General features: G+C 37.2%; 7 protein-coding genes and 2 non-coding genes across 13 annotated transcripts; 5 read left to right on the plus strand and 4 right to left on the minus strand.

The window, feature by feature from the left end:
* The first annotated feature begins 24,441 nt into the window (after positions 1-24,441).
* Positions 24,442-64,423, plus strand: caln2 (calneuron 2). Its single transcript, XM_067376531.1, has 6 exons — positions 24,442-24,593; positions 29,728-29,849; positions 36,520-36,663; positions 39,562-39,674; positions 62,717-62,873; positions 64,296-64,423. The coding sequence occupies exons 1-6, from the start codon at positions 24,442-24,444 to the stop codon at positions 64,421-64,423; spliced, it is 816 nt and encodes a 271-aa protein (XP_067232632.1).
* A 5,465-nt stretch (positions 64,424-69,888) lies between these two features.
* sdf2 (stromal cell-derived factor 2) lies at positions 69,889-72,874 on the minus strand. The gene is made up of 3 exons (XM_067375988.1): positions 72,638-72,874; positions 72,073-72,269; positions 69,889-71,968 (listed from the first exon to the last, which is right to left on the minus strand). The coding sequence occupies exons 1-3, from the start codon at positions 72,810-72,812 to the stop codon at positions 71,672-71,674; spliced, it is 669 nt and encodes a 222-aa protein (XP_067232089.1). The 5' UTR covers positions 72,813-72,874; the 3' UTR covers positions 69,889-71,671.
* A 251-nt stretch (positions 72,875-73,125) lies between these two features.
* Positions 73,126-90,622, plus strand: supt6h (SPT6 homolog, histone chaperone and transcription elongation factor). Of its 3 annotated transcripts, none has more exons than XM_067376128.1 (37): positions 73,126-73,250; positions 73,881-73,991; positions 74,103-74,267; positions 75,730-75,803; positions 75,913-76,093; positions 76,196-76,277; positions 76,400-76,655; positions 76,749-76,850; positions 76,939-77,052; positions 78,503-78,592; positions 78,691-78,833; positions 78,913-79,061; positions 79,143-79,253; positions 80,753-80,882; positions 80,970-81,120; positions 81,464-81,618; positions 81,742-81,934; positions 82,041-82,180; positions 82,528-82,645; positions 83,670-83,746; positions 83,841-83,976; positions 84,058-84,195; positions 84,820-84,987; positions 85,147-85,274; positions 85,368-85,575; positions 85,755-85,902; positions 86,045-86,187; positions 86,293-86,433; positions 86,574-86,769; positions 86,853-87,136; positions 87,627-87,740; positions 87,861-87,985; positions 88,079-88,191; positions 88,275-88,349; positions 88,453-88,634; positions 88,722-88,918; positions 89,263-90,622. In XM_067376128.1, the coding sequence occupies exons 2-37, from the start codon at positions 73,892-73,894 to the stop codon at positions 89,450-89,452; spliced, it is 5,217 nt and encodes a 1,738-aa protein (XP_067232229.1). In that variant the 5' UTR covers positions 73,126-73,250; positions 73,881-73,891; the 3' UTR covers positions 89,453-90,622. The 3 variants fall into 3 exon arrangements, with proteins under 3 accessions (XP_067232229.1, XP_067232230.1, XP_067232231.1); XM_067376129.1 differs by having other exon boundaries at positions 86,853-87,091; positions 89,263-90,620; XM_067376130.1 differs by lacking the exons at positions 73,126-73,250; positions 73,881-73,991; positions 74,103-74,267 and adding an exon at positions 74,345-75,280.
* Positions 90,623-91,985: 1,363 nt separating this feature from the next.
* rab34b (RAB34, member RAS oncogene family b) lies at positions 91,986-98,105 on the minus strand. 3 transcript variants are annotated; one of them, XM_067376288.1, is made up of 12 exons: positions 97,926-98,105; positions 97,731-97,843; positions 97,379-97,461; positions 97,227-97,265; positions 97,053-97,118; positions 96,817-96,918; positions 96,673-96,737; positions 96,550-96,601; positions 96,378-96,459; positions 96,098-96,188; positions 94,674-94,781; positions 91,986-92,813 (listed from the first exon to the last, which is right to left on the minus strand). In XM_067376288.1, exons 2-12 carry the CDS (start codon positions 97,785-97,787, stop codon positions 92,755-92,757), a joined length of 804 nt encoding a protein of 267 aa, XP_067232389.1. In that variant the 5' UTR covers positions 97,788-97,843; positions 97,926-98,105; the 3' UTR covers positions 91,986-92,754. The 3 variants fall into 3 exon arrangements, 2 of the variants coding, with proteins under 2 accessions (XP_067232389.1, XP_067232391.1); XM_067376290.1 differs by lacking the exon at positions 97,227-97,265; XR_010893618.1 differs by lacking the exon at positions 91,986-92,813 and having other exon boundaries at positions 94,697-94,781; positions 95,875-96,188.
* A 114-nt stretch (positions 98,106-98,219) lies between these two features.
* On the plus strand, positions 98,220-100,487 carry rpl23a (ribosomal protein L23a). Its single transcript, XM_067375985.1, has 5 exons — positions 98,220-98,316; positions 98,993-99,173; positions 99,433-99,609; positions 100,126-100,195; positions 100,426-100,487. The coding sequence occupies exons 1-5, from the start codon at positions 98,292-98,294 to the stop codon at positions 100,438-100,440; spliced, it is 468 nt and encodes a 155-aa protein (XP_067232086.1). The 5' UTR covers positions 98,220-98,291; the 3' UTR covers positions 100,441-100,487.
* LOC137013368 (small nucleolar RNA SNORD42) lies at positions 99,992-100,056 on the plus strand. Its single transcript, XR_010893706.1, has one exon. It is a non-coding gene; the product is annotated as a small nucleolar RNA SNORD42 (small nucleolar RNA).
* Positions 100,285-100,352, plus strand: LOC137013369 (small nucleolar RNA SNORD42). Its single transcript, XR_010893707.1, has one exon. It is a non-coding gene; the product is annotated as a small nucleolar RNA SNORD42 (small nucleolar RNA).
* Positions 100,488-103,458: 2,971 nt separating the features above from the next.
* tlcd1 (TLC domain containing 1) lies at positions 103,459-112,758 on the minus strand. The gene is made up of 4 exons (XM_067376262.1): positions 112,157-112,758; positions 111,606-111,688; positions 107,211-107,293; positions 103,459-104,712 (listed from the first exon to the last, which is right to left on the minus strand). The coding sequence occupies exons 1-4, from the start codon at positions 112,360-112,362 to the stop codon at positions 104,329-104,331; spliced, it is 756 nt and encodes a 251-aa protein (XP_067232363.1). The 5' UTR covers positions 112,363-112,758; the 3' UTR covers positions 103,459-104,328.
* Positions 112,759-116,002: 3,244 nt separating this feature from the next.
* On the minus strand, positions 116,003-121,146 carry nipal4 (NIPA like domain containing 4). Its single transcript, XM_067376184.1, has 6 exons — positions 120,896-121,146; positions 119,836-120,099; positions 119,514-119,570; positions 119,343-119,433; positions 117,195-117,355; positions 116,003-117,113 (listed from the first exon to the last, which is right to left on the minus strand). The coding sequence occupies exons 1-6, from the start codon at positions 120,933-120,935 to the stop codon at positions 116,503-116,505; spliced, it is 1,224 nt and encodes a 407-aa protein (XP_067232285.1). The 5' UTR covers positions 120,936-121,146; the 3' UTR covers positions 116,003-116,502.
* Positions 121,147-129,697: the final 8,551 nt, after the last annotated feature.

The raw sequence follows: 129,697 nt of genomic DNA on the forward strand, positions 1-129,697 counted from the left end.
CACACTTGTGGTCCAGTAGTACCACCTATGGCTAAACCTAGATGCAGGGTGCCAAGATTTCTTAAAGTGCAAGTGACATGAACATGACAAAGATGTCTTGCTCCAAACATAGCCAATGTCTTGCATCCATTACTCAATGCTTGCAGAGCACCTTGCGTTCTTTCCGGGAGTGCAGGCAGATGAGGATGGACAGTTAAAGAAATGAGAAGCACCCTCTTGATAATGGTGACATTGATTCTACATTGAGTTGTAGTTGACAGCATAATCACCTGATCTGGGACTTGCGTTTTATCTCCTGCTCTGCTTTATCAGGTAATCATTCATTCCTGAATCAATATTAATTGAGAGAAGTTTAACTGATCTCCATTCAGTTTAGCCAGATCCGCTAAAACACAATCAAAAAAACAAACAAAAAAACTACATCTTGTGTTTATGAGAAATATTTTGTGATATTTAAAGAAATTCAGGTCTACATAAGGTGAATCTTCAGCTTTAAAGAAACTGCCATTGAGCTCCTTTATTCTACAAGATAAACTTGGAACACTTGTCACTTGAATGCCATATGGTTTCATGGAAAATGAGCAGAGATATAGTTTATAGTATTCCCATCCCATACTTCAGTCCTGTGATTAATGGCCATAGCTCAGAGGTGTTTATTCTTCTTCATTGAGAGTGTTTAGCTCCAAAACACCTTCTGTTTTCAGTGGCTGCATCTGAAATTGCATAATTCCCTACTATATAGTAGGCGAAAACAGTTTGGAACAAAAGAAGTATGTCCGAATTCACAGGACTCATATAGGCAACAAGTACCTGGATGACTTATTGTACATACGATGGACACTTTACTATTCCATGTGGCCATGGCAGAGGATTTTGTGAATGCCGATGTAAGAGATGCTGGTGCAAGTAGGTCACGTGATAAGGGCAACAGGTTGAATGTAGTATCCAGATTACCTTCATATTGCACACATTCATACTTTATAGAATGTACTTTTTTAGCAGTGCAGTAATTACTTATTCAAAATACGTACCAACTCAAGAAAGTTTGCAATTTTGGATGAAGCCAGTGATCCTAATGACCTTGATTAGCTGGTTCAGGTGTGTTTAATTAGGGCTGGAGATAAACTCGGCTGGAAATATTGGACACTCCTGCCTTCCATTTGATGTTGTAGCATTAATAGATTTTAGTAATTTAAAAAAATTTATTTAAAAAAGTGAATCACATTGTGTTTAGCATAATAATGTTCTTGAATGTGACTATGAATGACAACTGAATTGATTTGCTCTTAGGTGACCTCATGCCCTCTTTTTCAAATTTCAGAGAACCCAAAGAAAAAGAGGCAGTAGTCTAATGTAAGCCTGATTTTTAAAACCTGAACCTCTGGACCACTTGTAGATAATGACATCCGACTCTTGAAACTGTTATATTTTTAAAGGATGTAGTTCTTTTTGTCCCAATTTTACTTTTTTATGAATTATCTTTTGTATCTTTTTTCATTGTGTTAAACTATTAATTAAAATAAAGTGATTCAACTGTTGAAAAGGTGTCTTCCCCAAACTTTGAAATGGTCAGGAATTTGTTGATGTACCATTGAAGTCTAGTTGAAATATTGTTGTTCCAGCATTAACTCGGTACATCAGATGGCAACATTGTTTTATGCTGAAATTTCAACAAAAGTGATTTAGAATCAACGTCACATTGTAATGATTCTTTTTTTTATTATTACAGTGTTGATTCAATAGTGGTGATGTAGAATAAACACCACAATGTAACATTGATTCAACAATATTGCCAATGATTCTTGCAAAAGTGATATTGAACCAACATCACTTTGTAACGTCAATTCAACGCAATTAGTGTTGACACATCAACATTGTTTCAACGATCGCTTGCTATCTGTGTTTGCAGTCTCCCTCTCACGATCTTTACCTTGGCCTCCTTCATTCCTCCTATTGCTACTCCATGCATTAGATGTTTTTTTCTGATGCATTTCTCATGCAATTCTGTCAAAGTGTCACCTCAGATCTGGGAAACCACTTCATGTTCATTGAACCCAGATAAGACCACAGAGCCAGACTCTGAGCTCATTGTCTTTGTGGTTAAAATCAATCAGAGGCCAGCTTGCTTTGTCCACAAGGCCAGATTGGTTGGGACCCAGAAACATTCCCCCAAGTATCAACAGAAACACATCAACTCATAAAAACATTGAAAAGGCCACCCATGATAATTTGTGGCCCTGCTCCTTTACGCACATACGCTCACCATTTTTCACTCAGTTGCTGTATTTAGAGCTGAACCCTGAGGTGCCCTTTTCTGCCCGTGGCCTATTTCCAGATGGACCACGTGGGCAGCTAGCAGCAGCATTGTGATTAAATCTGGAGACCCACAGGTCCCTCAAAGCCCTGAGGTATCTCTCTGTTTTCCTCTTTGTATTGAGTCTCCATTCTCTTTAATTAGTGAACATAGCTGGGGGGCGTACGTGGATGCGTGTACAGGGCCAGTGCAGGCAGGGAAAGGTTTTGATGATTTGCATAGTACAAACATCAGCATTTACTTTTTACTCTAAAATAAATTACTGAAAAAGATGGCCAAGTCTGAGAAATTTCAATCCATCATCTAAATATAGCTCTGTTTTTGAGTGCTTAGGTATATTAATGTATGCTATTAACACCTGCTGCTAGGTGTTTGTTGGTGAATGAACTTGCCTTTCTTCTGTTTAGTGTCATGTAAAAGGGAGTCTCCCCTCCATATTAAGCATGTCCTTGATTTCACTCCACTAATGCTGTAATGAATCAAATCCTGCCCTCAGCAACAGTATTAGTCTCTCTCTCTCTCTCTCTCTCTCTCTCTCTCTCATTTTCGCTTTGTCTGTCTTTATCTCTCCTCCTTTTATACCCTGTCATCCAGTTTATCTGCCTTGCATCCCTCTTTTGTTTCTTTTGACATCTACAGATACATTATCTATCCTTCATGTTTTTCCATCTGTTTTTCAATGTTAAAATACATGCTTATATAACTAGAAGTAAGCCAATAGGTTGATCATCTTTTCCATTGACATTCATTTAGAAGTTTGTATATGGTATTTCCCTGCACTTAATTATTATTACTTAATACTTAACTAACTAACTAACTAACTAAATGCAGTTTATTATAAATCCCCCCCCCCCCCCCCCCACACACACACACACACACACACTTTCCACAGTAATAAGTAGTCACATGTTTAGGGTGGGTCTATCTATTTTTCTGACCGGTAGATGGAGATAGTGTTCGGGAAACCTGTTTGAAAAAGTCACTATTTTTACAATTCTGTTTAGTGACGCTAGAAGCGGAGAAATTATACACTTGTATGTACAGTTGCAAGAAAAAGTATGTGAACCACTTGCAGAATCTGTGAAAATTTGAATAATTTTAACAAAATAAAGGGGATAATACTGTACATAAAACAATATTTAGTACTCTCCTGAGTAAGATATTTTACATAAAAGATGTTTGCATATAATATAATCCACAAGACAAAAAATAGCTGAATGTATTAAAATAACCCCATTATTAACCCCATATTTGAACCCTTTCCAGCAGTGACTGAATGATTTTGAGATCCATCTTTTCACACTGAGAACAACTGAGGGACTCAAACACAACTATTAAAAAAGGTTCAAACATTCACTTATGCTCCAGAAGAAAACATGATGCATTGAGAGTCGGGGGGTGAAAACTTTTGAACAGGATGAAGATGTCACAATTTTTCTTATTGTGTTTAAATATATATATATTTTTTCATTTTTTCATTTAATACTGCCCTTCGGAAGCAACAGAAGATACTTTCATGTTTCCCGGAAGACAAATAAAATGCAATTTATCTTGATCTTCAAATTCCAAATGTTTTCACCCCCCGGCTCTTAATGCATCATGTTTTTTTCTGGAGCATCAGTGAATGTTTGAACCTTTTCTAAAAGTTGTCCCTCAGTTGTTCTCAGTGTGAAAAGATGGAGCTCAAAATCATTCAGTCACTGCTGGAAAGGGTTCAAATATGCAAAAGATCTCAGAGCTCAGTTTAACTGCTCAGGACAAACAAGAGACTCATAAACAACCATCACAAAACCAAAAAACAGTCTTGGATCCTCCAGGTAACCACACAATATTAAGAATCAATGGTTCACATACTTATGAATGGGGTTATTTTAATAAATTCAGCTATTTTTTTGTCTTGTGGACCCTATGTAAACATCTTTTATGTAAAATATCTTACTCAGGACAGTACTAAACAAAAAATAGCATGCATTTTGTATTATCTCCTTTATTTTGTTAAAATTATTCACATTTTCACAGATTCTGCAAGTGGTTCACATACTTTTTCTTGCAACTGTATGTTATTAGATAATATCCATCTATTGGTTTGTTGTTTTCCTCTTTAATTGTCTCCCCCTCTCTGTATCTTCCAATCTTGGTTGATCAGATGAATGCTCTCTCTTTGTCTTTTGCTTCTTTTTCAAAGCCATTCCCTTTTCCCTTCTTGCAGTGCACAGGCTTTGATCCCTCTCAGTCTTCATTCATAGTTCTGAATCAAAGCCTCACTAAACAGCATGAAAAGAATAATGGACAGATGAAAGGAAGAAGTGAAACATGCACACTAACTATACATTAACGAGAGATTAATTTCATCAATACCATCCCCAGCCTGATTTATGCTAAAAGCTACCATGATTCAAATTGATTGCCAGTGGCTCTCTGACCTTGTAATTGGGGTCATGGTAAATCGAGGAGCCACTTTTTTTTCTCAGGCACTCATCGAGTCATGCTGTCCGCAAGGAACGGTCTTGAAGACACAGCTAAATACTTCAGTACTCTAATAGTTTGTGTATTCAGTGAAATATTAATAATGGTAACTTTTGTGTTAAATATTAATGTTTAAACAATTTGAAATATGTAATCATTCAATAATTGCAACTTTATTTCTCACAATTTTGACTTTATTTGTCATAATTGTGACTTTATTTCCCATTTGCAACCTTATTTCTTCTCACAAATGTGACTTTGCCATAATTGTGACTTTATATCTCAAAATTGCACTTAAAAAAAAAAACAAAAAAAGTTTTTTGCTGCTTGTTCAAATTACTTAATTAAAATGAACTAAAGCAACACGATCCCTACACATTTTGCCCTAAATTCATTTCTTTGTTTTCAATCCACTTAAATATATCTAATATTAAAGTTTACTTTCAGTTTGTGTTGGGATTACATGAAGGAATGTTGTTTCATTAACTGAAACTGGGCAGTGCTTGTAATTTCCCACCATGAATTACATATGGCTGGATCAAGAGAGAAAATTTTGAAATTAGATGTTATTTTATGTGTTTTGCAATAAGATGAAAAAAGGGGGATGCTTGATATTGTTTAATAGTGTTCAGTGTTCACTTATATTGAAATTATTAGAATGTTTTAAATTAAGCAAATTTAACATGCTATTGTTAGCTAATAGGCTGACTACACATAATGATTCAGTCACATAATGCATGAAGTTGAATAGAATAAAAGAACATGATGGATGGATGGATGGATGGATGGATGGATGGATGGATGGATGGATGGATGGATGGATGGATGGATGGATGGATGGATGGATGGATGGATGGATGGATGGATGGATGGATGGATGGATGGATGGATGGATGCATGGATGGATGGATGGATGGATGGATGGATGGATGGATGGATGGATGGATGGATGGATGGATGGATGGATGGATGGATGGATGGATGGATGGATGGATGGATGGATGGATGGATGGATGGATGGATGGATGGATGGATGGATGGATGGATGGATGGATGGATGGATGGATGGATGGATGGATGATTTGGATGATTTGGATGGATCGATCATGTCAGGGAACCTCACAAAACTTACTTTAAGACTACTTAATCGGGTCGCTTAAAAATTACTTAATTTCATCATGTTGAAGTTACAGTGGGTACGTAAAGTATTCAGACCCCCTTAAATGTTTCACTCTTTGTTATATTGCAGCCATTTGCTAAAATCATTTAAGTTCATTTTTTCCCCTCATTAATGTACACACAGCACCCCATATTGACAGAAAAACACAGAATTGTTGACATTTTTGCAGATTTAGTAAAAAAGAAGAACTGAAATATCACATGGTCCTAAGTATTCAGACCCTTTGCTCAGTATTTAGTAGAAGCACCCTTTTGATCTAATACAGCCATGAGTCTTTTTGGGAAAGATGCAACAAGTTTTTCACACCTGGATTTGGGGATCCTCTGCCATTACTCCTTGCAGATCCTCTCCAGTTCTGTCAGGTTGGATGGTAAACGTTGGTGGACAGACATTTTTAGGTCTCTCCAGAGATGCTCAATTGGGTTTAAATCAGGGCTCTGGCTGGGCCATTCAAGAACAGTCACAGAGTTGTTGTGAAGCCACTCCTTCGTTATTTTAGCTGTGTGCTTAGGGCCATTGTCTTGTTGGAAGGTGAACCTTCGGCCCAGTCTGAGGTCCTGAGCACTCTGGAGAAGGTTTTCGTCCAGGATATCCCTGTACTTGGCCGCATTCATCTTTCCCTCGATTGCAACAAGTCGTCCTGTCCCTGCAGCTGAAAAACACCCCCACAGCATGATGCTGCCACCACCATGCTTCACTGTTGGGACTGTATTGGACAGGTGATGAACAGTGCCTGGTTTTCTCCACACATACCGATTAGAATTAAGGCCAAAAAGTTCTATCTTGATCTCATCAGACCAGAGAATCTTATTTCTCACCATCTTGGCAAACTCCATGCGGGCTTTCATGTGTCTTGCACTGAGGAGAGGCTTCCGTCGGGCCACTCTGTCATAAAGCCCCGACTGGTGGAGGGCTGCAGTGATGGTTGACTTTCTATAACTTTCTCCCATCTCCCAACTGCATCTCTGGAGCTCAGCCACAGTGATCTTTGGGTTCTTCTTTACCTCTCTCACCAAGGCTCTTCTCCCCCGATAGCTCAGTTTGGCTGGACGGACAGCTCTAGGAAGGGTTCTGGTCGTCCCAAATGTCTTCCATTTAAGGATTATGGAGGCCACTGTGCTCTTAGGAACCTTAAGTGCAGCAGAATTTTTTTTTGTAACCTTGGCCAGATTTGTGCCTTGCCACAATTCTGTCTCTGAGCTCTTCAGGCAGTTCCTTTGACCTCATGATTCTCATTTGCTCTGACATGCACTGTGAGCTGTAAGGTCTTATATAGACAGGTGTGTGGCTTTCCTAATCAAGTCCAATCAGTCAAACACAGCTGGACTCAAATGAAGGTGTAGAACCATCTCAAGGATGATCAGAAGAAATGGACAGCACCTGAGTTAAATATATGAGTGTCACAGCAAAGGGTCTAAATACTTAGGACCATGTGATAATTCAGTTTTTCCTTTTAAATAAATCTGCAAAAATGTCAACAATTCTGTGTTTTTCTGTCAATATGGGGTGCTGTGTGTACATTAATGAGGAAAAAAAATGAACTTAAATGATTTTAGCAAATGGCTGCAATATAACAAAGAGTGAAAAATGTAAGGGGGTCTGAATACTTTCCCTACCCACTGTACATAAATTACATTAGTGTAACTTAATTGATTCACGTGGGACCAATGTACACTATTAAATCATGTAAATTCAACACTTTTTTTCAGTGTGACTTTATTTCTGAAAAATTGGCATGTTGTTTCTCTAAATTTGACTATCTCACAGTATATCTTACAGTGTGACTTTATATCATATTTGTAACTTTTTCTTGCAACGACTGTTTATATTATTGTTGAGATTGCCCTTATATCCATTTTAAATCAGTAAAATTAATGAGACGTAAATGTGAGATAAATTGTCCCACTACTTCTATAACCACCTTTACTTCACTATTCTGAGCACTGAAGTGAATTAAAGCGGTTCAATCAATACCAACGCTGTAATGCTTTAAATTAGAGTGTGGTATTCTGGCTCGTATTACGTAGAGGTCACTCCTTTCCTAAGGACAGAACCTGCTCTCTCCTTTCTGGCCCTCTCCTTCACCTGAACATGGGAATTCTGGGGGACGAGGTTAACTCAGATTTGTCCCATCAGTGCCTTAGTTAATGGATGTGTTGTGTGCTCTGTTACAGGAGAGGAGGGGGCTGGGAAGCTCACATCAATGATTCATAACAGGTGTTCTACTTCAACAGACAGCAGATACAGAATTGTGTCGGTTTGTGGTTGGTAGTATGTATTTAAGTGGATGTGTGTGTGTGTGTGCATGTGCAAAGAGTATTATCAATCTTGTTCCCATATGTGTGTTTTGTTTAGGCCCTGCTGTGTGTTGCTCCGAATACTCTCTCTCACGAGACTGGCGCTGCAGTGCGGACAGTGTCCCAGTGATGCAATGTGCTTATGTTTGATGTATGTAGTCGTGGTGTGAATGAATGTATTTGTTTTTTGTTTTTTCTCAATAATATATCCTGTACATATAGGGCTTCTGTGGACACATAGCACACTAGCCACTTCACAACCTGTATCTTAAAGCCTTATGAAACATCTTTTCTATTTAGGACGTTCCAATGCAAAAACACACCTCAAAGTCTGTTTCCAAAGAAAACATTCAATAGTGGAACAGTTTGTTTTTACTAAAACCACAAACCCAGCAAGATCTACAGAATTCATTCATTTCTTCTCTGTACTGTAATTCTGCCAAATTTGTCATTTTTCCATGGCAGGAAAATTATTTTTTGATTTATAATCGACCGAGCAATGCATTTTATCTGCCTCTGTTCTGATATAGTGTGCGGAGCATATGTTCATCATTGCATCTGCCATAATCAAACACAGATAGAGAGTGCCATAAGGACAGAGAGAGACACAGAGGCATCACTCCATGACTGAGATATTGTAATACAGGGGTTTTCAAACCTTTTAATGCCAAGGACTCTCCAAAATGATGATGGGAAGGGAACCCCCATCTTAAAGTATGAAGTCAGGTCAGGTGCATATACTCATGTGTGTATTGTGTATTTACATATACACACAAATATATATACACCGATCAGGCATAACATTATGACCACTGATAGGTGAAGTGAATAACACTGATTATCTCTTCATCACAGCACCTGTTAGTGGGTGGGATATATTAGGCAGCAAGTGAACATTTTGTCCTCAAAGTTGTTGTGTTAGAAGCAGCCAAGTGTAAGGATTTGAGTGAGTTTGACAAGGGCCAAATTGTGATGGCTAGATGACTGGGTCAGAGTATCTCCAAAACTGCAGCTCTTGTGGGGTGTTCCTGGTCTGCAGTGGTCAGTATCTATCAAAAGTGGTTCAAGGAAGGAACAGTGGTGAACCGGCGACAGGGTCATGGGCGACCAAGGCTCACTGATGGACGTGGGGAGCAAAGGCTGGTCCGTGTGGTCCAATCCAACAGGCGAGCTACTGTAGCTCAAATTGCTCAAGAAGTTAATGCTGGTTCTGATAGAAAGGTGTCAGAATACACAGTTCATCACAGTTTGTTGTGTATGGAGCTGCATAGCTGCACCCAGTCAGGTTGCCTATGCTGACCAGTCCACCGCCAAAAGCGCCAAATGGGCACGTGAGCATCAGAACTGGACCACGGAGCAATGGAAGAAGGTGGCCTGGTCTGATCAATCACATTTTCTTTTACATCACGTGGATGACCGGGTGCATGTGTCGCTTACCTGGAGAAGACATGGCACCAGGATGCACTATGGGAAGAAGGCAAGCCAGTGGAGGCAGTGTGATGCTTTGGGCAATGTTCTGCTGGAAAACCTTGGGTCCTTGGGTCCGGATGTTACTTTGACACGTACCACCCACCCAAGCATTGTTGCAGACCATGTACACCCTTTCATGGAAGCGGTATTCCCTGGTGGCTGTGGCCTCTTTCAGCAGGATAAGGAGCCCTGCCACAAAGCAAAAATGGTTCAGGAATTATTTGAGGAGCACAACAATGAGTTTGAGGTGTCGGCTTGGCCTCCAAATTCCCCAGATCTCAATCCAACCGAGCATCGTTCATTTACACAACAACGGCATTTTGGGCGCCTGAAAATGCAAACTTTGGAAAACGTGTTTCAAAGTGAAAGTTTTTGAAAAACATGAATTTGTGAAATCGGTGATGTCATACGCATGTGTATTACGTGTTCATCGCCAATAGTCATCGCCAATTACTGGCTTGGCATGCATAATTCAGCGTTTTTAACCGCTTTCACTGATCTGTGTGAACGGGATTGTTTTGACAGTGTTGTCACCTATATACAAGAAACGCATAGGAAAATTCTGTTTTTAGTGCATCTTTGTCATGTAAATGTACCCTTCATTTTTTTGTTAATTTTGAAATATATTTTGTTTTGTTTTTTGTTTTGGCTCCATGAAACTCCTTTTATCTGTCTTTTTTAGTACATTTCTTAATAAGTTTCTCTTTCAGTCCCCTATTTTCTTTGTGACATTTCTGTTACCTTTTTCTTTTTCTGTCTCATGTTTTCCTCTCCATTTCCTCCTCTATATTTGGCCTGAGCCTCCATTCTCGTTCTCAGTCTCAAAGAGGAGTGCAATAGTGGGGTGCCTCGTTTGGAAAGATGAGCTGGTGCACAGGATGCTGAAGAACATTGCCTCGCTGGCAGTCATATTTTTGAATCCTTATAGCCTGGGCACACAATCAGATGGCTCTCCCTCTGCCTAGTCAACATTGATTTATCAGGGAACCTTTGTGGGTGATCATTATTCCACGGGGGTTCCTCCGGCAGCTGATAAGGACCATCAGGACCATCAATCCCAAAGGCTCATACGCTTATAGATTAGAGAACAATCATAGAGGCAGGTTTGGCCCCATTTTTGCTGCCTCGGCTGCAAGTGGAGCCTGATTCCTCATGGGATTGCAGACATGGACTATGACTGTACATCCCCACTGCAGAAGCTATTGCATTAACCTGCCACATCGGGTGCAAAAATGGTCTTGGTTGTTATGGATTACTGGTACAACTGACAGCAAGATGGTTTGCAAGGACACAAATTGTGGTTATTTAAAGAAACATTCTGGGTTCAGTGTATGTTAAGCTCAGTCTTGTGGCATAATGATTACCACAAAAATAATTTTGACTCATACCTCCTTTTGTGGGTTATAGTGAGGTACTTGAGATGGAAGTGAATTGGGACAATCCATAAATGTTAAATTACTGTTTCAATAGTAAAGCCACAAGATGTAAAGAATATGCATGTTTACATTATTTTAGTGTAAAAAATTGCTTACTATTCACATTCTGTGTAAAGGTAAATCCAATTTTACATGACAACACCCTAAGTTCTAAGGGCTCTATTTTAACGATCTAAGACCATGGTCTGAAGCGCATGGCACAGGAGCAGCTAGGCTGTGTCAGATTCCACTTTTGCTAGTTTAACAGCGGAAAAAATGGTCAGTGCACCAGGCACTCGGTCCAAAAGGGTTGTACCTTGTCTCTTAGTTAGTCATAGGTGTGTTTTGGCTTAACGCGCATAAATCAATCAGTGTGTCATCTCCTATTCCCTTTAAAAGCCAGGTGTGCTTGCACCATGGTGGATTGCTATTTACATGGCGTAATATAGACACCCTCAACCTGAAGAGTCAGTTTAAATACATGTGTGTATTGCCATGATTGGTCAAATAATTAACCAGTTTTATTTGTCATTACTGCAAATAGGTAATTCTGATACATGCAATGACTATTCATTATGACATGTAGGCATTTATGTAATAATAATAATCTTTTTAGATTGTAATCATTTTATTTTTAATATTTGGCATGTTTGTGTGCTGTTGCCTGTCCCTGTGTGTTGTGCACCCGCCTATAGAGGGTATGCAATGACGTCACTTTCTCGCCGAAATCGCACTCCCTCAGCTGGACTGAGTGGCAAAAGAACCTGCTGCATGACTGGATTTAATAGGGGAAACTGCGAAAACTAAATAAACCTAATCCATGGATATTGACATGCAGCCAGGAGTCGTGTTTCCTGACATTTATATGTGCCTGATTTTGATGGCGGGGAAATACATAAAGCAAATCTGCCTGTGAATATTTTATATAACTACAATATAGGTAGGTTTAAATCTGAGTAATCACTTATATCAATGTTATATCGTCATATTGTCCAGCCTTAAAGCATATATAGTTTTTGTAAGTGTTGTTCATTGAAAAACACCCAATTATGCAGAATATAAGATGGAAAATATTTAATTGATGATAGGTCAACATAATATATAACAATACAATATATACGGTATGATTTTACCTCAAAATCCAACAATTTGACACAAAATGATAACTGCAAATCCATGTTTCTCTGCCTGGGGTCCAGCTGTTTCTGTGAATTGCATTGTCAAAGCTAAATGTACATTCGATCACAAAGCTCTTTCCCGTTTTGGATGTGTTTTGTGTGTTTTTTGCGGCATTCACGCTGAAAACCAATGCTGCTGCTCAGTGGGAGTGACCGCAGTTGTAACGTCGACGGTGACGTCACGTGCATACCCTCTATAGGTGCATATTACTAACGCACCCTTTAAATAACAACAACAACAAAATACTGCACCATTGACATTAGACCAGATTTTTGTTAATCAATGTTGCAGTTGTTTTCAGTTTCCTCAAAATAGCAACACGCCAACAATGCACCTGAACACACCTTGTTTTCAGACCAGCACGCTCATGGGCAAACAGATGGGCGCGAGTGCATTTGCTGTTTAAACAATGTGGCGCTGGACATGAAAATGCTAACTGCGTCAGGTTGAAACTAGCAAAAAACACTTGCGTCACGCATTGCGCCAGGTGAATGATAGGGCCCTAAAACCCTAAAGCGACCGTAAAAATAATGAGAACAGCTCAAATAACATGTAAATTCTAATTAATAACTCAAAATTATTAACAGAAAACAGAAAAAAAGTGCTTTTAGAAAATTACAAGCCTCACATTTTTTTTTGCCGTACAAAAATAGGCCCCATTTACTTCCATTGTAAGTACTTCACTGTAACTGTTTTTTCTTTCTTTTTTCCTTTTTTTCTTTTTCTTAAGATAGCGGGTGACAGGCTGAAATTTTTTTTTTTTTTTTTTGTGGAAATCAACATTGTGCCAGAAGTGCTGAGCTTAAAGGTGCCCTAGATTGTTTTTTTACAAGATTTAATATAAGTCCTAGGTGTCCCCTGAATGTGTCTGTGAAGTTTCAGCTCAAAATACCCCATAGATTTTTTTTTATTAATTTTTTTAACTGCCTATTTTGGGGCATCATTAACTATGCACTGATTTTTTCAGAACGGCCCCTTTAAGAGATGCGTTCCCTCTGCCACACGAGCTGTCGACTATATTACAGCGCATTTACAAAGTTCACACAGCTAAAATAACCCTCAAATGGATCTTTACAAGATGTTCGTCATGCATGCTGTATGCATGCTTCGAATTATGTGAGTAAAGTATTTATTTAGATGGTTACGTTTGATTCTGTGTGAGTTTGAGGCTATATGCTCTGTGGCTAAAGCTAACATTACACACTGTTGGAGAGATTTATAAAGAATGAAGTTGTGTTTATGCATTATACAGACTGCAAGTGTTTAAAATGAAAATAGCGACAGCTCTTGTCTACGTAAATACAGTAAGAAACGATGGTAACTTTAACCACATTTAACAGTACATTAGCAACATGTTAATGAAACATTTAGAAAGACAATTTACAAATATCACTAAAAATATCATGATATCATGGATCATGTCAGTTATAATTGCTCCATCTGCCATTTTTCGCTGTTGTTCTTGCTGGCTTACCTTGTCTGTGCACAGATCCAGCTGTAATACTGCCTTTCCTTGTCTAATGCGTCAAATGGGCTGGCATTATGCAAATATTGGGGTCATACATATTAATGATCCCGACTGTTACCTAACAGTCGGTGTTATGTTGAGATCCGAGTGTTTTCCGGAAGTCTTTTAAACAAATGAGATTTACATAAGAAGGAGGAAACAATGGGGTTTGAAACAGGGATGGACTGGGACCAAAAATCGGCCCTGGCTTTTTGGCCCAGACCGGCCCACCACCACATAAGATCACAAATACCACCCGTCCTTCCGCTTATATATATAAAATTTATTCTACTTATTTATTTATTTTTAGTTGTTTACAACCAAGTCACCAAAATACGATGAATACATACTGAGCATAACCCAACACACAACAGTAAATCTATTAGCCTTATTACAGTTTACTTATTCTTATCACAATGTTAATTGTTGTTGGTGTGGGTTACTTATCCAACAAGCTATGGTAAACAAGCTAGGTAACATTATAATCTCTAAAATAGCGGAGTAATCGGAAATAGCGGAAAAAATTCAGTCAAATTCATCAGTTATCTTTTTTTTTTTTTTTTTGTTATGACTAATTACTCAGCACCATCAGCGTTAAAGAGAAAATAATCACTTCACCCGATGTTTTTGAATAAAATAGCCTTGACAGCCGACTTACTGGAACTCATCTGTCTGTAGAACTGTTCTCTCCCGCCGGCGCCGCCGGACTTCTACAGAATCTAAGCACAAGCAAGTGTGACATGCGCGGTGGACCAAACCACTGTGAGGCAAGGGAGGGGTGACTCAAAATGTTTAATAAACTTAAAACGCCCGTTTGCGTTTGTATTGCTTTACTACTTACATAATTATTTTAGGTTTATATAATTTATGCACAATACTTAGCGTGGTTATTAATTATATTTTTTATATTGCGTGCAGGCAGAAATCTTATAGATGGTGCTGTTCAAAGATATGATTGAGCCAGTCCAGTGTCAATCAAGAAAACAACCAATGGGCCGCTAAGCTACATGTTTCATGAGCCGCGTCTGTCAGAAGGAAAAAAATAGCCTATGTGATATTTTTGACTAAAGTGTTTTGGGCCAGCAGCCCAGTGTCAAATGAAAAAGCATTTGGCCGCCGATCTAGGCCTACCACTTTCATGGGCCGAGAGAATTTTTTTTTTTTTTTTTTTTTTTTGGCGGTCGGCGACCGTCGGCCCCAAAAAGCACGCCGGCCCACCGGGAAAGTGCCCGGTATGCCAGATGGCCAGTCCGCCCGTGGTTTGAAACCCAATGTATGTCTTTTCCATGTACTGAAGTCTTGTTATTCAACTATGCCGAGGTAAATTCAAATTCTGATTCGAGGGCACCTTTAACTTGTACTGAACTTGGAATATTCCTTTAAGACTTTGAGACAGACAACTGAGTCTGCCCACAATATTACCACTGACGTATTTTTTTTTTCCTTTTGCAAAAAAGCAGCATGACAGAATATTAATGCCGCTATTTACCCATGATCAGATGGTCAATCCCAAGACCCAAGTCCCTTACAATTATAAGATCAACATGACCACATGTCTGGTATTCACTCAGTGCACTAATTTGTCATCTTCCTCATTTCTGCATGAGGAGGCGTGACACAGGACAGCTCGGAGGGGATTTAAAAATGTTTGCCTGACAAGCAAAGCCATTTTGTCATCAACGTTTGTCTTCATCTGCCACCTCAAAGTGAACAAACAGTGAGAGCAGACCATTATTTATTCAAAAGGCTTGAGGTGTAAAACTAGCTCGAGCTGTTTTATATTTTAAAAACACATTGCTTTGATTTCTTACAGCTGTAAGTCTTGTGTTTGCCACGACTGATGGTTCAGTGCAAGATTATAAAACAAATTTTACAAGAATACAAAATAAATATTACAATAAACTTGTTCCTCAGAGTATTCTTTCATGTATAAACAGTGATGATTGCTTTTAATGATTTATTCACGTGTACTGAGTCAATTTCGTACTTTTTTGCCAGACAGAGCTTTCTTTCTCATCCAAAGAAATGTGATCATAAAGTTTATATTTCAGAAAGATTGAAACTGCATTTGTGTGTTATCTCTTTTTCAATTATCTCTCCAGCTTCTGTCTATCATTTAGCATTTAAAACACTTTATCTAACACATTAAAACTTCTGGGCGTTCCATAATAATTCAATGAACACGTAATCAAATAAGTATTAGTGCGAAAGTGTGATGAGGCATGTTTTTCCATGTTAGCAATGAAAAATGTTTTGGGGATAAGCAAGCTATGAGTATAAATGTGCAGTAGATAATTAATTCAGTTTTCCAATTAAAGTTCTCTGTGGGAGTTTTCCCCCTCAGGGATTTACAAGCTTTAAATGAAGTAGGTAGTGAAGTGTAACTACATCTGATGAAAGGTTTGAAGTCTTTTATAAGTGAGAGTGCTGCTGACAAATATCTAATTACTCTATATTTTATTAGCAATAGCATATTTTTAGGTATAAAACTTTAAGTAAATTGTTAAAAATGATTGTAAATGAATTTAAAGATTGAGGGTTTTTAAATAGTTTTTAATAATGTTCCTTTTGCATTTAATATTAAATAAATGATTATGATACTGATGATGATTTTTGATGTTGTAAATCTTTATTGCTATTTCAATATTTCCAGTTTAAATAATTTTAAACCCTTCCCTTTTTCAACTCACTTTCAATGCATATCACTTTCTCTTCAGCCTCTTAAATGCATCACATTTACATTCTGAAGGACTAGAAAGTGTGACCCACTTTTCTAGGTCACACAGCATTTCAATACTGACTCTCATATGGTGTCTGGAATACTGTGTCATTTGTTTACAACATTATGACCCATTATATGAGAATGTTGTGGCTGATTCATTCTTTCAAACCAAGGTTTGGCCTTTTTTTGGATTTAATGAAGCACACCATAACATGGTCTTTTAGATCTGCATCGATCTTTAATGCTTTAATGGGCTACATCTGTGTCAGCATTATAATGGATTACTTGAAAAACTTCAAAACAGATACATAATTGTCATGCTGTCCATGATTGACAGCTCTAAATACCTCCCTTGATGGTATAATTAGGCAAAGCAGTTCACTAAACAATATTAAAATCAAGTAACCAAGATTTTATACACAATATTGATAGTTACTTTAACAAAAGTAGTTTGAAATAAAGCCACAGCAGAATTAAGCACTGATCATCTCCAAGCAACACACATTAGTGGTGTTTAATTCCTGAATAAATTAGTTCAGAAATGAATCGGTTGAGTAAATGATCCAACGACTCATTCATAAAGTCAGACACATCTTTGAATGAATCAGTGTTCAAATATTCACTCATAAAGTCGTAGTTTTTGTTATTTTTGGACCAAAATGTATTTTCGATGCTTCAAAAACTTCTAACTAACCCATTGATGTCACATGGACTACTTTGATGATGTTTTTATTACCTTTCTGGACATGGACAGTATACCGTACATACATTATTAATGGAGAGACAGAAAGCTCTTGGACTAAATCTAAAATATCTTAAACTGTGTTATGAAAATGAACGGAGGTCTTACGGGTTTGGGACGACATGAGGGTGAGTCATTAATGACATAATTTTCATTTTTGGGTGAACTAACCCTTTAACTTTCTTGTAATCCTGAAGACCTTGATTATCTTGTTCATGTGTGTTTAATTAGGGTTGGAGCTAAACTACGTTGAGAATCTCTGCACTATGTACTCAACTGTCAAGTTAATTAATTTTATAAGGTCTTTTTATCATCCAACATCGGGGTCTGGGGCTAACAGCCTTAGCTAATTTTGGGAATTTTCAGTGTAATCGCACTATATGGCATAGAATAGTGCATAAGTGCAAATTGGGACGCACCTATAATTTTTAAATGTCGCAAAGTAATTATTTAAAAGAAAGGTAAGTTGTTGTAAATGGCGTGTCAAACAAGAAAAAATGAAGCGCGGGATTTGATTTTGTACGTCGGGAATGGATTGGATAATTGTGGTTTGCTATTGCTGTGATCTCATGTGAGTGACAGGTTGTCCCGCCCTTGCGCCAGTAAACATATATTTCATAAAAATATAATAAAATAATTGTTGACTTTGATTTCATGTTGACTTTAACTGTGGTTTTGTTTCATGTTTATCCTTGGAAAGTTGCTTTTGTAAGGATAAATGTTCCATTCATTGGGAATAGATATCTTTCATCTTAGAATTATTCATTTCCCTGATGACTCTATATTTAGCTATTTATGTATTTGTTGGTATGCTGTTTTTACCCTCAGTCCATCTCGCCGCACTTTGTTAGTCATTTGATAAATAATTCATTTATGCAACATGTATATGTGTTGAAGCAAGTCAATTGAATTTTCCTCCTCAAGGGCAAAGGCTCAGCAGACTTTCTTCAGTGCTAAATCCAGGCGAATTCATTTCTGTGATGGCAGTAAAAGTAAATAAACAGATGGATGTTGGTGGTGATCGTGAGTGGAGTAGTAACAAGGGGAGAGGGGCCTTCACAGTTGGTTATCAAGTAAGAAGAAGTTGTCAAGGTGTCTGTAGGGCTCTAATGTGCAATGACTTTCTGTATAATTTACCAAAAGTCTAAGCCAACTTCCTGTTATTGTACCCCAAAGGAACATTTGGACCATGGCCCAGTTTCTACAAAACGAAGCAAAAATAAATAAATAGGGTAACATGTAGTTCAATATGTTGGAATGCAATGCAATCAGGATTACATACACTTAAGAATTTGTGTGACTGCTGTGTGAAAAAGCGTCTCATCCCGAAAGTAATTTACATTCAAATATGAGCTCAGTTCATCAGTGTATGAAATTCACAATTGACATTATGCTTCATTCGCTTTCGCATCAGGGAGTTGTATGGTAAATGAGAGCTTTGCAAAGTACACTTTAAAAAATGCTGGTTTTAAAACAACCCAAGTTGTGTTGAAAATGGACAAACCCAGCGATTGGGTTGTTGTAACCCAACTGTTGGGTTAAATGTTTGCCCAACCTGCTGGGTAGTTTTATTTAACCCAACTATTGTTTGAAAATGACTATATGGCTGACTTAAAATTAATCTAAAATGAAATTAAAATGTTCATTTATTCAACATATTAATAAATGTTAATTTTCAAGATATTATGGGTTCATTTTAAGTAAGCAATACTGTAATTTTTAAACAATAGTTGAGTTAAGTAAAACTACCCAGCAGGTTCGGCAAACATTTATCCCAACTGCTGAGTTAAAACAACCCAATCGCTGGGTTTGTCCATTTTCAACCCAACTTGGGTTGTTTTTAACCCAACATTTTTTAGACTGTATGGATTGGACATGTCTGTATCCATACTGTCAGCATACTGTATGTCTACTGTAAACTCTGATACTATCTGCTATCTGCTGTTGGTTCATAGGTAATGTAGCATTTCTCGATGCTTTTACAAACACCGAATTTGTTAATTCATGTTTCACGAGTTTGTGTGCCCATATAATCTTAGCCTAAGTGGTGAACAGATTTGGCTTGCTGTCTGCTATAGAGGGGCTCGGAAAGAATATCCTACTCGAGCTCCGATTGCCCCCCTATAACAGGCAAAAATAAGTACAAAAGGAGGAGAAGGGGAGGAGGAGGGATGCCAAAAGAACTAACAACAGGAAGAGGTAAGATGCTGGTTTTATACCTCGGTATTAATTGGAAGATTAGATGGGCGTACTCCTCTCGAAATTACGTTTATTAACTTCACTTAATTTAGTAAAGCACAATGAAAATCTGGAAGTGCAGTTTAATAAATGGAGAGATGCTTTGTTGACCTGCCACTACAATATTGCTTTAGATCTATTAAATTACAAATAACTGAATATAATCATTCATGCCATGTAAACAGGCATTAAAAATGTTTATAAATGGTATGAATTAATACAAATAATTAAAGGAATATTCCATTTAATTTCAATTTAGTATAAAGAAAAGTGATTCTTACCGTAGTATCACTTTTCAGTTTAGTCTTTTAAATAAGTGCTTATAATACTAAAGTTTAATCAGGCATGCATTTTAGAATAACAATTTGTCTTTTTTGTTTGAATCATGTTGGCATTTAATGAAAAATATTCTATGGTATGAAATGTTTATAAAACAGAGAAAACACAGAAAACAATTTCATACTTGTCAACAAATACAAAATGATGATCTCAGGATTTTCTTTAGCTGTCTGTAGAAGGAAAAATAGTTTCACCTCCATGAAGGTCTTTTTTTTATTATTCCTCCATGTTGCCCATGAATATCTCCGGAGCTCTCTTAAATGTTGTCACTTTATCTTTTGCAGTGGGTTGTGTCATTTTTATTAAAAGACATGTAACAAGACCCACTTTTACAAGATTATAGGAAATATTGTTTTTTTATGTGCCGTTTCATTTTTTGGTGTTTGTCTTTACCTGCAGAGATATAAATGATGCACTTTAAGGCAGCTATCTTCTTGTCATCTTATCATTTAATTTGAAATTAAGTTTTATAAATAATTTCCTTGCTACAGAAAGATGATTGTGTAATATCTGGCTTCATGTAAAGTCTTCCATTCTTCTATTCTATTGATGGGATCTTTTATTCTGATCTAATTTGGAAGGAGTACACATTAGAAACTGTTATGTTTGTAAAATATACGTGATTGAGGTGTACTGAATTTCTGTTGAAGGATCGAAGATTACGTTTATAATTTTAATATATTACTGGAAGATTTTTTTTGGGTGGGGTAATTTCCCTTTTTAATGAAGCTGGCTTGAATCAAATTAGACTTGATCTATGAGGTAATGACAGCATCCATATGTTACATTTTGTTTTATGCAGCCAGTTTTCCAACTCTAAGTGTCACTTAGTGTTTATGGTGTGTGTGATAGTTGTGAAATGGGACGTTAAGTAGCTTATGTCAAACCAAACCATGACTTTTCAGTCACAGGGCTCCATTCAATACAGAAATCTTAAAATGACCTTATGAAACATGCAAGATAGATTGAAACTTGAAACTCCTTGATGGAAGCTTGACCTTCGTTATGAATGGTGAATGTGAATCAATAACTATGTGGTCACATTTATGAGACTATTGTTGAATTGATCTTAATATATTTTAATTGTTTCCAATTTCTGTGCGTTTATCTATTAGCTTTTTAGGTCTCATTAAAAATGGGTCATGAGTCACTCTCTGTCCAGCCAAGATAATGCCACTGTTTGTGAAGTTTATAGGTGCTCTCACCTTATTCCCAATAGATGTGTGAAGACTGTAGCATAGGTTTATCATTTCCCCTGCAGTGCAAGCACTTCGATGCCATCTCAAGGTCATTTGTGGAGCTGCTGTCGGACTGAATTCTTCAAGCCAACCTGGCTTCAGTTCCTAATTAAACAGATAAAAACTAAATAGTTAATGCATTTTTGTTGCTTCCTTATAGGTTCTCAGAGGACCAAATACATTTCAAATAAACTTCAAATGAAACAAAGTAATTATCAATGACATTCATTCATACTTCTGTTATCTTTTGTTACTATTAACTATTAGGCAGTGCATATTTACCCTTTGAGATGGTGTTGATGATCTTATTTTTAATGAGTAAGAATACAAAATAATTGAAAATGTATGAACATTAGACCTTTGGGCAATGCATCCACAGTCTTTTGAGAATAAAACAGGGAGGATGATGCAATTCTGCCACTTTCAAAAGCAAGAAAATACAGCATCAAATCCTCACTATGTCTCTAATACTGATATAATTCATACAAAAGGAGGTGGGTCATGTCTGACAGGCGCCCAAACCTTGCAGTGTTCAACAGGTAGTGAGTCCCAATGCAATGTCATCATTCTGAGTTTTTTGCTTCTAAATTGCCATTTAGCAGAAGGTTTTCAATCAAAGCTGCTAATTATAAGTAGAGCTGGTTGTCCTGTACCTTTCATTCCAAACAGTTATGAACTCTATGTTCTGAACTATGTAAAAATGGGATGGTATGAATATGAAGAAGTCTATCATGTCATTTATACATAACAGGTGCAGCCAGTGCTGGGTACAAATTGTAGTGGGTTACTGATTCCAAATTACAGGACATGTAAAGTAATCCATTACATTACACATTTAAGGTAGCCTTATATAATCTGACTACTTTTTGATTACTTTTAACCAAACTCATTTATTTAAAGAGAAAGACAATACATTCCATTCTTTATCAACAAGATGAAGTGCATTAAAGAATTAGTTCACTTCAGAATTCAAATTTCCTGATAATTTACTCACCCCCATCCAAGATGTTTATGTTTAAGGTTTTTGAGGAAAACATTCTAGGATTTTTCTCCATATAGTGGACTTCAACGGCCACTAATGGGTCCAAATTGCAGTGTCAGTGCAGCTTCAAAAAGCTCTACACGATCCCAGCCGAGGAAAAAGGGTCTTATCTAGTGAATCGATTGGTCATTTTTAAAAAAAAAAAAAAAATTATATACTTTTTAACCACAAATGCTAATCTTGCACTAGCTCTGCGATGCACCATGCATTACGTAATCACGTTGGAAAGGTCATGCATGATGTATGGTGCAAGTGTTTACAAAAAGAATGTGCAGACTAAGTCAAATGGCCTTTACAAAAAAAAAAAAAAAAAGGTATAACAACGATATCGGCTGATTTTGAAGTTAGAGGAGAAAATTAGATTTTTCGCCCTCCCGCGGTATTTCCGCCTACGTCACGCGTGACCTTTCTAACGTGATTATGTAATGCGTGGCGCATCGCAGAGCTAGTAGTCTGGATTACATGTATTTTAAAAACGTAATATCATCTAATTACACTGTTTAATTTTTGGAATCTGATTATGTAATCCAGATTACATGTAATCAGTTACTATCCAGCACTATTTGGAGGAAGCATAAAAAAGAACATGTTGGATTTGGGAGTGATGTAACATGAGGTGTGTCGTAACTCAATTATATTTTATCGTAAGAAAGTAAAAAAAAATCTGGTTTACAATGTGATCATTTTGCTGAATGAGAGCTGGTATCAAAATGCTGTCAATTTGTCAACTATTGCAATTTATAGCAAATAAAGGTTATAAACCTCAAGAAATTAACAGCAGAAATGTGTGCATTATGTCTCTGTCTGCTAATAGTGATACATTACTGATCTATTTTTAACTCCACCCTACACCACTCTCTCTGACACACCTGCCAGATCTCTAAAGGAGGGAAAACATTCTGGAGCAGATCGGCTGTACCACTCCAGCCGTTCGATGGCTGCAGGGCAGCGCGCCCATCTCAGATCTTATCATCTTATTGCAACCGAAAATATTTTTTTTTTTCTCGCGTGTTTTGACAAGAAACACGCAATTGAAGGGGGACTCCATTTTTAAGACGGTTATAAATCTGTCCGGGTGCATTCGGAAAGGACTTTAAATGCAACACACCCTTAGGCGCGCGGCGGAGAGCGCCTGTTACGCACGAGGCGAGCGCGAGACTGGGGCATTTCTGAACAAATCAGTTAAATTGTTTAACTTAAAAAAAATACGACAGTGGCTTTTGGAACGAGCATTTCACCTGATGGATCTTCAGGAAACTCTGCTGCGGTGGCAATGGGGCTGTCACATCCCAGCAGGACCGAGAAGAGATAACTGGGGCAACTGAAAATTTCGTTGTTTTCCCTCAGAATTAGTGTGTTCAGCATACTACATGAGACCAACGATAACCATAACTCCAACCGAGAAAATTTCACAACACTGGCATTATAAGCACCCCGAGACTTTGCGAATTGCAAAACACAGTCTTTGAGGAGGTGAGTAGATTTCATTGGATATCTATGTCTTTAAAATGGCTATGCAGGTCTGTGGAGTGCTTGGAAGACGAAGAACAATCGGGTTATATGGCACCTGTTGTGAAAAGAATTGGTCGTAGATATATATTTATGGTCCGTTCTTTATCGAGTGAATTTTAAAAAAAAGGAATTTTACATTTAGAAAGTTTGGCTAGTAGTTTTTTTGGCTTACATTATAAAACTTTATTACACGGCTTTACGGAATACTTGATTCTTATTAGCCAATCACTTGAGAGCGATCGAATTTTTGTGAATATTAATGAGACGCTGAATAACTGACCGCTCGACGGTTAAGCCGTTTCATAATTGTGTCACTACAGGTTATCAAGTAAAAGCTCAACAACAATATATTTGTTTGTAGACATATGCCTATAAGCGGGATAATGTTTAAAATGTTGGTTACCCGCTTAACAAAAGTATAACCGACTAACTGTAGTGTCCTACACAAGGCTTGCACGTTAAACTTGAATTTAGCCTATACCCTTTAAATTTTAAATATAAAATGTTCATATAAAATGCCACTCAGCAATTCTCAATCTGTTTAAATGGTAGTGGTGGCCCGAGGCGTTCATTACGGTAAGAGCAAGGTGATATTTGAAGGACTAGTGATGTATGGCCCATGTGAGTTATTGCTTGTCACTCCAGTCTCCAGAGGCGAGGGGACGGGAGGCTACAAGCCCGCACTCCTAGCTGTTCTCCTGGGCTGTCCGTGGGAACGCAAACGGCAGTAGTTTTGCGGGGACGTCCGCGTAAAATGCCTTGATACTATAATAAACGATAATGGGTCCGGAAAAGTATGGTTTAGAACTGCCTTTGCGCACGGTGGATGTGTCCGGCCCGTCTCCAACTAACAGAGCAGAAGAAACGGAGCTGTGCGGAGAGAGTCACTCAGAGGATTCCTTTGTGATGCCCGCTGACTGCGATCTGTGGAGGTAACTGCGAGGTCTTGTAAAGTCTTCGCTTTAATGCATTAACCAGATACGATGTATTCTTAATAAGGGGGTTTGTTCTTCTTTATCAGAGGCTTTTTGGCTGGTATTGAGGCGAGTGAAGTTCTCAGTGCAGATGGTGAACTGGCCGCTCGGTTCATCTCTGGTGTATTATTAAATCATAATTGGGTGTCAGTTTAGTTTTCAGACACCAAACAAGCAATAAGAAATTGGACCTGTAGCTTTTTGAGCTGCAATATTTGACATCTGTTGAAAGATGCTGATTGAGTTGATATTGCAGCAATTTTGCATTTTTTTCTTTGTCCTTTGTTTTCGCTTTTTTACAGTGCATGATATGCCATAATGCAGTTGTCATTCTGAAGATATTTTACACACTTCTTGGTGCATTACTTTGCATTAGTTATTTTTTTATGTTTCTATCCTTAACTTCACATGTTTTATATTGACAAAAGATATTTGAACATGACAGAAGGGTTAAACTGTATTTTTGATGTGGCTGTTGTGAACACTAAGTGTTAAGTCCCTGCGGAGCAGCTCTGACATTTCTCTGATGCAACTTCACAATGTCAGATCTTTCCATCCCTCTCTATCTATTTGCCCATCTTTTTAAAGACCATTCATGTAAGGTTGCCATTTTAAGCCTGGCATTATTTGTGGACTAAACATTCTGTTTTCGCATTTCAGTCAAAAAATCAGCTTCATCTGCATTCTCATCACCTTGTGAAGGTCGTATAATTGTATCTTAGATGCCATTCGGTCATATTTTCACTCCCTGAACTGTTCGGGACACTGAATCTCTTTTATTGCTTTGAGGATGAGAACAACAGTTGACCTTGTGAGGGTGCATTTTTATTGTTGGCTCATTATCATCACTGTCCCATGTGTTTCTGTTTGAGGTCATTTAATGAACTGGCTTACATGTCTCCTAGGTAGGTGTGGTGTCTGTCAACAAAATGTCAATGAACCCTCTTTAAGAGGTCCTGGAACAGAGCCAGGAGCAGATGTGCAAAACCAAAAAGCCAAGATAGCATCTACTACTCACGACATGGGAAAGTCTCACACCTTTTCCGGTACTGGTCGATGTTGGTCCCATTAAATCCCATGAGTCAGACCAGCTAAAAGGTGTCTGGGAAGAATCTATTAATATAGCATTATATGTTATTTATCATGCCAACATTGGCTGTCACTTCTTTTCCTTCTCTTGCTCTTTCTCTCTCTCAGTTTTTTTAAACTATTAAATGAACAGTCCTTGCCACACTAAAGGCTTAATGTGATGGCAGTTTCGCTCAATATCAATTTGCCTCAGCATTCACACTGCCTGTGAATTAGACATGGGTCAGATTTAAAGAACTTTAGAAGAGAATGTTTGGTAAGGTTTCTCTTGCAACCTCAGAATAATATACTTCAAAATCTGTTACCAAAGAAACAACATACAGTTCAATCTGGCCTTGAATATTTGTTATTTGCATGTTTTTTAGCAAGTAAATGCCATGAAATTGAGGGTCATTTGAACTGACAGCATTTTCCAAATTACTTCATGTTGTCTTTTAAAATGCATTAAAATAAAATATACCATTTACTTCTATTTTGCATTTATATTGAGCTTCCTGTACACTACTGTTCAAAAGTTTTTAATTTATTTTAATGTTTTATTTATTTTAAGTTTTTGAAAGAAGTCTCTTATGCTCACCAAGACATTTATTTGATGAAAAATACAGTAAATTTGTAAAATAAAATACATGTAAAAATACAGTAATATTGTGAAATATTTTAGAATGTATAACATCTGTTTTAATATATTTTAAAATAGAATTTTCTAAGGAGCTGAATTTTCAGCAGCCATTACTCCAGTCTTCAGTGTCAGTGTTCCTTCAGAAATCAATTTCAGTTCACCCAAAAATGAAATTTCTTACCCTCATGTTGTTCCAAACCTGTAAGACCGTCGTTCATCTTCAGAACACAAATTAAGATATTTTTGATGAAATTCAAGAGGTTTTTTATCTTCCATAGAGAGCAATGAAATTACCACATTCAAGGTCCAGAAAAGTAGTAAAGACTTTGTTAAAATAGTCCATGTGACTACAGTGGTTCAACCTTAATGATATGAGGTGACGACAATATTTTTGGTGTGCAAAAACAAAACAAAACAAAAATAATTTTAACTTTATTCAACAATTTCTTCTCTCTCATTCTGCTACACTGTTCATATTGTAAACACAGTGCAGCACTTCCAGGTTCTACATCAGAACGCCAGCTCATTATTGGCCGACACTGTTCACTGTTCACAATACACATGTTTGCTGCTGATGCAGGAGCCGATTAATAATGAGTCAGCGTTCTGATGTAGAACCCAGAAGTGCTACACTGTGTTTACAACGTAAACAGCATAGGAGAATGAGGGAGAAGAGAAGAAATTGTTGAATAAAGTCATTATTTTTGTTTTGTTTTTGCACACAAAATGTATTCTCATCACTTCATAACATTAAGGTTGAACCACTGTAGTCACGGTGACTATTTTATCAATGTCTTTACTACTTTTCTAGACCTCGAATGTGGTAATTATGTTGCTTTCTCTTGGGGATCAGAAACCTCTAAGATTTCATAAAAAATATCTTAATTTGTGTTCTGAAGATGAATGAAGGTCTTATGGGTGTGAAACGGCATGAGGGTGAGTAATTAATGACAGAACATTTTTGGGTGAACTGTGGAAACCATCAATGCAGAGTCTGTTTCCAGGATTCTTTGAAAAATAGAAAGTTCAAAAGAACAGCATTTTTAAATAATAGATTTTTTTTTGTACCAATGTAAATGTTGTTACTGTCACTTGATTAATTTAATGCATCCTCACTGAATAAAAGTATTAATTACTGATTCCAAACTTTTGAATGGTAGTGTATGTTGATATCCACTACACAGGTCAAGTTTTAAAAGTGAGCCAAATGACTCATCAATGGCTCTTTAAAATATTCATGTCTAGCTGCCCTTAGCTGAGCCTAATATCAATCAAACTGCTCCCAAAGCTGCCTTTAGCTAAAGCCCTGTTAATATCTATGGTAATTACAGTAGCACGGAACCCAATTGTACAGCTAGGGTTCATCCTTGGTGAGCATCACCACAAATTAGCTGCTTCAACCCCTCTGTCACCTCTTTGTAATTCACCCTTAATTTACATGAAATTCTCTTGATAGTGGCTCTTTTTTGTCTCAGAGGTTTCCCCAGCTTTGTGCTTTCTGCTGTTTTAGATGTGTCTATAGCTTTACAAAAACTCTCTCCGGTCAGTCAGCATTTTAACAGCTTCACAGGGCTGAAATGATTAAAACAGATCAGACACTCAAGACACATTCAAGCCTTTGCTTGATGCGCTGACAGTGAATCAAACCACTAAGAAAACAAAAACCTAAATCCTGTGGAAAATTTTTCATCTTTTGTCAGGCTGCTAGAAACAGATCCACAGTTTCAGTCCATAAACAATTGTGTCACTAAATTATTTGGCAACTTATCTACCTTGGCACTGTCATTGTTTTACTAAATAAAAGCCCTGTTGTGCTCACAGGGAAACAAAATCAATGGCTTGAACGAATGAACCCTCAGACACACAGTTAGTATGTACGGGAAGAAGGAGATGGGAACCGGCGAACATTCAACAAAACTTTAATACCAAAATAAACAAATACAAAACGAAAGTAGACCCTCGCAGACGTATGCTTGCCACACAAACATAATAAAACATAAAATAAAGTCCAGGCCTGGTCCTCTCTCGTCCTTCACTGACGTCGCTCCTCCTTTTATGCCTCCAGAGCTCCTCCATGAGAGACTCGAGGCCGGCGCGCCTCGCAGGTGATGCTCATTATCACTCGCGTCACCTTATTGCTTTTAAAAAACGGTTACCACACATTACAAATATTAAAGCCAAAAATATGTAACAATGCAACTTTTATGAAGTAAACTTTCACCAAAAGCCTTCCTTCCACCGAAAGAAATTGTCCCTGAACAGCAACAGAAGTTACATTATTACGCCATTAGATGGCGGCAAAGACTGTCTTTATGAGTCTGTCAGTCATTAGTGAAGACTTTTACATTGAAAAGACTGAATTGTTGTGAACACAGAACAAGATGCAACGCAACTGACAAATGCTTTGACTAGCGCTGTTAGTCATGGGAAAACCCCTTAACTGTTAAAAGGACAAGATAATTAAACAGATTTTTTTTATTATGAACATAGGACTGACCTAAAGGAAAATGCTAAATCTGAATGCAGGTAATAAACTTGCTCACTCAATCTCTTTCTTACAATACTCTTCCACATAATACAGTAAGTTTCAATGAACAATATCAATTGAGAACAAACAGTTTACGTTGCTAAGAGTGGTTGCTAAGGGTGTTGTGTAGTGATACACAGAACCGTTGGGTGAAGCGGTCATAGCCGTGTTTATCATGAATAAAACATAGTTATTGACCAATCAGAATCAAGGAGAGGAACTAACCGTTATATAAATAATATTTATACATAATATAATATAATATTGATATAAATATTAAAAAAATATATAAATATATAACTGTAAAAAATCTGTGAGATTTACATAAAAAGGCAGCGGTGGTTGCCTGAACTTTACCATAAAAAAATGGTAGCAACATTTTTAAATTTTTACAGATTGTACGTAAATTTACAGTTACATTAACTAAAATATGCAATATACGAAATCACTAAAACCTGTTTTATACCTTTATAATATACTGACAACCACCTTAAAACAGTTGGTAAAGAGAAACCTAATGAATTAATGTTCATCACAAGTAGCTTTTCCAAGCTGAGGTAAATTCTAATATAACATGTGTATACACTGTGTGTGTACATGTGGGCATTTATGTATTTGAATGTTATCCTTAAAAATGAATTTGGTTGAACACACTTATAGTTGTAAATTTATGCCCCCTTACACCACTGTGTATTATACACTGAGGAGCCTGTTCGCCTGTGCTCTATCCTCCTTTCTAGGTCTAGTCACTTTCTTTCAGCAACAGACATGAGATCATTACTCACATTCGGTGAGGCTACAGGCACAGTGGTTGCGTGTTCATCGATTCATCTCAGTTGTTTGTTGTTCCTTTGAAGGGTGAAGATGCCTTTCCACCATGTGAGAGCAGGGCTGCTCTACACAGACAACTTCCTGAGTACCTCTCTCTCTGAAACCAGTGAAGAACAGCTTGCCAACATCTCCACAGAGGAGCTTGGTGGTGAGTGTGTTTCTGTGTGTGTTTTGTTTGCATGGCTGCTATTTGTCTCAATTCTGAACTCTTTCCCATTTCATTCCAAACCTGTATGCTGTAATTATTTTATTAAAGGTGCCGTAGAACAAAATATCAAAAGATCTAATATTTTTCAAAAGATGTAATATAAGTCTAAGGTGTCCCCTGAATGTGTCTGTGAAGTTTCAGCTCAAAATACCCCCTAGATTTTTTTTTTAATTAATTTTTTTAACTGCTTATTTTGGGGCATCATTAACTATGCACCGATTCAGGCTGCTGCCCCTTTATATTTTCGTGCTCCCCGCCCCCGGAGCTTGCGCTTGCCTTAAACAACATAAACAAACTTCACACAGTAAATATTATCCTCAAAATGGATCTTTACAAAGTGTTCATCAAGCAGCATATCAGATCATGTGAGTATAGTATTTATTTGGATGTTTACATTTGATTCTGAATGAGTTTGATAGTGCTCCGTGGCTAAAGCTAACATTACACACTGTTTATTTATAAAGAATGAAGTTGTGTTTATGAATTATACAGACTGCAAGTGTTTAAAAAATGAAAATAACGACGGCTCTCGTCTTCGTGAATACAGTAATAAACTATGGTAACTTTAACCACATTTAACAGTACATTAGTAACATGCGAACAAAACATTTAGAAAGACAATTTACAAATATCACTAAAAATATCATGTATTCATGGATCACGTCAGTTATTATTGCTCCATCTGCCATTTTTCGCTATTGTCCTTGCTTGCTTACCTAGTCTGATGATTCAGCTGTGTAGATCCAGACGTTAATACTGGCTGCCCTTGTGTAATGCCTTGAACATGGGCTGGCATATGCAAATATTGGGGGCGTACATATTAATGATCCCGACTGTTACAGTCGGTGTTATGTTGAGATTCGCCTGTTCTTCGGAGGTCTTTTAAACAAATGAGATATACATAAGAAGGAGGAAACAATGGTGAGACTCACTGTATGTCATTTCCATGTACTGAACTCTTGTTATTTAACTATGCCAAGGTAAATTCATTTTCAATTCTAGGGCACCTTTAAACACACAAGGACAATTTTGCAAATAGATTCTGAGTAAAACACCAAAATCTAGGCTGTTTTGTAAAAATCTATTTCTCTGCTGATCTCAAATCTCATTTTCCTTTCTGCATATTTAAAGCATGAATTTTGGTTATAACACATGGAAGAAGCAAATGCCATTTTGGCATCAGTGATGTCATGTCTTGGCACAAAGCATCTGGCACATATTTGAATCTGAATGTGAACATAAATGAGATTACAGTTACAGCAGAGAGGAAGAGGGGAAACCTGTAGAATGGCTTTAGAAAACTTGGAATATATTGTTTTTTGTCCTTTTTTGTCCTTTCATTATTAACTGCTCTTTTATAGGGAAAAAAATCTAAGCAAATGAGCCTCAGGTTTCACTCTCTTTTGCCTTCAGTGATAAATATTACAAACCCATTACAGATTCTGTCCCACTACAGTCCGATGCAGCTGTAAGTCTCATTTCCTCATCTAGAATGTCTTGCCAGTCATGTGTTTAGGAACTGCCTTAGGGCAAACAAGAAGAAAATCAATGGTCTGACTGGTGGGTTTGAGGGTGTTGACAATACAGTGGTTGATTTGAAGAGATGTTTGAGCTGTGAAACTCTCAGATGGAATTAAAGCTTTCTGCACCTCCTTTGAAAATGATTGTTTTGACAGACCAGGAACCAAGGGATACCCACAATGTAAAACATTCATGAGATGAGGGGTAATAAGTTTAAGTGGTTGTTCAGATGAGGTCTGCATTTGCAGAAAGAAAAAATCTTAAGGGAGACAAATAATAATGACCCACTGACTGGATCAACTTATCAGTTAACTCATATTGAATGAAATCTAGAACCTTTGTCTAAATCTGGTACTAAATGGCATGTAATGCATTAAAGAGATGCAATAAAATGCATTAAAATGTCATGAATTCATAGACAATTAGCCTTGTATGAAAGAGTGGAGAGGATTGGGTTTTTCTAATGGCAGAGGAAAATAAACGACATGTTCTTCTGAGACTGACATTACTTTGTTTAATGTTTGGGGTCCCAGAGACCCCCAATGGTTTATGTTTAAAAATATCAATTGTAAAATAATAGATTTTAAAATTAAACTCTTAATATTTCTCAATTCCCATTTTTTATGTTCATTGTGTCAGGGTTATGTTTTGTTTTGTTTATCATGGTTGTTTGCTATATATCCTGTGTTCTTCTGCGTTTCCTAAATAGAGTTATTAAAGACTGTTGGTTTGAATATCTCCTTATAGTGTACAACATTACAGCCATGCCTGACACGTTTAGTAATTTTTTGGTAACACTTTACAATAAGGTTCATTAGTTAACATGAACTAATAATGAACTGCACTTATAGCACTTATTAATGTGTGTTAATGTTAATTTCAACGTTTACTAATACATTATTTAAAATCTTGTTAACATTAGTTAATGCACTGTGAACTAACATGAACAAACAATGAACAACTGTACTTTCATTAAAGGGTTAGTTCCCCCAAAAATGAAAATTCTGTCATTAATTACTCACCCTCATGCCGTTCCACACCCGTAAGACCTTCGTTAATCTTCAGAACACAAATTAAGATATTTTAGTTGAAATCCGATAGCTCCGTGAGGCCTCCATAGGGAGCAATGACACATCCTCTCTCAAGATCCATAAAGGTAGTAAAAACATATTTAAATTGGTTCATGCGAGTACAGTGGTTCAACATTAATATTATAAAGTGACGAGAATATTTTTGGAGCGCCAAAAAAACAAAATAACGACTTATTTAGTGATGGCCGATTTTAAAACACTGCTTCAGGAAGCATCAGAGCATAAATGAATCAGTGTATCAAATCATGATTCAGATCGCATGTCAAACTACCAACGGCTGAAATCACGTGACTTTGGCGCTTCGAACAGCAGATTCGACACACTGATTTATTTATGCTCCGATGCTTTCTGAAGCAGTGTTTTGAAATCGGCCATCACTAAATAAGTCGTTATTTAGGGTTTTTTTGGCGCTCCAAAAATATTCTTGTTGCTTTATAATATTAATATTGAACCACTGTACTCACATGAACCGATTTAAATATGTTTTTAGTACCTTTATGGATGTTGAGAGAGTAAGTGTCCATTGCTCCCTATGAAGGCCTATGAAGGCCTCACGGAGCCATCGGATTTCAACTAAAATATCTTAATTTGTGTTCCGAAGATTAGGTTTTAGGGGTGTCGAACGACATGAGGGTAAGTAATAAATGACAGAATTTTCATTTTTGGGTGAACTAACCCTTTAACTAACGTTAGCGAAGATAGTAAATACAGTAACAAACGTATTGCTCATGGTTAGTTCATGTTAGTTAATACATTAATTAATGTTTAACTAATGAACCTTATTGTAAAGTGTTACCAAAAAAAAACTATTTATGCAATGCGACTGTATTTAATTTATTCTCTATGTTATATTTAAACCTGCAGTCCATCATTTTTCCTCTTTGTCGCCATCTTTGTTTGAATCCTGCGATTGCAGTCATATGCGGAATTATAATCTGTACGTGCGTCATGCCTGAGCACAGCTCGTCAGCGCGGATGAATCTAATGTTTGCTGTCAGTCAGCACACCGGTGTCGATACTGTACTTCAGAATCACAGATTCTATGTCTTGAAGTATGACCAAAGTAGGAATTTTCACCGGAAAATGTCATCTGAACAAGTAAGTAACATGTCTGACACTTTTGTTCTGACCAACTGAGGGGAAAAGCATTAGCCTACAATAAATCATGCTGCCAATGATGATTAAATCTAATGATCACTTGCAACACACCATGCAAATTATTATTGTTGTTATACTTTGTTCTCAAATTGGTAATGTTAACAACATCAGCATTGCGTTACTGTGTATTTAGTGTGTATTAGTGTTACCTGTAGATTTCAATTTCTGTAGCCACTCCACAGTCCGAAGTCTTTTGCTTTTTACTAGTGGTGAATCTCCAATTGTCACTGATGACTGTCATTTGGACCTTTCTGGATTACAATCCGCCATCAAAATGATAAGTTTAATTATTCTAGCTGCTGTGAGAACAGACTATAAATAATCCGCTACAAGCAGCATCCTCACATGATAAAGCCTTTCTTCCTTTCTGTTTACAGATGTGATGTAGTGATGCAAAGGCAAACTGCTGCATGCTCGAATTTCCCACGGAAATCCACCAGGTCGCTCTTATTATAAAACATTATTACAAGCTTACCAGAGTGAATTGAGCTAAGATAAGGAGATCATTTTGAACACTGGCTGGATATGTACTTGCTCAAAAATTGCTTTTGGATCATTTTTAACCAAAAAAAGTTACGGACTGCAGCTTTAACATTGTTAACTCTTATTTCACTCTTTATAGTCTATTTATAAAAACATTCTATCTACCACTATTCACGCATTACAATCACGACCGAAAGCAAAATCGACATTCAATCATCATCACTCTCTCAGCCCCTTAGCGAGCACACCCCCTGAGACAACATAATGACCTGGCCATGAGAGCAAAGAAATAAAAATGAGCAAACAGGGATTAGATAAGTGATTTAATACAAGATGAATTCGAATAGGCTACTGTCACAGTTTGAGTTGTGTTTTGTTCTGTTTAGTTGTCCATGTCTAGAGTCTGTTTTCCATTAGTCACATGTTCTTCTTTGTTCAGTGTTTCCCGCTATTCGTTTGTATCCTTGGTAACTGATTTGATTAGTGTTTGAGTTCAGGTGTCTTGTTAATTTGCTCCTCAGTTCTGTGTATTTAAACCCTGTGTTTGTTCAGTTCAGTTGTCAGTTCTCTGTTGCATATACATCGTTGTTCTGTTCCTGCCTGTTTCTTAAGTCTGTTTTGGAGTTTATTTAATAAATGTACTGCTGCACTTAGATCCTGCATCCTCTACTTTGATTTCTACCACATGTGACCACTACATCAAGAGGAACTGTTTTACACTTAGGCCGTGTGTCCACCAAAGCATTTTTAGCCAGCTGAAAATGCTAGGCACTCTGCTTAAAATGCCTATCTGTGAGCGCTTGAGAGCGCTTCAGCAGCGCAGCGTTTTTTTCAATTGAGACGCTTTGTTGCTATGATATGGAATTTCCGTGGCACTGTTACATATAACTGATTTCGCTGATAATTAGTTTTCAGACTAAAAATGTTGACACAATGTAGAGTACATGCAATATTAATTTCTCATCTATTTTGTCCCGCTCTCTGCTTGTTGATGTCGTTGTACAGCAAGAATGTTGTGACAGTTGGTCAATGTTGTATTTGTCCCGCCCCTCCTACACTCTGATTGGACGGCTGGCTACAAAGTGACAGTGATGAGCGCAGTGTTTTACTCAAAGTTGAAAATTTTTCAACTCGAGGCAACTGGTGAAAAAGACACCCAGTGCCTTGTTATTCTCCTGGCATTTAAAAAAACGCTGCGCTCGCATCGAAAACAATTGGAAAAGTACGCTAGCCGTTAAAAAAATGCTTTGGTGGACACACAGACTTACTCCGATTTGGACGTTTAGAACTTTCCGATAATGGAGTGCTGCAAAAGCTTTGACAGGTTTATCCAGCAATCTCATAACTGACATCTGGGGAAGTGCCGACAGTCTTTCTTGCACAAGATATAAATATAGAAAATGAAGCGATGGAAACAAATTTAATGAAACTAAAACTGCATTGTCTTAACGTGCGAGTCATTCAATCACTCAGTCAAACGATTCCTTCAAAACACGGACTCATTACATTGCTCGGAGATGCACAATGGCTCTACTGTGGATTTGTTGCGAAACAGCAAAAACAGACATGGTTCTAAGTCTAAAATGAAAGTCACCTAACAGTAACTTCTTGTTTATTAACTGTTGTATAAAATCAATAGGCTAATATATTTGCAGTCGTGCTGATATTCGGGAAAACAGCACATTATATCCTGCAAATATTACAAACAAGAACTCATACAGGGCCCCTTCTGTTGTGAGGCCTGTCTCAAGTGAAACAGATGAAACATAGCAAAGGCCGCTACTGTGAATGTTAAGAATATTTTATCTAAAGCAGTGAAGAAACATTTAGGGTTTGCGAAATGCAGGAAGCGCTCAGTTCAGCATATTACAAGGTACACAGCACCTCTGCCTCTTTATCCCAGAATAACACAAAGGTAGGTCTTTAAGACAGCAGAAAAAAAGTGTAATACTCGCCAGAAATGATCTGAGATATGCATGTTATTTTTGTTGTCGCCATTCGCGACTCGGTGTGGGTTCCTTAACCTGAGCTGAACTGAAAAACCAGCACTGATGCCCTTTGAAACGGTGGATAAACATTTAGTCACAGCACACTAAATATGCGCCTTTGAAAACAGAATGAGCTGTATTTAGTATGTCTGCTGTTAGTGTGATAGGACTCTGTGTTACTGCTGAGAAAAGCATGCATTATATAATACATACAGTTTAATGGTCCCTGATGACATGCACACGTTCACTTGATTCACTTGAATCACTTGAATTATGAACGTCAATTGAGTTTTTTGTGTTTACTTAGTGTTCTGCATCCTGTTGTTAATACATTTCGGTTTTGTCTTGTTTCTCTATTTCTCTCTGCAGAGATTCGTGAGGCGTTCCGAGTTTTAGACAGGGATGGTAATGGATTTATCTCAAAGCAGGAGCTGGGTATGGCCATGCGCTCTCTGGGGTACATGCCCAGTGAGGTGGAGCTGGCTATTATCATGCAGAGACTGGATATGGACGGTGAGTCACTCTCTTTCTACATCTCTCTTATTCTCTGGTTCATTCTGAGCTTGCACCATTCACACAAACAAAAGAGCGTCAGCCTTCTGATCATCTGTAAAAACAGCTTTAGAGTCTGTCACAGAGCCCTTCCAATCCTTGCACTGAAGAGATATATGACATCCTGAACCGTTCATGCTACAGTGATCATAGAATTTATTCAGCACAGGGGGCTGTAAATAGATTAATTCTGTGAGGTGAATTCTGAGAAATCTTCATCTTACTGTGTGTATGTGTGCATGTGTGTGTGTTCGGATCCGGGGGTCCCTCAAGGTCAGGCCAGTTGACTGAATGGTTAGAGAACATGCATTGATTTAGCTCATCAATCAGCACTGGCAGGTTGTTGTTGCACATTTTTGTAAAAGTAGGGCGTTTAATAAAACTCACACCATCATGGTTTTGGAAGATCTTTTACCCCTCATAATATGAATTTTATTAGTTTAAGCCCAATTTCATATCTATAATATCATTCTAAGATAAAGTTAAATAAAATGTCTTTTCAATATATATTTTACCTCAAAGACTTCTGCATAGCTTTGCTGTGTCGGCTTTAAGCACGGCACATCTTTAGCTTTTTGACTCTTAATCGAAAATATGTTCTTTAGTGCTGTACAGAATACAGATATGAATGCACACTTTTTTGTATTTCAGTAATAAATATTTAAGATTCAGCAGCCGAGTGGAGACAAGGTTTTGAAGCAAGTGGAAACACTAGCATGATAACAGCTCTCTCTGAATTATCAATTTAAGTTCCACTCGCTCTCAGCTGGTGTTTAATTCCTTTTGTATCTCAGACCAGGCATTTTCTTTTTTTCTGGAAGGATTGACAGAGGAAGTTTGATAGCTGTTATGCTCACATTTGCTCACATGCCATATACTGTAGATATTTTCTGGTTTTAAAGGATTAGTTCACTTTCAAATGAAAATTAGGCCAAGCTTTACTCACCCTCAAGCCATCCTGAGTATATATGACTTTCTTCTTTCTGATGAACACAGTCGGAGATATATTATTATTAATAAATATCCTGATGCATCCGAGCTTTAAAATGGCAGTAAGCATTACCAAATTGTAGAGTATGAGCTGAAGGAAGTGCTTCCATCCACATCTATCCATTATGAACATACTCCACACGGCTCTGGGGGGGTTAATAAAGTCTTTCTGAAGAGAAGTGATGTGTTTGTAAAAAAAAAATCCATATTTAATAAGTTATGAAGTAAAATATCTAACTTCCGCCAGACCGCCTTCTGTATTCAACGTACAAAGAAAGTGTAAAACTCTTGCAGTTCAAAAAGCTTATGCTACGTCCTACGCCTTCCCTATTTAACTTACAGAAAAAGTGTAACTGACATGGTGCCATAACTTGAATGCAGAAGGCGGTCTGGCGGAAGCTAGATATTTTACTTCATAACTTGTTAAATGTGGAAATTTTTTTTTTACACAAACACATTGCTTCACTTCAGAAGGCCTTTATTAATGATGGATAGATGTGGATGAAAGCACTTTCTTCAGCTCATACTCGTTGATCCCGTTCACTGTCATTATAAAGCTTGGATGCGTCAGGATATTTTTTTTAAGATTTCTCTGATAGTGTTCATCTGAAAGAAAGTCATATACACTTAGGATGGCTTAAGAGTGAGTAAAGCTTGGGCTAATTTTCATTTAAATAGTAAGCTAATCCTTTTTAGGGCAAAGGTAAGGTCAGAAGCATGCACCTTAGGAGATAATTAAATTCAGTTTCATTTTAAATTTATGAAAAAAGTATTCATTAATATTAGTAAAGGTATTAGGAGCTGCAAGTTGATCTGAATTTTAATTTGCCTGGCCCAAAATAATATTTGCTTTATTGAATTAAACTGAACAAGAAAACAATGGGAGATAAATTGTGAAGAGAAAAATATCATTGTCGGTTTCAACTTGTAATCAAGTGAACTTGAATATATCAGATCTGTAGCTTAGTGCTTAGCTCAAAGACCCTCAATGGTTTCATTTAGCTGAGCCACACCAATAAAAAACTGCATAATAAATCAATCTCATAGCAGGGTAGATCCTATTCAATTAAAATTAAATGGAAAAAGGCAATTTTGGTTTCCCCATATAATTCTAGTCTGTTCTGTTATACTCTATTCTTTAACTTTGTCCTCACCAGCTGCAATGTAAAACGTTTCCAGCGCCAATTTGTCTTGTCCAGACTGAATGTGAAATTGCTGTGCAATGTGACAAAATTTCAACTACTCAGAAGACATTTGATTATTTGATTTTGCTGCTGGTTAGGAAGAAAACTTAGAATTACATGGAAGAGAGATATATTTTATAACTTGTTTCTTTAGTGTTCCATCTGGTTAGGACACTGTGTTTCTGGTTGTGTTATATAAAAACTGCTTCAGTAATGTAGCAATATATAGATAAACCAATAACTATTTTCATGTTATGAATAATATCAGATAAATGGCAGATATTAAAACTCTATATTACTATACTATACTATTTTATCTAAATAAATGATAATAAATAATAATGTTAAAACTAAAGTCAATCATTTTAAATGCTAAAGTGAATTTAGGCATCAAAGCAATATAATGACATTTAAAAGTGTTATTAAATTATAAGTGTTGTAAAGATTACCTTTAAAGCAATCCAGTTGTAAAAATAAAGGAAATGAGAATGCACAATTGAATACCCTGTATCTGAAGATATTTAATAAATATGGACGGATATCATAAACTTAAAAAAATTATCTAATTTTAACTGATAAGCATCATGGTACCGATATGTAATATCCCGTTGTTTTACTTAAACTTATTGAGGCTCTTTTTAAAATTCTCTCTAATTCTAACATGTATGTTCTCTTCTTGATGCAGGTGATGGACAGGTGGATTTTGATGAATTTATGACAATATTGGGACCTAAACTCGTTTCTTCTGAAACCAGAGAGGGCTTCTTAGGCAGCACTATAGACAGCATATTCTGGCAGGTATGGAAAACATTTCTTTCTATATTTCAGTGTTCTTTTCTATTCTTCATTGTTTGGGCATGCATTTGTATTCTGAGCATACGGATAAGATTATGGGTCACGCTGTGCCCTCTCCACATGCCTCCTCCGTCCCGTGACGACTGGTGAATGTGATTCTTCCCAGATTGTGGGCTTCAAAGTGAGCAGGCAGATCTGTCCATTTCAAAATGAACATTCATTCATATAGTGGGGAAATCCCAGTTTCACTTCCAAGAGATTTCTGTGAGAGGAAGGCATATTAATTGAAAGATTTGCCACTTAAAAGGGAAGTATAGATCTGAATTAGTCATCACAGGCATTTGGGCATTTTTTTCTTTAGGTCTCCATCTCTGCTTTTATTAAATAAGAATTTAGACCGGAAAAATAGACTTCCTTTCTTGAAGGAGCAGTGTCTGAGTTTGGATTTGCATGTTTATGTGTAGCGTCTCTCCCTCACAGAGGAAACAGAGCGGTGTGTGTAGGAGTGAGTAACAGCAAGGTCACAGACACTGGTTGTCTCGAAGGTGATTTAAATGCTCATCTCAACACACCTTTAGTGGGATACAGTGACTCATAACTGCAACGGTAATCCTTGTAACATCATCACACCAGCATACCAAACACCCTCTCCCTCTCTGATGTTATTATGAGGCCAGTACAAGTCTAATCTTGGCAAAATGACAAAACCCCCTGGGAAATATTGTGTTGACAGAGCTACTGAGATCATTTCATAATTTTCTGTTAGAAATCCTACACTTTTCTTACACAGCTCGTTTTTTTGTATCATATTAAGTAGCAAATCTGTTTTCAACATTGATAATAACAACATTTTGATGATTTTCTGAGGGATCATGTGACACTGAAGTCTGGAGTAATGATGCTGAAAATTCAGCTTTGCCATCACAGGAATAAATTACATTTTAAATATATTCAAATAGAAAACAGTTACAGTGCCCTCCACAATTATTGGCACCCTTAGTAATTATGAGCAAAAGCAGCTGTGAAAATAAATCTGCATTGTTTATCCTTTTGATCTTTCATTCAAAACATTCACAAAATTATAACCTTTCATTTAAAGAAAATAATTGAAAGTGGGGGGAAACTCACATTATCTAATAAATGTGTTTCTCTAATACATGTTGGCCACAATTATTGGCACCCCTAGAAATTCTTATGAGTAAAATATCTCTGAAGTATATTCCCATTCATATTTACATTTTTTAGCACACCAGGGTGATCATGAACATGAAATTGTCCATCCATGACGTCCTGTTCCACAGGAGTATAAACATGAGGAAACACAGAGGCCAAATTTCCTTAATCATTCATCACAATGAGAAAAACCAAAGAATATAGTTCTGATGTGCAGCAAAAGATTGTTGAGCTTTACAAAATAGAAAGTGGCTGTAAGAAAATAGGTAAAGCATTGAAAATCCCCATTTCCACCATTAGGGCAATAATTAAGAAGTTCCAATCAACTAAACATGTTACAAATCTGCCTGAAAGAGGACGTGTGTCTAAATCGTCCTAATGTGAAGTGAGGAGGAGAGTTTGAGTGGACAAAGACTCTCCAAGGAAATTGCAGAGATTAGTTGAGTCTTGAGTCTCAGAAAGCCTAAAAAGAATTATCAAACAGCACCTACATCCCCACAAGATGTTTGTGAGGGTTTCAAGAAAAATTCATCTGCTCTCATCCAGAAACAATCTCCAGCATATTCAGTTGTCAGAAACGACTGGAACTTCAAAATGGACCGGCTTCTATGGTCAGATAGAGCAAAGGAGGTCAAAAGAGCTTTTTGGCAGCAACATGGATAAAAAGTATCCCATGCCCACGGTTAAATATACTGCTGGATCTTTAAAGTTGTGGGCCTGTTTTTCTGCTGGAGGTCCTGGACATCTGGTTCAGATACATGGTATCATGGATTCTATCAAATACCAACAGATAAAAAATCAAAACCTGACCGCTTCTGCTAGAAATCCAATAATGGGCCATGGTTGGATCTTCCATCAGGACAATGATCCAAAACAAACATCAAAACAAACACAAAAATGGGTCACTGAGCACAAAATGAAGCTTCTGACATGGCCATCTCAGTCCCCTGACCTGAACCCTAAAGAAAATGAGTGGAGTGAACTGAAGAGAAGAAGCACCAACATGGATCTGGAATCTGTAGGATCTGGAGAGATTCTGTATGGAGGAATGGTCTCTGATCTCTTGTCAGGTGTTCCAAACTCATCAGGCATTATAGGTGAAGACTCAGAGCTGTTATCTTGGCAAAAGGAGGTTGCAAAAAGTTTTGAATAAAAGGGTTCCAATAATTGTGGCCAACGTATTTTGGAGAAAACATTTATTTAATAATGTAAGTTTCCCCCCACTTTCAATTATTTTCCTTAAATGAAAGGTTATAATTTTGTGAATTTTTTGAATGAAAGATCAAAAGGATAAACAATGCAGATTTATTTTCACAACTGCTTTTGCTCATAATTACTAAGGGTGCCAATAATTGTGGAGGGCACTGTAAAGTACCGTACAGTTTTTACTGTATTTTTATAAGTTTTTAAGTCAGCCTTGGTGCACATAAGATACTTCTTACAAAAATATTTTGTAACCCCAAATTGAAGTGTATATCAAATGACAATCAAACTAAACAGAAATAAACATAACCCTGACAGTAGTTAAATGTTTTATGTTGAAGTGGTTGTGCTATTTAATTTTTCAATTGATCTCCTGTGTGTTACGTTTTTCGATTTATTCATTGTTGATATCTCCTTCGTCACTGTGCGCTTTACCACAGCCACCTGTTACAGAAGACTGAACCATACAAGAAATAGGTCTTCCTGCGGTCAGATTGTTCTGTTAAGAGCAGGAAGATAATACCCTCGTGGGCCACACAAGTGACTTTGTAGAGCTGCTGTGTCTTACCTCCTTCCCCGACTGCTCCCTGATACCCCCTTTCCACCAGCACGAACCGGGTGCTAGTTCAGAGCTAGTGCTAGTGCCAGTTCGGAGTTGGTTCAACTGACGAGCCTTCTAAGAACCGGTTTGCCTTTCCACGGGCTAGAGAGCAAGCACAAAACCAGGTCTTACATCACAGTATACATCTCATATTTCACAGCAAAGCTAGCGCCGCAGCACCAAACACAAATACACCAGGATCGTTTGAGATGCATTGGCTTCTTGCATAGCATCAAAGCTCCGCGAGAACAATCCAAATGCACAAGGAGTCGTATGCTTTACAAACGCTCCCGCGGATCCACGGTACCCGCCGAATCGGTCCGCGCTGCTCCGATGCATCTCAAACAAGCCTTCTGTCAATAATCGGATGTTTCACTACTGTTGATGCTCATGGCTTTGCGAACCTACATCGGCATCCAAACACGGCTCGCCGTAATTTGTATATAGACGGAGATTACAAGTGAGCTGCTATTAGCTTGATTAGCTGCTATTTCAAAAATGGTGGTCACAAGTTTTTTGTTGGTCACGGTAACCCCGCCCCCAGCCCCTGACGCAAGCTGTTCTTACTTCTAGCCCAGCAATGTTTTGATGCTACTTACGAACCACTTTTCCTGGTTCAGAGCTGGTGCTTTGTGTGTCGAAAGACAATGAACTGATTTGAAACTAGGCTCTGGCTCTGAACCAGCACTCAAACTACCTTGGTGGAAAAGGGGTATGAGTGTGTTTTCCTCACCAGCTTAAATGAGCAGTGTAAGGCATGCCTGCCCGGTGATGGTCCTTGAGGGACATTTGCTCTTGTGTGGAGTGGGTGCTGGCTAAACAACAACTCCCCTATGACCGTCTGCCTCATGAATGAGGCCAAAGCCAGCCCCACTCCGAACCCAAAGACCAGCCAGTCACCAACAACACCCAACACGGACATTATGCCCGAGGAGCCTGAGCCCAACAATATGTCTGATCAGGTGTATGAACCAGCAATATCGTCAGCAACAGTGGGTGGCACTATGGAGTTCAAGGGAATAGAATGGAGCCCCGCCCATACTCTTGTTGCTGAATGTGAGCTGTGCAAAGTTACTGTGTTGTTCTGTGTTATTGTTTGGGATTTCTCCCACTGGTCCTGCCCAGGTCCAACTCTCCAGCATCTCCACTGTCCCACCCAGCCTCTGTCTGCCACTTCCACTTCCACTACCAAAGGCAGCCAGTTCTTCATCCCCACCTTTGCTGGTTCCCTTCAGGCTCCTCTTCTGTTTGCTCCACTCTGCTTTGTGGATCTGTCTCGTGTCTTCTGGTCTCTAGTTCTATTTTGACATGTGGATCCCTTGTTTCTGCCTTGAGAGCCTGTACTCCACCTCAGCCTCTCAACCAGTCAGCACCACCTTGGCTCCTCCCTTTCTTGGCTCCACCTCGGCTCGTCGTCCAGTCTGCTCCACCTTGGCTCCTCCCTACTTCGTCTCACCTGTCGTCCTTACGGCTCCACTGGGCTGCCTCATCCCTCTGGCTCTGCCTAGGTCAGTTCTCGCTCTGCCAACAACATGGAGCTCCATCGGGCTCTGCCTTACCTCCGGCACCCTGGCTCTACCTCAGCCGCTCATCACCAAAGCTCTGCTTTGGTCTCCAGGACATACGGTAAATGTGATTTCACCAAGTACGACATGTTCCTGGATCAACATCTTTGTTTATTCTGGAACAACATTCCAATCAACCAATCAGATCTGAGGGACAAGTTTACCATTTATGTCAAGTTTAGGCTTGAAACCAGGGTTAGGTTCTTCTACATAAGTGTTATTCACATATTTTCCCCTCTGATTTTAGGGATAAGTTATGGGTAGGATTAGGGGTAGGAATAGGGTTAAGACTAAATTTTCAGACAGGAATGTTGTTCCAGGATCAACAAATATGTTGATCCAGGAACATGTCTTACTTGGAAAAATCACGGTGACCAGGACATAAGGTGCCGCCCGGTCTCTGTGTCTCCTCGGCTCCACCTTGGTCTCCAAATCTCCTGGCTTTACCGCTGGTGGTCAGACATCTGACTCCTCCTTGGCTCCTCCCACCATTCGTTCTACCGTGGTGTCTCTGTCTGCCGGCTCCTCCCTGTTTCTGCCTGTCTCTGACTCCTCGTCCCTCCTCCAGAGCACCCCACCATTATGGCATGAGGATACACCTTTCGGGGGCTGTCTAATGTCAGGGTTATGTTTAGTTCCATTCAGTTTTATGTTGAAGTGGTTGTGCTATTCTGCTTTTCATGTGGTCTTGTGTGTGTTATGTTTTTGGATTTATTCATTAAACTGCTGATATCTCCTTTGCCATCATTCACTTTACTACAGTTAACAACAAATTATGAAATTAATTTGAAATGTATTTAAAGTGACTACAAAATGAATAATTATTAGAGATGCAATTATTTGTTGCCCAAGAATAATTATTATGGCAAACAAAAGCTATTATTATCACTATCGGCCATCAGCCGATTGTTTAAAAACAGCCTATGATCAGGGTCGATTATTTCCTGTCAATCAAAGGGGTGCAGAAAAACATGTTCAGACTGCAACTCATACTATATATGATGAAAATCTCTCTTGTGTTGAATTTAGTTAACACGAAAATGACGAATTAAACAGTTAAAAAATAGAGCAGTTAAAGCAGGTTCTATTTGACCCTGAAACACCCGTAGTAAAAGCCAGGGTTGCCAAGTCTGCGTTTTTTTTTTTTTTTTGCTACATCAAACATTATTTGTGGCTCTTCCCATCCAGTAATCACAAAGAGCTTTGTGCTTTCTTACTTCTGATAAGAAAGTCTCCTCTTTCAAATTTTGTCAGGACATTCAAACAAATAAATGGTGTTTTGACGCTCTTAAATGTGACATGACAGATTGCTGTAGCACCTCATGTCAAGTGGCAGTGTGGGGCACGAGCCTTTTCTTCCACATTAATAAAAGTTATATTTTGAAAAACATGCATGAACATCAAAAGGTATGTTAAAAGATACAGTAAAACTTACCGGAATGTATCATGTCTCATGTAATCACTTTATCTGTGTTTCAACCGCGGAAAAACGTCAATAACACAGCTTGTGAACAATATGTCACATAATGTCACATTTACCTCAGTAAAGTTTTCCAATGTTCACAGTTCCTTAGTTAGCTATGAAAAACACTAGAGAGGAGCTTATTTACTGTTAATTATATGTTTGAATAAATCTTCCATGAAGACAAGTTCTTATGAAAACTGATGCACCTTATGTGCATCTGAGTTTATTCAAACATTTTAGTTTTTATTTGAGTGTAATTATTATATCAACAGCTGAATATAATACCTCTATTGTTATCTCTAATATTACAGTGTACCAAATGAGAGGGTTCCCTGTATCGTTTGCTGCATTATTTGGGGGAGATTTTTTTTCCTTATGAAAAATCAGTATCAACATTGGCATCGACAGATATCATTCTTAATAATAATTGGCTATCAGTATCGGCAGAGAAATTTAGTATTGGTGCATCTTTAATAATTGTGTCTACTAATTGTAGACAAAAAAAGGGATTAATAATAACAATAATAATTCAAATACAATAGAATAAATGAAGGATTTAAATTAGAATTTCTTAGGGAATAGAATGGAGCCCCGCCCATACTCTTGTTGCTGAATGTGAGCTGTGCAAAGTTACTGTGTTGTTCTGTGTTATTGTTTGGGATTTCTCCCACTGGTCCTGCCCAGGTCCAACTCTCCAGCATCTCCACTGTCCCACCCAGCCTCTGTCTGCCACTTCCACTTCCACTACCAAAGGCAGCCAGTTCTTCATCCCCACCTTTGCTGGTTCCCTTCAGGCTCCTCTTCTGTTTGCTCCACTCTGCTTTGTGGATCTGTCTCGTGTCTTCTGGTCTCTAGTTCTACTTTGACATGTGGATCCCTTGTTTCTGCCTTGAGAGCCTGTACTCCACCTCAGCCTCTCAACCAGTCAGCACCACCTTGGCTCCTCCCTTTCTTGGCTCCACCTCGGCTCGTCGTCCAGTCTGCTCCACCTTGGCTCCTCCCTCCTTCGTCTCACCTGTCGTCCTTACGGCTCCACTGGGCTGCCTCATCCCTCTGGCTCTGCCTAGGTCAGTTCTCGCTCTGCCAACAACATGGAGCTCCATCGGGCTCTGCCTTACCTCCGGCACCCTGGCTCTACCTCAGCCGCTCATCACCAAAGCTCTGCTTTGGTCTCCAGGACATACGGTAAATGTGATTTCACCAAGTACGACATGTTCCTGGATCAACATCTTTGTTTATTCTGGAACAACATTCCAATCAACCAATCAGATCTGAGGGACAAGTTTACCATTTATGTCAAGTTTAGGCTTGAAACCAGGGTTAGGTTCTTCTACATAAGTGTTATTCACATATTTTCCCCTCTGATTTTAGGGATAAGTTATGGGTAGGATTAGGGGTAGGAATAGGGTTAAGACTAAATTTTCAGACAGGAATGTTGTTCCAGGATCAACAAATATGTTGATCCAGGAACATGTCTTACTTGGAAAAATCACGGTGACCAGGACATAAGGTGCCGCCCGGTCTCTGTGTCTCCTCGGCTCCACCTTGGTCTCCAAATCTCCTGGCTTTACCGCTGGTGGTCAGACATCTGACTCCTCCTTGGCTCCTCCCACCATTCGTTCTACCGTGGTGTCTCTGTCTGCCGGCTCCTCCCTGTTTCTGCCTGTCTCTGACTCCTCGTCCCTCCTCCAGAGCACCCCACCATTATGGCATGAGGATACACCTTTCGGGGGCTGTCTAATGTCAGGGTTATGTTTAGTTCCATTCAGTTTTATGTTGAAGTGGTTGTGCTATTCTGCTTTTCATGTGGTCTTGTGTGTGTTATGTTTTTGGATTTATTCATTAAACTGCTGATATCTCCTTTGCCATCATTCACTTTACTACAGTTAACAACAAATTATGAAATTAATTTGAAATGTATTTAAAGTGACTACAAAATGAATAATTATTAGAGATGCAATTATTTGTTGCCCAAGAATAATTATTATGGCAAACAAAAGCTATTATTATCACTATCGGCCATCAGCCGATTGTTTAAAAACAGCCTATGATCAGGGTCGATTATTTCCTGTCAATCAAAGGGGTGCAGAAAAACATGTTCAGACTGCAACTCATACTATATATGATGAAAATCTCTCTTGTGTTGAATTTAGTTAACACGAAAATGACGAATTAAACAGTTAAAAAATAGAGCAGTTAAAGCAGGTTCTATTTGACCCTGAAACACCCGTAGTAAAAGCCAGGGTTGCCAAGTCTGCGTTTTTTTTTTTTTTTCTACATCAAACATTATTTGTGGCTCTTCCCATCCAGTAATCACAAAGAGCTTTGTGCTTTCTTACTTCTGATAAGAAAGTCTCCTCTTTCAAATTTTGTCAGGACATTCAAACAAATAAATGGTGTTTTGACGCTCTTAAATGTGACATGACAGATTGCTGTAGCACCTCATGTCAAGTGGCAGTGTGGGGCACGAGCCTTTTCTTCCACATTAATAAAAGTTATATTTTGAAAAACATGCATGAACATCAAAAGGTATGTTAAAAGATACAGTAAAACTTACCGGAATGTATCATGTCTCATGTAATCACTTTATCTGTGTTTCAACCGCGGAAAAACGTCAATAACACAGCTTGTGAACAATATGTCACATAATGTCACATTTACCTCAGTAAAGTTTTCCAATGTTCACAGTTCCTTAGTTAGCTATGAAAAACACTAGAGAGGAGCTTATTTACTGTTAATTATATGTTTGAATAAATCTTCCATGAAGACAAGTTCTTATGAAAACTGATGCACCTTATGTGCATCTGAGTTTATTCAAACATTTTAGTTTTTATTTGAGTGTAATTATTATATCAACAGCTGAATATAATACCTCTATTGTTATCTCTAATATTACAGTGTACCAAATGAGAGGGTTCCCTGTATCGTTTGCTGCATTATTTGGGGGAGATTTTTTTTCCTTATGAAAAATCAGTATCAACATTGGCATCGACAGATATCATTCTTAATAATAATTGGCTATCAGTATCGGCAGAGAAATTTAGTATTGGTGCATCTTTAATAATTGTGTCTACTAATTGTAGACAAAAAAAGGGATTAATAATAACAATAATAATTCAAATACAATAGAATAAATGAAGGATTTAAATTAGAATTTCTTATTTATATAAATTTACAGTATAGTACATCGGATCTACTCTTATCTTATGATTTCAAGGTCAAGTGCATCTTTGCAGGTATAATCTGTAAGATTCCTGTCAAATATATTTCAAACTATTTGCATCATAACCTGCTCTAATAAATATTAACACAGCATGTCTTTGACATTGAAGTATGGTAGTGATGACCTCTATGTAAAGTCTCTCACACCCCCTTCAAAAGCTGTTTTTTTTTTTTTTTTTTTTAATCTGATCTGTAGATGTGAAGTCATACACCAGTCAGAAGAAAGTTAGCTTTTGTCTGTCAGCAAAAAGAAATTGTGTATGTGCTCATCAGGGTGTCATCTCAGTTTGAATTTGCATGCTGACTAGGACATTTTTTATCCGAAGAGGCCTCGAGGTCCTTGTGTAACATGAAAGACTGAGCACTTATTAGTGGGGGGCTTTAAAAAATGTTCTTTACAAGATTGTCAATGGGCATGTCAGAGCCAAGAGCTATAGGCAATCATGGATTATTAGGAACACATAGGCATAAACAAGCTTGTTTTTCCCACCCCGAGGAGTACAAGCCTGGGGAGTGTATGTAGAGTTGCTGCCAACAGCCCAATTTTGACAGTGGAAATGATTTGAGACAAACAGTCAGCATTAACCAGTATCATTAATAACACATTCTAGCCATCTATGATGTATAATTCACATTTGTCTATTGTTTTGCTATTATTTAAAAACATCTCTACTGCATGGTTGCTAGAGTCAGTGATTGGCGCCTATACACATCAGCTGATATTAAATTATGTAGTCTGCCTCTGTTGTCTTGCACTGCATTACAAGCACATTTCTATATATTCTTTGATTCTATAGAATTGTAACCTGCATAGTGTCTTTTCTAAACACTACCATTCTAAAGTTCAGAGACAGTAATAGCCTGTTTTTTTAGAATCAGCCAGTGTTGTTTTGCCCACTGTGTAGTATTCATATGAGCAATGGACAATACTTCTGTCTCTTTTCTGTTTTGAAATCAAGATTAACATATTTTTTTAGACAGAAAGTTGAAGGAGTGGATATATGAACAGTGACAGGAAAGAGAGCGAGAGAGAGAGAAACTAAGAGAAATATGAAAGATGCAGTGAGCCAAAATTAAAGAGCTTTCAGGAGTATCCCCAACGGTCACCACAGCTTTAGGGAGTGTGTCTCTTTTTTTCCAACTGGCCACAGCTGACAACTCAATTAAGCCGTGAATCAGCCCGGCACTGTCCTCCTCCATGTCCAGCCCAGATGAATGACACCAGGATCTCTGTACTATTGTCTGCTTATAGCCAGCGGCATCAATAGCTATAGAGCTATAGCTGTCTTAAAAGTAAACTAAAACTCTCTGTGGAGACATTTAGAGCAGCATGACAAACAAACTCAGCAGGGCTGAATGCACAAATATTCACTTTTCAGAGCTGTTTGTGCTGACAAGTATACAAGGGAGATTACCTCTATAGGCAGAGAATTTAAAATTCTGCAAGCTGTTAATGACACACAAATACCTCCACATCACATTGGCTATAACCTCAATTTATATTATATTCTTGCAGCAGGTATGTATATGCTGTGGTCAGAATTATTGCCACCCTTGGTAAATATGATCAAAGATGACTATATAAATAAAACTGCATTGTTTATCCTTTTTATCTTTAATTCATAAAATTAGCAAAAACTTTATCAAACCTTTCGTTGAAGGAAAATAATTGAAAGTGGGGGGAAAATCACATTATGAAATAAATGTTTTTCTCCAAAACATGTTGGCCACAATTATTGGCACCCTTTTGTTCAATACTTTTTGCAAACTCCTTCTGCCAAGATAACAGCTCTGAGTCTTCACCTATAATGCCTGATGATTCCAGCTCCATGTTGGGGCTTCTTCTCTTCAGTTCACTCCACTCATTTTCTTTAGGGTTCAGGTCAGGGGACTGGGATGGTCATGGCAGAAGCTTCATTTTGTGCTCAGTGACACATTTTTGTGTTGGTTTTGATGTTTGTTTTGGATCATTGTCCCAATGGAAGATCCAATCACGGCCCATTATTGGATTTCTAGCAAAGGCGGTCAGGTTTTGATTTTTTATCTGTTGGTATTTGATAGAATCCATGATACCATGTATCTGAACCAGATGTCCAGGACCTCCAGCAGAAAAATAGGCCCACAATATTAAAGATCCAGCAGTATATTTAACCGTGGGCATGGGATACTTTTTATCCATGTGTGCACCAAATCCATCTGGTGGGTTTGCTGCCAAAAAGCTCTTTTTTTAGTTTCATCTGACCATAGAAGCCGGTCCCATTTGAAGTTCCAGTCGTGTCTGACAACTGAATATGCTGGAGATTGTTTCTGGATGAGTGAGGAGGATTTTTCTTGAAACCCTCCTGAACAACTTGTGGGGATGTAGGTGCTGTTTTTTGATCATTTTTTTAGGCTTTCTGAGACTCAACTAATCCCTGCAATTCTCCAGCTGTGATCCTTGGAGAGTCTTTGGCCACTCAAACTCTCCTCCACACTTCACATTAGGACGATTTAGACACACGTCCTCTTCCAGGCAGATTTGTAACATGTTTAGTTGATTGGAACTTCTTAATTATTGCCCTGATAGTGGATATGGGGATTTTTAGTGCTTTAGCTATATTCTTACAATCACTTTCTATTTTGTAAAGCTCAACAATCTTTTTCTGCACATCAGAACTATATTCTTTGGTTTTACTCATTGTGATGAATGATTACAGGAATTTGGCCTTTGTGTTTCCTCATGTTTATACTCCTGTGGAACAGGAAGTCATGGCTGGAGAGTTTCATGTTTATGATCACCCTGGTGTGCTAAAAAAATGTAAATATGAATGGGAATATACTTCAGAGATACTTTACTCATAAAAAATTCTAGGGGTGCCAATAATTGTGGCCATCATGTTTTGGAAAAAAAACATTTATTTCATAATATGATTTTCCCCCCACTTTCAATTATTTTCCTTCAATGAAAGATTATATTTTTGCTAATTTTATGATTAAAGATCATAAGGATAAACAATGCAGATTTATTTTTATAGTCATCTTTGATCATATTTATCAAGGGTGCCAATAATTTTGAAATATATATTATGGCATGCCATTCAGGAAATTATTTTATTTATAATATGAAGTTTGAGTATATGGAATGGAATGAGACTCTGAATATATAGAATCACAGTCTGAATATATGGAATGGAAGTCTGAATAAATAGAATGAAAGTCTAAATATATGGAATACAGCTTATTAGGAATAAAAATGTTTTATTTATAATATGATGTCTGAGTATATGGAATGAAGTCTGAATATACTGGAATATTAAATTATATTATATTATATTATATTATATTATATTATATTATATTATATTATATTATATTATATTATATTATATTATATTATATTATATTATATTATATTATAACATTTGAAATGCAATCTGAGAATATTTAAAAGGAAAGTCTAAAGAGAGATTTGTAAATTCCTTCAAGAATGATGTGTGATGTTCTTTCAGCAACATTTTGTTGAGCAAGATTACTCATAAGCACTAAGAATGTTGCAATATAGCCCCTTTCCCACAAACAGTCTTTACTGGCAGGCTTTTTATTACCAGAAATTGACGGAAACTTACCGTTAAGAGATCATGTGTGAACAGGACCTTTTCAAAAATACTGGTAAATTGCCAGAACCAATTTACCAATTTACCAATTTACCGTCTCTTAACGGTAATAAGTTGAAGAAGTTGTAACATTACCAGTAAATTACCGGTAATGTGCTCTGTGTGAACAAACAATGAAGATTACCTGTATGAGCACGAACAAGAGCATAGCTCTGTCCTAAGACAGGTCAATCATAAAGCTCTGTCAGAGTGGATTATAGGAATTTTTGCTGCTTTTCATTGTTTTTCTGTGTAAACACGCAGTAGAAAGACATCAGTTGTGCCGCGTCTCCAGACACTGCCTTCTTTTCCATTCATCAATGCTGCGGCTCTGCAGTTACTATTGCGTACTATAGAATATAGAATATTATAGGGAAATGTGATTCTCAAGATGATGGGATGTAGACTCCAAACTGTGTTGTTTGGAGTATGACCAGCTAAATACAATAATTTCCTGAATGGCATGTCATAATATGTGTAATATATATATATATATATATATATATATATAGTTTGCTATAGTGACTGTATTTTTAGTCATAGTTTCTAAAGCTGGACGAATATGATTGATGAGCTGCTCAACTGGTCATAGCTTTTCAAAATCTGGTCAGAAAAGGGATGCATTGCTGGTAAAATATACAAAATTTTAATTCAACAAGGAATCTGCTTTTTGTTGCTAAAAATGAACATTCTGGAGGGGAAAGCATTTGAATATAAAATGCAGCAGGGGATAATACATCATTTCATGAACAAGATGAATGACTGTCAATGCACGGATCACTCAGAATGCAGACAATTTCTGACACGGTTTTCCAAGCATAATTATCTATTATATGTGGGCAGAAATCGCTCATAGCAATGTTATCTTCTCCATCTTGCCTTCACTCGACAACAGCATCTCACACATGTGCTCCCATGTCTTCACTCCCATTGGCAGTCACTGCTCATTTGCATAAAGTGAAACTTTTCTCAACTTTGTCGCATTGCTGGACACGCCCACGGTTGCTTCTGGTCGCCGGAAATCACAAACTTCTGATTATTTTGTCACTGCATATGGCTGTGTGTTAAGAAACAACTCTTTGAGAAGAGAAAAGGTTAGTGGTTAATGGCACCTGTTTGCTGCTTGTAATTCTCTCATGGCTGCTGGTCTGCAATTATCCTGTTGATTGCCTTCTATCCTCTAGGACACTTCAGCTAATGGAAAGGGGATGAAAGTAGGACAGATGCATTGCTTCGTTCACACTGGCAGTCATTAACATGATGCGATAACAATCAGGCCCACGAGCAGATGGGCCCTAACCATGTCAAATGTCACATGTGGAGACTGTGACAGAGACACTGCATTGGTTATGTCTTATACCTCGTAATCGGCTCGTCACCCTTTTTGGTTTTTGTCTGTGCGAGTGTTTTTGGCTCGATAGTGCTATGAATGGTGAGTACTGTATGCATACAGTAAATCTTGATGTGTTTGTGTGTGTGTGTGTGTGCCATGGTCAAACTAGACTCTGAGCAGTGAAATTTAAACCAATATTTAGCCAGGTCTTGGTGCAAGTATTTAATCTACTAGCCTTTAATAGAGTAAGTGGAAGTGATGTTGGTCCAGGGTTAGTGGAGCTGAATGAAAATGAGTCCATGTGAAGTAATGGATGGCTGATGAACCCCAGACCCTCCTGTTACAATCGCCCTGCTCCCAAACGCACCATTCACGCCCAAATGCCATCTGTTCAGTTCACACTTCCCAAAGTGACAGTTGCAGAACTGGCAGCTGAATTACAGGCTGTTAGTGCCTTGGAAATGATTTCGCAGAAGACAGTTATGTGTGTGTTTGTGTATGTACTTGTAGTTCAAGGGTATACACCAAGTTATAGTAGAGACATATCACTGCAGTTCCTCAAACGATTTTTCAGTGCTTTTTTTTGGCACACAGTAATAAGATGTTGGAGTCTCTGATAAGACACCACAGACGGTCCCCCCTGATGTCTTGACAGAGTGATATAGTATCGATTGGCAGACTGTATGAGATATTCTGAATCATCTTGATTAAGGATCAGCTTACTTGGATTCAGCTGTGGCTTTGAGGGGACAATGAAAAAAAAAAAAAACCACCCAAATAAAAGCAGCAGATAAAAAATAGACATGCCAATTTAACATGTTAGTTTAATACAGTTAGTTATTTTAAAAATTAACATATTTTATCATACATATATTCCAGATTGAGAAACGAGGGAGAAATGAGAAAAAAATCCTTCAATATAAGCAATTTGCGCTAAAGTAAAAAGCGGAAGTGAAGTTATTAAAAATAATTTCGGGAGGAGTACATCCATCTAATCTTCTAATTGATGCCATAATATAAAAGCAGCCTCTTCTTCCCGCCATCAGTTTTTTCGCCATTTGGCCTCCCCAATCTGGTATCATGTCAAACTTTCAGGAAATTGAGCCTTTTCCCCTGACGTCTTTTACCAAACTGAAGCACCTAAGCAAATCCTCACATGGACTAGGCGGCTCGCCTTCAACCCTCTACAGCCTCCGCCTTTATCCACGACCACCGGTACCTCGTCTGCCGCTCATCCCAGCCGGCAGTCTACTCGCAGGCAATAGTTCTGCAGTCGCCCCAACTGTGACTCTCATCAACAGGTTTGCCACGTCTGTGGTTTTTCTGTGAATTTGGGCTACTTTTAAATGGTTGCTGCAGGTTGATTTTCCCCCCGTGGGTTAAAGTTTTTACAATTTTACATATTGCATAAATTATATTTGATAGAAATGCTTGTATGGAAATATTTTATATTCTACCAATGATAAAACTGTGCTAGATATTAGGTTTAGTGATCACTACGATATAGTCATTTTCATTTTTCATAACAGTATTTAAGTGAAATATGTATTTTCGGTATGGGATTTTAGGATACGTTCATGGGGCTACTTTTGGGTTATTTTTCAAACAAGCCCCTCTAACCCTCACCTCCCTTTAGTTGTTGCCTCGCAACTCAAATCAACCCAAGTTAGAGCCTGTCATTGGATGCAGTAGTGGCATCCCCCTTTCCGAACTGCAGTGTGATCTCTCATGTTTCTAATCACGGGGCCTTCCGTCCAAGTTTTTTCGCGACTGGAGGTGCCAGAATCTCTGCTTTTGGAGGGAACTGGCCCTCGCATCCTCTCATAGTTCAGGCCCTCACGTCAGGAGGGAATGGGAATGCCATGTGAGTTATTTTTATGGTTTACTTTTCCACTTTGGGGGTCATTGAGCCTGTTCTTCCCAGGTTAGAAGCTCCTGCCCCTTCTGCAACATTGGTGAGCCTCACATTCTGTAATTCCTAGGCTCCATGTCATGGATGCAGTGGCAGGAAACTCTCCAACCTCAGCAGTAACTTTCTCACCAGGTGTTTTGGGGGGCTCTTTGGACCACTGAGCCAATTACATGTGCCATTTTCACAGAAATAGTTATAATCATTTGACCATCGCAAATAACTTAAAGGTAGAGTAAGTCATTTTTGGAGAGACTAGCAATAGCAAGCTAGCTTTGAAAGCATAAGATCCTTCAGAGCGTTCTCCAAAGCCACACCTCCTCCAAAACATATGAACGCATACAGAAGGGAGCAAACAAAAATGTCTCGAGAGACTGCGTTAAACTACCTCATGTCTCAAAGCACATAACATTACAGTAATAATGAACGTTAACAACAGGAGCACTGACCTGTATCATTGGTGTTGATAGTGTTGCCATTGAGACACATAAATTCGATCTGAGCATAATGTTACGGGTTTCCATCTCATCCAAAATATGGTAGTTATGGCGTGAATGCAGCATAAGCTCATTGCTTTGGTTCAGGAGGAACTGTAAAACATGGCTTCTGGTTGCGGTGCTTGTGTCTGTCTTAACTCTGCATGGCATGAAACGCACTGATGGTGTATGATGTCTGCGCAAACAGGGTGCGTGAGGGTATGTAAAAACATATGTTGAAAGGCAGGTAGGACATCCTATCGTATCCCTCGGACCAAGGGATATGATTGAACGAACATTTTATGGTCCTACGCCTTCCACGGATTATATAAATACATATAAATGAACGTAGTGATTGTTATCGGGATGTGAAGAGACTTTCAAACAGCATAACAAAAAATGTTTTTGAAGCAAATCACCTACCCTGCCTTTAATCAGTGCTAATTACTACAAATTTCAGTTCATTGCTGCGTCCATAGTCAGCGGATATGGTCCCTCACTCTTCTCTCCTCACTTCAGTGTAGCTTATCTCTTTATATCAGCATTAATGTGGCTGTGGCTGTGAGTTATAGAGGGGAGCAGGCAGACAGGATTGGGAAGGAAAAAGAGCCCAGCTCCTATTTCATTGTGACAAATGTGTCTGGACACCTTCAACACGACACTTACCGCCTCGTCCCTTGCTCAGTGGGTCAACCAAAGACATCAGCCTCTGACAGATTTCTCCATGGCCCATCTCCCCCTACGTGCAGATCCGTAGCCATTTGACATGAGAACTGGCCACAATCCAGATACACTTTTAACACCAGGTCTAGGTTTTGGAGGGGAAGGCAATAGCAAACAGTGAGATCTTAAGACACAATTACTCTGATTAACCTAATGATCTGCCCACAGGCACAGCATTTTAAATCTTAGGCATGTATTGAATACAAACTGTGTATGTGAGATGATCAATGTGTAAATACACAAGAATTTGGCAATAATTAACAGGCATTTAAACTCTCTGAATTATAGTTTATTATATTGAATTGTTTGTTCTGTCTTTCTTTATAAGAGCTTTCCCAAATCATTTCACAGAGGCATTTTCATTCTCACATTAATCATGTACCTGACATTAAAATGAAAGCGTTCAGGTAATTGAAATGTTAATCACCTGCTCTATTGGGTGGCACTTCAGGATTGATGGTCAATGATGGGAATCAATACAGGCTTTTAGTGCCGCCGCTGCAAAATAAGCAACACAATAAGTGTAAATCTGGAATAATCAGAGGCCTTTCAAATGCCTGTCAAATCAAACAGACTGCGTGGATTACAGCCAGCAGTCACATACACACACACAAACAATAGCATTTACTCACGCACTGATAAAGGAGCGATCTTGCACAATAAAGTAGCGCTCTCTTACAAAATCTCTTCTTTACTGATGTCATCAAGGCAAACGGAATGTGAAAGAAAAATAATGTATCATGTGACACATGTATCATGTTTTTTTTTGGTGTAAAAGATTTTTTTTTTTTTTTAAGTAATAAAGTAATTTATTTCCATGCTGCATAGTAATGTTTTATTTGAAGCTGTGCTAGCTTTGCAAGTCTGGCACCTGTTATTTAGTGAAACAGTACAGATGAACATAGAATTATGAATAGGGGCCGTTCACATATCGCGTCTAAAAACGTATGGAAGGCGCGGCTGCACCGCTTATCCTTCTTTCCAAAGCGCTTGCGCTCCCATGGCATCGGTCGTTGCTATGCAACCATGAACTGAGCTCTCCAAGAAGATCAGGATGTTTCTGCAAAGGATAAATGATTTCTAGCCCTTGCATTAGTTTTACTACGAGATATATTGATGGAGATAAGATATAAAAACCACCATGTACAGCTATGATCAGCTGTTCGGCTGAGCTTTTGATGTTTTGTTACGGAAAGGCCATAGCTGATCGGTTGATTCTTGTCACACGACCTGCGGTGCGCTTGCGGCATTCTGAGAAGTTGAGAATTGCATGCGCGTCGATCCCATTATGAGCACGCCTGCCGCGCGGCTACATTTGAAAATAATAACTGACTTGCACGCGGAAAAGAAGCAATATGTGAATGGCCCCACAGAACTTCTTAAAGCAAAGCATTGCAAGCGTCTTTTGCTTTTCTGTGAGCACAGCTGTTGCTGTGCACTGCGGTGAAAGAAAGCCACGACTTTTCTTACGCAACCATGCAAGAGACTGACATGAGAAACGTTTAAACCTGCTTGCAAGATTCAATGTGTGCCCGAAACACTTACTGAACTAGAGAGCTGATTGAGACACACCATCTACGATAAATCGTTACACCCCTAATACTTATAGTAATTTAAAAATGTGGTAGCATTGGATCTGGACAGGAAGGATAACTCTGGGAGTTGGAAGGGGTGTGTCGCGTTTCTGCCTTCTCACATCGCGATACAGGTTCGTGGACCTGCGTATCGCGATTTCGGTTTCATATCGCATATTGTTACAGCCCTAATATATATATACAGATATATATATAATGTCACGTACACACAAAGCCAAGAAGGTAAGATACATTTGCAGCTTTAATTGGGGCAATCCAAGAACATAATCCAGGCAGGCAAGGGTCAGAGTCGACAAAACAGTCCACAATAAACAAAGAAAACAGAACCAAAATCCAGTGACAGTAAATGAAACCTCAATAACAAAAGCAGAAACAAACAGGGTATAAATAGACAGACACTAATCATACAAACACAAAACAGCTGAGTGCAATCAGGATAATGAGTCCGGGAAGTGTGTTATGGGAAATGAAGTTCACAAGTGGGGTGAGGAACAGTCCGGGTTGGAGTGCCCTCTAGTGGCTAACTAGGGCACTCCAACTGGTGCTCATGACATATATATATATATATATATATATATATATATATATATATACATATGTCATGAGCACCAGTTGGAGTGCCCTAGTTATATATATATATATATATATATATATATATATATATATATATATATATATATATATATATATATACATACATAGGCGTAATTTGCGGGTGGGACGGGTGGGACATGTCCCCACCACTTTTTGAAACATCTTGCGGATATCTGATACAAAAGACACATCTCTAGTTGATTATCAATTTGTGTTAATAATAGGCGATCTGGCGCTGGGATGTGTTGGTTTTTGAAATCATGTTGAGTGCTCCTTGTCGCTGTTATCAGAGGCGCAACAGTGTTCTCTTGGCGCTCGTGCACGCTGCGCAGTGTTCACACGGACGAGCGCTTCAATCTATCGTTTAACTGTTGCAGAGACTCTCTCGTTACGTTGAATCACAAAACAAAATGCAAATAAACGTGTCCCTGCTCTTGATATGCAATCACTGACGAACATCTTTGGTTTTAATGAGAGAAAAAAAATAAAAATCATACATGGTTGGATTCGAACCCAGAATCTCTTGCATGCTAAACAAAAATAATGCCTCCAGTCCATCAGGACATTCTATTTTCAACAGCGGATCCACGTATTTATCAACTAATATACATACTTTCGAGATAATGTATTATAACAGATGTAAGGAAGAAACTATCATTAATTTTAATATCGTATTATTATTATTGTAATAATACAATTACAATACCCACCCCCCCACCACCATCACCACATATACATTCCCGTCCCACCCACTTTTTAAAACAAAGTTACGCCACTGTATATATATATATATATATATATATATATATATATATATATATATATATATATATATATATATATATATATATATATATATATATATATATATACATATACATGAGCAATATCACACGAGTAGCCGTGCGATATGGTTGTATATCAGCACGGCTGTGAGTTGTCCATAGGCACGTAAAATAGGCGCTATGATTAAATATGAATTGTAAAAATTGTAATAATATTTCACAATATTACTGTTTGCATTATTATTATAAAAAATAAATCCGTAAAATAATGGAAAAGGTACTGGCAGCTCATTACCTGGACATTATCCAGTAATTTTACGGACATTTTAGTAAACCCTAAAAGTGCAAAATTCTAAATACAGGTACAAAAAAACGGTAAAAAATAAATTAATTTCGTTAAATTAATACAGTACATTGTGCCCTATTTTTACAGATTTTTTTAGAGTGTAGTCTTCCCCACAGCTCATGGATGTGTCTGTGGTGCACAGTAATAGAGTCCTACAATATTCTTTTCAAATCATCTCATTAAAGTCTGCTATGTTACCATATATCAAATTTGTTTTCAAGCACACTCTAAGTGCAATTATGTTGATAGAGAACTTCAACACCTATGAAACATCTTGCAGTAAATTGCCTCACTTAATGTCATACAGGTATTGGTCACGTGAAGAGCTTGAACATTAGAACTGGATGCGTTGAAGTACTACATGATCCCTTGTTAACACAACAAGCATTCAGTGTCTTATTTTTATTGCATCATCTTTTTTGGCTTAGCTGCTTACAGGCAGTAGAAAGTGGGGCAGCTTACTCTTAAACACAGTCTAATACAAGGAATGCTGTGATATTACAGAGTTCATCAGTAGACATCAATAGGTCTCTTTCATGTAATTTTCTTTCAGAGTGAGAGAATAGACAGTGCTAGAAAAGAGCTGAATTTGGAGTTGAAGGGATCCCATGAGAGTATATGTCTGGATGGGTGTGAATGGCTGAATGACAGAGATACACGCTCAGTGCTGTCATCTCGCTCATCAGAAGAGACAATCCCAGCTGATAATATCTCATTGAGGCTTTACGCATGGCTTTGTTTAAGTGACATTCCCTGACAGGCCTCGGTGATAACATGAATCTGAATCTGAACTGAATCCCAGGAGCTTCTAAAGGGCATAAAAACCATGTGTGTTTGCAAGGCGTCAAGGTTTGGCTGGTTAGCGTGGTCCAGTTACTACCACTAGATGCCATGACCACAACATCTGAGGGCAAAAATCTTCTTGAATAAGGTTTCTGTGTATTCTGATGAAAATAAAATAATTTCACTTTCGAAAGTCCACTTTAAACATTATATAAACTACAAGTAACCTGGTATTTACTTGTCAATTACCATCATTAGAGTATCAGTAGACTGTCTGCTTAATTTCTGCTAACACTTTATTTTGACATTCTACTAACTATAAGTATCTTTGCAGGTATGTCAACTTATTCTACCAACCTTAATCATAACCTAACAGTCTACTAATACTCTAATGAGAGTTAAAGGGATAGTTCACCCAAAAATGAAAATTCTATCATCATTTAATCTCTCTCTTTTTTCCAAACATGTATAAATTTCTTTATTCTGCTGAACACAAAGGACGATGTTGGGAAGAATTTTTGTAACCAAGCAGATCTCTAAAGCAGACGTAAAAGCAGATCTTTTACAGCAGGTACGTCTTTCCATGAGACCAGGTTGAGACTGTCGGTGCAAAAATCTGGGCAAAAGTTGTGTAGTGTATTCCAGTCTTTAGTTGACATGTAGTTGCAAAATAATGAGGGTTAGTTGACATGTAGAAGTTTGAATGTCTGAAGTGAACTATTAAAATAAAATGAAACTAAGTAAGTTTTGACCATCTTTTTGGTTTGTATAGTTAATAATGAGCAGATTTGTAATCACTGCATTTGCGTGATGCACATTTTATATGATTGAGCAGCATTAATGAAAACACGTTGGAACGGCAAACAAAGATATCAAAAGATAAAAAAGCATGTGAGTAGATGGAATCATGGAGAAGGACACTCTCAGCAATGTAATACATATTTTTTCATACAGTTCAATAATTTATTGACTCTGCCAAGACAGGATAACACACCCGCCACCAAAGCTCATTCAAGGTTTCTGAAAAGACCCTTGACACAGAGTTTGCTGGGAAATTGGAAAAGTTCAAATCTGTCTCTCAGTGATTCTGAATTATTGAACCAGCCCAAATATGCCGCCTCCTTTTCTTCTTCTCTTTTTTTATTCAGCTTTCACCCAGCTTGAGGTCACAAGTGTAGTGCTGTCACTTCAAGCATTGCAATTCAATGAGGACAGAGCTGCTGTGCTAATTGGATGTCTGAAATGACATTTTTTTATGCTGAAACGTGTTTCTGTTGACATTTTTTTTTTTTTTTTGGTTTGAAGGACAGTAAAGATGTTGAGGACCATTACACACTTCAACATCAATGCTGATTCGCATCTCAGTTTGCGTCAGAAACATTGTCCAGTGTGCTGTGCTTCTTTTCAATGTGCATTAGATTGAGCAAGTAAACAAATGATTAGCTTAGTGACTGAATAGTGAACAGCTCATCTGGTCATTTTCCTCTCTTCCTATTAGCTTCACTTCTCAAAACTTTCTGTCGAAGGAAATTCTCCCTTAATAAATCACTGTAGGATTTGAGCACTGCCCAACAGAGAAGCGTTGACAGCCCAGCCATGCTGAGATTTGACGAGAGGCCTCTTATGTTTCCACCCTGCAGTTTGACATGCAACAGATGTCCCTGGAGGAGCTCAAACATGTCCTGTTCCACGCCTTCAGAGACCATCTCACCATGAAGGACATCGAGAATATTATCGTAACAGAGGAAGAGAGCTTGAAGGAGAACTCAGGAAACTGCCAGACCGAATTTCAGGGAGGTAAATTGCAAAGAAAACAATTTCATATTAATTGACGGATCATGCAACAGTTGTTTACAGACACTGGAAACTTTGCGAAGCTTCAGTGAGGTGATGCTTAAAACTGACAGTACTCGAGAATTCAGATCTGTATGAATACTGATGAAAATATTTTATTTCCACCTTCACATGACAATAAAGCGCAGCAGTGAACGGACAGTTTTTCAGGAGCCTATATGTATTTTTCTACACAGGCATTTCAAAAACGTCTTCAATAAAGAGTTTTAAACCAACATACAGTACAAACTATATCAAATATTTTTGTAATTCAAATCAAAGTACAAAACTTTGCTTTTATGAGGCAATAAAGTACTCCTCCTATGACACATTCGAAATGAATTGAATCAAAAATGATAGTATGATATAAAATTATTGACTTTATTATTCACTAGTCATTTACTCATGGTAACAGCAACTTCTCTGATTGGTGCATCCAACTAGAAGCTTGTTTATTAAATTAAGCTGAAACCACATTGACTTTTGGCTTCTGCAGAAGCATAAATCATCGCTTCACAATCTCAGAGCTCATAGCAGGTCTTCAAAGATTTATATGTTATCATAAAAAATCCATTTCTTTATGGATTTTTACTTCCGGAGCCAGACTATTGTGGTCTATAGCCTGCTGTGTTTGCCAAGAAACTGTCCATTTAATGAGTTGAGAGTTCTGTGCTCTCAGTGCATTATATGTTTTTATGGATAAAATCATCTGATAAATGAAAACAACTAGCATAATGTTTTCTTTACTTCCAGGAAGAAATTCAACTCAAACCATTCTTCACAGGTTACTTTTGAATATGGCCATAGATGGCCCCATTTTGAGGCATAATTGAACCAGATGTTTTCATCAGCCTACAAAAGTAAAGGGAATGAATGGAATTCAGAAACAGGGAAATTATTGTAACGGTTCGTATCCAATTATGTTTCAGCAGTTCAATATTTAATCTCAATATGCAGCACAGAATAACAACACAAATTGAATGGAATTGAATCTGCTGGCCTGAGAAAAAGGTGAATAAAATGTAACAATTTCATGCCTCAAAATCCAATTAGTCTCGTTGTTTAAAAATATATCTTTTATTGGCCCACACTGTGCCCTTAAACAGTTTCACCCGAATAATTTATGCTATTTGTGTGTGCTTTTGCAATAATTAGTGTGCGACGTGTGTCGAGTCCAGTAAGGCACCTCAGCGGATCCACGTGTTTTGTTTCATTATTGTGCATATTCAAAGCCTCATTATGCACAGAGATCAACAGCACTGCTGGATCATTGTTCAGATGGCTTTTGCTCATTGTGTGCTGTCATCTCTTCTCATTGATGTCTCCATAGCAGTAACCGCTAGCAGCTCTTCTGTCTTTCATATATGCTCTGTTCTACTCCATCAGTGCATTCGAAAAAGAAGAATCGTCAGACGTGTGTCCGCAAGAGCCTCATCTGCGCTTTTGCAATGGCCTTCATCATCAGCGTCATGCTCATCGCAGCCAATCAGATGTTGCGGAATGGCATGGAGTAGCCCCGCCCACTGTGAACCCTGGTTGATCTGACCTCTACTTAAGAAACATGCATTAAAAGCTACACTTTATTTTAGTTTGAAGAGTGTTAGGGCGACCACAGTACAGTGGATGTGAATCCCAAGCGAGATTTCTCTCTTAATTTATAATGTCGATTGTGACAGACGGAAACAACAGTGAGGAATGTCCTCCATCATCAGCTTGACAGCGACATGCAAGGGCTCCTCACTGAATATCATTTAATGCAATAACATGCCGTGTCCCTCTGCGCTGCGTGTTTTTCTCATTCCCTGTCTTTGAAAGGCAACGACTTTGTACATTATCTCACTCCAAGCTATGTCAGATGGGAACGATGAGGAGTGATTGGCAGCCTGTCCAACTGAGCCACTGCAGGATGTCTGGCATCAAGAGTGTGTGCATGTTCATCTCAAATGCAATGTCCGATTTGTTCTGAGCCTTACTGTGTTGAAGCTCATTTATGGAAATCATTGAAGATATTTTTTAGTGTTGAAGGGACTGTTGGGTATTTTGGAATAGCATACGACCATACTATTACTTTTACAGTATGCAGTATACTGTGTACAGTATGCAAAGAAAACTCCTATTACCAAAATATGCAGGATACAACCTGCATGGAATACTGTATCCCACAATACATCTGATGAATCTGATGTGATGAATGAGCCAGAAGCTATTTCAGCTGATTTTTAACATCTCCTTCTTTTGTTGGACTGTAAGTACTTGCCATATTTTCAAAGTGAGGCAAGTTTATTTACATTACAATAGCATAGGGGGAGAGGGAGACATTTAAAACAAAATATTTCAACATCATTTAAGAACATAAAAATGAGTAAGGTAAGAAAGACAAGAAATACAAGTTTAAAATAATAATTGATAGCAGTTGTTGAACTAAACATACAGTGTCAAATTAAATGACAACAGCATCAAAAAATAGTTAGACGTACACTACCGTTCAAAAGTTTGGGATCACAATTTTTTTTTTTATTTGTAAAAAAAAATAATACTTCTATTCAGCAAGGATGCATTAAAGGTACTGTAAGCAATTTCTGAGAAACTGCTGATATTTGAAATCATCCCAAACACACACTCCCTTCATTGCTTCGGCCCCAAAATACACAAACACACAATGCAAGAGTGGATGCTACGGAAGAGGATTAGGGCCAAGCAATAATAAAAAAATAAAACCATCTTGAGATTAAAGTTGTTACATTTTGAGAAAAAACTTGTTAAATTTCGAGAAAATAGTTGAGATAAAATGTTGAGAATAAACTCGTTAAATTACGAGAAAATCTCGTTACATTTCGAGAAAAAAGTCGAGATAAAATGGTGAGAATAAACTCGTTAAATTACGAGAAAAAAAACTCTTTAAAAATTTCGAGAAAAAATTCGAGATAAAATGTTGAGAATAAACTCATTAAATTGTGAGAAAAAAGTTGTTAAATTACGAATTTGTTCTCATAATTTAACAACTTTTTTCTTGTAATTTAATTACTTTATTCTAATAATTTAATGAGTTTATTCTCAACATTTTATCTTGAGTTTTTTCTGGAAATTTAACAACATTTTTCTCATAATTTAACAAATGTGTTCTCATAATTTAACAACTTTTTTCTCGTAATTTAATGACTTTATTCTCAACATTTTATCTCGACTTTTTTCTTGAAATTTAACATGTTTTTTTCTCGTAATTTAATGAGTTCATTCTCAAATTTCAAGAAAAAAGTCCAAATAAAATCTTAACGAGTTTTTTCTCGAAATTTAACAACTTTAATCTCGAGATGGTTTTATTTTTTTTATTATTGCTTGGCCCTAATCCTCTTCCATAGGATGCCGCTTTATCATAGCTGAAGTGAATCAAAATAATGAACAAAATAAAGTGAGGATGACTAGCGAACGACAAGGACGAACAAAAAATGAACACACAGTACACAAGAGTATATACATGCAAGAGTTTGTTGTTAGCCGACAGCAGCACACCAGCTCCAGACAACCAGCAGTACTGGAGCAGAAACAATGCAACCTCAGCGTCCGTTTTCAGGCCTTTCCACTTATATGCCTCTTCAGCACTAAAAAGCTATGATCATAACCCTTCTTTTTCCACTGATATTCCTCTGACCTTTCTCTCTTGTAATGTCTCTACAGTCTTTCTTCCAATCTCCCTCTTGCTCGCTTTCTTTCCTCCCCCATTATGACTGGACACGCCCCCCCTACTGATTATTGGCTACAAGTGTGTTGTGATACAAAGTCCGAATCAGTTTCAACAGTAGCCAGGTTTTCATTACAGATTTACACAAGACTTTTGCGATATTTTCTGAATGTCGATAAAAAACTATTGCGAAATGACAGCATTTACATTAGCCAATGCTATGCAACTAAAAAGTCATTCCAAAAATCATGGAAACGGATGTTGGTAGGTTGAAGTATATAGCAGCCACTGCACTAGCCATTATTTTTAATTGAAGGAGACATAGGATCCTTTGAGGTCTTGATGAATTGTGGCATTTCTTTGTTGTTTTTGTGTTTTATGAGTTTAATAAAGAGCTCTGTCTCATCTTTACCACACCATCTTTAAAGATTTGACTTTTACGTGCTCCAGGTGACCTGTAAATGTGAAAAAAAAAAAACTGTTTCCATTGCAATTTTGAGAAATACTCCTTTTTCAATTGCCTGAAAAACCACCTCATGCGAGCATAAAAACTTTTTTGCGAAATATGGGAGTTTGACATGAAATTGACGTGTTTCCATTGGGTGTGTTTTCAATTCGCAATTTCACTTTGCACAATAATGCAAACGCAGATAGTGTTTCTCAGAAATCGCTTACTGCACCTTTAAATTGATCAAAAGTGACAGTAAAGTCATTTATGATGTTACAAAAGATTTCTGTCTTAAATAAATACTATTCTTTTCAAAGAATCAGTTTACACAAAAATATTAATAAGCAGCACAACTGTTTTTAACATTGGATCATGTGACGCTGAAAAACACTGGAGAAATGGCTGCTTAAAATTCACGAATTAATTATATTTTAAGATATATTAAAATAGAAAACAGTTAAATTGTTATAATATATCATAATATTGCTGTTTTACTCTATATCTGATTAAATAAATGCAGCCTTTGTGAGCATAAGAGACTTCTTTCAAAAACATTTTAAAATCTTACCGACCCCAAACTTTTGAGTGGTAGTTTATAGTACCCAGTGTGAGAAGCAGCCTGATTTCTCATTGTTTGCTTCATAATTTGAGTTACAAATGCTTTGTGGCTGTACATTAACAGATTCCATATTCTGCAAAGCAAGTGGGATGAATTAAATTCCACACAACTCCATTTTGTGGTACACCTTGTGCATTATGTGTAAACAGAATTGTTGTTTTTTATGGGAATTAGAAGTCTGTTTGTTTCATTCATTCAATTACCCAGTAATCTCTTATTTTGTGTGTGTGTACGCAGAAGAAGAGAGTATAATACTCTCTTTGATTTTAAATATAGTATCAAGGTCTTCTCAATGTCTGCATATACTGTCTGGTTTAAATATATGACACTGAACTTCTGCGGAAGTGTCTATACTACATAGTTGGACTTTTTGGTCCATTTGGAGTCTTTACTCACTCAGGTTCAGAGAGTCAGTGAATGCAAAATTAATTGCTCTGAATCAACCAGAAGTAAACTGGTCAATCTCTAAAATAGCACTTTTTCTTTTACAGTTAGAGTCTATGTGTGTAATATAAGTATTTGTCTACCTGTTTGTCTATATATTTATAATGTGTGAGCACATCAGTCTCCTTCCCTGTGTCCCTTATTATTATGTATGCTTAACAGCTGTTTGTCACACTCCCCTGTATATTGCATGTGTATTTATGCATATAGTGCCACACAAAAGAGTCGTCTGTTTGACTTTCATGTTTGCATGTTCAGAACACTAATGCAGTGCTTTTTCAATGTCTGTGCTGTTTGCAGGCATTTGCTGAGAGCATCAGTCTAAATGTCTGAACTCCCATTGTTTCCTTCCTGTGAGCAAATCTTTTCTGAAACAGTACCAGCATTCTGTGCCATAATATACACTGCAAAAGAAAAGCGGATTATTTGGAACGGTTTAATGGACAAAGTTCCTGTCAGTTTTCCAGAATGTCACAGAACGGCTTGATTGAGGACTGGTGCTTTTTATTCTGTCAGTCTTTGCTTTGAATGTGGAAACCTCTGAATCAATGGCTCCATCTAGTGGGTTCAAATTTTGGAGGTTGTGACATGACAGTGGTAAAGAAGGAAATGACACATAGCAAAGAAGAAAGAAACAAGTAACTTTTACCAAAAATAAGTTGGAAACAGGAGTGTAATTCAGTGTAAATTCCATACCTGTCAAAAGTTTGGAAACATTACATTACAAATATTTTATTCATCCAGGATGCATTAAATTGATCAAAGGTGACAGTAAAGACGTGTATAATGTTACAAAAGATTTCTATTTAATAAATGCATTAATAAATTTAATAAATGCTGTTCATTGAACTTTCTATTCATCACCATTTCCACAAAAATATTAAGCAGCAAAAACTGTTTTCAACATTTATAATAAATGTTTCTTAAGCAGCAAATCAGCATATTAGAATGATTTCTGAAGGATCACGTGACACCGAAGACTGGAGTAATGATGCTGAAAATTCAGCTTTGATCAGAAGAATAAATTACATTTTAAAATATATTCAAATAGAAAACAGTTATTTTTTAATTTCTAATGATATTTCGCAATATTACTGTTTTTACTGTAGTTTTGATTAAATAAATGCAGCCTTGGTGAGCATAAGAGACTTCTTTCAAAAACTTAAAAAACTGTAATGTTTCCAAACTTTTGACAGGTACGGTATCAATTTAAAGTGTTACACCTTGTTATTTTAATACGTTATAAGAACATTTGCTTTGCTATTTCTTTCAATTATCACAAAGGCAGATTGGTGGACTAAAGTTAAAAAATGTCCAGCATCATTTTTACTGGCCGTTATTCTATGTATTCCTCGCTTGTTGCCATTTTGTAGTTAGAATACACAATCTAGGCTATATATATAAAAAACCCTCTAGTTTATGGGCATTTTGAAAAGATAAATTGGTCCAGGTTTTATTTGACACTGTATTTTATATTTTGTTGATTAATAATATTTGTTTTATATTGGTATTTTATTTGTTTATTTTTTAATCTTGCAAAGGTTGATGGAATTTTTAAATTAATTTACTCTCAATCCAGATCCTAACTTTATCTGAATTTGAAGCATGCCAAATAAATTTTTATATGTATGTATTTTTATGGATTATATCAAAAGGATTATTAATATGCAAAACAGTATACATGCATGCAGGATGTGGATTGACAGTCAGATTACAGCAATATGGTTTCTAAACAAAAATGTATCATTACATGTAAAGAATATGAATAAAAGAAAATTATTTATTGAACATGACAATAAACATATCTTTGCATCCAATAATTGTTCTCATCATCATCATCATCATCATCATCATCATCATAACTTTTTGTTATTGTTGTTTGGGCCAGTAGGAGGCACAATTCGATTTTCTTCCAATAAGACTAAAATAAATGACATGCTATTTTTTTCTGCACTTCTCTTCTCAAGCTGTGCATATCTAAATATGATAAAAGAAGAACCATAAATGAAAACGCCAGTCTTGATTTCTTTAATTTAAAGAATCTACACAACCATCAAAGCATATTACTAACATATTTAAACAAAAATACTGTTTTCCAAGGCCTGAAGTAGAATGTGATAGTCTGAGGTAATAAACTCTAGAGTCTGTTTGAGGAATACTTCAAAATGTGTACTAGTTATTCTCCATTATACATGTGTGACCCTAAACATGTAAACAGAAAAATGTTTACAGATCCACCCAAGTTAACAATCTCAAGAAATCTGCTTTTATCAATTGTTTAAATTGTAACTTAAATTTTACAGCATTCTATGTAATCAAAGTAATTGAATAAGAGCAAAAAGGCACTTGTTTTAATTTCAAATATACATTAGAAAATGAAATGAATGATTTTAGTGGCACTTTAAAAATGATGTTACCTACTTAATGTATACTTAGGAAATTGCCTTATTTGGAGAAAGGTACTTGCTTTACCAGAGTGTTACTAGTATAATATTCAGATGTGCAAGTATGATACTAATGGCTGTACAGGAGCCTTTTATCATAAGTGACTCATGGCTTCCATTAGAAAAATAGCCTAAACATCATTACACAGCACAAGTCTCTCAATAAGATTAATGTTAATACTGTTGCAATATAATGTAGCACTGCTGCTGTAGTGTTTTCACACTGAGGTCAGCATCAAGCAATTCAAGTTTGTTTGGTGTGCAATTAATTTATACTTGAACAGTTGTGGGGGAATTTTATGACTTAATTTGCTGTTCTTTTTTTAATTATTATTATTTTTTTAAATATTACTTGTAAGATGGCCATGATTTTTATATATTAACAGCTGTTAAATATTCTCAAAACATTCATGCCACAAGATAAAACTTGTGTTGAAACACGGTTAATTGAATTTTTGACTTATAATCATGAAATCTGTAAAATTGTTTAATTAATTCTGAACTTTTGTTTAAAAAGATAAAAGTGTTTTCTTCCTGCCTTCCAAAATGTCCGTTTACCTTATTATACACTACCTTTCAAAAGTTTCGGGTCAGTAAGATTTATATTTTTGAAAGTCTTTTATGCTCATCAAGGTTTTGTTTTTTTGCACATAAAAACAGTAAAAAACACAATATTGTGAAATATTTGTACAATTTAAATAACGGTTTTCTATTTTAAAATGTAATTTATTCCTGTGATGATAAAGCTGAATTTTCAGCCTCATTACTCCAGTCTTCAGTGTCCTTCAGAAGTCATTCTGGTATAATTATTTGCTGCTCAAGAAAACAGTTGTGCAGCTTAATATTTTTTGTGGAAAACATGATACATTTTTTAAGGATTCTTTGATGAATTTTTATTTGAATTAGAAATCATACAATTTAATGTGTCCTTGCTGAAAACTTACTGACCCAAAACTTTTGAACGGTAGTGTATGCGGCGCAATATAAAATCATATGTTTCAAGAGTTAAAAATGAACATGAGGCACAATTTGATGTATCAAACTGTTTTTCATAACAGCTCAAGGCTTGTTTTCTGGGCCAGTTGGTACAGAAAGAACAGAACTCTATAAAGAGTTCATCAGGTTTCTCTAAAACTCAGTGTGTAATGGACTGCTGAAATCCCTGGATCCAGTCTCACTGGGTTTCATGAAGACGCCCTCCATTGTTCTCCAGTAGCTGTGCGAGCTGCTGATCGTCATGCCGTGCACTTCTCTCTGGCCGTGGATGGGTCTGCCGTACTGCTCGCCCGTCACAGACAGCAGAGCCTCAGTGGCCGTGTGACGGAAGCGAACAGACTCTTCCCGCTGCCACACTGAGCCTGAGCACAGAACGGTCCACTCGTCCAGATGGTCGCCCTCGCCGTTCTCACCAAAGGCACTGACCTCCTAAATGGGAAGAGTTTACAGGTAAACTTGCACTGCCTATTGTAACATCAAACTGTACCTAAGGTACCTTTACATCACAGTGTGTGTTAAAAAAATATTAAAACCTGATTTGAAGAAAGAGGGGAAGTAAAGTAGTGGCTGTGTAGATTGCGGCCCGTGTTCACATGGGTCAGTCGGATGTTCTGTCCGCACAGTACCGGAGTCCCTCGATGACATGAAGCATCATTGGTCCCCCGCACACTCCAGTAACTGTTACTGTCCTCCACTGCGGTCACACCGGTCACTGACTGCTGCCCACTACCTGGAATTAAATCATCACATTAACAGATAATAGAGAGAAGGTGCATCCCTATTCATGTACTTATGCACTATTCTATGCTGTTTATTAGAATAAATGTAGTATAGTGGGTTCACACTGAAAATGCACTTCAAATACCGCGATAATAACTCAAATATGCGTATTCAAACAAAATCTTTTTTTACAGTCTATGATTCAAACACTACACGGTTGAGTACATAGTGCACAGTATAAGTAAGTTACATACTGTGTAGTGCGTCAGTTGGACAGTATAATTACCCTAATATAATATAAGTGAGGGTTGTTAAATTATATTTTACATCAAAGTTTAAATCACTTCCATACAGCATTAATGAATGGGAGTCACTCACCGGATCCATAGCGGACATCATGAGAGTGTAATCTGACGTTGTGTTTCACATTAAGCAGCTTCACCACCGACCCGCACGTTACAAAATTCATTTCACTGCCATGGGACAATGTAAACATACATGTTAATAACACTGTTATGGGCAACTGGACCCGCAATAACCCCAAACTGTCCATGGCTTGTTGAGCCCTATAGAAAAACTAATCTTTAAAAACCCTAACTGACGTCACACAAGGAGCGCGTGAATCACTAAAAGTTAGAGCGCCGTCTTCAGGTTTGGAGAAACCACAGATATACATGTATGTATGTACATATCTATGTAAGAAACTATATTATTGGGTAAAAACAAGATTATGATTATATGGTAAACATTTATAAAACTTTTGAAAAATGACAATAACACTTTCTCTATCGGCTTATATCATAAACGATATCAGCAAATGAATTCATCCTGACCGGAAGTTAAATATGTGTATACCGGAACCAGAATCTCGACTGTAACCCTCAGCCATTTCTGTTGTCACTATCCAGCTTCTTCAAAAGCGACGCTTCGTTCTTCACCTCAGCGCTTATTTTCAGGCATTTAAACTAATCGACCTTCCTCGCAAGGAAAAGTAAGTGCGCTTTTGTGCTCGATTCTTAGTTTCAGATTGGTGTTTTTAAAAGCGGATTATAATTCTTGGGGTTGTTTTTCTTATCGTATTGATTAGCTGTTAGCATGTGGGCCTTGATCTCCTACAGTGTCCCGGATAGAGTCGTTACATTATTTTATAACAATAAAAGAACAAGTTGTTTACGTCTGATTCATCGCTAACTTTCGGGATATTTCTTATTGGTATAAACTTAGGTATAATTATGCGTCCCAAATTCCTTGGCTAATCTAATTTATCTATCTAGCTAGTTGCATCTTTATCAAGTTCATCTCGATATACGTTTTGGTATAAAATACCTGTATATACAGGAGTAATACTCAGATTTTGTCTTATATGAAATAAACATTAGGTTAACATATAAAACAAAGTGCTGTTTTGAATATCTAGTGCAAGAATAATTGATTTAAGCCACCAGTTTTTATAGTTTTAATTTAATTCTACCGATTATGACAGGGGTCTTAAAATGTAATACTGTTTCAATCCAAACCCACTGAATGCTATACCATATTTATCATAGCCATACCACATTTGTCTCAGATCCTTTGTTTAAAAAAAAAAAAATAATAATTCTGTTTTGGTTTTTTTGTACAGGCCTTGCAAACATGTCTGACTTCATCGAGAGCGAGGCTGAGGAGTCAGAGGAGGAGTTCGAGGAGAAAGACCTGAAGCCCAAGAAGACACAGAGATTTATGGAAGATGATGGTAAGATGTTTACTTAAAGCCACATCCAGGGCAGGAATACCACCAGAAACCACATTTTAGTGTGCTGCTGTGTTTAATTCATTGCTTCATTGCTTGTGTTGTTGTCTCCAGAAGAGGAAGAGGAAGAAGAGAATACTGAAGATCAGGATGAGCATGGAAACCTGAGAGGACTAATCGATGATGGTGATGTGGAAGAGGAAGAACCGGTAGAAGCGCAAAGTGGGGGAGAGGACAGTGACTCTGGTGAAGAGGTCCGTCATCGGCGCAGGAAACGAAGTAGGTTACTCTAAAGCCACTTTAGTAAATCCCTCTGTATTTTGTGTTTCATAAATACACTAGTGAATAATAATATAGTTCTCAATAGGGCTGGGTGAAATCAAATATTCACAATATGATAACTGCTATTTTGCTGAGGATAACAAATTAAGCATTGTTGTGAGTTCTGCAATGCTTCTAGGTGTACATTAAATTTCCTAAAGAACATATCATTATAATACTGTTGTGATTAGGGTTGGGAATTGAAAATCGATTCCAATTCTGGAATCGGATACTTGTAATAAAGTTAAAATTTGGATTCTGCTTATCGATTCGTGTCTTCAAACCATTTAAGCGCAAGAAGACGCAAAAGAGAACTCAATTCGGGACTCGCACTGCCCTGTTTTCTTTGGTCACACATCCAAAAGCGTGCACAGAGAGCCACCCCTCATTATAATGCATGATACTATATGTGTCTTCTTGCGCTTGAATGCATGAATACACACAAAATTATGTCAAAATATCCTCACAGTCAGTTATGTCTTAAGTGAACAAACGGTTGAGAAAGAAAACGCATATTGGATCCTGCATGAGGTCTTAAAGTGACAGCAGCCTAATAATCATGCTACAGTTTGTTTCATTAATCAAAGAATAGAGTTCAGGTGTATTTATTTGTACTATTGCTAATTTGTTTTTGTTCTTATTTTATTACTCTATACTTGTCTTTAATGATGTTTGAAATTTATATCAGTTAGTTTAGTTGTTTTTGCTGTTGTATTTTTGCTAAAACCATAGGAAAATGTTAGTGTTCTTTAGCCTGCTGATTTTTGTTCGTGGAAATCAGCTGCAACACAACATTTTGCCAAAAAACACAAATATGATTGATGTAATTGTTTGACTAAATGTTTTTACCTTACTGGAATCGAAACTGGGAATCGAAAAGAATCGGAATCGATAAGCAGAATCGGAATTGGAATCACTAAAATTCAAACGATACCCAACCTTAGTTGTGATGATTCCTTGTTTCATGACTTGTGAGTATGAGAGCAATAAAACATTAATAGTGTGTCTATGATTTATATTTCAGTAGCAAAACCGTGTTCAAATTGGTAAATGTAGTTAATTTTTATGAAACTGTTCAAACTAGTCGTTTCAGTTGATTGATTGACAACTCTGATTCAGTTGTATGAATCAGTGCATCACTCAGATTTGTTCAGCAAATACTTAAATGATGATACTTTTTTTGGTTAGATGGTTGCATGCGAGTACTATTATGTACCAATGTTCCAATGTTTATTTAGGAAAAATGTGTCTTATTATGACTAAATGATTATTTCTTGCATTTGTTATTTTTAATCAATTTGGCTACAATTAAGGTTGCTCTGATTAGAATTAAAATATTGACCAATGGCAAAAATAAATTGTTTTCTATATTGGTTTTCTACCTTAGTTCTCATTTAAGAATATGTGTTGTATCTGTCAGGTTTTGATGACTATCTGGATGATGATGATCTGGACCTTATTGAGGAGAATTTAGGAGTGAAAGTGAAGAGGAGGGTAAGTCACCAAAGTTCCTGCCTGTGCTAGATTGCAGGTTTTTTTGCTAATTTAACTGATACAAGTTAAACACTTTTGAATTCATAAAAAAAATCACATGTGTGTTCAGAAAAAGAAGTACTCTCGTGTAAAAACCATGGATGATGAGGGGGATGATGATGATGAGAAAGACATGATTGCTGATGAGATCTTCACTGGGGATGGAGACGGAGATGGAGAAGTTGAGGACGGAGAGGCTGTGGACACACTTCACACAAGAGATGAAGAGGAGGAAGATGATGAGGAATCTGGTAGAAAAGACATTTACTCTGTTCATCATGGATTTGAATTCTTGTGCTACAATTCTGCAGAAATTTATTGATTTTTATTTATTTATTTTTAAATCTTTGCAGACATTGATGATTTCATTGTGGATGATGATGGACAGCCCATCACTAAAAAGAAGGGAAAGAAAGTCTCTGGCTACACTGATGCGTAAGTTGTGTGAACTGTAAACAGTGTTTTGGTTATGTAAATATAGTGTGTGTGCCCTGGTGTCATGGACTAAATTCAAATGGCCTTCAACCCTAGTGTTGCTCTCTTTTCGGACATTCCAGTGCTTTGCAAGAAGCTCAAGAGATTTTCGGGGGTGACTTTGACTTTGCTGAGTTCGACACTGAGGCGTATGATCATGCAGAAGAGGAAGAGGAGGATCAGGATGATGAGTCATGGGATCGACCGAAGAAGCAGACCAAGAGAAGAGCTGGCCGTCGTAGCATCTTTGAGATCTATGAGCCCAGTGAGCTGGAGAGCAGCCACATGACCGATCAGGACAATGAAATCCGCTCTACAGACATGCCAGAAAGATTCCAGGTGTGGATCAGCGTTGGGCTGTTGTGTGTATATGAGTGTTTCCCCTTTCATGGGTGGGAATGAGGATATTTCATAACCTCTTGTCATTTGCAGTTGAGGGCCATCCCTGTAAAGCCTGCTGAGGATGATGAGCTGGAGGAAGAAGCTGAATGGATTTACAGGAATGCCTTCTCTACACCAACCATCTCCATGCAGGTAGGAACTGAATGTTTGTATATCATGATGTTTATATCATTGCACTAAGTTAACTTCTATGCTTATTTTGTTTTGGTTTGCGCTTTAGGAGAGCACAGATTACCTGGATCGTGGGACAACCACTAATTTCAGCAGAAAGGGCCCCACTACTATTAATAAAATCAAAGAAGCACTGAACTTTATGAGGAATCAACACTTTGAGGTATAGTCATGTGGAGAAAATAGGGTGTATTAGGGCCGTGACACACCAAGCCTACGGTCGGCCGCCGGTGAACATTTGCCGCTAGTTCTTAGTCGGTTTGGTGTGTCACAGCTAGGGTTGCAAAATTCCGGGAATTATCAAAGCTGGAAACTTTCCATGGGAATTAACGGGAATATATGGGAATTAACGGGAATTTATGGGAGTAAACAGGGAATTTGCAAAATTGCAGTATTGCCTATAACATGGTACTTAAATGTAGTTGAAAAAAACATCTTGCAGCATAATTTTGGTTAAAACAACCAGATTTAATCCGATTTCAGTTGAATTTTTACCCTGACATTCACACAGCACACTACTTATCTGCAGGCCTATTGAGGCCACACCCCCTGCATGCACTGTGCATTGCCCCAGTCCATAACATGCACATTTGATCAAAAATACAGAAATAATATTGTGAAATATAACTACAATTCAAAATAATGGTTTTCTATTTTAATATACATTAAAATATAATTTATTTCTGTGATGCAAAGCTGAATTTTCAGCATCATTACTCCAGTCTTCAGTGTCACGTGATCCTTCAGAAATCGTTCTAATATGCTAATTTGATACTCAGTTATCAATGTGGGAAACAGTTGTGCTGCTTAATATTTTTTATAACCTGTGATACTTTTTTCAGGATTGTTTGATGAATAGAAATGTAAAGAACATCATTTATTTAAATGGAAATATTTTGCAACAATATACACTACCAGTCAAAATTTTGGGGTCAGTAATTTTTTTCCTTTTTTTTTTTTTTTTTTTTTTGAAAGAAATAAATACTTTTATTCAGCTAGGATGTGTGAAATTGATTAAAAAAAGAGATATTAAAATGATATTGTTAGAAAAGATTTCTATTTTGAATAAATGCTGTTCTTTTTAACTTTTTATGCATCAATGGATCCTAAAAAGAAGTATTAACCAGGTATTACTGGTTCCAAAAAAAAATTAAGCAGCACAACTGTTTCCAACATTGACAGTAACTGAGTATCAAATCAGCATATTAGAGTGATTTCTGAAGGATCATGTGACACTGAAATAAATAACACATAACAACTGCTGCAATAAAAATATTTATTTTACATGTTTACTAAATTAGAATTAATTGAATGCGAAAAAGAAATTTCATGTTATGACCAAACAACATGTTTGTTTTTATGTTTGTATATGATACATTTTATATACATAATATAAGTTTATATAAATTTCCAATTAATTCCCATAAATTCCCGTAAATTCTTGTTAAGTTTCCAAATTGGAATATTTCCAAAATTTCCCTGGTTAAGTTCCCGTGGAAAGTTTCAGGAAATTACTGAAACTTTCCGCCCCTTTGCAACCCTAGTCACAGCCTTTAAACTTGATAGATGGATCATCTGATATTAATTTGTCTCTTCTCTTTTCCATCCTACAGGTTCCCTTCATTGCATTCTACAGGAAGGAGTATGTGGAACCAGAGCTGAACATAAATGATCTGTGGAAGGTGTGGCAGTGGGATGAGAAGGTAAGGGCACAATCAAAATGTTCTCAGAATGCATTGTGGTTGCTGCTTTTTGTTTTAATTTAACAGTTAAATGTGGCTGTTTATGCTGTCCTCCTCAGTGGACCCAGTTGAAGACCAGAAAGCAGAACCTGACACGTCTTTTCCAGCGAATGCAGTCTTATCAATTTGAGCAGATCTCCGCTGACCCTGACAAGCCGCTGGCCGACTCGACTCGTCCCCTAGACACTGCTGATATGGAGAGGTATGAGCACCAACCTAACAAACTTTCTTATATATTACGCTGTGTTCACAGCAATCACTTGTTCTTTCTGCTTTGACAGACTGAAAGATGTTCAGTCTCTTGATGAGCTGGGAGACGTCTACAACCACTTCCTGCTCTACTATGGCCGAGACATTCCTAAGATGCAAAATGCAACCAAGGCCAACAAAAAGAAACTGAAGAAGATCAAGGAAGTGTCAGAGGAAGATGGTACTGCCTTGTTTTCATTGAATGGGCCAATTATGATGTTCAAGCATGCATCAGACTAACACCTTTTTTTTGTTCTGCTAGGGGAAGAAGCAGAAGTGGAAGAGGAAGAGGAAGAAGAGGAGCAGAAGGGGCCAGATCTGAAACAGGCCTCCCGCAGAGACATGTACAGCATCTGCCAGAGCGCAGGCCTTGGTGTGTACATACTGTATTTATTTTTTTTTGAGAAGGGGAAAGAAAATAAAGAGAAATTGCCAGACCCAATAGGGTTTTTAACATTTTAAAATTTTTAACACAAATGTATAGCAACACATTTTATGGCCCTGTTTACACCTGGTCTTAAGGTGCATTTTGGTCGATCGGATCTCAAGTGGACAACGCTAAATACAGGTGTGAACGGGATGTAAAATGTTTAGAGCTTGTCCACTTTCGACCACTTCCAGAGGTCGTCGAAAACGCATTTGACCGGATTGCTTTCATAGTTTAGACTTTCATGTGGTTGAATGCTTTCAAACAGCCACAAAAGGCCACCTACTCTATGCCTAATGCGTAAACATTATGAGAAGCGCACTAGCCAGACAAGATTTAAAGGGATACTCCACTGTTTTTTCATATTAAACTATGTTATTCCCTTAACTAAGACGAGTTGATACATGCCTCTCTCGTCTCAGTGCGTGCTCTAAATCGCTCTGTCTTGCGGCGAAACTTTGTTAGCACTTAGCTTAGCCCAGTTCATTCAATAGGAGCCAAGATATTACTGCGCCAAGTCAAAGTGCTCCCGAGCACTTGCTATGGTATTCCGCCATACAATATAGTTATCCATTTTATACGCTTAGAAAAGCGCAACGTTTTCTTTTGTGTCACCGTCCTAGGTCGAGTTACACTACTCGAGTAACTGTATTTAAATAGGGAAAATTGTTTTTGAATTACCGTAAAGCATTTTGTCACTCTCGCGTGAACATGAACATGAGGCGAGATTGTGTCGGGTCGATGCAGCTCAACTTGCAAGTGCTGTATTCTGGCGTAGACGTGCCGGAATGGGGTTAGTGCTCGCCTCAAACACACCACTACGAGTCAACTAACCATCAACTTTTTATGAAGGTAAAAAAAAGTTACTTAGGTCTTCAGCCGACAAAGTTTAAAGCAGAACTATGTTTGGTTTGAAGATAAAAAAACAAACCATTCCTGATTTCTAACACGCGCACACACCGCGTTCACCTTGGTCTTGTGGCTATCATAGCAGTAAATGAAAGCTGCTGTTTTCCGTATGTTTTTTTCCATCGTCTCCGGATGCGTTCATATGTACATTGCTTGAGTTTTTTTCATCCATTACATCAAAAGATCTGAAAAAGCCCATACATTTACCCGCCCATTAACCCTCCTCTTGAAGAAATGACTGATTAAAAAAAACTGTTGTAAACGGGAATATCTCCCTCATCCACTTTTGATCCGATCAACCAAAACGCTTCTTAATACCAGGTGGGAACAGGGCCTGCATGTCAGAAATATGTTATATGATATAATAGAATTATGTAAAGTGGAAAAAAATATTATTACTATTATTTTTCAGTTTATATAATTATATGCATATTATATAATGACAATGTAACGTTTGTGTAATGTTTTTATTTTTTATATATATATATATATATATATATATATTTATTTATTTATTTATTTTTTTAATTTATTAGATGGTCTTGCCAAGAAGTTTGGTCTGACTCCAGAGCAGTTTGGAGAAAACTTGCGAGACAGTTATCAGAGACACGAAACCGAGCAGTTCCCTGCAGAGCCTTTGGAGCTGGCCAAGGATTATGTGTGCAGGTAATGTGATCAAGTCTTTTACTCACTGCTTACTGAATAAGTTAGCAATTTGCATAATCATTCATTTATTTCTTCATGTTTTCATAGCCAATTTAACACCCCGGAGACTGTTCTGGAAGGTGCTCGCTACATGGTAGCGATGCAGATTGCCCGTGAACCTCTGGTTAGGCATGTGCTCAGACAGACCTTCCAGGAGAGGGCCAAGATTAACATCAAGCCAACTAAGAAGGGAAAGAAGGTTGGTACTTTTACTACTATTGTGAAGAAGTGTCTGTATTCTACCATCATTTTATTAACTGTTGTATTTTTTGTTCATCTTCTACTCTTTTGCTTAACCATATTCGTCAAGGAAAGGGTATTGGCAGAATAGAAAACTTTCCCATCCCAGCAGAGTTCTATTGTGTTAGAGCTTTAGTTAGAATCAATTCTGTTGATGCATGTAGGCATTGTTTTTGCTTTGCAATAGATGTTAACGTAGTGAACTTCTATTCAAACCCAGACTGAACTGATGTGCCAGTGACTGCATTGTTTGTTCGTTTGTCAGTAATTCCACATCAGCTAATGTCTGTCATGTTTCCCAGGATGTGGATGAGGCACACTATGCTTATTCCTTCAAGTACCTAAAGAACAAGCCTGTGAAAGAGCTCAGTGGAGATCAGTTCTTGAAGATGTGCCTGGCTGAGGAGGAAGGCCTGCTCGCCATAGACATCTGTATTGACCTTGTGGGAGTCAAAGGGTATAGATGTGTCCTGAAAATTTTGGCTTGATTTAACCTGAATTCAGTGTCAGGAAACCATTCAAGAGCTGTTATGGATTATATACAAGAGATACAGAGCAGTTTTGTTTGCCATCTCTACAGGTATGGCGATCAGACATACTTTGATGAGATTAAGCAGTTCTACTACAGGGATGAGTTCAGTCACCAGGTGCAGGAATGGAACAAGCAGAGAACCCTTGCCATTGAACGTTCCCTTCAGCAGTTCCTGTATCCACAGATGGCCAAGGAACTGAAGAATAAGCTTATCGCTGAAGCCAAGGACAATATTGTTAAGGTGCCACATTGATTGCATGCATTTCCTTTAAAAGCTGCCTGACAGTTTCTGTACCAATTTGTGACCTAAAACAAATTGATTTGTGTGTCTTGTGTCTGTGGTACAGTCTTGCTGCAAGAAGCTGTATAACTGCCTGAAGGTGGCTCCTTATCGGCCTGATCAGCAGGTAGAGGAGGATGATGACCTCATGGATGAGTCACAAGGAAAGGGTATCCGTGTACTTGGGGTGGCCTTTGCTTCTGGCAGGTATATATTTGTACTGAGTGAAAGAGAATTTCATTTGATTTTGAATAGGGATGCATTATATCGGTTATTGGCAAATACTGGGTGTTTAATGTGCATTTAGGTTCTCTAATTCTCACTTAAAGTGAATCACAATTCAGAGAATAACTCGCATTGATTATTATGAATCTGAATAATTTTATGTTTTCAAATACTAGTTTATTTTTATTTTTTAACAGAATAATGACCATTTATCAGTTGGTCACCAAAATGTCATTATAATTATTGGCTTGTCAGTACTGGCCAGAATTGTTATCAGTCCTTTTATACTTTTGAATTGTATTTGATAGTATTTTCTTGTGTTTCTATAGAGACACACCAGTTTTCTGTTCTCTCATCAATGGTGAAGGAGAGGTTGTGGACTTCCTCCGGCTACCTTATTTCCTGAAGAGGAGAAATGCATGGAGAGAGGATGAAAGAGAGAAAAAGGTGAAGAAACAGAAGCCCTGCCTTTACTATTGAGCTGTTAGTTAAAGGTGCCCTAGAACTTTTTTTTTTAAAAGATGTAATATAAGTCTAAGGTGTCCCCTGAATGTGTCTGTGAAGTTTCAGCTCAAAATACCCCATAGATTTTTTTTAATTCATTTTTTTAACTGCCTATTTTGGGGCATAATTAGAAATGAGCCGATGTGTGGCCCTTTAAATTTGGTGCTCCACGCCTCAAGAGCTCGCGCTTGCCTTTAACAGCATAAACAAAGTTCACACAGCTAATATAATCCTCAAAATCGATCTTTACAAAGTGTTCGTCATGCTTGCTGCATGCATACATCGGATTGAGTCTAGTATTTATTTGGATGTTTACATTTGATTCTGTAATGAGTTTGAGGCTATGCTCCGTGGCTAACGGCTAATGCTACACTGTTGGAGAGATTTATAAAGAATGAAGTTGTGTTTATGCATTATTCAGACTGCAAGTGTTAATAATGAAAATAACGACAACTCTTGTCTCCGTGAATACAGTAAGAAACGATGGTAACTTTAACCACATTGAACAGTACATTAGCAACATGTTAATGAAACATTTAGAAAGACAATTTACAAATATCACTAAAATATCATGATATCATGGATCATGTCAGTTATTATTGCTCCATCTGCCATTTTTCGCTGTTGTTCTTGCTTGCTTACCTAGTCTGATGATTCAGCTGTGCACAGATCCAGACATCCTGCCCTTGTCTAATGCCTTTCATCCAGATGTTAATACTGGCTGCCCTTGTGTAATGCCTTGAACATGGGCTGGCATATGCAAATATTGGGGGCGTCTTTTAAACAAATGAGATTTATATAAGGAGGAGGAAACAATGGTGTTTGAGACTCACTGTATGTCATTTCCATGTACTGAACTCTTGTTATTTAACTATGCCGAGGTAAATTCAATTTTTGAATCTAGGGCACCTTTAATTCGGTTGACTTCAGTATTGTGGCTTTTAAAACACAAATTGTGTTTCCATAGCTTCAAGACATAGAAAATCTCAAGAAATTCCTCCTTAGTAAGAAGCCACATGTTGTTGCAGTTGCTGGGGAGAATCGGTATGTTTATTGTTGCACCTTTTGTTTTAAAAACAGCATAAGTTTTAAACTTATATTGGGCTGCATGTTAATCCCGAATCTGGATTGTGTTCAGTGATGCTCATATGGTGATGGAGGACATCAAGCGCACCATCAGTGAGCTGGAGCAGGACTCCTCTCTTCCTGCGGTGGGTGTGGAGCTGGTGGACAATGAGCTGGCTGTGCTTTATATGAACAGCAAGAAGTCTGAGGTCAGTGCACTGAGATAACAAATTTTACAATACTTCCAATACCTTTCCTAATGTTTCTTTCACATTCTGCTCCTCTCATAGGCGGACTTCAGAGATTACCCACCTCTGCTTCGGCAGGCTGTGTCTGTGGCTCGCAAGATTCAGGACCCCCTAGTGGAGTTTGCTCAAGTCTGCAGCACCGATGATGACATTCTGTGTTTGAAATTGCATCCCCTGCAGGTACCAGCACATTTTTTTCCTCTAATGACTTGGTTTCTGCTATTTGTTTAAATACTAGGTTGGAACGACTCATCTTGGTAACGAAGTCGAAGTAATTAATTACAAAGTCGATACTGAAATTTTAAAAAATGTGGTGATACCAGCCTTTCCCTCTAGCATTTTGAGTGCTGTTGAGTGGATTCTTAAACACCTCTGATTGGCCATTGTTCACACGCTCAACTTTTATGTCTGTGATTGGCTACTGTGATCAACGCTTCAAAAATATGTTGTAAATAATCATTAATGACGCTCTTCACCGAGCGCTTACACAGGTACACACAGCGGGGGGGGGAAAGCAGGCATCTATCAGCAGATCTGTCTATCTGTGGATATATTAGGGATCTGCTGATACACACTTGCTTTCAAACGCTCCTATGTGTGTCTGTGTAAGCGCTCGGTGAACCTATTGATTTCTGTGTAAATATAAAATGATGCAATCTTTCTAAAGTAATTTTCTCGGAATTACCCTATATTTTGATTTGTGATAGCTTTGTGGTCGCTAACAGTGTCTTTTTTTTTTTCATCTTGTTTGAGATGGTTATTTGTGAATCAATTCTCATGTATTATCATTTAAATGTTACTCAGGAGCATGTAGTGAAAGAGGAGCTGCTGGGCGCTCTCTACTGTGAGTTCATAAACCGGGTGAATGAGGTTGGTGTGGATGTGAACCGAGCTATTGCTCACCCTTACACCCAGAGCCTGGTCCAGTACATCTGTGGCCTCGGACCTAGAAAAGGCTCCCACCTGCTCAAGGTGAGACATTCTCCAAAATCTGTATTCTCACTTTCATCCTTTTTTTCTGCCTAAAAATTTTCTCTATTTGTCTAGATAATGGGTTAAGATTTTTGTTTTTGCTAGAACTAAATCACAAGATGTTGAAATCATCTTCTGCACCTTCCCAATGTTCCTCAGATTCTTAAACAGAACAATACTAGGTTAGAGAACCGGACACAGTTGGTCACTATGTGCCATATGGGACCCAAAGTCTTTATTAACTGCGCTGGCTTTATCAAGATCGACACCGCCTCTCTTGGAGACAGGTAAGATGCTAAACGTAATGTGTGTGAATGACCAGCAGCTCACTCTGAATTACTCTGCATACTGAAGAAATAATATCATCTTTCACTCTGCAGCACTGATTCCTACATTGAGGTTCTGGACGGTTCCCGAGTGCATCCTGAAACATATGAGTGGGCTCGTAAAATGGCGGTGGATGCTCTAGAGTACGACGAGTCGGCAGAAGATGCCAACCCAGCCGGAGCACTAGAGGAGATCCTTGAGAACCCAGAAAGACTGAAAGACCTGGATTTGGATGCCTTTGCTGAGGAGCTGGAGAGACAGGTGAGCTTTGTTTAGGTCTTAATTTTGGATAGTATGTTTTTTTTTTTTGTTGTTTTTTCTGTTAGCGGATGCATTTATCCAAAGCGACAATCAAGGAATACAGCATAAGCTGTTCAACCATGCACTTAACTGAACTAGACAGGTTTCCTGTAACCATGTATCTTTTTTTTTTTTCCCAGGGTTATGGAAATAAGCAAATTACACTGTATGATATCCGAGCAGAGCTCAGCTGTAGATATAAAGATTTGAGAGCCCCTTACAGGCCTCCCAACACTGAAGAGGTCTTTAACATGCTCACCAAGGAGACGCCTGAGACCTTCTATATTGGTAAATACTACCTGAGTGTTTTTAGATATTATAAATGATTTTAAAATAATCTATAATCATAAACCTACAGATTTACATATTTTAGAGATGCTCAGTCTTGATACTGTTGGAAATATTTTTGTCAATCTCTGTGCACATATAGGTAAACTCATCACCTGTGTGGTGACTGGCATCGCTCACAGAAGGCCACAGGGTGAGAGTTATGACCAGGCCATTCGTAATGATGAGACGGGACTCTGGCAGTGTCCTTTTTGCCAGCAGGACAACTTCCCTGAACTCAGTGAGGTGGGAATATTTTCTGTTACCTTTCAAAGGAATGAGATTGTGGAAGTTTTAGCTATTGCACATTAGTAAAACGCTTGTCATGATGATGTTGTGTGTTTTTCTCAGGTGTGGAATCACTTTGACAGCGGCTCCTGTCCTGGTCAAGCCATCGGTGTGAGAACCAGGTTAGATAATGCCGTCATGGGCTTTATCCCAACCAAGTTTCTTAGTGACAAGGTGGTCAAGCACCCTGAGGAGAGGGTCAAGGTGAACTAATCTCATATTTCCTTTCTTTACTTTATCTGTTTATTCATTTATATACAATATAAATCAAATATGTCGCCTTAAAGTTCTGGAAGTCTGGAAATGTCCTTTTGACACATTTATGCCTGGATCTCCACTGTTAGGTTGGCATGACCGTGCACTGCCGCATCATGAAGATTGACATCGAGAAGTTCAATGTGGACCTCACTTGCAGAACATCTGATCTGAGTGACAAGAACAATGAATGGAAGCTTCCTAAAGACACCTACTATGACTTTGATGCTGAGACAGATGATGTTAAACAGGAAGAGGAGCATAAGAAGAAACAGCAGAGAACCAGTCAGTATTGACCAAATCTCTTTTTGAGAGCATTTACCATCTTTTTAAGTAATGCAGGAATGACTTTCGTTTTCTTTCTCTAGCTTACATTAAGCGTGTGATCGCTCACCCGTCTTTCCACAACATCAACTTCAAACAAGCGGAGAAGATGATGGAATCCATGGACCAGGGTGACGTAGTTATTCGACCCAGCAGTAAAGGGGAGAACCACCTGACGGTCACGTGGAAGGTGGCTGATGGGATCTATCAGCATGTGGATGTGCGTGAGGAGGGCAAAGAGAACGCCTTCAGCCTTGGACATACTCTCTGGATCAACACTGAGGTGATCTGTTGCGACATCACGCACATTATCATTGAAAAGTTTGGGGTCAGTAAGAATTTTTTTTCTTTTGTTTTTGTCTTATGCTCACCAAGAAATTTGATTAAAAATACAAAAACACTAATATTGTCAAATATTAAAATTTTAATATCTGTATTTGAATATATTTTAAAAAGTAGTTTATTCCCATAATGGTAATTACTCCAGCCTTCAGTGTCATATGATCCTTCAGAAATCATTCTAATTTGCTGATTTATTGATCAAGAAACATTTTCTTATCACAGGTGAAAACAATTGCTTATTTTTTTTGTGGAAACTGATACATTTTTTTTATAATTATGTTAAAATGATCGTTCAAAAGGACAGAAAACATTTGTAATATTATAAACGTCATGATCATTTTAATGTATCCTTGCTAAATGAAAGTTTATTTCTTTTTTTTATTTTATTTTATTTTTTTTTTAAATCTTGACCCCAAACTTTTGAACTTGCTCATACAGTACATCTGAAATCTAACGGTAGTTGTGGTTGTCTGCAGGAATTTGAGGATCTGGATGAAATCACAGCCAGATATGTCCAGCCCATGGCTGCGTTCGCACGAGATCTGCTTGGCCACAAGTACTTCCACGAGTGCAATGGGGGCGATAGAAAGGTATGTTATGATTCTGAGGAACTATCACTTGTCTGTTTTCTTCATCTTGATTTAATACTCTATTAGAGATAAAATGGCCTCTGCAAGTTTTTAATTGACCTTTTCTTCCCTTTTGTACAGAAAATGGAGGAACTCCTCATAAGGTCCAAGAAAGAGAAGCCGACATTCATCCCCTACTTTGTTTCAGCTTGTAGAGACCTACCGGGCAAATTTCTCCTGGGTTACCAGCCTAGAGGGAAGCCGAGGTAACGCACACTACCCAACTAGAACAGGGCGCTAAACACGTCATGATTTATTTATTTTATTGAATGTTTTGCTTTTGGTCTTTTGTTTTGCAGGATAGAATTTGTAACAATCACTCCAGATGGCTTTAGGTACCGTTCTCAGATATTCCCTACAGTCAATGGTCTCTTCCGCTGGTTCAAGGACCACTACCAGGATCCTGTGCCAGGTTAGTAGTCTCCATCTTAACCCCATCTCTGGTCTAGCATTGTTAGTATTCCTTTTAATTCTGAGTTGTTGTCTTCTCTAAAGGTGTCACACCATCCAGCAGCAGAACACGAACACCAGCATCAGTCAACGCCACACCTGCCAACATTAACATTGCGGGTATGTTAGACATGCTGACGTCTTCCCTGAAAACAACAGTGATTTCTTCAGATGATTCTTCTCATAAATGTATTTTAAAACATACCTGTCCCCTCGCTCTCAGACTTGACTCGAGCCGTCAACGCTCTCCCGCGAAACATGACATCCCAGATGTTCAACGCCATAGCGGCGGTTACAGGACAGGGCCAAAATCCCAACACAACACCGGCCCAGTGGGCCTCCAGTCAGTATGGTTACAGTGGTGGCAGCAGTGCAGGAGGAGGCGGCAGCAGCAGCGCTTATCACGTACGAGACCTGCACCTATTTGCCTCTTTATCCTACTGAATCAAAATAGAGCACGCTAATATTTAATATTCTTTCCACGTTTTCAAGGTATTTGCAACGCCCCAGCAGCCAATGGCCACACCTATGATGACGCCCAGCTATTCTTACACCACACCTGGCCAGCAGCAGGCCATGACCACGCCCCAGTATCCCAGCAGCACACCACAGTCCTCACACGGACACCATCAGCATTCTTCCTCCACGCCATCGTCCTCGTCATCGAGAGTGCGGACGCCACAGCCCAAGTGAGTGCTACTGCTGCTTTCTTCAACACACAGAACCATGTTAGCCACATCATAAAAAGAAAACTCTCTGTACTCTTGGATTTGGTTAGTAAGGAACTTCTGTCATTAATTACTCACCCTCATGTCGTTCCCATCCCCTAAGACCTTTGTTCATCTTCAGAACACAGATGAAATCTGAGAGCTTTCTGTCCAAACTTTTATAAGAGACTCAATGGCTTTATATGATGAAAAGATTGAATTTAGGCTTTATATTGGTTTAATATTGATTTTATATTGCTATATATTGGCTGGTTTATATTATTATGGGCTGCTAAGTACTAAAACTCGATCTGTGTTCCCTGCAGGACAAGTTCCCATACTGCCGTGGATTGGGGTAAGATGGCTGAACAATGGCTGCAGGAGAAAGAAGCCGAGCGGCGGAAGCAAAAGACGCCCCGCATGACGCCCCGACCTTCGCCCAGCCCCATGATCGAAAGCACGCCCATGTCCATCGCCGGAGACGCCACTCCTCTCTTGGACGAGATGGACCGATAGGAGAAGGGAAAGGGTGTTCAGACATCTCATATAAAACCCAATCCATCCACATCCCATCTCTCACTCTCCGTCTTTTGCTCTCTTCCGCTGCTAGAAGTATTTCTTTGAGTCATTCAGAGCTACTGATACAAAGACAAACACTTGAAATATGGTGTCGACAAACCGATAGGAAATGGACCTAAAATAAAAGTTTGTCACGAAAGTTTTTTCTTTCTTTCTTCTTTTAAGTATGTGCAGAATGCACCTCTTTTTCTTTAGTTTTTTTTTTTTTTACTAAATTTAAAAGGAAAGGCTTAAAGCATGAGACGCTGCATGAATGTGCCCATGGGAGCTGGTATTCAATTCATCATAAGATCATTAGTTCAGGGCCACTGAGAGAGCTTTTCTTTTTGTATCTGGCTTAAACATTTAAATAAAACCCTGTTTCAGTATGAACCAGAGCACTGTAATGATTTAAAATCCGTGCTCTGTTGAGCTGTTACGCAAAACTCTGAGAATAAAGCACTCGGGAGATTTGTTTATCTACTCTAAAATGAAGTATGTTTAAAAGAGATCCTGTAAATGCTGTGTCTTTGTGGACCATTTCAGTGATCGGAACATATTTTAAATTCTAAACTTTAAAAAAATGATGTTTTTAAGTTTTGCTGAACCCATTCATTTAGCTGTTCAGATGTCACTGCTTGTACAAGTAAACTGTACTAAAGATATTGAGACCTCCTGAGTTTTTTTTGCTTTTTCAGTTTGGAGGCTGTTTGTGTATGTGAATGCATCTTTGCTGGCCAGACTTCCTGAAGGTGTTTGCACACATGCTGTTTTAAACTGTATACTTCATGTACAATCCTATGTATCACTATAGACCGAAAGTGTGACATTTAAGCAAAGAGAACTTTATGAATAGGCTCCTTATACTGTAACAATATTTTCACACATCAAGCAGTTATTTGTATTATGACTTCCCACCCACACACAACCCATATAGTGAATCTTCCAAGTCCTGGGAAGTGTTTCTGATCTGATCATGTGTTCTTTTGGCACTGAAGCTGCACTATGCCTTCAGGTCAGGAAGTGAGCTCAAAGTGTCTATACCGGTCACTGTTCAGTGTATTTCATTGCTGACATCCATTTCATTTCTTTTCATTTGATAAAGTTGTCAAAAATAAACTTGTGATTCAAGTGTTTTTATTTAAATATTCTGTTTCTTAATGGTCTATACTGATTTCAGTTAGTGAAGAAGAGGTTTGAGTGTTTGTCTTCAAGCTTCAGACCTTAGATAATTCATTTCAGACAGCTGTGATTTTAAGATACGGCTGCATTGTGCTATTTTCCATGTGACATTCGTTGGAATTTGAATGCATTCGATGCTTAAGAGACTCGAGAAGATTCTACAAGCTGTCATATTTAATGCAAAGCTACCAGTGGACCAAAATGGCAACAATTTCAAATTTTTTTCAACACAATCCATACTTAAATTCATACTTTTTTTTTTTTTTATGTTAGCCTTTACTGCAGGGATGGACAACTCCGGTCCTGGAGGGCCAGTGTCCAGCTGAGTTTAGCTCCAACCCTAATCAAACACACCTGAACCAGCTAATCAAGGTCTTTAGGATTAGTAGAAAGTTATAGGCAAGTGAGTTTTTATCAGGGATGGAGATAAACTCTGCAGGACACTGGCCCTCCAGGACCGGAGTTGTCCATCCCTGCTTTACTGCCTTGTGAATTAAGACTTGAGGATATTTAAGTACAGAATACAGTGATGTGTATGGGTCAATGATGTGCCGGCTCATTTTTTTTTGGCCTTAATAATAAAAAACAAAGATGCGATCCAAAGTGTGTACAACTATATCTATTTTATTAAATCCAAAAGGTTTCAATTATATTTTACTATATATATATAAAGGTATTTTAATATAAATGTCCAGAAAAATGAATTTCATTGATGTCATTTGGAGTAACCAATATTAAGGGACCATTTTGGATCAAGTCATGTGGACAATATCATGTGACAGGATGACATCATTAAGACACCTGCAAAGGACCGCATGGTCGCTCTTTTAACTATTTAAAAAATTCATGTTTTCACTTGCTCATACGGATGTTCCCGAAACATCAGGTCATTCGGTACAACCGCTATAAAACATAGAAAATGTTGTAATATTTTAAAAACTTGTACTAAATATAAAATGTGTGACTGTCCTTTTGCTAATTAGCTAGCTATCTAGATATCAGCCTGTCAGCATGGTTTGAAAATATCATAATTTGGTAAGTGTCATTCGGTAAATTTTGGTTAAACCGAATGACTTTTTTGGTGACAAATTTTGTAAAAAATGACAAAAGCAGTGTTAATTGATTATAAAAACCACCTAATCTCATTGTTAATACTTAATAAAACTTCAAAATTAATTATATCTCTATTTTTTTTTTTATATATATATATATATATATATATATATATATATATATATATATATATATATATATATATATATATATACTTTTAAAAAACCTTATTCGTCAATGACCCATACATGTTTGTTGAGTTTCTCATTTTTGCTTAAGAGATAGTTCTCCATTTACGTCTAACAATCCTTCCATTTAGCTCACAGTGGGAATCTCGTGTCGGAGCAGACAGCAGCAGTCTGTGGTCATGAGTGCTGGCATATGTATCATATTAGCCAGAGAAACTCATGATGCAATGAAAAACAAGGGCTGCATTTACAAAAAATCCACTCAGAACTGCCAGGAGGGCATTTAATGTGACCTCTTAAGTACACTGCACTAAACACTGCTGTTTGCTATCATAAAAATGAAACGTGAAGGCAGAACTCACTACCATTAAATTACAGGGATTTGCATCATTTAATGTAATACTGATAGACTAAATGTCAGTAAATGACACCAAGTATTTATAGATCCTAGAGTAGATAAACATCTATATATCTCTGGCACTGCTTGGGACAAAAATTAACACATTTATAGACAAAATAATACTTAATCCTGGTTATTTCTATGACAAACTGTGAATCCGCATAACCATGTAATACAATGATGCAGAAAATGTAGTAAAAGTAGTAGATTCATAATTAAAACAAGTGGAACTGTAAGTGGATCTGTAAATACTTGATGGATTCTTGTTGAGATTCCCTCATTATCTCACTGGCCAAGTCTTCTGTTTGTATTATTTTCTTTTTTTCACCCAGAGATTTGTGTCAGGGCATTATGGGACATCATCCCAAAGTTTGTATTCAAAGGTCACTTTTATTCCCATTTGATCAGATCCACTGAAACATGCTGCATACGTTCAGTCAACGACAGCAGTTTGATTGCCTCTTCTTATAATTTTCGTTACAATTATTAGAAATTTCTGTGGAGTGAACAAAAAATTTGCAGATGTAAGAAAAGGTGATGTATGACCATAGTGAAAGATTTCCCAAGTAAAACAGAAATAAAATGTTTGAAATGAGCCCAAAGGGCGAATGTTTAACTTGTTAAAGGAATACAGTGCTCAGCGTGAGTGAGTACACCCCCTTTGAAAAGTAACATTTTAAACAATATCTCAGTGAACACAAAAACAATTTCCAAAATGTTGACAAGACTTAATATAAGACTCAATATAACATCTGTTTAACTTATAACATGAAAGTAAGGTTAATAATATAATTTAGAGAACAAAATTTTCAGTTTTACTCAAATTAGGGTGATGCAAATATGAGTACACCCCACTGAAAGTCTCTGGAACAAAGCTAAATTTTAGACTAATTTAACAAGAATTCAACCACAGGTGAGTCTAATTATTCATTACACAGGTGTCCAGCAGACAGTTGAATATAAAAGGGTGTTAAACCCCTTCCCATTTCATGCTGTCAGCAATGGCACCACATGGAAGAGAAATATCACAAAGCCTGAGAAAGAAAATAATTTCTTTACACCAGAAAGATGAATGCCTCAAGAAGATCAGCAAAGCTTTACTCATCAGTCAGAATACTGTAGCAAAAGTGGTACACAAATTTTAAAAAGATGGAACTGCAACCATCTCACAGAGACGTCCAGGTCGTCCACGGAAGTTAACACCTCGACAGGAGCGTCTTCTGATGAGAAGAGTTGAAGAAAATCGGCATGCAAGTTCACTGCAGTTATCTAAAGAAGTAGAAAGCCAAACTGGGGTGACTATTTCCTGTGACACAATATGGCGTACACTGCAGAGGAATGGCATGCATGGGTGCCGTCCATGAAAGAATCCTCTCCTAAAGCCCAGGCACAAAAAACCCGCCTAGAGTTTGCCAGGGTCCATGCTGACAAAGATGAAGACTACTGTAACTCTATACTCTGGAGTGATGAGACCAAGATAATGTTTTTGGAACTGATGGCTTCAAAACTGTATGGCGTCACAAAGGTGAGGAATACAAAGAAAAATGCATGGTGCCTACAGTGAAACATGGTGGTGGTAGTGACCTTATGTGGGGCTGCATGAGTGCTGCTGGTGTCGGGGAGCTGAATTTCATTGATGGCATCATGACTTCACAAATGTACTGCTCTATACTAAAAGAGAACCTGACAGTGATCCTAAACACACATCTAAGGCCACTGAGGCCAACACAATCGAACACCTATGGGGAATTCTGAAGAGATCATCACTCTCCATCCAGCATCCTGTCTCTAAAAGAGGTCATTCTTGAAGAATGGAAAAAGCTAGATGGTGCAAAATGTCACCAACTTGTTCATTCCATGCCTAGAAGACTTGGTCATTAAAAATCATGGAGGCCATTCAAAGTACTAGATGTAGTAGTTTTTGTTGTGGGGCGTACTCAAATTTGAGTAAAAAATGTGTCATCTAAGTTATATTCATCTGATAAGTTAAACAGATGTTATATTAAACTTAGTCTTGCCAACATTTTGGAAATTGTTTTTGTGTTCAATGAGATATTGTTTAAAATGTTACCTTTCAAATGGGGTGTACTCGTACTCAGAGCACTGTAGTTCACCCAAAAATTAAAGTTCTACCATAATTTACTCATCTTCATGCCATTCTAAAACATGTATGACTTTCTCAAAAATAATAGAACATATTTTGAAGAATGCTGGTTGCAAATGACATCCATTTATATGGTCAAAAAATACAATGGTAGTTAATGGGATCTTCAAAATATCTTCTGTTTTGTTTTGTTGACTAGACCTTTAAGACATTTGTGTTACATTACTTGGACGTTATTGAAAAAGAACTTACTGACAATATCACCAACTTGTCTAGAATTGTTCCTCTCCAGCTCAGATAATACAGTCGCTTCAAATGTAAGTGATGCGACCCGGAGGAAGAAGTCTCTCACACTGTCCCCTATGGTGGACAACAGAAATTATACATATGATGTCATCAAAAGTTTGGAATCATTTGGAATTGTTTAATATTTCTGAAAGAAGTCTCTTATGTTCCTGAGACTGCATTTAAGAAATATTATTACAATTTAAAATTAGTGTTTTCTATTTTAATATAATTTAAAACGTAATTAATTCCTGTGATGGCAACACTGAATTTTCAGTATCATTACTCCAGTCTTCAGTGTCACATGATCCTTCAGAAATCATTCTAATATGCAGATTTGCTGTTCAATTAATAATAGTCCTTATTATTATCAATGATGATAACAGTTTTTGCTGGAAACCGTGATACATTTTTTTTCCATATTCTTTGATGAAAATAAAGTTCAATAAAGCATTTATTTGAAACAAATCTTTTGTGACATTATAAATCTCTTTACTGTCACTTTTGACCAATTTAATGCATCCTTGCTGAAAAAAAAATGAAAAGCTACACACTCCATCTTTAAGGGTTAAAAGAACCGTTGCCAAACTTATAACATGCTAGAAAAATATTAATCACTGCAATAATAATTAATTCATAGATTATTAAGTATTTGCCTATTAAAATCCATACAGTGGCTTTTTTTTTTAGCCAGGCAGTGTATTTTACACACACACACACACACACACACACACACACACACACACACACACACACACACACACACACACACACACACACACACACACACACACAAAAAAATCTATACCCAAAACTTGAATGGTAGGGAACATGATTTCCACACAAATATTTTTAAAAAATGTTAAAACGGTTTTCAACATTGATAATAAGAATAATTGTTTCTTGAGCAGCAAATTAGAATGATTTCTGAAGGATCATGTGACACTGAAGACTAGAGTAATCATGCTAAAAATTCAGCTTTGCCAACAAGAGAAATAAATTACATTTTAAAATTTATTAAAATAGAAAAGAGGTAATATTTCACAATATTACTGTTTATACTTTGGTGAACATAAGAGACTTCTTTCAAAAACATTATCTTATTCCAAACTTTGGACCAATAATGTATGATATGACGATATATTCAGATGGTTATGGTGCTACCAACCCTCTCTTGGATTGAGCACTGCAGTGGTGGCAATAATGGAACATGATGGAATCAGACTGGTTTAATACAGATGAAGACGTTTTAGTGAGATTATTTTTAATCTTTCATAAATTCTGAAAGATTTTGTCATTACTGCACAGAATTTATGTATATTTTGATCTGCTTTTGCAACTACTTTGATTCAAAACACCTGCTGTTAAAAGTGTTTAACACGTTACTGTACCTGACAGGGCAGAGACGGCCCAATATTCTGCTCTGATCTCCTCAGAAAGTTTAACAGCCTCTTGCTCCATTTGGGCCAACTGATCTGGGTGCTATAGGGGAGAAATATTCACCAAGACTAGTTATCTTGAGGAAACACTTTTGGCATTATTTTGGATTAATATAATTTCATGCATCCATATCCATTTTTTCTTTTTCTTTTTTCTATGTCAACATCATGTGCAAGTCACAGTGTGGTGATGTCTTTTTAATGGCTTAAAGGTGTTAATTTGACAACTCACACTAAGATCCTTCTTGGTTCCCACGAGGAAGAGGAGAACACTAGAAGGGTCATTGTCTCGCATGGCATCTTCAAGCCACTCTCTGAATACACCGAGACAGGTGAGAGAAAACAGACATGGTTCATGACCATTCAGACAAGTGTTTCAAACCAAAGAAGTGGACATACTGTACCTCGCATTATCCAAAGAGTTATAATTGCTCAGGTCAAACACAACGATGATGGCTGGAAACAAAAGATAAATGTTTTTGCACAATTCACAGCAAGCGTATGCTTAATATAGCCTGTTTTATAACCTTGAGCTCCTCTGTAGTATGTGGATGCAATGCATCTAAACCTTTCTTGACCTGCTGTGTCCCACCTGCAAAGGGAAAGAGGTCCATGATTGAAGGATGCAACCATATGAATGACTGTTAAACCTATAAATACACAAAACTCACAACTGCAAATTGAAGGGCACCCCGAGGACCTCAAATCTCTCCATCTCAAAATCCACTCCAATAGTCGCTTTGTACGTCTTGTCAAAAGTGTCTTTGCAGAATCTTCAGGTAAAAAATATTAAAAAATTATAGTTAAGCTGTATTTTTTACACTCACTCTAGGGAAATGTAAATGTATCAGTAAAAGCACAATGAGATCTAAATCGAGAATAGTAAATTAACATCGCAGATTCTTACCTGTTTATTAAACACGTCTTCCCAACACCTACATCACCAACTACAATGATCTTGGCTACGTTTAGCCTGAAAATATTTACAATAAAACAATTTTCATTCATACTGCATTGCACATTTTTATCATATATCCAATCTAAACCAATCGACATGGTTTGTGTGTGAGGTTTTGCCTACATTGTGGGTACCAGCCAAAGGTCCCCATGTGGAAAAAGGCTTAATATATGATAATGAAAATATCAAAACAATACGGTTAATGGAAAGCCCCCAACCATAATAGCAAAACAAATAATTGCATGTGTTTGAAAGAGAGAAAAAGAGTAACTTACCCTGTTTTCTGTCCTTGACACGCCTCTCTAACAGTAATATTAAAGCCATCTTTGGTGTGCACTGCAGCGTCCCTTGTAAAGTACTGAATAAATAGACCAATATAAATTAGTTAGGTTATGCTTTAAAACATTCAAACAAGACAAAACAAAAAGATCGCCTTTTACATAATAATCTGGTCCAGTTGAGTCTGGCTTATAGTATTACACAGTTATTCAACAAAGTAATCCACAATGTATGTGTTAAGTGTTGTAATTCTGAGAAAAAAGCTAGGGAGAAGTATAAAGATGTAGAAGCATAAAGATGTGCATTGAAACAAAATTAATAACTAACTAAAAATACAGAAAGTGTTACCAAAGGGAGTTCACAGATGATCCTGTCTCCTTTCACAGGGGGTAGAGAGTTCATCATGTGAGAGCTTTAACTAGACCACACCAATACAAACACTGAACCATTCTGTCCTGTGACTAGTGGGATAAACAAACATAAAACATAAACATAATAGTAATAATAAATATTTATTTAAAAAAAAAATTAAATGCAACTTACCTTGCAGAAAGGCAGAAGGCTTTTTTACATTCTACGAGTAGACTATATTTTAGACTTGACAGTAAATTCGCGTTAGGCTATTATTTAGTCGACACATATTTGTTGTTGAGGCAAATATTATTTTGTAGGATGTTTTGCGGCAAATTCATGAAATATATAAACAAGTAATCGCATATAAAAGTTTCCCTGCGTGACTGTGCTCAACATAAGTACTCTCGCCCTGTGGCTGCTGCGCTCGATATTTACAGTGCGCAGTTAAACTACAGAACCCATAATGCCTAGCGGTGTTCTCGCGATGACTGCGTCTGTTAACGTGAACCCCTGCGATATACTGAAGGAAACCCCTCTCGTTCTTCCTTTCCCAACATGGCCCCGAAGGCGAAGAAGGAAGGTGCGTTAGGTTTATAGATTTTACATTGTAAAAATAAAGTTTATTCTGATTATATACATCTGCGTTTGCGCTTAAATGTAACTGATATGGTTATGTTTCTATATAGCGGTTTTATTGGGCGTCTGGAGTGAAATAACACTGTTTTTAATGCAAGAAATGCCGGAGTGAGACGTCCTCAGTCAGATTCGCGGTTAGCAAGCTAACAAAATTGAGCTACTTGCCCTCGCAGTGTATCACTCTGTCGGACTGTCCGCGTGCTAAAACCATTTAGCTGGCATAAACTATCTACTTTCCATTTAGATTGTTCAGAGTTAAATACAAGTAAATTATACCTCATTAGCTTGTCATAGTTAGCTAGTACACACACACGTGGCTACCCATATCCCTTAATTTCTCATTCATTACCAGTTATTTTAGTGATTTAAAGCGTCATTCACTTAGCCTCGAAAACGATATTGTTTCCAATTTTTATTAAATTTGAGTTTGAAGCATTTTAAAGCTGCTGCTTAAATGTAAACACGTTAATATCCATGTACAAAATAATGAGACGAAGTCTATTACATTTGATAAAGCAATAAAATGCTTATTAGGGATGTGAAAGCGAGTACATTGTACTCATTCATTATCTGTTCATTTGGTGATATTCTGTGGTCATAATTTGTCTATCCTTGTACAGCTGTACCGGCTAAGACCGAGGCCAAGTCCAAGGCCCTTAAAGCCAAGAAGGCTGTGCTGAAGGGTGTCCACAGCCAGAGGAAGAAGAAGATCAGGACCACCCCAACCTTCCGCCGGCCCAAGACCCTGCGTCTGAGGAGGCAGCCTAAGTACCCTAGGAAGAGCGCTCCACGCAGAAACAAGTGAGACCAGCATGCTATTTTGTGCTTTGTGACTCTCTAAAGTTCACAGTGCATCTGTTACTTTGTGACAAATGTTTTAAAATAAGATCTTTTAGGATGCAAGTGATGGGAATTGCGATCAAAGCATGAAATTATGTGATTACATTTTTTTTAAAACACTGATGCATCCTCTTTTCAACATTGAGATATAGATGGAACTCAAGCATAAATACAATGCCGAGCTTGCATGAGTTTATTGATATCTCTCTCATCCTGCCAGGCTGGACCATTATGCCATCATCAAGTTCCCCCTGACCACTGAGTCAGCCATGAAGAAGATTGAGGACAACAACACTCTGGTGTTCATTGTTGATGTCAAGGCTAACAAGCATCAGATTAAACACGCTGTCAAGAAACTGTACGACATCGATGTGGCTAAAGTCAACACACTGATCAGGTAGAACTCGGGTTCAAGTCTTTTAAAGCAGTGGTTCTCAACCTTGGGTCTGCGACCCTAACTTCTAAGGTGACCTCAATTAAATTAATGTATTAAAATAATCTAACTCTAAACTCCATTAAAATCAAGATGCATTTTTTATATAATATTATAAAAATGTTAAAATTCCCCTTCAGTATTTTTTTTTAAAAATTGGAGCACATACAGTTGGTTCATTTAATATATCATGCTAATAAAGAGTAATAATATTTATAATAGAAATATTGGAAATGGCAATACAGGGGGCCTTTGGGTCAAAAAGTTTGAGAACCACTGTTTAAAGCAAAATTTTCTGGCCAATGAGGTCTGCTAGAATGATAATCATTGAGGAAGAAGCCCTGCTGTGCAATGATGTAAAGATAATCATTACTCTGAAACATGATGTTCTCAAAGGAACCACTGATGCACAGGAAGAGCATTGTTAAATTTGTGATAATGTGATGAAATGTGTTCTAAATGCTTTATTGCTCCCTGCAGGCCTGATGGTGAAAAGAAGGCATACGTTCGTCTTGCACCAGATTACGATGCCTTGGATGTTGCGAACAAGGTAAATTAGTAAATGTTCACACTCGTATCAAGCAGTAGATGTTGTCAGCTTCATGTAGCTAGAATTGGCTGCTGAGGAAATTGTCAATCTTGCAAATGATGTAAACTACTATTCTGCCTGAATGATTGTGATGCATTCAAAGGAACCACTGATGCTTTTTTTTTTTTTTTTTTTTTTAATGAAATGTTAGTGCTCCGATCTGTGCTGATTGTCATCTTTTTTCCTTACAGATTGGCATCATCTAAAGTGCTCTTGGTCAGATGTACAGAAGAATAAATGTTTGTAAAAACTACTCTTGTGGCTTTATTTGTTTACATTTGTTAGAATACTAGTTTGAGAATGGGCTTTTACCCCATGCCCAAAAATATTCATTTGAGTTTTTCTTTGTAGTTTCAGTATAATTACAAGTAAAGCTAGAGCATCAGCAGGTTGATTCTGATATCATAATCTAATTATCATTCATCTAATATGTTTTAAATGTTGGAATTATTGTAATTATTAGGGCTGGTTATTGACGCACACTTCATTATTAGATTCAATTTCAATTCACAAGCTTGCGATTCAGTATTGATTATTTTGGATATATATCAGGTACAGTATAGCAAATTTTCTCATGGGAAAAAAAACTCAATGCTGTAAACACATGGGAGTCAGTTGGTAGGCCTATTACTTTACTATATAATATTAAAGGTTAAAATTAACTGATTTGCAATTGCATTACACCCAAAGAAGTTTTTATAATAAGTTAAAATACTTCAGTCGCATAATTTTTTCTACTCCAGTGTTTTTTTTTTTTGTTGTTTTTTTTTAAATAGTAGCTGCCATAACTTGATGTATTTATTATATATTTATCAAAACTGCTCAAGCGCTGCAGCAATCTATTTTTGAATAAAATGGACAGAATTTGAAATAAGTTTTGTTACTTTTGATATGAAGTCTTGAGATTTATTAGATGGGAGGCGAGCTAACAATGTTCTGTTCATTCATCAACTGAAAACTAATCGATTCTTGGGATTTAAGAATCGATATTGGTTTGTAAAAATGAGAATAGATAAAAAAAATGTACCCAGCCTTAGTAATTATACATCATTGAAGTTTGTGCGTCATGACCATGGATTTATGGATCGACTGTTTCCTGTTGTTCCATTCGTCCTACCTAGTTAGCTTCTGAATTCTTGACAGCCCATTGAGTGCAGGGCAACATTTTTAGGTTGATCTTTAGGGTGAGAAATGAAAAGTGGGACAGTGGCTTACCTTGAGTTTTCCTCTTTGAGAAAAATGTAGCGGTAAAAAGCAAAATGTTTTCCAGTTATGTCAATGCTGTTAATTGTGAGTGATTTGCATCAGGTGATTTAAAAGGACCGGTATGACACCTAAGGGGCCTATGGTGCTCCTGCAGAGGGGGTGTTTATTTTTTTATTTCAAACTAAAGTTAAAGTTACAGAACGGGTCCCTATATGAATACAGTAATAATAGGGTACACTAAATATACACTATAAGCCAAAAAAAATAAATTTATGCAGTGTGTGTATCAGGGATCCCTGCTCCGTCCACCAAGGGAACAAGCCTATAAACGGTTGAATACTTCTGAATTAAATTTGCTAAATGTAATTTACTGTCTCAAACACTATTACTGAACTTCTTTTTTTTCCCTGCAGAACTGAGGTAACTGGTGAGAAAGCTTCATTCCTAATACATAATTTATTAGGAAGATACTTTATCCTTTTTTTTTTTTCTTTTTTTTTAAAGGTTGAAATCCCCTTCATTGCTCTCTCAGAAGGAATTTATAAAGCTAGTTTAATTCATTTCTGCATTTTGGTGCAAAGCTTGATATTGGTATTACTTAGTATAAGACTCTGACACACTTTACCCCACAGCTACCATTTTGGGAAAATGCTTCATTTAATTGCTGCTAATTCAAATAACCCATTTAATCCCACCGGTAACAATAGTGAAAGTTTTCATTTATGAAGCTCAAGAAATGTTACTAACTGATGTTTTAGTGCATTTCTTGCAAATATGGCAGAAATAAAGGGTCTCAATTAAATATGTGCAGTTTCACTTGGTTAGTGCAAATAGTCACATGACCAGAGCAGTTTAATAATTGTTCAGTAGATGATGGCTGCATCAAAGCTCCAAAACAAAAGTTTAGTTAAGTATGTTAACAAAGATGTGACAAATATTTTTGGTACACATTATCTTTAAGGTGTCTAGTATTATTATATGACTTCGCAGTTACTTGGTTTTGTTAGGTGTGGTCATAGAATGAGTAAATATGTTAATGGAAACAACAGTGACCAGTGGGTAATACAGAATGAACTATCCAATTGCAGTCCTTAGGGAAGTTTGCACTAAAATGTTGCAATGACAAAGTTACAGTGAATATTGCACCAAGTTAAAATGTTACAAATAAGTTTTAAATAGTTTAAATATAAGGTCCCACTTTATATTAAGTGGCCTTAACTACTATGTTTACATTTAAATGAATCATTTGATACAATGCACTTATTGTGTACATACATGTTTTTACATTGTACTTATATTTTAAAAATACATGCATGTAACTACATCTGTAATTAATTTCTGTATTTACATTTATAATTACACTGTTGACCCATCCCTTAACCCTTACCCCAACCCTTAAACCTACACATACCACCAAAGCTTTCCCTAACCTTACCTATATCCACCTCAATAGCTGCACAATTGTTTTGCAATTCAATATGAACCCAATAAGTACATTGTACTTATTTTTTGATGTAAGTACATAGTAGTTAAGGCCACTTAATATAAAGTAGGAACAGATATAATAGTATAAAATAGTATTTGTTTTAAATAGGCTACTGGTTGCAGTAATATAACAATATTATTAGCCTATATGTTACAATAAAGTAACATTTTTTAAATGCATTGATGTTCGTAATTTTTTTTTTGTCTTTTATCTCAGTATTCCTATAAGTGTTGCATAGTGTTTTTTATGTATAATAGTTACCCTAGAATGTGATGAAATGTGTTAATAACTGGGCTGAGATAGGCCATATAAGAATTTTGATTACTGCAGCAATATGTTAATTCAGTATACACATTATCCCACCGGTCACAATTCCAACCGACCATAAAACACAATTGTTTACACACTTTTCCATAAAAATTAAGAAAAGAAAAAAAAAAAAAAAAAAATAAATAAATATATATATATATATATATATATATATATATATATATATATATATATATAGATTATTTCAAGGGGATACTAATGACATGATTTGGATATTTTCATGTCTTTGGATAGGTTATGATGTCCCTTGCCTTGGATACACTGCACTGCAAAGTTACTTTCTTAGTATTATTTCCAGTATAAACATCTAAACATTCTTAAATCAACATGTAATTTTGCTTTTCAAGTATATGTATAAGATAATGGGTCTCATTCACTAATAATTGCATGGATTATTTGTATTTATATGCACAGGAGAACTCACAAAAATGTTCACCTAATTCGCAACGTGGTACTCACATGGATTTTTCTTAACCTTGTTCGAACATTAATGAATTTGGAGAATAAACCATGTCCATAAGGGCTTTCCAAACACCAATTCCTTCATCTTAACCTGTTTATAATGCCACCCACGGTGTAGCCTAATTTTTGCATACTAGTGGTTTCAGTTGTACCTCTCAGTTGTACATTTTTTTTCATAAATTTAGAATAAATTTTAGAACTAAAGTTATTGATGAATCATATGTTAATGAAAACATTCGTAGGCAGATTTCACGCACAAATTTGTGCGTACGCATGCTTGCTTAGTGAACGAGACCCATTATTTTTACTGCAAAACAAGGCAAAAATACTTCATTTTGCAGTGTAAAACCCATCTGTAGCAGATTCTTAAACAATTGGCTACCATGACTCTTGAGTTTAAAGTTGTTTATTGAGTTTAAGTTTTAAACATTTTTTAAAAAATCTAAATAATTGTTTTATTCTAACATGTTTTAAATGTCTCTGATTGGCATCAGACCGTCTCTGGTGAGGTTTATCTGTTCAGAACAGATATCCTATGTATAAATGTTGTTAACAGTCGCTTGAATTCAGTCTTTGGTTTATGGACTGATAGAGATCAGCATCTGTTAGTTCAGTCCTCAGCAAATTTAGGAGCACTGTTGTGGGGACGACGCTTGTTGAAGAAGTCGGTTCGGAGGAGGCGGTAGAAATAGATGAGAATCATGATGTTCATGAGCATCATGGTCATCAGGAAGTAGAAAGCATGATCCAATGTCGAGTAGTGGTGGATGAGGTACCAGGTGAGGTAAAACTGCGCTCCAAGCCGGAAGGTCACGTAAGTCGCCACGTTCAACAGTTTATTAACAGTGTAGATGAAAGAGTTATGGGCCACCTTAGCCAGTTTGAGCAGTAAACGTGTGTGCAGGAACACGCTGTTCACCTCCACAAATAAAGCCACCACTGCACCCGCCACATACTGATGTGTGAACACAGAGTACATGAAACACCAGATCACCTAAAGGGAAAGATATACAATTAAGACACCCCAGATGAGTAGGGTAAAAAAAATAAAAAACAAATAGATATCACCATATTTCTTCAGTTGAATAAAAGGAGTGTTACTAAAGGGATAGTTCACCCAAAAATGAAAATTATCCCATTACTCACCGTCAAACCATTCTAGGTGTATATGATCTTCTTTCAGAAATCAGATATATAATTAAAATTTCCTTAGTCCTTCAAGCTTTGTAATGGTTATGAATGGGGGGCCGTGTTTCGAAGTAAGAAATAATGCATCCATAATAAAGGTCTTCTGGAGTGAAGTGATGCGTTTTAGCAATAAAAATAACTTTTCAAATAACTTCACCAAATGAGTAACCCATGACATGATGTATGACACAGGATGTAGGAGTATTCACTCTAAAAAATAAAACATCGGTTCAACAAATAAAAATATGTTAACGTTTTCCACTAGAATTTTTAACTTAAGCCAATTGGGAGAATTACATTAATTCAAAGCAATATTTTGAGTTGATCCAACATAATGTCTTAAGTAAAGTGAAGATGTTTTTAGCCACAATAAAAACACATTTCTAAGTAACATGAACTTAATAATTGTCAACATGAATGCAACTATTTAAGTTGATCCAACATAATGTTTAAAGTAAGGTGAAGATGTTTTTTTTTACCACAATAAAAACACATTTCTAAGTAACATGAATGCAACTATTTAAGATGATCCAACATAATGTTTTAAAAACCATTTTGGACACAATAAAGGCACCGCTTGTCACCATGATGGTAACTCTCCAAAAACCCACATTAACACATTAACTCTTCTAAATTAGCATAACAACACACTAATTACTGCTAAATCTCCCTTACCATTAATCTCGTGCAAAAAAACATTATATAACACTTAATTTTAGCATTTACTCTCCCTTTTAAATGCCATGGGCAAAGCATGATGGGAAATATAAATCCCAGCCCAGTTTCACGTCTAAATTAAAAGAAGTGTTCATACAACTCAAAACAATGAAACACGTTTACACGTCATCAGACTGTATTTTACATTAACAGAACTTAAAATTAAATACATTTTTGGTTAACTGAAAATATTAAACTATGACAAGTCATGACATAATTTGTGTGTCATACAAGCTCAATAAAATAACAATTACAAGTAAAAAGTCTGACAGCATTTCAGAACTTAATTTTTATTTATAAAGTAATGACTAAAGTTTTTAGATAAGCTTAGTCGCCTTTCGCAGTTCAAACAAATAAGGCTGTGCGACAAATTTAAGCTCCTCTTCACTAATATTGAAATCCTCTGAAATTTCTCTTTAAAAAAGATCGTTTTAGACTTATAATCTGTGACCAGTGATTTGTTTTGCGCTATCCTATTCACCTCTGCGTTCGTCATTACGTTGTGGATCAGGTCAAAGGATAGGCCTACTCCTCTGCCGCGAATCGACACGCACATTCTGCATACAGTCGTCCGCCGGAAGCTGGTTATTTGAATTTATAATGTTTTAAATATGGATATTTTTCTTACAATAGCATCACTTCTCTTCAGAAGGCCTTTATTAACCCCTGGAGTTGTATGGATTACTTTTTCATGGATGGATGCATTATTTTTTACTTCTAAACGTGGACCCCCCATTCACAACTATTATAAATCTTGGAGGACTAAGGATATTTTTTAATATACTGTATCTCTGATTGTGTTCGTCTGAAAGAAGATAGACATATACACCTAGGGTGGCTTGAGGGTGAGTAAATCTTGGTCAGTTAATCATTTTTGGGTGAACTATCCCTTTAAGTCTACAGATGCAAATAGATAAAGAGCAATAAAATAAACACTTATTCTATTGACTTAGTCTGAATTAAACAACATTACGAAATGCCAAATAGTCCAAAATATCAAAAAAGTGCATGCACAACAATGTTTTTGTCTGTAGTGTCTTTCAACCTAATTTGCTCTAGTAAATAGCTATGAATCCAGCCAATCTTAGTGATAACCGAGTTACACTTTCCAGGAGTTTTGAAGTCTGCTTTTGTTGCTTATACAGTGTTGAGTGTCTTTCTAGGGGGATTGTTTGTCATTATTGCACATTGTTTCAACTTGCTAGAATTATATGGATTTTTTTTTTCCCAGGATGAACAATGAGGACTTGCCAAACAAGGAATCAAGTACAAGAAGAAGTAAAAGAAACATATATTATGTACAAAGTACAAAAGGCATGTTTCCCTGGAGTATACTGGGAATGATGTGTAATGAACCACTATGGCTGTGCACACACCCCACTGCAGAATTATGGTTGAGCCCACTCTAATCTGTGTTCAAAATCAATAACTGGATTGCTCAAGAAACTTTGCTCTGAAATTTAAGATTTTCATCTGGAACAAGTTGTGACATTATCCAGGTCTAAATAATAGACTTTTTATGACTTTGCCTAGCACTTTTAAGGAAATGTTTCATAGCCTTGTATGATAACCTGTGTATTGTCTTACCATAGCATGGTGAAGTAAAAACTCCCAAGATGCTTTTGCGTATCCACTAAAAATAATGTCTCCAGCATCCTGAATGAAGTACCCTGTTGAAGGAGATCAATGCTGAATTTATTGACAAAACCATTAAAATAAATTGTGTTTTATTATAAGAGGGTTCAATTTTATGATTTCCAGTCCCTGTATGTGAAACAGGTTCACTGTATAGTGTCACTCAACCAGGTGTCAGTGTTTGGAACAGTTTTTATAGCTTCTCAGATTTTAAAGGGTTAGTTCACCCAAAAATGAAAATTCTGTCATTAATTACTCACTTTTTTTCTTTCTTTCTTTTTTTGTCTGTATAATAAAAATTGTAGAAAAAAAAAAAAAATTACTCACCCTCATGTCGTTCCAAACCTGTAAGACCTTCGTTCATCTTTGGAACACAAATTAAGATATTTTTTGATAAAATGATGGCTCAGTGAGGCCTTAAGTTAATGTTATGAAGCGAGGAGAATACTTTTTGTGCGCCAAAAAAAACAAAATAACGACTTTATTCAACAATATCTAGTGATGGGTGATTTCAAAACACTGCTTCATGAAGCTTTGGAGCTTTACGAATCTTTTGTTTCAAATCAGTGGTTCGGAGCGTGTATCAAACTACCAAAGTCACGTGATTTCAGTAAACAAGGCTTTGGCAGTTTGATACACGCTCCGAACCACTCATTTGAAACAAAAGATTCATAAAACTTCAAAGCTTAATGAAGCAGTGTTTTGAAATCGCCCATCACTAGATTGAATAAAGTCATTATTTTGTTTTTTTGGCGCACAGAAAGTATTATCGTTGGTTCATAACATTAAGGCTGAACCACTGTAGTCACATTAACTGTTTTAAATATGTTTTTAGTAGCTTTCTGGGCATCTGAAAGTGTTAATTATCTTGCTGGCAATGGAGGCCTCACTGAGCCATCAGATTTCATCAAAAATATCTTCATTTGTGTTCCAAAGATGAACGAAGGTCTTAAGGGTGTGGAATGACATGAGGTGAGTAATTAATGACATAATAATTTTTATTTTTGGGTGAACTAACCCTTTAATCTCTAGGGTTTCAGTCCTTTCAACATTTCTTTGACTATAATAATCTTTTGATTAATAAATGTTTGGGGTCAGTTAAATTAATACTTTTATTCAGCAAGGCTGCATTAAAAGGATTATAGTAAAGACCTGTCATTTTAAATTTTCTATTCACCAAACAATCTAAAAAAGCACAGGTTCTACAAAAATAATAATCAGCACAACTGTTTTTTAACACTTATAATAATAAGAAATGTTTCTTAAGCACTAAATCAGCATATGAGAAGGATTTCTGAAGGATCATGGAGTAATGATGCGGAAAATTCGGCTTTGCCATCACAGGCATAAATTACATTTTGTATATAAATATTTATTTATATACAAACTGGATTCCAAAAAAGTTGGGACACTGTACAAATTGTGAATAAAAACAGAATGCAATGATGTGGAAGTTTCAAATTTCAATATTTTATTCAGAATACAACAAAGATGACATATCAAATGTTTAAACTGAGAAAATTTATGATTTTAAGGGAAAAATAAGATGATTTTAAGTTTCATGGCATCAACACATCTCAAAAAAGTTGGGACAAGGCCATGTTTACCACTCTGTGGCATCCCCTCTTCCTTGACCCTTACGCACAGAGATTGTTCCAGATTCTCTGAATCTTTGAATGATATTATGCACTGTAGATGATGATAACTTCAAACTCTTTGCAATTTTTCTCTGAGAAACTCCTTTCTGATATTGCTCCACTATTTTTTGCTGCAGCATTGGGGGAATTGGTGATCCTCTGTCCATTTTGACTTCTGAGAGACACTAACACCCTGAGAAGCTCTTTTTATACCCAATCATGTTACCAATTTACCTAATAAGTTGCAAATTGGTCCTCCAGCTGTTCCTTATATGTACATTTAACTTTTCCGGCCTCTTATTGCTACTTGTCCCAACTTTTTTGAAATGTGTAGCTCTCATGAAATCCAAAATGAGCCAATATTTGGCATGACATTTCAAAATGTCTCACTTTCAACATTTGATATGTTATCTATATTCTATTGTGAATAAAATATAAGTTTATGAGATTTGTAAATTATTGCATTCCTTTTTTACTCACAATTTGTACAGTGTCCCAACTTTTTTGGAATCGGGTTTGTATTTTACAATACTGCTGTTTGTACTGTATTATTGATCAAAAATATTTAGCCTTGTTGAACATGAGAAACATATCTTTCAAAAACATTTAAAAAATCTTACCAACCCTAAATGTTTGAGGTCATTTGGTTTTGTATAATATATATATATATATATATATATATATATATATATATATATATATATATATATATATATATATATATATATATATATATATATATATATATATATATATATATATATATTAAACAAAACCAAACGACCTCAATATATACATATACATACTGTATATGCATATTCTCACATGCTCACATGTATATACAATGCCTGGCCAAAAAAAAAAAAAAAAAAGTCACTGTTTGGATTTGAATGGGCAAATTCTTAAGAATCTATGAATGGATCATTATTGCATTGATTAATACGTTTCTAGCATGTTATATGTTTGGCAGCATTTCTTTTAATCCTAAAATATGGAGTGTGTAGCTTTTTATTTCTTAAAGGTGCCCTAGAACTTTTTTTTTAAAGATGTAATATAAGTCTAAGGTGTCCCCTGAATGTGTCTGTGAAGTTTCAGCTCAATTTTAAGGCATATTTAGAAACGAGCCGATTTCAGGTTGCGGCCCCTTTAAATCGCGCGGTCTCCGCCCCCTCCCGAGCTCTCGACTCTATCACAGCATAAACAAAGTTCACACAGCTAATATAACCCTCAAAATGGATCTTTACAAAGTGTTCGTCATGCATACTGAATGCATGCGTCGGATTGTGTGAGTATTGTATTTATCTGGGTGTTTACATTTGATATTGAATGAGTTTGAGGCTATGCTCTGTGGCTAACGGCTAACACTACACTGTTGGGAGAGATTTATAAAGAATGAAGTTGTGTTTATGCATTATACAGACTGCAAGTGTTTAATAATGAAAATAACGATGACTCTTGTCTCCATGAATACAGTAAGAAACGATGGTAACTTTAACCACATTTAACAGTACATTAGCAACATGCTAACGAAACATTTAGAAAGACAATTTACAAATATCACTAATAATATCATGTTATCATGGATCATGTCAGTTATTATTGCTCCATCTGCCATTTTCTGGCTGTTTTCCTTGTTTGCTTACCTAGTCTGATTATTCAGCAGTGCACATCCAGACGTTCTGCCCTTGTGTAATACTAACTGCCCTTGTGTTATACCTCAAACATGGGCTGGCATTATGCAAATATTGGGGGCGTACATATTAATGATCCCGACTGTTACGTAACAGTTGGTGTTATGTTGAGATTCGCCTGTTTTCCGGAGGTCTTTTAAACAAATTAGATTTATATAAGAAGGAGGAAACAATGGAGTTTGAAACTCACTGTATGTCTTTTCCTTGTACTGAACTCTTGTTATTTAACTATGCCAATATAAATTCAATTTTTAATTCTAGGGCACCTTTAAACAACCATGTAGGAAGACATCATAACATCACAATATTTATTTCCCATCAAGAAGTGCATCATTTTCTGGTCAAGATCTTGTATTGACAATGCAAGAGGTGAGCACTCTGTAAAGTCTCGTCCAGCACATCCCAAAAACTTGCACTGAGGTTAAGGTCAGGCCAGTTCATGTGTGAAAATCATTCTTTATGCTCCCTCCCAACAATTCTTTCACAATTTGAGCCTGATGAATCTTGACATTGTCATCCTGGAATATGGCCATGGTACATCTTAAAACATGGTTGTTTAAAAAAAGAAAAGATACACACTCCATCTTTTAGGGTTAAAAGAACCGTTGCCAAACATATAACGTTAGAAAAATAATAATTACTGTAATAATGATCCATCCATAGATTCTTAAGTATTTGCCTATTAAAATCCATACAGTGACTTTTTTTTTTGGCCAGGCAGTGTATAATATACATGCTTATATGTAGCCTATGTGTACAGCTTTAAGGTGTTAACAAATTTTCTACAACATCATTCCAAAGACCTGAGTTGCAGAACAGCTTCAACTCTTTTCATTAGATCAGTGGCAGGACAGAGTTTTCTATGTGCTTGAACACACAGGAGAACATGAGCATCAGCATCAGAAAGTAGCATAATGATTTGTACACTTACTACTTGTGTCAAAGTTCTAGGTTCGTTGTGTTGCATTTTACTCTATGTTAGTACAATATGTTCCTCATATGATGATGTGTTTACTGACCAGATGAGACGATGACTAGCATGTAGGATGAAGGGGTGTAAGTTGAGTGGATTTCATGCACCATCACAGGATGCTGTATGACACTGTCGGCACACAGACAGATTCATGCAGGGTGATCATTTCAACCAGAGGATCAAAATACAACAGACATGTGCTCAATAATAGACACTAAAGAACAGAAAAAAGAGTGAAAAAGTCTATTGCTAATAGAAATTCTTGGTATATGGGGAGAAGTGATTCATACTTTGACAATACTAATTACTTTTAAGTTACACAATCACTCGTTCTCTCAAACCATGCCGGTAAAGCAGGTTTTTCCAGTTTCTAATCTGAAAGATCTGTAACTGAAGTGCTGTTTATGAACATTCAATAACTTGTGTTTATTCTTAGACAGTGCTATTACAAACTAACTGCAACATCCATCAATAAACACAAATTATATATATAATGAAAGTGAAGATCGGATTGGTGTTTGGTGATTTGTTGCTCTTATTGAACACAATTCATAAAACTATTCAACGAAAAACTGAATGAAAACTAAAACGACTCACCAGGCAACGGCCCAAGTGCCAGTCAGCAGTGAATGGACAAGTGACACTGAGAGGTTCCTCCATTTCCACGTCCTCCAGGGGTCTATGTCCACTATGCTGGGGCTGGGCACAGTCTGCAGGAACCTGTGAAGAATCCTGAAGGTTACAGAAAAGAACAAGACATACAGGGCTGGATGCTTCTGCACTTCATTCAGCCATGTGTCCATCCTCCACACTTTATTCTGTGTCTCTTCTTCTCTCAGACAGCGAGTCCTTCTTATGTTGTTTCCTTGCTGATCTAAACTTTCTGTGCCCTTTCCAACAGTGTCCACATGAATCGCATTCAGATTCTTGAAACAGTGCCTGTTTTCTTCCACTTTTTCCTCAAGTCTTCCTTACACCCAGACTCTTTGTATTTATTCTCCACCTTCTTGCTCTTTTCTCCACGTGCTGGTGCCTGTCATAGGTGTGGTATCTGTCACAGTACCTGTTTGTTGAACGCTGATTGGCTGATAATGAATATGTCTGTGTGGGAGTGTTACAACAGGGAATGACGGTTGTATCTCCTTCCCTTGAACTTTCTGTGTCCATCTCCCTGTATTCCACAATTCAGGAAAAACATTTGTGCTTGCAGTGATGTAGTTATTTCAACTGTGAGTGAAATTGTATGTGGGTGAGTGAGTGAGTGAGTGAGTGAGTGAGTGAGTGAGTGGGGGAGCACAATAGAACAATAGAAACCATTTAAACTCACAGTCATACTGCTGTCCCTAATAAATGAAATGGCCTCTGTCCTGCAGCTGGATCAAATGACTTCACTCATACTGTCACAACAGGGAGGAATGGCTTACAGAAAACACTTTGTTGTGTTTGGTCAGCTTTCACTTGTGATATGGGACAAATTATCACTCTACAGTAACTTAATTCATGTTTACTGGCCGTACTTTTGAGGAATTTGAATTACATATTGACTCAACATTGTGCTCAATGTCCTATAAAGTGGCCCCAGAAGTACTGGACATCATTTGGGACACTTTAGTCACATAAATGTTTAAATGTCACTGCATTAGATGCGAAATACCGAAACCAAGTGACATCAGAACAATTGTTGCTGAAAAAAATTCTCAGAAGTAACATTTTTGTCATTTTTTAGCCAAATGGTGTCATAATGATTTATGAACATGTTCCACTAAAGTCTGAAAACCATTAGTTGTCACAATAATTTAATAACAAATATGTTATTTTAAATAAATACCAATTGTTTTGCTATTTGTTTTTATATATTATGTTAAAATGACATTCATATATATTCTTGATATATATAAAACTACAATTAAAAGGAAAAAGTTGTGGAAAGAATTTTAATGTATGCATGAATTGATTAAAAACAGTTCAGACTGAGTTATGACCCTTAGGATTTAAAGGGATAGTTCACCCCAAAATGAAAATTTCAAGCTGTTCCAAACCTGTATGAATTTCAAAAAGAAGACATTTTGAAGAATGTCGGTAACCAAAACTGTTGATGGCCCCCACTGACTTTTTTTTCCATACTATGCAAGTCAATGGGGTCTATCAACTGTTTGGTTAACCATATTCTTCAAAATATCTTCTTTTGTCAATTTCCCTGGGGTAAGTCACTGAGGTTAAACAACTCAACAGTGCAAAGCCCGGGGGATCGATGAGATCCTTCCAGAAATGCTGAAAGCAATGGGTGTGGAGGGGATATCTTGGATGACACTCCTCTTCAGGATTCCGTCCTGGTCGTGGAACAACGGACCAGCTTTTTACTCTCACAAGGATCCTGGAGGTGGCCTGGGAGTATGCACATCTGGTCTACATGTGCTTTGTGGATCTGGAGAAGATGTGTGACCGGGTTCCCATGGGAGATACTGTGGGAGGTGCTGCGGGATTATGGGGTGAGGGGGTCCCTTCTCAGGGCTATCCCAAAGCGAGAACTGTGTCCAGGTTCTCTGCGGTAAGTCGGACTCGTTCCAGCTGGGTTGGCCTCCGCCAGGGCTGTGCTTTGTCACCAATCCTGTTTGTGATATTTATGGACAGGATATCGGGGCATAGTCATAGTGGGTTGTGGTTCGGTGGTATGGGATTCTCATCGCTGCTTTTTGCAGATGATGTGGCCCTGATGGCATCATCGGTCCGTGACTTTCAATACTCACTGGATCGGTTCGTAGCTGAGTGTGAAGCAGCTGGGATGTGGATTAGCACCTCTAAATCTGAGGCCAATTAAGGAACTCAGAGTAGAGCTGCGGCTTCTTTGTGTCGAAAGGAGCCAGTTGAGGTGGTTTGGGCATCTGGTTAGAATGCCCCCTGGGCGCCTCTCTAGGGAGGTTTTCCAGGCACATCCAGCTGGGAGATGGCCACGGGGAAAACCCAGGACTAGGTGGAGATATTATACCTCCACACTGGCCTGGGAACGCCTCGGGATCCCCCAGTCAGAGCTTAGTTAATGTGACTTGGAAAAGGGAAGTTTGGGGTCCCCTGATGGAGCTGCTGCCCCTGCGACCCGACCCCGATAAGCGGTTGAAGATGGATGGATGGGTCTTCTTTTGTGTTCAGCAGATGAAAGAAATTCATACAGGTTTGGAACATCTTGAGGGTAAGTAAATGACAGAATTTTAATTTTTGGGTGAACTATCCGGAATTTGTTCCAAACCTGTATAAATTTCTCTGTTCGAATGTACACAAATAAGGAAGATATTTGGAAGAATGTTTGTAACCAAGCAGATCTCGCCCCCCCATTGACTACCATAGTAGGGTAAAAAAAATACTGGGGGATGAGATCTGGGGTGCGTTTCCCAAAGCGAACTATGGTCGCAAGTTCCGTCGTTACCAATAGAGTTCAATGGGACTTACGACCATGGTTCACCAACGATACTTTCGGGAAACGCACCCCTGCTTGGTTACAAACAAACATTCTTCCAAATATCTTCCTTAGTGTTCAGCAGAACAAAGAAATTTACACAGGTTTGGAACAACTTGAGGTTGAGTAAATGATGACAGAATTTTCATTTGGGTGAATTATCCCTTTAAGTGCTTTTGTATTACCGTATCATAGCAACACTAAGCAATTTCAGACACACCTATGTAAAGCCTTGTGTAATAGGTTGTTTAGGCAGTTTGGAGACCTGAATGTCTGGATAATGTAGGACTGACTGGTGTGTAGAGTTTGCCATCTACTGGTGCAACTGAGAAAGGCAATTCTGCACTATGATCTGTTGTTCTTCTTGCAATTAACTCTTGGATATTTTAGATAGTAAATCTGTCTGTGGCACAACTACCTTGACTGTGAATGAATACTGGAGCACAAAGTGAAAATAATATGAATTTCTGTATACTTAACTTTCAAATACAATTCTTAGACATTCTTTCTTTGTCATTCTTCTTCCTGAGTATTCATTAATTTGAAAAGACACTTTAAATTCTATTATGCAAATGCATTTTTATGCATTTGACTAGGATTTCTTAGAGAAATGCCATTGTAAGTGTTAAATCACACATTTCACAGCGATCACTTGGTGTAGAGGTTTTTTTTAAAAAAACAAAATAAAACTTAAAAACTGCTGTCCTTAAAGACTTTGATCTTTTCAGTTCAAACCAAATACTAATTGAGAGACAGAGACTGCAACTGTCAGGCTACAGTTCTATTGACAGAGTCATTTGACCCAGTGCTCTTCTGGTCATTGATTTAAAAGGTAAATACAGTCTTGTTGACTTGTCTCTTGACGTTTGGAGCTATCAGATTTACAGCAACACTTCTCTGGAAACACAGTCTCAAATAACCCACAATGCAGAGAATGTTCATTTTCAAATATGAATAAATATAATACAGAAAGTCAGGCACTGAATGTGATACTGATTTATAGTAGAAGCGACAGAAAGCATGATCAAATTAGCCAAAACATTCAATAATAGTTTTTTTTTTTCATGCCAAACTACAATACATTTCCTGTGAAATGTTTTTTTTTTTTTTTTTACATTCATATATTTGTGTAAATAAATATATTTTGATCTATTTCACGATATTTCTCTGGAACAATTACCCACACGGTTGAATCCAAGAAAAAAATAGGATTAAATATTTTGTAAATTAGGTGGTAATTCTCAGCAGCAAGATTTGAATTTCATGTTCTGTATATGCTGTTTCAATCTTTAAATATTTCCAAGGCTGCTTAGAGTTCATTCAAGTCACAACAGCAAAATAATATTTTCGAAGAAAACGTCTGCGTCATCACTGTACTCAGCAGCAGGCCATTCAAACTACTGCGTCACAGTACAACAGCCTTCAGCAGAGGAAATGAACGATTAAGACAGTGAAGATATTACTGCATATTCCAAATATATTTGAAACAATCTCAGCTGATGATGAAGACTCTGGGCCCTTCCTCTCTCATGGGCGGCAGGCTTTCTATGTGCTCTATGAGGATGTGCTTGTCCTCCCTCTTCGACGGGCTCTCCTGACTTAGCGGCTGACAGAGATTGCTCCTGAGATCTTCAAAACATACATTCAAGTCTTTGAAGATGTGCAGCATGCTCACCCCGACCACGATCACCAAGAAGCCCCCGATGGTGCCCACCACATCCACTCCTGACATGGCTCCCCACTCTTTAAACAGAATCACAGAGGTGCTCAGGACCACAGTGGTGAAGAAGACATAGTAGATGGGGTACACCAAGAGCGTATTGAAGGTGTCCAGCGACTTATTCAGATAGTTGACCTGGATGACGATGGATCCAATTAAGGTCAGCAAAAGAATCCAGGTGAGAGGGTGACGGGCCACCGAAAGGTCAGAGAACATGGTGCGGATCGCAATGCCGAGGCCCTTGACCGAGGACACGGTAAATGCTCCTAGCAGAGAGCAGATGCTGATGTAGACTAATATGTTGGATTGACCGAAGCGAGTAGAGACGTAGAAGATCAGGATCAAACAGGCAACAAGTAGGATGCTGGCAAACACCAGAAAACCTTCAGGAGAAGCAGAAAAAGCTGTTGTTATCCATGCCAATGTGTTTTAGGTTTCGTAACTAAAGGTATCATAGCACTAACCAGGATCCAGCAGTTTCACTGTCATTTCTGCAAGAGTCGTCACTTCTTCCTCTTCAGGTGCATGTATAACCATTATAGTGCTCCCCAGTATACTGAGCATGCAGCCAAGTTTTCCTAGCAGATTCATTGTTTCTCCAAACAAGTGGGAGGACAGCACTGCACTGAAGAGAGTAAATAAACATTAACATTAATACCTTTCCATTTAGTTCCAATGAAAACACCAGAAAGAAAAGGCCACTAAAGCTACAAACAGCATTGAAAGGGCCCTTGCACATGGGGCTACCACCACAAGGTGGCCTTAGGAAAACAGAGAACAGTGGGTGATATGCATTTAAATGGGTAAAAATAGGAGAAAAATAGCAAAGTCATTTTGATGTGCCACATTTCCTACTGCCAACAGGTCTGATCACGCTCTGACAACGGAAGTGATGTCTAGCACTCATTGAAGTATAAGCACGAGACATCACTGCCGTTGTCAGAGCGTGATCAGACCTCACTAAGCGAGTGCTGAACGCAGTTGGACATAGTGTTTTTTTAGAGGTAAAAAATGATATAAATACTGTTCGGTTTCTCGCACAAACCGATCGTTTTGTGTCTTAGGACATCAATGTTCCGTCACGAGCCACAGGGTTTAATTTGGATTTGTCTATGAAAGGTTTTTCGACTCTTATTGGTCCAAGTTCCCATTCACTCCCATTATTTGACTGACAGACGGCGACGGTTGGAGTTAAAAAGTCACCTACATCTTGGATGCGCTGGGGTAAGCAGATAAACATCAAATTTTCATTTTTTGGGTGAACTATCCCTTTAAGTTTGGAGCAGATCGGACATTGTATGCCTGAGTTACAACAACTTCCTGTTTCGCGGCGTTAATCGCATACATTAGCGCTTATCCATGTGTTGCATGATTTAATGTGTTTCAAGCATGTTTGGTATTTCATGGCATAAAAAATGCCTGGGAGTGATTTAAAGTGTAAAGCATGCCATTTCCTGTTGCCAGCAGGTGGCGCTATGACTAACTGAATATTGGCATATAGATGTCTTCAGGCCAGGACTCTTATCACACGTGACATTTGGGGCAGATCGGACATTGTATGCCTGAGTTACAACAGCTTCCACTTTCATGGCGAAACATCAGATTTTGTCAGGCCGCCACGGACAAGCCCTTCAGCGAAAACTCTAGATCTTTGCAATTTAAAATCAAAAAGGCCTTTAGATTACACTGACCAAATATGATGTTGATCTGATTAAAGCTCTAGGAGGAGTTTGTTAAAGTACAATGTCTGGAAATGGCAAAAACTGGTTTTCAGATTTTGCTCCAAGAGACTTTTTTGTAGGTATTGAGCTGTTACATGTGTCTACCGAATTTCGTACTTGTACGTGAAACGTAGCGTGAGGGGCACTTCATTGAAATTTTGTAGGTAGCGCTATTGAGCCATTTTGCCACACCTAATTCTGAAACCCATATCAGATGTAAATTTTTACCACTTCTGACGTGTGTGCAAAGTTTCATGAGTTTTCGAGCATGTTTAGGTCCTCAAAAATGCGATTAATTTCTGGGAAGAATAAAAAGAAACTGAGCTATTCCAATAGGGTCCTCACACCACCAGTGCTGGGGCCTAATTACCAGAATTCACTCATACTGAGAGACATTCAAGGTCTATGATCTTGTGACTTCAGTAGGTAAAGATGGAGATCAGTGCATGAGATATTCATAGCATATGTTTATAATAATGATAATCTCATGATGAATTGACTGTTTGTTATTGACATTGTCAACTGACAAATTCTTTGAACATCTGGTATCTGTTAAAATGACATTTGCCAGAGAAATTACATCATTTGTGCCTCTGACTCTGTTAACCCTTAAATGTTTTTTCAAAAGCGACAGTGAAGACAATTATTATTTTACAAGATTTCTATTTCAATTAAAGCTGCTGCTTTGAACTTTCTATTCACAGGAATGTCAATACTGCACAACATACTGTAGCGTTACTAGGGGTCTCTCTAAATTTGATTTAATTACACATATTGCAATTCAGGATGTTTACCATTATAGTCATATATATTTCAAAAGTACACTGGTCCTCTCACTCACAGGCTTGTAAAACAAGCCATTGGTGAGTGTAAATAAAGGTGTGCTGTTACCTGATAAGAACACTGAGAGCTCCTAAAGGGGTCACCACTGTGGCTGGAGCAAACATGTACGCTGTGAAGTTTGCTGCTTCACCTCCACCCACTTAAAAAAAAAGCAGGATATTAACTGAGTTTGACGGAAATCATAAAAGGAAGATAACTTACGGTTGCTTTGCAACTTACTTGTCAAAAGCCCTCCCCACCACAGCCAGTCCTTCAGGTACCCATGACCTCCCTCAGCTAAACAGGTATTAAAGAAGATTTATTTAAAGATCACGAAACTGGTAATTCTGTAATTATTAGCTAAGCACAAACAAAGAAGGAACCGGTTTCCACCAATTTCGCAATTTCTGTTCAGTCAAGTAAAATACCTTCATATACATAACTGGTCACTCTAACAGTCTGAACATTGAAGTATAAACATCAAACAAGCTTTATTTTGTCAGAATTTGATGGTGCTTTTAAAGTCTTTGTATTATGTAAATACTGATGTAAATGTCCTGACCTGCTCTCGTCTCCCCAGTACTGGCCAAACGCAGCAATGCCTTCTTTTTCAGGATAATACTTCCACCTATGAGGAAAGCTGAAAGCACGGCCAGTGTCAAGCCTGTCCAGAAATTGTAGTTGCTCCATTTGTCAATGGCAGGAACTGCTGTGTTGACTGTAGAGTTTTTATTGGAGTTGTCCACACTATAAGACGTGTTGCTAACACCCGTGTCAAACACACAAACAGAGGCGGATGTGGCACAGAAGATCCTTATTACTGAACCTGATCAAAAGAAGCAAGAGGAACTGAATGTTACAACAATAGGCTAAATTGATTAGTTCATTTTCACAACAGCTTATTCACAATATATACTAACTAACTATACAGTATATAGTTTTAGTGACATGAAACAGCTAAATCAAACAAGAGCATTTCGTCATTGACAGCAAGGCAAAAAGGGCAATGAACTTATCACCGCAGGTTGTCATTTTGTTCACTTAAATTTCAAAAATTTTAAAATGTATGTATGCATATACATTTTTATTTAATTTACCCTATTTAAATTTTAGTAGGTTGCAAAAAAATTACAGTTTACAGAATTCTATCAGATTTTTATTCAGGTTAATAATGTAATAACAGTACAACATACACAACTACTTTCATAATAATTATATTGATAATAATAATCATCCTCATTATCTGATTTCTAAAGCATCTACATTTTTTAAAGACGGTGTTTACGTAGTGTTTTATAGGTAACAATGCAACGAAAGTTCCTGGCACAAACAATCATCTGTCATTAACTGATTCATTAAAGCATATTTGCCCTTTATACAAATGTTATCATATGTTAATAAGCATGTTGTCATTTATATAGAGAACATATTAACATATTAATGAGTCCAAACCAATATAATGTGCAACAGTTACAAATAGGCCTAGCATTTACCTCAAGTATCGAACCAAAACAGCTTAGAGCTCTAACAATAGGCTATCACACAAATTCATGAACAAAATAACTTTCAATTTAAGTTATATTACTGACAATAGTTACTAAACAAACAACAAACTCTCTTACCATTGATACATGAATCGGACGGCAGGTGTATGTCTTTCATTGTATCACTCACTATGTAAACGACGGGTTTAAACTTAACGAAATAAATCCATTTAAAAATAAAAACATTATTTTGTATCGGAATAAACTATGAGATAAACATCTTTCTTTTGGATTTCGACTCGGTTCATTTGAATATGCCAGAATAAAATTTCTGCATCGATGCTATCCGCGCAGCGGAGGAAGATACGATACCTGAGATGCGCGCGCACGCAAACACTGCCACGAGCAAAGCAGGTACTGCCACGCCCGAGCAGCAGCGCCTTGTTGACTGAGACACACGTAACAACGCGTGAGCCGTTGTCAATACACAGTAATAACCTTCCTTATAATACAATAAGCGGAACTCGAACACACGTAAAACTTCCTATTTAAACATGACATTAATATCGATATGGGGGAAGACATGATGTTTTGTCAAGAGTCGCCTAACTTTTACAATATGAACTAGGCCTATCATTGTACTAAATTGAGAGTATGCCTTCAGTTCATTCATTCAATCATTCATTTGTTTATTTATTTAACCTTTCATCTCAATGTTATTGTAACCAGAATTCAACTATATATACTTATCCTATATTATAATATATCCTATAAAATACATGTTATTTGCTTGTTTGTACAGTAATCTCAGAGCAGCAGACACCTGATACTGCTGTGGTGATGGTGTTAGGCTGACATAAGAAGTTTCTCCCTGAAAGCTGAAGAACCTGTTTGGCTTATAACGGGTTTGAGCAGAGATGAAGAAGAAAGACATTCTTATGTTCACTGAAGTGTTGTTTGTATATTAAAAGAGACGGTTTAGCAGCCTTATTTTGATCACTGCGTGGGCCTAAACTCATTAAACTTTAATCTCTCTCAGTGTTATTTGATATGTTGTTTGTTGTTTTGTAACTATGTTCTCCATTCTGTTTAGAGAAGGATCATAATATGCTTGATTCTCTTATGAGAAAGGAGAACTTTGAGAGTCATCAGTGGTTGTTGTACTGCATGCAAATCAATTTAGACACTCTTTGTCCCTCTAACATTTCAGAAACACGATTGGTGTAACCTGTTAGAACAGGATTTGTAAGCAGTTATTCTGTTGTTCTCAGGTGTGTCAATCTTTTTTTTAATTTTATTTATTTTTTTTAAACAGAGCACCTGGGGCTGTTGCAGTCTGCCTGGAGACTGGTAACCTAGAGCAAGTGTACTCACACAAAAGTCCCAAAGCACTGGGTCCTCCCAACCACGTTCCACTGAATTTCACAAGGTGTTTTTTTAAAAGGTTCTTTTGTTAAGAAATGAAATAATGAAATAAAATAAAATTTCCAGTTTCAAAATGCAAAAAAGAAAAAAAGGAGAGAGGGACAAAAAGGACAAATTACAGGTCAATTCTGTAATTGGCCAGTTGATGTCGCTGCAGACTAAAGGACAGAAAACACAGCTTCAACATTGCTATTCAACTACTGTCAGAGAGAAAACATCTGAAGTCGAACCAGGTGATAAAGTTGGCTTGTTGTTGAGAGATTTTCTTTTTGATGGTCAGACAGGGTGGAATAGGATTTTTGTTTTGCTCTGGTGCTCCATCTAAACAGAATGTTTAGTGTGATTATATGGATAAAAGAGGTGCTGGAAGACATTTTAAATTCATTAGAATTCAGACGGGGGCTAAATCTGTTTATGTGTTTGAGTTAAAAGGGCCGACATAGTTCAGTTTCATTGTTTACATTCTGTCAAATCAATATCCCAAATGATAGATGCCTGAGCCTATATAAACCTGCCATTTTATTTCTCTGTTTCTTTAACAAACAACAAAGTCCTGTGATGTACAGTGTTGTCCCATACCTTTTCCATCTATCCATGCTCATGCAGGAAAAGATAAAATGTCAACTGAAACAGAGATAGAGAATGGAAAAACATGTCACTCATAGCAATACACTGTTTTAATTTATCTGTGCATGTTCTATTTTCAAGATGGCTTTTGTTCAGTGTGTGTGTTGCACTAATTACCATGATCATTCAAAACGAAGCACACTACTCTTGCTTGCAGCCTCCCACACAAGCTCTGAAAAACAATTCATACAGCCACACAGACAGATGCACCGATGACATCTACTCATTTATAGGACAGATAGGTATAGTAAACATCATTTCAATAACAGAACAGCACTGGATGAGGTTATTATTAGCAGGTCAGATGGCAATGTCAATCAACATGAATTAACATCATTAATGACAAGGGCACTAGCCGAATTATGGTCGTTATGATTGTCAAAGATATCAGATCTCAGTGTGCTTGTCATCCATTGGAGGTCTGATGTCTGTATAGGTGACTGACTTTATTATGCATAAACCCCTCTTGTCTTTGTTCTTATGAATTGCAAGCAGCTCGAGTTAGATAATCAAGTCTTTTATCTTTAAATGCAATGCATCTGTGATTGATCATTATAAACACGCTGATGCTGGACACTTTGATGTTAGCGTTCATGTTTTTATTTTCATCTATAGCTCAAATGATTGAAAGGAAATCTGTTTGTTTGAATATGTGAGCGGGAGAAATAAATGATGTGATAAACAGCTTACGGACAGAAGTTGGTAACACTGAGGCTCTTTCCCAAGTTAAGGCATGGAATTGCAAGGGTTGGCATGGCAACTGTTTTAGGAGAACTGAGGGGGAAAAAATGAGTTTTTGCTTACAGAAGGATGAAGTTCTGAGTGAGGCATCAGTCTGGCTTAAAACAGCTCTGCCTTTGGTGTTGTGACCTTTGTAATAAAGACATTTAATAATGGCATTCAAACCATGATACAGTATCTCAAGTGATTTAAAAGGAAATCTCGAATCTGATTGGTTGACCAACATTCTAAGGCAGTGGTTCTCAAACGTTTTAGAGTACCCCTCTTCCACTTAGACTGCAGTCACACATTTTCCATTAAGAATATTTGTCCCTAAATAGATTTTCCAGTGCGTATTTTTACTTTTATGAAAAACTTTATGAAATAAATAATGTTTTAAAGAAAAAAAAATGCAATAGAGAAATATGCAATGATGGTAAACGAAGTGATACTTTTAAATATTAAACTAAAACCGCCAGTAGGTGGCAGCAAGTGTTTTTATGAGTGAGTCATCGAGTCATTCATTCATTAACGAAGCATGTGGCTGTGAATGAATCATTGAATGACTGACTCTCACGATTTGTTAAAATCCACAGCTGCATTCGTGTGTTGTAGCTCTGCTATGGTTTTCGTTAGAAATATGTCTCGTTGCAAAATAGAGTAAATACTAGGGGTGTGACGAGACTAAAATATGACGAGATTTCTCGTCGAGGTGAAAAGTAGTCTGTGACATTGCCATGACAGAGTGTTAGGATGATTAGGAAAGAATGCCACTGCTACGTTTACATTATGCATCCACTGTCGTTTTGCTTTGTATTTAAATAAAAAACATTTAATTCAGTTGGACAACGATCGCCGCCGCTCCATATTAACAGAGTACACGCGATCGCTGAAAGTGAAAGTAAACGCGAGCGCGCATTCAAACACGATTTCAATACCCCACATTTTTTTGAAAGCGGCTCCCTGATGAATACAAATCTCTCTCAATATGAAAGCTATTTTAGGCTGGGCTGTGTAGTTGTAACCATCTCTTAGCTTTGTATCAAAGAAAAAAATGGTCTTATTGTAAAGTGTAACCATTTCTATTTATACTGTTTTTATTTCTTTGATCAGTTTGTGGAAAGGAGTTCAGTTAGGAGGAAGCAGTGTAGAAGCTCATAAATCATGTACTGTAAGGTCTGAAGAGACTGAAATCATACAGAAGAGAAGTCAGTCAGTTGAGTTAGTAACCTTTTACAGTACTTGAGTATTGTTGTCTTTTACTGCATATGATAATTCATACTCAGAAAGTAGAACTGAAATGACATTCATTACAAGATGATTGGCGGTGTTATTTAGTCTCTCCCGATAGAGCCGCTTTCCTTTCACTTCGTCATTATCCATTTCTTTCCAAGAAACTGCGGCGTATTGCAAACAAATATCACGCTATTTCTCTCGGTCTGACCGTCTCACTGTCAAAGTAACCATGGCAACGGATAGCGTATCCTTCTAATATGGCGACGCCTTCCCAAAATGCAACACGAGTCAAAGTGTATTATTCTGCTATCAAGGCTCAAGCCTTCATTACTAATTCTGAAATGACGTTTTGGAATCAGCAATGGAGGCCTGGGATGAGATGCATAAGAAATTAGTCCCACACACAAGAGTGTTTTAAGGACAATAACCTGACAAATGTCTTGAAATATAATGAACAGTGTCTTGAGGTGTGGTAGCCGTAGTATAAGCGGAATAATTGACTCCGGGCCGATGAATTCTTAGAAAATGATGCACACCCGAGGTGTGCATTGTAATAAATAAATAATTACCACCTCGGGTGTGCATCATTTTCTTAGAATTCAACGACCCTGAGTCAATTATTCCTTACTAAATCAAGAAATCATTTTTTCGTAAAAATATCCAATCTTATAAAACCAAACAAGTATAATATTGCATTTTGCAATCCAGTATTAAAAACTATTTTTAATATATGATAACTGAATTTGAATAATATCTGGCAGGCTTTTTTTTTTTATCTCTGTAGAATGGTAATATAAAATAATTTATATATTTTTATTATAAATATATTTAATTTACTTAATATAAGATTTAAAAATAAAACAAATAGTAATATTTATTTATTTATTTGAAAGGAGGAAGAGGAAAAGAATATGACTCTTGAAGGATGGAACAGCAAATCAAAAGTAGTTATTTTTACAATTATTTCAAAAGAGATCAAACATTTTGGGCTGATCTCTCAGGATTTCTTTCTTTCTTTCTTTTTTTAGCAAACAGTGATTCACTGCAGCAGTATGTGTTCAGTAGAAACTAACCAAATTGTTTCTGCCATGAAGCTTTCACCATTCGCAAGCTTTTTGTCTTTTGACAAAATACATTTTATTTTAGTTTTTTGTTGACAAATTTGATTTTTCAGCAAATATATTCATATTTTTTGACAATGACAAGCATGTTCCAAACATAAATGGTATTTACAATTTAAACATTTCTCATGTGATTAATTAAAAGGAAATGCATGGAAATCTTGGGCATACTGAATTCATCCTGCAACACAAGTGGTATAAATGTGACTGGTTACACTTACCATTTCAGGACATTTCACTTTAAAAAAACATTACACTACTTGTGGCTCTTGACCCCAGAATGGTGTAGTTACAGCATCTACCAGCAGGGGCTAACTGTGTCATGCTAACCAGCCAAAAAACCTTGACCATTCATTATGCACCTCCTTGGTAAATACATGCAAATAATGTATAGCATGATTAAAGTTCACTCCTGCACAGACACATGGTCTCTGCTTATGATTGTGTTATGCAATTCTGTCAATGTAAGTGCCTGTGGATTGTAGTAAAGATCATTTTGGATTTTTTTTTTTTTTCTATTCTGATGCATTTAAGAAACTTTGAGAGGAGGACATGATTGAGTGATTGAGAGCAGGATGTGAATTAATATGTGCAGAACAAGTTTTTCCAGAAATAAGTCTACTAACTACTTCATATCTGCATTGTAGATTTTGAGCAAATAGCAAATGGTTGTTTTCAAATCTAAATCCAAGCAGACATATCCAAGTTTCATATGTCAATTGTCATGTATTTATAGCTGGATTAAAGGGTTAGTTCACCCCAAAATGAAAACTCTGTCATCAATTTCTCACCCTCATGTTGTTCCAAAGACTGCAATTGAAGTCCAAATGACAGTTTTAATGAACAGGTTAGTTTTACAATCTCTTTATGAACTTTATGAAGCATCAAAGTTTCAGTTGCATAGTAGTCTATGGAGGAACAGAAAGCTATCAGATTTTCATTAAAAAGATCTTCATTTGTGTTCTGAAGATGAACAAGAAGAATGACAAGAGGGTGAGTAATTGATGAGAGAATTTACATTTTTGGGTGAACTAACCCTTTAACCTCACCAAACAGAACTGCAACTCAAGCTGGGTTTTAAATTTAGGCACCTCAGTAACCATACAAAAATTCTCAGCTTCAGCTCTCAGAGACGAATGCATACCTGTAGGCACACAATTAGCCGAGTTCAGATATTCTGCATTTCTGAACACTTTGCAAATGCACAAAAGCCTTTGGCACTTTCTCGGTCTTGAACATGAGCTGGAAGTGAGTGAGTGAAAGGCCAGGCCTATGGGGGAAACAGAAGGAAGAGAACAAATGTGGCATTTATTGAGATCAATACAGCACTCTGAGAGCCAGCAGAGCTCAAACAAGATGTTCTGTATCAGTGCAGCTCAGTCGTGAACATGAATTCATCTGATGACGTTGAGCAGAAAGATATACGAGGTAGATGACTTGACTCTGCATGTGTTTTAAGACTGAATGATACCAGAATCTACAAACATTAACTAGTTAGTTCAGCCAAAAATGAAAATTCTGTCATTTATTGCTCACCCTCATGTCATCCCACACCCATAAGACCTTCGTTCATCTTCAGAGCACAAATTAAGATATTTTTAATGAAATACGAGAGTTTTTTTTATCCCCCATAGACAGCAATTTAACCACCATTTTTAAGGTCCAGAAAGGTACTAAAGACATTGTTAAAATAGTCAACGTGCTTACACTGGTTTAACCCTAATTTTATGAAGCAACGAGAATACTTTTTGTATGCAAGTGAATCGACGTCATTTAGAAAAAAAAGGTCGCATTTATGTATGAATCGAGATCATGACCTTTTTTTCGATCAATCGTGCAGCCCTATTCTGACGTAGAACACGGAAGCTCTGCAATGGGTAGAGAGGAAATTGAATAAATTTGTTATTTTGGTTTTGTTTTTGCGCACAAAAAGTATTTTCACTTCATAACAAGGCTTAACCACTGTAGTCACGTTGACTATTTTACTGATGTCTTTACTACTTTTTTGGACCTTGAATGTGGTCATTTCATTGCTTTCTATGGGAGATAAAAAAAAAAAAATGGATTTCATCAAACAATATCTTAATTTGTGTTCTGAAAATGAGCGAAGGTCTAACGGGTTTGGAACAACGTGAGGGTGAGTAAATAATGACAGAAATTTCATTTTTGGGTGAACTAACCCTTTAAGAAAAAAGAGAAAATATAGACCCACATATAAAAAGCAAAAAAATAGAAAGAATACAAAAAGCATTCAGTAAGAAAAGTTTATTTCCGAATACTCCTCATCAACATGTTGGTTCTTGCTGTTACATCTTGCTGCTGTTTTTAAAATGTATTTTGTGAGGTGAATGTGAAAAAGAGGAGATTTTTGTATTAGGGCTGTCAATATAATAAGTTGATTTAGTGTGATTAAAATAAGTAATAATAAAATGAACAATGATAAATAGCAAGTAACAGCAAACTTCTGTGTTTCGCGAGTGTGATGAAAAAAAAAAAAATCGCATAATGATTTATGGACTGAGTGCATATGTTCAATGATATGGAAAGAAACAATAAACTGACTAGTTGACAATATATAAATCACTTTTTGTTAATGTTATTCTAGTTAATGTTGCCATGCCACAATAATGTTGTATTTGTAAACAATTAATTAATTAAAAATTATTTTTATTTCTCAGCAAACATGAAAACACACAGTATGCGATTAATTCGATTAATCAACATATCATGATTCATTCGATTAAAATGTTTAATCGATTGACAGCCCTATATAAAACTAGAAGTGTGAAACAAACAAAAAACATCTAAAATACATAATTTCACTTTAAATACAAGACCAGAAATAATTCAAAATATAATAAACGAACCAAATAACTCATAGAATGGAAAACAAAGGCCACAAAGCACCGTTTTGTCAGCACAAATGTTCCATGTCGTTATGGTTGATTCTCTCTACTTTGTACAAATGGAATCGACAATAAAAAGGACAGACAATGTAAGGACTGCTGAAAGTCCACTGGCAAAGTATCGAGGAAGGATACAAACAGAGAAAAGCTCACCACCGAGCCTTGGAGAAAGTTCTCCTAAATGGCTGAATGAAGATCTTGTGCTTAGATTATTGACATTCAGTTTTACCTGTGCCCGTTCATAGTACATGATAATCAGGTCCATGAGAGTTCATCTCATCCATCTCGCATCCTGTTCTGTGCTTTAATCAGTGCGTCCAGTCTGGTAGAGAAACGCAAGGCCTGATGTGGCACCTCAAAGGCTTGAGTATCATCATTTGCTAATGACATAATTTCTTTCATGTCTATATATCCAGAAGTGTGTTCATTTTATTGGAGCATAAAACGACAATAGCAACAAGCAAACAAGCTGTTGCCAGCGTGCTTTGTTCTTCTCAAATGGACTGTTAGAGTCAGGCTATTAATCTCACAGCACGAGCAATTCATGTTGTTGTCCCTGTGTCAGCTATTTGGCAGATTTCCATAAAATGCTTTTCATGGAATCGTTGACGATATTTCAATTGTTATTACAATGATGATATTATTACAAACAGAAGTTTTAGGGTTTCTAAGTAGACGTTCTTCTGGGTGCTCATGCTGCCCTTGAATCTGTTGATTCTCTCACATCCGTGTAAGCTGACCTCATAAGCCGTTGAGTGTGGGAATGATAACATCAGCTACTTCAACAGAAAAATGTCACATAAACCCGGAAAGGAAGACAGAAGAGAAGTGGCAGAACAATAACAAAAAAAAAAGTCGAGCCGCATGCGTAGTCTACACACCCCATTTTCTTTCTCTTGACGTCT

The sequence above is a fragment of the Chanodichthys erythropterus genome, chromosome 22 (assembly GCF_024489055.1).
Source record: "Chanodichthys erythropterus isolate Z2021 chromosome 22, ASM2448905v1, whole genome shotgun sequence".
Classification (NCBI taxonomy): Eukaryota; Metazoa; Chordata; class Actinopteri; order Cypriniformes; family Xenocyprididae; genus Chanodichthys; species Chanodichthys erythropterus.

Excerpts from the sequence above, each read along its gene's own strand:
- rab34b (XM_067376288.1), bottom strand. The coding sequence starts at position 97,787 with ATGATGAACTCTCTACCCCCTGTGAAAGGAGACAGGATCATCTGTGAA. Across the intron at positions 97,462-97,730 it reads TCATCTGTGAACTCCCTTTG|TACTTTACAAGGGACGCTGC; the intron begins GTAACACTTTCT and ends CTATTTATTCAG. Across the intron at positions 96,189-96,377 it reads GAACCAAGAAGGATCTTAGT|CACCCAGATCAGTTGGCCCA; the intron begins GTGAGTTGTCAA and ends TCTCCCCTATAG.
- tlcd1 (XM_067376262.1), bottom strand. The coding sequence starts at position 112,362 with ATGGACACATGGCTGAATGAAGTGCAGAAGCATCCAGCCCTGTATGTC. Across the intron at positions 111,689-112,156 it reads GGCACTTGGGCCGTTGCCTG|TGTCATACAGCATCCTGTGA; the intron begins GTGAGTCGTTTT and ends GTGTGCCGACAG. Across the intron at positions 104,713-107,210 it reads TTTTACTTCACCATGCTATG|GTGATCTGGTGTTTCATGTA; the intron begins GTAAGACAATAC and ends CTTTCCCTTTAG.
- rpl23a (XM_067375985.1), top strand. The coding sequence starts at position 98,292 with ATGGCCCCGAAGGCGAAGAAGGAAG. Across the intron at positions 98,317-98,992 it reads CCCGAAGGCGAAGAAGGAAG|CTGTACCGGCTAAGACCGAG; the intron begins GTGCGTTAGGTT and ends ATCCTTGTACAG. Across the intron at positions 99,174-99,432 it reads AGCGCTCCACGCAGAAACAA|GCTGGACCATTATGCCATCA; the intron begins GTGAGACCAGCA and ends TCATCCTGCCAG.
- sdf2 (XM_067375988.1), bottom strand. The coding sequence starts at position 72,812 with ATGGACAGTTTGGGGTTATTGCGGGTCCAGTTGCCCATAACAGTGTTA. Across the intron at positions 72,270-72,637 it reads TGATGTCCGCTATGGATCCG|GTAGTGGGCAGCAGTCAGTG; the intron begins GTGAGTGACTCC and ends ATTTAATTCCAG. Across the intron at positions 71,969-72,072 it reads CCCCTCTTTCTTCAAATCAG|GAGGTCAGTGCCTTTGGTGA; the intron begins GTTTTAATATTT and ends CTTCCCATTTAG.
- nipal4 (XM_067376184.1), bottom strand. The coding sequence starts at position 120,935 with ATGAAAGACATACACCTGCCGTCCGATTCATGTATCAATG. Across the intron at positions 120,100-120,895 it reads GTCCGATTCATGTATCAATG|GTTCAGTAATAAGGATCTTC; the intron begins GTAAGAGAGTTT and ends TCTTTTGATCAG. Across the intron at positions 119,571-119,835 it reads TACTGGGGAGACGAGAGCAG|CTGAGGGAGGTCATGGGTAC; the intron begins GTCAGGACATTT and ends ATACCTGTTTAG.
- supt6h (XM_067376128.1), top strand. The coding sequence starts at position 73,892 with ATGTCTGACTTCATCGAGAGCGAGGCTGAGGAGTCAGAGGAGGAGTTC. Across the intron at positions 76,094-76,195 it reads GGAAGATGATGAGGAATCTG|ACATTGATGATTTCATTGTG; the intron begins GTAGAAAAGACA and ends AAATCTTTGCAG. Across the intron at positions 88,635-88,721 it reads GCAGCAGCAGCGCTTATCAC|GTATTTGCAACGCCCCAGCA; the intron begins GTACGAGACCTG and ends CACGTTTTCAAG.
- caln2 (XM_067376531.1), top strand. The coding sequence starts at position 24,442 with ATGGGTCCGGAAAAGTATGGTTTAGAACTGCCTTTGCGCACGGTGGAT. Across the intron at positions 29,850-36,519 it reads CTCCACAGAGGAGCTTGGTG|AGATTCGTGAGGCGTTCCGA; the intron begins GTGAGTGTGTTT and ends TTCTCTCTGCAG. Across the intron at positions 36,664-39,561 it reads GCAGAGACTGGATATGGACG|GTGATGGACAGGTGGATTTT; the intron begins GTGAGTCACTCT and ends TTCTTGATGCAG.